The sequence below is a fragment of the Thunnus thynnus genome, chromosome 8, assembly GCF_963924715.1.
Source record: "Thunnus thynnus chromosome 8, fThuThy2.1, whole genome shotgun sequence".
NCBI classification, from domain to species: Eukaryota; Metazoa; Chordata; class Actinopteri; order Scombriformes; family Scombridae; genus Thunnus; species Thunnus thynnus.
In genome coordinates this window covers 4,830,837-4,975,015 of record NC_089524.1, presented here as the reverse complement: position 1 = coordinate 4,975,015, position 144,179 = coordinate 4,830,837, and the positions used below count along the sequence as shown (strand labels likewise).

Genomic DNA, 144,179 nt, shown 5'->3' with positions numbered 1-144,179 from the left:
CATGACAATATTATCATTTAAAAAGCCTGTAGAGCCCCTGTGCGCTCGTCTTAGCCAAGAACAAATGATATCGACTTTCATCTCTGGAGGTATAAGAATTCATAGAATTCACACTTAAGAGATTTTTAACAAAAGCTGCTATGCAGTAGCCAAGCTCGACGCAATTACAAATTCTTTCTGGGGAAATGATTAAATGACTTTCATTTACTGTGATTTTAAAACTTAAGTGTATGTGCAAATCTGCGTTCCACTGAGACTGGCTCGGTAAAAGCTTTTCTCTGTTGCTCTGGTTTTGCAAGCTTATCCCAAAACACATTCACACCTGCAGACACACACACACACACACACACACACACATACCAACACATATGTACACACACTGCATATAGTCTATACACTTACTACCTGCCACTCACCTGCCTACTCTCAGCCTCCAGTTTGCTATATTTGCCATAGAAATGCATGCAAAAGGCACAACTGACATTGTTGTGTTTCTTCTCTTGATCACATTATTGATGGAGCCTTGGCCAACAGCAATTGGTACCTTAGCAACACTGCACACAGACTTAAAAGGACTTACAGATGTTGTTTTCATCAAGTGTAGGAGTCTATCTGTTAGATATTTGTGTTCCCCCCAAAAAATGAAACTAATCAGTTACTCAGCTACTTGGTTGCTCAATTTTTGGATGCTATTTTTCTGGGACCATTTTACAAAATTTTCCGCTGCACTGGCACAGTTGAGATTGAGAATGCATGGAGAGAGAAAAAAAAAGAAAAAGAAAAGCATTGCCGGGGACTACACTGATTGGCCAGGGTTTGATTTCTTCACGTTAAGAGCATCAGTGTTGTTAAAGTGCAGCTGGGGCTGAAAAATGAGAGTCCTGAGAGATGGTGTCAGAAGCTGCACCTGCACACTGAACCTGAATAATGCACTCCAACTACAAGGACACCTGCTTTAGCATCTCAGGGGTACACACACACACACACACACACACACACTTGAGGGCTTGCATGAAGACACATATACATTCATACACAACACACACACACATACTGACCTACACAGATGTGCATGCAAACATAAATATACACATACCTGCTGAGCCAAAATAAAGGCTCTTAATTGAAGTTGGGAGGCAAAACTACAGATCATCTGTTAGATAGACAGGGAACAGAATCGTATCTCTCAGTTTCTATGGATGTGGTTAGTAAGATACTCCATTCAGTATTCATATAGAACCCATCCTACTCAAAAACCACAAGCCATTCTCCTGTGAGGGAGCTGGTACAGGGAGTTTATTTGATCAGAACAGACCTTTGATACTTGGCGGGTTTCCACGATGATATATCTAGTAATACATGTTGTCTTTACTGTAATGGTGTCGAATGAAAGTGGGACAATAAACAAGCTTATTTTACTTATTTTAACTTGTGCTGGCAAAGGAGAAGAAAAAAAAAAGTCTTCTCAACTGCAAAAAACAACATCCCCAAAGCGATCACAGCTTCAATTATTGATAGTTTTCGCTGTTGAGCAGTCATCAGATGGTTGTCAGGCATAAAGCAAAGGTTGGGTGAGTGGAGGGAGGGAGGGTCTTTCATGCTTTCTTTGCTGACAATTTGAAAGCAATTACATGAGAGGGAGCTTTGGTGAGCAACTGACTGAAGGGGAATGTGAAAAAAAACGGCTTCGTACTATATGGTTCTTGGGAGGATATACTTATGCGAGTGATATTTCAAGGTTAGAAACACAAACAGAGAGAGAGAAGAAGAGTAAGGGAGAAATTGAAGGCAAAGTGGAGAAAGAGAAGAGAGCAGACACAGAGTAGGAGCGTACTGTGTGCCACTTTCGCATATTTCTCCCACTTCAGGGTTCTGGTGTCCTGCGCAGGAGCATTGCAGAGCCCGACTCATCAATACTGGATGAGAGTTATATCTCTCTACAGTATGGGAGCTGTCAGTCTGAGCTCGAACATGTCTCTACTGCCAACAGACGAGGGATACTTACCTTACTATCACCGGTGTTTCCCTGCTCTGCTATTAACTCGAGATCCCTCAGTCAGATTAAATGTGATGTGTCATGTGTTACTGTGGAGGATGTCAGAATAGAGCCTGTATTCAATTATAGATGGAAAGGTAAGTTTTGTGGGGTTTTTTTCTTCAGTCTTCATAACAATACAATCAAACTCTCTTTACGGTGACTTCCATGTTGAAAGTTGTATTGCGTCATGTTAATAAATATAATTTAAATGAACAAAAATTACATTAAAGTTATCATTAAATTAATCAAAGGAAAATTGACATTTCAGGATATTACACTTTTTGACTTTCTTGGCAGGAGTTAAGTGAGAAGATCGATACCACTCTCACATCTGTCTAGTGAATATAAGGCTACAGTATTTATGCTCCAGTATTTATGCTAAACTAAGTTAACCGGTTTCTGGCTGTAGCCTCATATTTACCGGACAAATACAAGAGTGGTATTAATCTTCTAGTCTAACTCTCGGCAGGTAAGCGATTCCCAAAATGTCAAACTATTCCCACTGAAAATGTCCAAGAAAGGTCTTATCGTAGTCAGGTCTCCAACTAATCACTTACATTCTCTACTTCAGTTGCATCCCATGCTGATACTATACAAGGCAACCAGTTGAATAAATGAATAAAGCCAATCCACCAAAGGTGCAGAGATCCCACCATGCACTGCTGCCCTAAGCAGCCCTGCCCTGGTTGGCTGAGCTGATGAGTTTCAGTCCGACACCCTGTTCTCCTGCAGGTTAATTGCCTTGGGAAAGCAGGTGTCTCTCTTTCAGTGAGGAGCAACATTGTGTGAGTGTCTTTTACTGAGAAAGTATGTGTGTACGTATATGTGTGGGCCTGTGCATGTGTATGTGCATGCCTCCACCCCTAGGAGGGTGTTAGAAACATCACCTGGGATTTTGTGCGACACCTGCAACCAGGCCTCCTCGACCTTATTTGTGGTGCAGCCTCTCTGATTGGCTCGCATTGTGTATTCTACAACAGAAGCTTTTAAAATGCATTTGGCTCCCACAATCCACTTTTCTTTCTTTCATTTATTAGTTTTCAATTGTTTTTATTCGTAATGTACCACCTGGCGGTCTATAAAGTCTTGATGTATTTTCATATCATGATTAGCAATTTTGGCTTGTTTTTGGAGAGATTCTAGTTGTAAAGGCGTGTTATCTAGTTGCTAGCATCAGAGCTAGTCAGTGTGTTCATCCTCAAGGTATTCAAATAAAAGGGAAACACAATTATGGACTAGGTTTGTGACAAAAGCGACAACTGCAAGTTTGGAAAAGAAGGATAGAGATGTTTTGAGAGAGAAAAAGGGGAGAACCAATGAGGAGAGACAGGAAATTCCCTCAGGTAGCGTCTTTATATTTCAACACATGGGACAGGCTGATGTTTGAGTGAGCACGGGCCAAAAACAACATAGCAACACACAATTAAGGCCCTAATAAATTAGGACACAGTTAACAGCACCAGCATGTCAACATAGCCGCGGATGGGGGCTGCAAGCGACATATTGAGGATACTGCGGCTACGTGTTGGAAACAGACTAATGGGAAGCGATTTGGGGTTGGCCCAAGATATAATTACAGTCCCCACCTCTCCTGTTCAATGAGGCCTGAGGCCTCCTGGGAGAGGCCTATTTCAGTCAGGTAATGGAGAGCCCATGCCTAGAAGCGGATGATCAAATTGTCTGCAGCAATCTGCTTTTTTGCTCTCCTGATTGTCCCCAAAGACATAAAGAGCTGACCCAAGGATTTTTTTTTTTACCTTTCTATTAGAGCCAAGCCCTCTTTAGAGGCAAAGCTCTCCCCTGCCATCGCAGTTCTTGTATGGTGGCGATGGTGTGTGTGTGTGGTTTTTTTTGCGTGAGTGTTTGTGTTGAAAATGGTGGCTGAACCTCACTGTGATTTATGTGTTGTCACGCTAACAGGAGCTTAATGAAGTTGTTCTTGCAAACACATGTTTGGGCTCTGAGGGGCCAGCTCTACTGCTGGGAGAGAGGAGAAGGCATGCATAACTAAGGTGGACCATGACAGAGAGAGAGAGAGAGAAAGAGAGAGAGAGAGGGAGCAAGAGAAAGAGAGAGAGAGAGAGAGAGAGAGAACCCAAATGCAAATGATGATTATCAAATATAACAATGGACCTTTTTCATGGAGGATATCCACTTAAGGGTTGTATTCAACGATAAAAAGTCGCTTTATTCTCAGAACACAAAATGGTTTCAGCCTTCATCAGTGTGAAAAGGAAACAATATAGACACCACCTAAACAACATAGGGCTCTATTTTAGCGATCTAACGTGCACAGTCTGAAGCGCATGGTGTAAGTGCATTTAGGGTGTGACCAAATGCATTTTTGCTCGTTTAATGCAGGAAAATATGGTCGCAGCACCAGGCACGTTGTTCAAAATGGGCGTCCTTAGTCTCCTCATTAATCATGGATGTGTTTTGGTCGTAACATGCAATAAACCAATCAGAGTGTCATATCCCATTCCATTTAAAAGCCCGGTACGCTTGCACCTTGGAGGATTGCTATTATAATGGCGCATTTGCCAAGTAGTGAGAAGGAACACTTCTCTGCAGAGGAAACGGATCTGCTCGGGCATGAAGTGAAAGCCCACGATCCATTACGAGCACACTGGCCCCTGCTGCTTCTGGACCCTCCAGTGGCTAGCCCCCATAGTAGTGGGGAAGATCACCAGTTTAAGATCCTGTTCATTGATTTGTTGCAAATTTCCTTACATTTGTTTTTTGAAAAGGTTTATTTTTTCAATTGCAGCTTTGTTAATATTTGTTAAAAAATGTTAAAAAATTAAATCATTAATTTTAATCATGTAAGAAATCATCATACACACTTGTCAGGACTTGATCAGCTCTCCAAGGTGCTGATCCTGCTGCTGGCAGCAGCTAGCAGCTGTCCAGAGTTCTTTCCTTCTTTAGTTTAATCATTGTTTTCACCACATTTATTTCCCCATGTGTTCCTCATGTCCTCATGTATCCATGTAACAGGAAAGTCGATCCGTGTCTGATCTGTTGTTGATATCCGTTTCTTGACAGACACCCTCAACCTGAAGGATTTGTTTAAATACCTACATGTATTACCACGATTTGGTAAAATAATTAGACAATTAAATGATAATCACATTTACGTTATTAACTTCATACATTTGAATGAACTGTAGTCATCCAGTATTGAGCCTGTTGATTAAAAAAGTATTCAGTCCATGTATTCTACAAAACATCACAGTTTATCACATCACGATTTAAGAAACCAAATCTGTATGGGTGGTGGTGAGTCAAAAGTCTATAGGGCTTTATCCTCAGTCTGCCCCTGTTGCCCTGTTGCACATCCATAAAGAGTGTGGGATTCACAAGAGACAGTTAACAAAAATAGTCACAAAAGATGCAGCAGAAGTCCAAATATCCTGACTTTTTTAAATGAACCATACTCCAAAAATCATACTAGATTTCCTCTAATGCTCCTTTTTGTTAGACCCTCCCTGAGTGGGAAATATCTTTCAAAGCTCACACACCCATTTTATACCATAGTCTATAAACAGATCTGTATTCTCCAAGCCCAAGCCAAAATAACCACAGTGACATCATCAATGGTCATTTTCTCACACTCTAGAAAGTTTCTCCAGAGCCACAGAAGACATTTTTCAACTGTTCAACTGATCAAAGTTTAGAGGAAATGTGATGTTTATTTATAGAAATACACACTGGTACTTGTAGTCATTTTATCCTTCAGGGTTTTACAAAGATCAAGAATCAGTGACAACACAGTGTATCTGTTACATGCTGATTAGGAGAAGAGGATGAAAACAAGGATGACTCTCTTACCCTCCCACAGTGCTACGTTTTTTAAAGCATTTACCAGGAAAATACGATAGAGCAGCGTAGATAAATCCATGCCACACAGCTATCACATTGTTTGCTATAATTAAACTCTGCCATCCCTAGTGGATGGTGAAAGAGACTTCAGTCAGTGAAAACATGTCACAAGCTCCCAGCGGGTTGTTGGTATTGTCCGTGATGGTTTATCAATACCCTAGATCTTAATCTTTCTCTCTCTGGCAATCCGGGGTCCCCGGGCCTTTCTAAATCGACCTTTACCAACTGGCATTACAACGTGAGTGAATGACTTCTTGTGTGGAGAGTGATTGTCTTTAAATCCCCGTGGAAATTAACCTCAACACCAATGTTTTGCTCCTATATCCGCTTTAATTGCTTTTTAATGAAACCGTAAAAGAAAGCCTATGAATCTAGCAATTACACGTGAAACTTTAATGTTCACACAATGAGTCATTCCAGCCATTTTTTGGCATTGTGGTCTGGTAAATGACCTGTCAGAGACATGAGGTCACCATTGATTTAAGGCTATACATTTTATGTGATAATATGACATAAAATGAGGATGTGGATGAGTCAGACCATTTTATTTTGATGGGGAAAGCCCATTAAAGGTTTATCAACTTTGGTGAATCTCAAACAGCTAGGTAGCAGTTGTGTGCCCTCAAATATACTGTAATAATGGCTGCCATATTGGAAAAGAGCTGCCGTTTGGAGGCATTTCATCAAAATCATAAACTCTTTCCCTCGGGGTGAGCCTGCACTTCTTCATGGGACCTTGACACCAGAGGTTAGCGAGAGGTGAATGTCTCTCTATCTTCAGCATATAGAAGAATGGTCTCCCACATGTCCCAGCTGGCCCTGAAGGCTATCAGGTTCAGGCATCTATACCTTGAAAATGCTCCCTGTCCAGTGTCCCCTTTCATTCATCATCGCCCTTATAATGTCTGGAAAAAATATGCTGCTGTGAGTATCATCTTTCATGGGTGTCACAGGTTGAGTCTCCCATTTGTTCTGGAGCCATAAAGTTCCTGTAATTATCTGGGTAGCCCCTGCAGGCCTAGGAGTCTGGCAGTTAAGTCTGTTTAAACACAAAGACAACAGGGCTGTGGCAGTTTGGGAAATCGAGTGGGATGACCAGTGTGGAAAATTTTGAATTCTGCTCAGTTATGGTTCAGTAAGAGGATTATATTGGATTTCTTCAGCTGTCATATTAAGGTACGTAATAAATGGGAGATGATTAATAACACAAAATTCAATATTATGGCTTGAACAATATTCTGATGGTTTTTTTCTTATTTCATTAGAGAATAACATTTACCTTCTTCAATACATGCTCTCTCATTGTTTTTTTCCTTTTTTATGTACCAATCAAGTGTTTTTGACAAAGGGCCCAGTTGAGTTTTTCCTGATTAAGTTTCTGAACAAAATCTACCTCAAACAAAATTATTCAATTTTATCCCTAGAGTAAGTCAGATATTGTGCTATAGAAAACCAATCTGGCCTTGAAACGACTTAGTCACTGAACAAAAAAGGCCCATTTCTTTATAAAAAAGTGATAGAAATTAAATAACTTTGATTTATTCAGTAATGAATAAAGATTTTCAGTCACCGAGGGCATACCTAGTACAATAGCCTTAATATTTTCTTTTAGTCTTTTCACCAACTCATATTATAGTGATGATCTATCTGTAGCAACTGATCTCTCATATAGTGATCCACAAACTCATCTGATGGAGCTTCAACAGAGTCATCGACTCTTGCCATGACTAAACACCAACAAATGACTGGTGTATAAATATCAGATGAAAAGGATGTCTTAAACCTAGTGTGCAACAAAAAGCATACAAGCTACCTCTTGCATTGCATCTAGCTACCTAACCAAGGTCAAACTATCTAAACACTAGGGATTAGGACAGCAGCTGGTTAAGCATTAAAAACCGCTTGTGTGACAAAGTGACTAGCAAGCTGGCCACCCTATCAGGACCAAGGACATTGTCCTAAGCCAACTTCTCCAATCACTCTCACCTAAAAAAAACACACAGATCCAAAAGGGGAAATGCTATACCTACAGGTCCACTTACCAATACATTTCCACAAACATTGTCAAAATATACCTGTATTTGTCTTATGACTATCGACCCAGGACAAAACTGTAAACGTGAGCTTTCCACCAAAAGGGTACAAGAAGGGAATCCCAAATTGACCATCTTATCACACACAGGGAACGAATTCATAAACTATGACATATCCAACGTGCATCTGTCCAAGGCATAAAAAAAAAAAAAAAATTGCTCCATATGTTCTGTATTAACACAGTTCAAAAAGTCACCAATCTGTATCTTTGATTAAACTCTGCAAGTGACTTAAAATTCCTGAATAATAATAAATTCCTAATGAATAATGGATAAGCTGTCAATCTGTTGTGTCAAGACTCAAGAAGAAACACATGCAAGGGTTAAAAATAGAAAGGACTTTTCTTGCCCAACCAAAGTTATGAAAATGCCTATACACAACAACAAGACAACACACAAAAACTATAAGAAATGTATCATCCTGGTCAGAACAGCATTTTGGTGGATATTTGTATTTGTCATTTTCAAAACAGCCACTATGTTTTTCAGCCCACAGAAAGGTGCTTTTGTCCCATTAGGACAGGTTCAAGCTGAAAGCTTAGTGAATGGCAGACAGTGTAGGCCACTTGAAATCATGTCTTTCTTTCTTTCTTTAAGCCATTCATGGCCAAAATTCTCAAATGAAAATCGAGTGGTTCTTTTTGGAACTCTCTCATGCTGGAACCATTGTTACACTTACAGTATGTGATCCAAAATATCTTTGTGTTTCCATAAACTCTGTCCAGGATGCAGCATCTCTAAATACACCATCTGAGTTTCAGTGGCTGCCTGAGCAGTGATAAATTGTAATCCTAATCATCCAGAAGACTGAACTTGTGAAGTCATATGGTGATACATACATCACATGAAGAAGTTGTGCTGTTCGTTTCATCACTTCGAGATGCTGTATCTCCAGTAATGAACACTATGTCAGTTGAAGTTGACAGATGTGATAATTAGCACAGCCTCTTCAAACTGCAGGCTGGGTTGATATATCAAAATGTCATCCAGTTGATTGGCCAAAGGTTCTCCAAGAATAGGACCAAATATCACCTCAGATGTGTCAGATAATAAATTAGCAACCTCCCTCCTCTTGTAAATCTGTTGACATGACAACAGTTTCAGTGAGTTGCTCATCTCCCTAATTTCTCTTTTGGTGTAGTGCATTAGTGATTATATCTTTTTTTAATCACCATCTGTCTGACATTTCGTACAAAGATGAAATCTTAATATTCCCATTGTTAGAACCATGTCATGGCACGGCATGGCATGGCATCATCAAATACAAATTGTACCTGATCTGTAGTTTAATATATTGTGAGTGAATGGCTCAACTTCAAAGTTTGGATTTTCTATTTGGGAAGAGAGCTCCTCTCCATACTGTACGATGTCAGATTTCTTTCATCCTTTTCATGACACATTTCATTTCAATATCAAGGGTCCTTGGTCAGCTCACCTGCATCATCTGTGTCATTTATCTTCATACATTCCAGCTCAACTTTTCTAGTCTTTTTACAATAATGCAGGTGTGTCTCCATGGTCAGAATTCAGAGAGTAAGACAGTCAAAAATTGCTTACAGCGGCTTTAAAACTAATAAAGACATATGGTGGTTGCAAAGATTTAAACACTATAGATAATTAATTGTTTTTGTTTTCTTGTCAAGCATCTGTGCTATTTATGAATGTAGATAATAGTTTTCAATAAAAGTCACAGCAACAGACATAGACAAGCATTTGATTTCTTTTGTTTGTTTTTAAACATGAAATGCCCTGGTTAATTCCATTATTTCATAAAGGTGACATGACATTAAAACCAATATACTGTTTTTTGTTGCATCCAGCCTCTTGTGTGTTTTTAAAAGCATCACATAGCCAATTAGAAAGCTGTTTATGTATAATGGAAAAAATATTGTCTTCTAAGAAAGCTTCGGCTGAGTCAGAAACTGTTGCTGATGTTAGTCTGTAAAGCCCATTGCGACACTGTCTGTGACTTTGGCTTATACAAATGAACCTGGTATGACTTAACTTGACTTAATGCTTCTTGTCAAGGAAATGTTCCAAACAAATTGAGGTTGACTTGAAGTAATCTCAAGACATTATTGTTGACTTGCTTTTCTGTAATGTTTGAAAATTGCATCAGCAAAGCTGGAGCTGAAGTACTGTGTGTAAGTATTTTATACCAAGGAGGCATGGTGACACTGTCACCTTATAGCTAGAAGGACCTGGACTCTATTTCCTCTCTCAAAAATATATGCATGCTGTACACTTTTCCCTCCACAGACTACAAAGAACATTCAAGTGTATTTGAGACTCTAAATTGCTCAGAGGCGTAAATTTCATATTGAAATAACTAGAAACCCAGTGATGAACTGGTAACCTATAGAGTGTGTTCTTCTATCAAATATGCTGTGCAAGTACAGTATATTCTAACTCTCATGATGCTGGAGCAGACAGAGTAAGACCAATAACATCATGAATTACTGAATATTAGGTGATGATAAAAGTGACATATGCTACAATAGGCTTGTCATCAATAATGCCCATCTTTTCATAGTAATGAGATTAATTTTTACACTTTGAAACTAAAGCCGGATTATCGACCAGGGAAAGTGGGCAACTTCCATGAAGCCACAGACACTCAGGGGCTTAAAAACCAAGGGTTTACTGTGTGTTAATTGGTTTGTGGTAATGCAATTACTTGCTCACAGGGACATTATGCAGTCTTTTTTTTTTAGGAGGCACAGTTTCACAATGCATATATTAATGTTCACACCAAAGCAAGCTGTTACCAGTAATTATCTGCTTTAGCTTCTATGTTTATGATAAAACCAGCCCTATCAGTAACTATCTAGAAATACAATTGAATGACAATTATTTACACTATATCGCATTTAATAGCAAACAACAAGAACAAGATCAGGAGGGGGTGAGGGCCTGTCATGTAAAGGGACATACTATCGGTTCAATTTATTTTGATTACATTATTACATGCACCTTCCCAAACGAGTTTGTGTTTGATCAAATTACCACAATGTCATTTACACACAGCAAACCTGAAGGCAATAACAGTCCAACATAGAGTAGTAGTTGGTATCTGGGCTGTAGTCAAAAAAATAATGAATTTGCCATGTGTAGTCTGATGTGTGAATTGTACTTGAAGGGTACAGTACCTGAAGGTGACATGGTATGTGCACAATACGCCCACAACTAATCTCTGCCTTGGGAACCTCCTGGGGGTTCATCCTGACATGTTTGGCAGAAAGCAAGGTACTCCGTGGACAAAACTAAACACACAACAACAAATGCGTTCATGTCTAAAGGGCAATTTAAAATATTCAATTCAGGAAAACCTAAGCACCTGGAGGAAACCCATGCTGTCTGCCTATTTTTTAGTTTCTTAATTGATTCGATTTCCATATTTCCATGTCAAGGATGTCGTTCCTACAGCCTACTTCCTGGTACATAAATTCTCTATGCACATGAATTCAAAGTACAGCTTGTATGTGAAATGGTACATTTAGCCACTGTGTTGTGCCATTTTCAAAACTGGTCTACAGGGGATTCTTAAATTACAGGTCAAAACAGCAAGACATATTGTCACTAATGGTTTGCATGATTTGTTGGGGACATTGTGTTTACTTCTGCCTTGTTTATATTTGCAAAAGCAATAAGAAAAACTTATTCAGTGCTGACATGATTTGATGAACAACCACTTAAAGAACATCAGTTGCTGGTGAGATATCTTTGGCACAGAAACACCTGCTAACTTTCCATACTTAGAAAACTGTTAATCACGCTGTCAAGTAAACAAAAGTCCTTTCTGCTGTTGCAAGCATTAACAGTTATAAATTCAAGCTTTAGTGATTGCTAGGGAGTTTGAGTCTTATCATTATTTTTCACATGGATGCATCTACAAGCCTTGTTCATTGTAAATATTATAACCATGGATTTTTTTTATCTACAGTAAATTATCTTTTATTACTACTGCTATTGTTATCATCGATCATGCTAAAGTCTACAATACAGATGCTAGAGCTGTTTTGTTACTCATCGTCAATTTGAGTTCTTTTCACCTGACGTAAGCTGTTTTGAGAGTGTCAGCTCTACTTATATGATGACACAGCATCACAGCCAGCATACATGTATTGATGTTTTAATGTTCAGTGTTCATTCTTGTGATCTCCTGGATGTCAGTCTACTGTCTGTCAAATAAGAGCCCCCTGACTTGAAAATTATCTGTTAAGTATGGTGCCTTTTACAAAAATGTGTGCTCATTATTTTGTAATCCATATGTATGTATGTGTTGTAATGTTTACATCCACAAAGTGCTGAATGTTCTGAGGAAATGGCATTGTCTGCAGTCCAACTGCATCATGTCAATAGGCCAAGGCAAGCAGCACTGCCTGAGGTGAGAATGACTGATGACCTCCTGCATTATCTTTGCATGTTAGAACTGTGTGACCACCCAACAAATCAATGATTACAAGAATCTTTAAATGTCACAACATAATGCATTGGAATCAAAAAGCTATTCTCATTGGTATAAAGTACATACTAATTTATTTAGTTTGATTTCATCATATTAGCCCATCTCCAGGGTTTATTTATCCAATAATATGGATAGATGCAACATTATTACCTCTTAGTAACATCTACATAATTATGCTACATTCAGAAGTGATTGAAATGCAAAAGATGAATGCCCAAAATTAGCACCACACTTCAGACAACCTCCAAAACGTATAAAATGTTTTTTTTAGAATTCAATTCATTTTGTGCAAATACAAATGCATTCATTTTATACAGAGGTAGCTGTTCCTTTAAAATGAAATCTAAATTACAGGGTGCAACTGTGACCATTTCCTACACCAATCTGATGATGCTCTGACCTTAACAACTCAGAAATGGTTGGTAATTACTGGGGCCGATGCGGTGAATGAAATATGTACAATTCCATCATTCTGTTAGCACTGCCAGCAGCTCACGCCCTGAAGTCTACAATCCATCACGCTGAGATGATCTGGCATGTGCTTGTTACATGTAGCTGACATCTCAGTGACCATACATGTAAAAGCAAAGGCCCTTTTCATAGATCTTGAAAAGGTTGCTCGCTTAAAAACCTATTAGATACGGAAAGGTGTTTGAATTCTGATGTTGGGTAATTTGCGTCAGTTGAAGATCATAGGTTGAGGTATCCAGCGGCTCTGGATGTTGGTTATGTAATCTTTTAGTGGTTTTCTATTACTTTGGTGATACATGTGTCTTCTTTTTTGTATTTCTATAATGTTTTGCAAACCAGGACACATTGCATATACAAGCCCAAAACAGCAACTGGGGCGATGGAACAACTTCATTGTTGTATGGTTTGCTCCACTGCGTTCCTTGAATTTTCAATCTTAATCTTTATTTTGTTTTGTGGTGCATCTCCAATTCTCCAACATCCTCTGTTGCACCTATTTTTTTCTTAAGCTGATTCCATCTCATCTTGTTACCAAATGTGTATCAAGGTCTATACATCAGTATTTGTCCATGCACTTTCCATTAAATAATTCCCATTGATAATTAATTAAATAATAATCATTGTCATTGTATTATTTATTTTCTGAAATGTTTAAAAAGATGTTAGTATGTTTTTCCTAATAACCCCTTCCAGCTATATGAACAGTGAGCATTCCCAAGGCTGAAGTAGCATAATGTTTATTGATGCAAAAAGTCTCAGGGAGGAGGTCAGGATGGATGGTTGGCTGTACAAAATGACTAACTAAATCATTGAAGACCTTGATTCATATCTCATCTCCCACCACCAGTCACATGTTAGTGTCCACTGTCACAATCTTTTTCTGCCTTAACCAAGTAATTTTAGTTGCCCAAACTTAATCAGACCTTAAGCAAAATATGGATGGCATATACATTATGAAAGTATGAAAAATTCAGAGGAGTCATTATTGAAAGAACTAATAAATGTCTTCCAAAACATATTTTGTCATTTAAGAATGAACACTTGTTTGTGTTGACAAATAACATATTTGCTTCACCAATTACAATCAACAGTATCACTAGCACTGCCTAAAAGTATCTCGAACTTGGATTTATCATCACCTCCTGAACAATGTGTCTTTAGAAACTTCTCCCTGAGCCTCTGGAGAACAGTGGAAATGGTATTTGCTCTGTGTTCTATCCGACAGACCTTTTTAATGGCAGACATTTTGGCTGAAAAGCACATAAAAGCACAAGTGTAACTAATGCAATTGGTTGGTTTCATTCCATTTAAGTGTGTCAGTAAGCCATAACACTGAGCAAGCATACATAATATAAACTCTGGAACTGGACTACCCGAATGAAATGCTGCTCTCATTTATGTTATTAGTTACACCTTTGCTTTTTATGCTAATGATAAAATGTCTGCTGTGAAAAAACAAATCTTTTGAAGTTTGAACTGGAACAATGAGTGTAAGAAAGTTTGCAAATATCAAATTAAAGTGTACATTCTTGAGTTGCACATTTGTTTGAAATACCATTGAGCAAAACTTTGCAAAACACTCAATCCCGATAATGTTCTTGAGATAGCCCACTGTGTATCATTAGCACTGATTTGCATCAAGAGTGCTCAAACATAAGAGGAAACACACTGCATATTATTTTCATGCCTCTGTCTTCATCAAGAATACATCCAGTGGGCTCGAAGATGAGCCGGCTCCAACACTCGAGTGAAGAAAAGAACACAGGATGAATGTCTGCACTCACTCATAAATTCCCGTGCTTTTTAATACACCAGTGCAAGACAGAAGCAAACACATTTCAGCGCTTCACCTTTGTCAGCATTTTCTTTTGTTCTTAATGCATTCAGCCATTCTCTTATAAAAAAAAAAGTTTTAGAGTAGGTTTGGCTTTTCCTTTCTTCCTGCTCACATGCTGACAGTTTTTTTTTGCATGTGTATCCTCTGGAGACAGATCTCTCTAGCTGGGAGGTGTTTTACAGACTTTACAACAGAACAGCTCTACCCTCCAGGGACTCTCAAACAGACACAAATCACTTTGACATGTCTTTCTTCTTCCCCCTTTTCATAGAGGATTTAGACATCTGGAAAAATGGCCAATGCTGCATATACATCTTGGATTCAGAATGATCTTTGTTGTCATTATACTCAGGTACCATGAAATTTCATATGGCTTCTCCCGATGTAAAATAAAAGAAATAAATGAAGGCAGTACCAGAAAACACCAGTAATAGCAGCACAATGTTTAAAAAGTAAAGCTTGCACAAGTACAACTTAAAAAAGGCACTAGTTAAATTAAATGTACACATTTACAAAATTACAGGGGTTGAATGTTCTAAATATTAATAAATAGATGCTAAATCTTTGTGTTCATAAATTGTGCCTGGGAGCATTCTTTGAGAGCGGAGGTGGGAGTGTGCGCATTGTGTCACAGTCTTTGATGTGTGTATGTATGTGTGTGTGTGTGTGTGTGTTTTACACAGTCCTTGATGTGTGTGTATGTGCAATCACAGTTCCTGTAATCTGTTCTGGGGTTAGGCAGGGAGGGGTGTGATTGAGACCACAGCTCTGGGAAAGAAGCTGTTCCTCAGTCTACTGGTGTAGGATCTTATTGTCCAGGACCGTTTGCCAGACAGCAGCGGTTCAAACACAGAGTGGGCGGGGTGTGTGGTGTCCCTGATAATGCTGCTAGCCTTCTTCCTCATTCAACTGGCATAGATAGTGTCCAGGTTTGTGAGCTCCATCCTGACAATGTGCTGGGCTGCCTTCATCACACGATGCAGGTCTTTTTCCTCAACGGCTGTGCAGCTGGCATACCACACAGTGGTGCAGTTAGTCAGGATGCTCTTGATGGTGCTCCTGTAGCAATTTAGCAACAGTTTCTGTTGGAGCTGGGCCTGTTTCAGCTTCCTGAGGAAGAAGAGTCCTTGTTTGGCCTTTTTAGCCCAGTGTGAGGTGTTGGAGGTCCGTGTCAGCTGTTTTGACACATTGGCCCTGTTTACACATGGCATCAACATGCATCTTGGGTGATCTGATCACAAGTGGACAGCTTTAAGTACAGGTGTGAATGCACCCAAGACGCATTGAGGAAGCATTTAGATCCAATCACTCAGACCACATTTGGAGGTGGCCATATCCTTTTAGCAGTTGTTTGATTGTATTTGTTTATTGGGGCAGTGTACAGTTTTTAACATAAAAGATGCACTGCACCAGAGTTAGCTCAAAGCTAATTTACAGTCCCCCACAATCAAAACATACAACAGCACAACAATAAACAGTATTAAGCAAAAAACACAGAGAACACACCATACAAAATACAAAGCTACACACAACAACACATTACATACAACCACAATTTCAATTAGAAATGAATAATGTAAACTTGTCAAATTAAAAGCAAGACCACGTGCACTAATGAGAAGACCATAGATGAAGTTTAAACTCAGTGGTCACAAAGCTGATTGGTCTTTAATAGATTTTTTAATTTGGCCTTGAATGTATTGATTGAACTGCAGTTCTTCATATTATCAGGTAGGGCATTCCACTGAGTTGTGGCTTTCACAGAGAAAGCTGACTGCCCAAATGCAGTGTGACGAAATGGTATGGTACAATCTTGTATAGAGGATATTCTGGAGGATCTAATAGAGCTTACTGAGCAAGTGTACACAAAGTCACATAGTGGAGGAGGGGCCAAACCATTTAAAATTTTATGAACTAGGCACAAAATTGAGAATAATCTAAAATTCTCAAAGCTTAGTAAATTGTATTTCTCCAGTACCTTAAGGTGATGGAAATGCATTGGCTTTCTGTCCAGAGTTTTTACAATTTGTTTGTATAAGGACTCAAGAGGTTTTATGGCTGTTTCTCCAGCCTGCCTCCAACATGTGATGCAATAAGACATATGGGAAAAAATCACAGCATGCATAAATAAAGTTGTACTTTATGGTTTTAACCGTTTTTTTTTTTTTAACATGTTTCTTAAAGTTCAAATTTGGATCCAGTGTCACACCAAGATATTTAAAATCAGTAACTATGTCAATCTTCTCACCTTTGATGAAAATATCAATGTTAGGAGGTTGTACCATGGTTTTAGAGAAAAACATACCAGTGTGAACTAGGGATGTGCAGAGAGCCCAGTATATGTATTTGTAACTATATATGTTGAGGCAGAAAAATTATTTATATTTATATTTGTATTTGTATTCAAATAAAAGTGGAAATCGGTGTAAAAATCATTTTTTTGTTTTTATTACACCTTTAATTTTAGGATATTAAAGTGTTAAAGTGTTTATGAATAAACTATCTTACAACCAGGGCTCGAACTCCAGTCTACCAGATCATAGATGACTGCGCTGACTACTGAGATAGAACTAAGCGCATTACAAATGTGCAGACAGACCTCTACCTATTTATATACCCAAAACACACAGATAGCACAGAGTGTAACATGTGAAGAAGAATTTCAATGATGATTCTTGGTTTGCACTTTTTATTTATTGCTTATTTTTTACAACCTAACTTTTGTGGAAAGAAGGTGAACAACAGGTTATGGAGAGTCCCTTGACAGCACTATGCTTGTGTCAGTAGCTCAGCTTTATCTCTTGGGAACACTACCAACTCCAGGAGTGATATCCAAATAAGGAAATGCGCATCATGCAGCAGGTGGATGTGGCTCCCCTCATTAATACCTGCTGATAGACGTTAACAGTGGAACAGAGGAGAGAGACTGAGATAGTGATGTAACCAACCTGCCTGCTGGCATTTGATATGGTTTGTTTTTTCTTCCCCAAAAACAAATATTTTTTAAAATATTTGTGTGAAATAAATGTTTGTAAAAAAACCCCACTATTCATGCTTTGCTGAGTAACGTATTTAGATTCAGGTCCACCCCTAGTTTGAATGCAGTGTGTCCTGGGCCACACTGAAGGAATGCCTACTCATCTGACATCCTCTATTTTCTAGCAGACTAGGTTGGGGAATTGCATTGCTGCCTCAGCTCAAGCCTGTAGGCCATCTCCTTGCTGTCTGAGATCAGTCCAAGCATTGTGGTGTTGTCTGCAAATTTAATTATGGAGTTGGGGGTGTGGATGGGGATGCAATCATGAGTGAAGATTGTGAAGAGCATGTAAAAACAGCATGTAATTAGAGTGAATGAGCTAGTTTAAAAAGATGGGTTTTAAGAGTTTTGAATTCTGTAACAGAGTCCAGTATGCAGATGTGAGGGTGAAGGGACTTCCAAAGCGTGGGTGCAGCACAGGAGAAGGCTTTGGCACCCATTGTGCTGCGGATGATGGCTGGTAGAACCAGTACACCTGCTGATGAGGACCGCAGGGAGTGAGAGGGAGTGTAAGTCTGAAGGAGGTCTGTGAGATCGAGATGAGAGCAGGGGATAGATTATGTAGAGCTTTAAATGTTAATAATAATATTCTAAAGTTAATCTGTTATAACACAGAGAGTAAGTGTAGTTGAATCAGTATGGGAGTGATGTGTTTAGTGGACTTTGAGCATGTAATAATCTGGGCTGCAGAGCTCTGGATGAGTTGAAGTTGGTGAATAAGTTTGTTGGGGATGCTTGCCAGGATTGTACTGCAGTGGTCAATGCGTGATGTGTCCAAAGCGTTGACTTCCATGGAGTGTTGTGCGTAATCTGGAGATGTTTCGCAGATGGAAAAAGGCAATCCGAGAGACATTGTTTATATGAGTGGAGAAAGAGGGGGTGCTGTACAGGATAATGCCAAGGCTCTTAACCTGTGTGGAGACAGGTATGGTGACTTCAGCAATGGAGAGTGAACAAATATTAGTTTTAGTGTAAAGTGTAGATTTAGTGCCAAGAGTAGCTTGGTTTTACTACTGCTGTTGAATTTAAGGTAGTTGTTTCTCATCCATATCTGTAAATCATGGAGACAAGCAGTGAGGGTACTGCAGGGAAGAGTGAAAGTGGGCTTAGTGGACAGATAAATCTGTGTATCATCAGCATAGCAGTGAAAATAGATACCATAATGTCGGAGGAAGTTGCCAAGAGGGAGGAGGTAAATAATAGACAGAAGTGGTCCCAACACTGAACCCTGTGAAACTCTGTGGTGGTAATTCTGAATCTGGATGAAATGTGTCCTGTCTGTGAGGTAGGAGGCAAACCACTGATACACGGTGCCCCCGACTCCAGTGCTAGACGATCAATGAGGAGTTGATGGGATATGGTGTCAAAGGCTGTGGTTAGGTCAAGGAGAATGAGGATAGACATTAGACTGGAATCAGCTGCACCGAGGAGGCCGGTGATCTTAGCCAGGGCTGTTTCTGTGCTATGTTTGGGGCAAAAGTCAGATTGGAATTGTTCAAAGAGATCATTGTTATCAAGGTGGATCTGGAGTTGGGATGCCACTACCCTCTCAAGAATTTTGGAGATGAATGGTAAATTGGAAATAGGCTAGTTGTTGTTATGATCACTTAGTGTCTAAACAAGTTTTTTTCAGAGTTGGTCTGATTATGGTAACTTTCAGTGAGGGGGAACTGTACCAGTGGATAGAGAGGAGTTGATGATGGATGTTATCAGGGAGATGATAGAGGGCATGCATGCTTTAACTAGGGCCTTGGGAATGGGATCTAGGTGACATTTGGATGTATTGGACTAAGTAATAAGTTCAACAATGTGATTTTCAGTCAGAAGACTGAAGTCACATAGGACAGTGGATGGGGTCAACTTCATGGCACTTGCTGATGGTAAGTCAATCTGCATGATGTTAGTAGAAGTAACTGTGGATTTAAAAAAACATCAGAAAAAGCAGAGCATTGTTATTACAAAGGTTACTGTTCATATTGGATTCAGGTGGTTTGAGATCTGCGTGATTGAAGTCGCCTGCTACAATGATCACACTGTCCAGGTGTGCCATAAGCTGTTTGTTAATGTCGTCATGTAGCTTTTCCAATGCTAACTTAGCCTTAGCTTGTGGGAGAATTTATCCTGCCATAATTGTTATTGTCTTGAATTCCCTCGGGAGAGAGAACTGTCTGCACTTTACCATTAGGAGCTCCAAATCTGGACAGCAGAGTTTATCCACCATGTCCACAGCTGTGCACCAGCCATTGTTTACTCAAACAGCCCTCCTCCTCTGTTCTTCCCAGAGTCCCTTGTCCGGTCCTCTCTGTAAACAGAGCACCCGGCGAGCTCGATAGCAGCGTCTGCAACATTGTGATTCAGCCAGGTCTCTATGATGATTGTCACTTAGTGAGGCGTAGTTCTCACTCTGATCTCATCCATCTTGTTGGTGAGAGACCTGGAGTTGGCAAAGAACAGGCTCGGAAGCCCTGGTCTGTACTGGGTCCCTATATTCCCTCAACCCTATGTTCCCTCATGATTTTTTTTCCCCCATCCACATTAGGCCCTATGTTATGTTCCCTCAGCCCAGTGTTTCCTCAGCATCAGAGCTGGTCCTTCATAACATGCATAACAGTTGTTTGACAGACAAACAATCAAACAAACACACAGGGTTGAAAACATTACCTCATTGGTGGAGGTAGTGATCTGAGGAAACATAGGAACGAGGGAATATAGGGCTGGAGGAATATAGGGTTGAGGGAACATAGACACATCCCTGTCTGTATGGGTTAGCCTTTAGTCTAGCATGTGGCCCGACCACTTCCTCCACTTCTGTTTCCTCTCCCTCCACCACCTGTGCCGTTTTGCTGATGGGCTGGCAATTCCGATGAAAGTTTCATCAAATATGAATGCTGCATGGTGATCTCTGATGAAAAATAACTAGGATCAATCGTATGTGTTAAAGGCTACTGCTTTACTGATAGAAAATAGACTAATTAAGAGAACTAAGAGGTAAAAAGAAAAAGAGAAAAGAGAGCCAAGTTGCTGCGTCTCCACATGCCACCATCTTTTGGGTTGAAAGAAAAAAAGAAATATATAAAAATTCCTTTAACAAGCAATGACTTTGAGAATCTTCACAGGCAAACATTATGCTGTCAATCAAATTAAGATTAAATGTTCAGATTGCACTTCAACAGAAATGTCTAACTCAGTTTCAATTACACAAATTGAACATGTAATGCTGCATTTTCACACTTCCTGGTTGTCTTCAGACTCCATTTTTACAGTTTAGGTGTTACAGACTCGCCCAATGTCAATGCTGCACATTGAACGCAAAATATTTCTTGATCACATCAGTGCAGCCACTACAGTAATATGAAAATACTAGTCGTAGTTTGAACCAGCAAGAGAAGGATTAATGGAAAAAATCCAAGCTGTGAGAGGAGCAGAATACACCGCTGAGTGCTCTTTATGTACTAAAGTCCAATGGTGTTTTTATGTCTCCACTCTCCTCCTGACTGAGTTTTAAGTGAGAGGTGTACTGGACTGTTGAAACAACCTTTCAGAAAATATTACATTTGCAATAATTTAAGTCCGCATATAGACAGAGAACCATTCTCTCTCATGTTTTCTCTTAATCTCCTTATCTAGTTCTGTCTCCATCTAGTGTTTTAGCCCACTGTTTGGCTGCCACCATAAACCCAGTATGTAACGCCTGTGATGTTTCAAAAGAAAATCATGTTTAAATTGTAAAAGGCAGGGGCTTCACTTTTGTTTAATAAATGTGCCTTACACAGTATAACCAGAATACTATGAAAAATGTGGTATAATAGGTAATTGTACAATGTTTACATGGTTTGCAGTGACCCAGGTTTCTCAATATTGTTGCTTTACACGACTAGATGAAATGAGAACTGAAATGAAGGACAGTGTTGTTTTTTATTGTTAGTCATGTTTCTTTTTCAAGTTACATTTTTCAGTCCCATGCACACCACAGCCAAAATTGCATTAACCTCTATTGTATGGTGAGATAAAAACAGTGTTGCCAGAATGGAAAAGTATTCTACCAGTGGCTCAAAATTATTATTATTATATTATTATTATATTTTGAGGAAAATTATAGTACGCAAGTCATAATCAAGAGAACAAATAGGGGTAAATGTGTAATTTCAGTAAACACGTTTTTATTGAGATGAAAGACTTTTTGACAATGCCCACCAATCTAGCTACATTGTTTAAAAATAAAAATAAAAATTGCTGACACAGTTATATAATGCATGGAAGGTGCTAGTCTTTTGGGACTCACTCAAATAAAAATGTCCCAACACTGAAAAGAAAAGCATAGCTATTCAATAAACTAAAGGCTATAATATAACTATAACAATATGAGTTGTAGCCTGTTCAGCATCTACATGGAAATTAAATAAATAACATGCAATCTTCAAATAGGCTTCTCTATGTGTCTGTAACCCTAATTTCTTGGTGGGTAGTGTTCTCCAGTCACTCTCTGGGCTGTGGGTAATAAGCAGGCTACAGTTTCTGTTGAAAGTTTCTTTAATCAACACCAACACAGCATTGACAGCGGTGCTCTACCATTATAAAGATGTGTCCCCCTGTAAACAATGACAGGTGGGAACTAAGATTACTTTGTCCTTAGGCAAAGGGGACATGAATAATTAACTTCAATGTTTCACATATAAACATATTAATAAAGTAATAGTTAAAGTGCTATAAATTATCTTATGAAATAGTTAACTTAATTCTGCAAAAGTCCAAAATAATATTGTGAAATTATCCAAACTGTAAAGCTTAACAGCAGCAACAGAAATGAGTATAGTAAACTTTCAACTGACATAATCCAAAAATATAAAGGGTACAGTAAGCAAGGCTACAGTCGTTAAACAAATACATCCCCCTGAAATTGTGACACCCGCTAATGTGTGGTCACATTTGCGTAATATTTTGTTATTTTTTTGTATAATCATATTTCATATAATATGCTTGTAATTCAAAGTAATTTAATCAGTTATGGTGAATACTGATTCTTTTTGACAAGGAGGTAAACTTTCTATGTCTACTACTTAATAGTGGGTGGCAGCATGAGTCTGTGGCTTAACCAGAGAAGCCCTCTGCAGTAATGAGAGGAAAACAGAAGTCACGTACATACAGCTACAGTCTCTGGTTAAGCCACAGTCTCAAGCCACCACCTACTGTTAGGGAGTATGCATAAAAAAATAACTTCTTTTTCGCTCTGAAAAATATTGATCAAGGTCTGCAAACTTTGGCAGAGCCCACTCAAGGAAGTGGTGATATAGCCAGTGAGACTCGTCATTAGGTGCATGAAAAATATTCTCTGCAGCGTTGGATCTGGCCTCAAGCCACTGGTCAGTGAAAAAAAGCACCCAGCTTTCCACTGGGTGGACACACATTCAACAACTTCATTCAATAACAGCTATCGTGTCAGGGAGGGCTTCAGTGTTTTGTGGGGTTCAACATTCAGTGTTCAACAACAAATTCTTGAATTTCGCGGAGATGCGTGACATGTTTAGCAGTGTTTTAAAACCCCCACTACGTTTTCAAGCGGCACGCCTGCGTTGGTGAATGACTTTATCATTTTGTCGTAAAGCCTTTCTGCAGTCACTCTCTCTCTGACGAAATGCCTGTGTTGATCGGAAAAGATCTGCACCAGTTTCCAAAAATAGGTCTGATCCCTGTTTGTGCCTTCATCAATACAGAGGGTTGTTCCCAATGTCTGTTGACTCATCAATCAAAATGCTGAATTTTTTCCTTTTCAGGATTTCTGAGAGACTCTTGAAGTAACAGTCACCAATGACATGCTTGACTATGGCAGTTGCCTTTGTGTGACCAAGACTGGTGATCTGTGCCGTTTTCGAATTTTTAAAGATGTCCTTTATAACATCGACCAGATGGTCTGAGGCTAGGGTGACCATATTTTCAGACCCCCAAACCAGGAGTACACTTAAGCTCCTGGTACCTTAAGTGTACCAGGAGCTCTCAGCTCTCAGGGAAACCACCGCTTATGTTTGGCTGTCTTAATATGATCTTTTACCTCAGCATTTCCACTGTGTGTGCCCAAAAATTTAATTTTGCAGTGTGCGGAGAACACACAGATACTTTATGAAAGAGGGAGTGAGCCTCCTGGAGCTCTTTATAAAAGGCTGACTCTCTCTTTGGCAAGACAGCTAACCATAAGCATACTGTAAGGACCTGTCAGAAAGAGGCTAGCAACAGCCTTGGCAATGACACACTGATTGATTGACACACATACAGACAAATCAGTGTTGAATATGTTTTTGTATTGGGTTAGGTAATAATGAGTGGGACAGAAAATCTATGTAAGCACTGAAAACAAGTATAATATTATAATTATTATTTTAATTGTGGTGAAAACTGGGACAATTTGGTAGTGAATGTTGAAACCTGGGATATTTGAGTGTTTTACAGATATTTGTCAGGACTTGGGACACCCAGCTTGAAACTGGGACAACCCCAGACAAACTGGGGCATCTGGTCACCATATCTGAGGCCCTTGTTGCATCGTTGTGTTCTGCTAACAACCCTGCCAGCTTTACCTCTGCTGTGTCTAACTGGTCCTTTTCCAACGTTCTCTGTAAGCATTGTGCTATTGACCTTTGCGTTGGGGCAAGACATTTCTTTTTCTCCTGGTGTTTTTTAAAACATTGATCTCAGCCACCATCTGTTTGTTGCAACAATGACACAAGGCTTTACTGTCACAGCCTGCAACAGGTGTTCCTGTTGTAAAACTGGATCGATTTCCCACTCATTCCTGTATGTTTGCTGGCGATGCTTACTTTTTGGCTGTTCCAATGACCTTCCCCTCTTCTTTGCCTTGCCCTTGTCCTCACCCTCCAATCCGGCACTCATTTTCTTTACTTTTTTCACAATTCACATGGATGTAGCAGCTATCTCGACTCTTATTCTCCTTCTGTTTTGTTTTACGGCGGTTACTATCTTGACTCTTGTGCAAGATAGTCTCTTCAATTGAGCAAGTCAGCCAATTATGCTCGTTGTGATGATGAACATGACTCACGTTCATCATCACAAGCACGACTGGCTAAAAAGACGTCAAGTGAGAGGAGATGTGTAAACACAGATGTAGGATCCATATTTTACTATCTGATAGCCTAGACTGATTACAACTATTAATACTAAGTGTCAAAAAATGAGCAAAATGTCGTACATTATGGGACTTTTGGTGTTATTGATCGTGCATCGTAAAGAGGGCAAAATTATCATACAAATATGATAATTATCAAACATCTGGCAACACTGGGTAGAAATCTCAGAGATCTCAAAATGTTGGCAAATAAATCCAAAATTTGAAAACATATAATTTCCTTCTAAATTTGGGTGACGAGCTATTTTGCTGTCAATCATTTTGGAATGACAGCATTCAAGGCGATGGAGGGAACGTGTCTTTATGCTACAGTAAATCAAACAATTAGCCAGGACTCCTGGTTTATCGACACAGATTTTAACCTGTTAGGAAAAGTCTAGTAAATAATTTTCTTATTGACAACAAATACCATTAAAAACCCAAACCAACAATTAACTGATCCTGTTAACAAGTATTGGCTGTGTTGCCAGAGCCTGATATTGATATAATGATTATTTCTTTGGGCCATAGAGCTCAGTTGTTGTCCACTGTCCAGTAAGTCACAATGATAGCGTGGTAGTTTTTTGTCTCAGTCACACATATTGTACAGTCTCCTGCTGCAATGACTGGAGCACCAAATATGGCTTAAAGTAGTCCCCATTTATTTGTTTCAGTAACATTAGGTCAGTGACCAGTTGTAAAGGAATTGAACCTTTCTTTTAAAATGAAAAGATACATGCATGACCAGTTTTGAAATATTTGTGTCTTTATTAGTAATGAAAGCGCAAGGGTGGGCAAGAAGAAAGGTATTTTTGGTATTTTCATGGGATTTATTGGCAACAACAAAAATATAGAATATCACCAGCTTTGTCCTTTAATTTGCATAAGATTTCACAGTTAAAAAGACTGTGTGACAGTGAGAATATGAATATCACCTTAATCTGGTTATAATGAAATGAATTAGCCTTTTTGAGTGCATTTACACGTTAAAATAACAACTTTTGAATCCAGGAATTGTAGGAGGAAAGCAGGCTAGTAAATGGGCTCATCTCAATAGCTACAGGCATGTATACATGGCTACTTTGAACTGAAAAGGTCAGCTATGTTAATTAGCTATCTTACAAGATCTAGTATAGTAACACTGGTATATTGCTCTTGTTTAAAAAGAGGCAGGAGAGCAAGCTATAATTAGTATCCTCCCTTAACTAATTAATTAGCCGGGAAGACAGATTGTCATGTCCAACTCAGGTCCAAGTGGTTAAGAGGTTTAAGTCTGAGAGAAATGTTATATAGAGTGACAAAAACTCCAACAGTCTTTATTTGGCTTTTTGTTTTTTTTTTCTCTTTCTATCTTAATTTCCCTGGAATGCAGTCGATAAGTGATCTGTGAAGGCGTTTTGACTAAATTACTGTGAGCATCGAGTGTGGTTAGAGGTGGACATTACACAGACACATGCACCACTGCTCTTTTATTCTGCTTGATCTTTCACAATTTCCACCCCGGTTACTAATTATGCAAAGTTGACCCATTCTATCAGGATGTCTGTGTAGCATGTAAGTTCATTCAATAGCAGTGAAGAGAGAAATCTTAAGTAGCAAGTCTGACAAATATAAACACATCACTAATTTTTCAACAGTGATGTTGAAAATTTTTATTATTTTTATTTAAATGCAGCTGTTAGCATCCTCTGCCTCTGCTCCTAGATAGACTTGAATTGCTGTCTAACTACGATCTCACATTTGCATACTGTATGAGCTTGATTTTGAGTGACTTGTTTCTCGTAAGATATGAAAATGTTATTGCCTTCGGATCGATTTCATCATCCCAGTAGTAGATGACCTTGATGAAGTATGATGCTTCCTCAACTAGAAAAGCAAAATGAATTACTTTTCCTCAATTTAGGCCCTTTCCAGGATATTTTCATCATAAGATGCACAACAACACAGCAAATAAGCGCAGACACGCTGTCAGAGCTTTCATTTTCTTGTCATCTCCGATCCCCTGCAGGGAACTCAGGAGGAGTCACAGCAATTAATGACTTTTTTGGTCATTTAGACGAGGACAGCGTTGAATTTATGTTGCTCAGTTAGTTTGAGTGAGTGTGTCTCCACATGCCGTGGTTGCTTTAGCCTATTACTTTGATATGAGAAAATAAAGTGTAATACCACAGTGACAGCAAAGCCCAGCACTATATTTCACAGTCAATTTAAATTTAGCTGCAGGGTGGGTAGCTGCTTAGTGTGTATTGTGAGACTGGACTGTTACAGGTTTGTTCCAGGTTGTGGTTGCAATAGTAGAAACTAACTAAGTACAATATTTTTAAGTACTGTACTTAAGTGCAATTTTGAGGTACTTGCACTCGAGTGCATGTTTTGCAAAAATTAGATTTTTACTTAACATATTTCAGAGAAAGATCTACTTTTAACTGTGCTACATTCATTTTATATCTATACCTACTAGTTTGTTTACAGATTAAAGGAATACTTCACCAAAAACTCTGTTATGTGTCTGTGAAAATTTTATAGCTTGCTTCTTTGCAGAGGATGACAGTTGTAGCCAGCTTGGATTCACAGCAGTTATGATGAATTTCAGTGGCGATCCAGCTTCATGATAAAAAGAGCATCAAAATGTCCCTAGAAACTTCTCAAACCACTTGAGAAAGACACTATCTGTCTGTATACTTAAGATGTTTAATACTCTCAGATTTTAATCAAATACAGCTGAATGCAGTTAGCTGCTTAACCTTGTTATACACAACTAAGAGCATGAACGTTTGGTATTTGATGTTTACATTTAAATAGGTATTTCTACATGGTGATACACTGTGGCTTTTACATGAGATCTGAATATTTCTTCCACTGCTAACTATGTCCTTTTAAAATCATGTGAAAGACACTTGCTATTGATTTCATAGTAGACAAAATGATTGACATATGTGTAATACTCAAACCTCTGTTATTTCCCTTGTGCTGAATAGTGTAACAAGATGACAAGATGTGTGATTTGCAATCCTTGACTGAAGGTGTTCACTGCCAGCTGTGCTTTCTTTAGCTAACAAGGACACTGGTAGTGACAGTAGGCAATAAACCTGGAAATGCTGATGTTACACTGTGACTGTGGGAACATGTGACCACAAACACAATAGCGCAAAATAATGCAAAAAGGTTTACGCCTCCAACTGGGTTCTGTATGCATCATCTGCAGTAGCAGACAATTACATAACACATGGAGGAAACTGTTTTGTTTTTTTTAATGTTAGCATGCTACTTAATGTTAGCTATATCAGCTGCTCTGTCTGAGTTAAACATAAATACATCTATATTTATATTATAGGGTCTCTTCTATTTTGTCTTCAACATGAAGAACAGGTTGAATTAATACACATTTAAATGAGGAAATAAATAGTTGAGCCTGAAATGCGTGATGCTGTATGATTGTCAACCTTGACGAGATCTAATATCTAATATCTAATATCACATCACTCCAGTCATGGCTTCTCTTAATTGGCTCCCTGTTCGATTTAGAATTGATTGCAAGATTTTATTGATCACTTTTAAAGCACATCTGAATCTGGCCCTAAGCTACATAACAGCAATGTTGACCCCATATTAGCCAGTTTGCCGCCTTAGATCCTCAGGTGGGGCCCTCTGGGCCCTTCCAAAGTTGAGGCTTAAATCTAAAGGTGACTGTGCTTTATCAGGGTCCCTCGGCTTTGGAACGACCTGCCTGAGGAGATAAGACTCGCAGAATCAGTGACTTCTTTTAAATCACTTCTTAAACCCCATTTTTATAGACTTGCTTTTATGTGATGTCATCTTTTTATTGCTTTTATTCCTTTTATTCGTACTTATTTATATTTACATTTTTTTATTGTCTTTTATCTCTTTTACCATTTTTATCGTTCATCAGCCTTCGGTCTTCTCTCTGCTGAGTTTCTGTGTCTTTTGTCTTCTTGTTTAACTTTACTTTATTTTGTCTTGCTTTTGTTTGGCCTTAGTTATTATTATTATTATTATTATTATTATTATTATTATTATTATTTGTGTGTGAAAGATTGCATTAAGCTGTTAAACCTGTTTCAATCTAATGTCCTGTAATGTATAATATGTATAATAATTTGTTCATTCATTGTAAGCTGCTCCAGATAAACAGCAGAATGCTCTGTAAATGTTCCCAGTGACAGCTAAATGGAATTTAGGAGAATGTTTTGACTATAAAAATAGGTAATAGCAGTTCACCTTTTTTTGCAGCTGCCATATTCAAGACTGACAAGTTAAATGTCCATAGCATAATTTTTTTGCTTGCTTCGTTGCCATTTTTCCGTTTTAGCTCCTCATCTGTCTTCTAAATAATGGTCCGCTCTGTTTTTCGTCTAAAATGAGAATTTGACTTATTGTTGGCAAACACTCTCTATTTCCTACTTTGTGTTAAACACATAAAGTACTTTAAAGAAGAAGATAAAACACAGTAGTTTTAGAAATGTTGTGCTGCCCCAGTTAAACATAACAGATTTATCACTCCGGCTCATAAATAAAATAAATAATCAGATGGGGATTCATACAGTATGGATTCTGTAAATGATGCAAAAACAAGACCCGCAAATTAGAAAATGAAAAGAAATGTTAGTTGTCCACAAAACAAAGCTTCACAAATCAAAGTGATACAAATCAGAGCGGTACACTCTGTAAATAATTAGACCCCAAAGGACCAATTCTGAGGTTACTGACTGAGAGGGCTTCCTAATCTTCGCATATAAGGTAAATCATAATGAAAATGGTAAACAGTGTTCACAGACTGCCTTTAAGAGTGATTTAATATGGATGACATTTTGTCTATCTGTCTTTATCTTTGTTTCTTTTTGAACCACGACTTTATTCTTTTCAGTTGAAAAGCAATTATGGAAAGATACATTTATTCAATAATTGCACTTAAATACAAATTTGAGGTACTTTACTCCGCTGTTTAATATACAATTAGTTAATTTCCAGATTAAGATGTTGCATACAAAACATATTCTTATTAACGTATTTAATTAGCTCTGACCATAAAAAAGTATCAACAGCGCGGTTTAAATGAAAGGATTATAACTCTAAGTATCATTTTAAATGAAGAATATTTCTCTAATGTAACAAATTATTTTATATTACCATATTGAGTTAAGTAGATCAAATTACTTCTCTCACCACTGATGGAATATTTCCACCCCTGAAAACCTGCCCTATTATGTCTGAACATTTATAAAACCATAACAGTAATCACCTACTGAAACTACAATGTGGACAAAATGGCAGCAAACTAATCACATGACAAATGGTACTTTTTTGCACACCGAGTTCCTAAGAAACATCAGTTTAAACACAGAAGGACCAAATGAGACTGTGGATCTGAGCTGAATATCTGTGAAATGCACTCCAATAGTGTGTTTATATTCCTGAGGCAGAGGTACCAGAACACTGTAGTGAACTGTGGCTCCACATGAATGTGTTAAGAAATAGTGAGCATGTTTTATTCATATGGTGTACCGCATTTCCTCAATGTGATGTCGGAGAAAAAGCACATACTGTAGACAAAATAACTTACTTACCCTCAAGCCCTGATGATGTTGCCAGTAATATTAATTTATTGGCATAAGATCTGGAGAGAGATAATATGTTGAATTTTTGTTAAATTTATATCTGTGGGGCAATTTTAACGCCTTTATTGGATAGCAACAGTTGAGATATGACAGGAAACAAGGGGCGAAAGAGGCGGGGAATGATATGCAAGAAAGGTGCGCTACTGGAATCAGCATCCTAAGCAGGAGACTACTGGGGCGGGCCGAGATGTTGCATTTTTAAAATAATTCTAAATTGATGTTTAACATCAGTTATTGGCCATCACCCAAAAGGCTAACCATGTAATAGACAAAGTTGGTTTCAATGGACACCAAATTACCAACCTTATCTCCTACAAAATACATTTATAAACTAATTTTCTTTACCAAAAATGATTTGCAGGCGATGTAATTGCTAGATTATGGCAATGTTTTTTTTTTTTTTTCAATCAATCCAGAAAGGGTGACATTCCCATATGGCAGAGAAGTGTAGGATGGAGGTCAGGGTTGGTTGGGTGTAAAAAAGCACTGGACTTTGACACTGTAGACCAAGTGTTGTGTCCTGCATCCCACTGTGTTGGTAGCTTAATGCTACCAACACATTGTTAAGGTTTGGTAAAGTTTATGATTTGGACTTTCGTTTGTGAGTGCCTTTCAGTGCCAGTGACCATTATAATGAAGACTGATACAAGCATTTTTGGTAATGGTTTTGTTGTGTTTTTAGGCAACTTAAACTACTGTCATTGGTTAAGGTTCAGAAAATATTGTGGTCATGGTTTAAAGAAAACAACACTGACTATAGGAGATGAGATGCAAACTGTGGTTGGTCTCCGGTGTCAAGCATGAATGTGCAACCACCAATCCCAATTCCCCCTCCCCCGAAGGTGTGTTCAGACAAAACATGATGCAATGGCATGCAAAGTCAAGGGAACCCTTCCAGTTGGTGAGAGTTTGAACTGTGTAGTTGGTACAATGAGCTGTTTGTGGCAAATTAAACATGGACTGCACAAACAGTCCAGCGGTCAAACATGCACAGTTAGCATAAAAAGCATAAATTCACTCTCTGTCTGAACACACCTTAACAGGTAGCTATAGCCCCAATGTCTCTCATGATTTACCATTACATTCAAGTCACAGAGCTACAGTAAGCATGCGATCTTCAGAAACATAAATGAAGCAATGACTGTGAGCTAGTTCAGGCAGCGAAACTCAAAACATGCCATACTTCCCGCACTGCAACATATATCCAACACACCCTTATAATCATGGCGGCGTACTTAAGTCGTCAGTGCTCTGCTCACACTTTTACTGCATGCCTGCTGCCACATCACTCAAACAAGCTATGCTTGCTTGCTACTATGGCTGCTGCTGCCACTGCCGTTCATATAAAGCTTCAAAAGCCCCATTTCCACCCCAGAATCCACCTGTAGACTCTGAGTCTATCTTCCTTTAGGCAGGAAGTTCGTATCGTCGCTCTGCACTCCCTACTGTACTGTGAGAGATCAATGTTTCCTTGAGGGGAGCGACGAGGTCAGAGCCTAGACGCCAAACACTGATGCCGTACATATTGTACATCTAAATAATAATCTACTCCACATGAGTTGGCTGACTGAAATACCCAGTAATCTGAAAAACTGCATCTCTATTCTAGAGACTGAACATCTAGGTAAAAAATATTCCATCTGCTGCCTGAATTAAAATTACTTCTAATCCATTTCTCAAGTTGGAACTTGCAACTATTTCCTATCCAGGTAGCTGGAAATGACACATACAGAATACACATACAGTAACACAAGAAAAATATTAACATGTTATTTTCTATAACTGCTAATAAGATTTTTAATTTGGTTCATGTTGAATGAATAGAGCAATTTGTCTATTTGTTTGTCTTTACTCAAACAGTTTAAAACTCTGTTTTTTGTATTGTGCAACAGAGAATATTTTTTCATCCATATGGTTAGAAGCCTCTTTAAAGATTCTGGAAATACCTCAGAACAGTGTTAAGTGTTGTTAAAGGACATCCTGGCTTTTATCGCCGGCTATTTGTTTTTCAGAAAATCAAATGTCATTGTTAAACATGTGAGGCACAAACTGGGGCGAGCAGCACTCTTTCTTTCCAAGGTTTATTTATTGAATGTCAGTGTAGAACAGTACAAATAAATGTCGTGCACAAGTTTCTCCTGTTAACCCAACCCCAGGCATCCTGTTGACATACGACAGACAAAAGCATAGACCTTAAACCTGCACAGACACGAATGAACCCACAAATGTCAATGGCCAAAAAGGTTGTATACGGAAGTTACAAACATAAATAAATTAATTAAAAGTAAGATGATAATAGGACAGAAAAGGGCCCCATACCGTATAGAACTTATTCCCTGACTTTTGAGTGGAGTAACCAGTTCTTTCAAGTTTCAAACATGGCATAACGTCCCTAATCCAATGGGAGTGAATAGTGTAATGCATCGAGCCAGCAAGGAGGTGAAGGCCAGCACACCTTGTTTGGTTTTGGACAACGTCAATTCTAGTGGGAGAATGCCAAAGACAGCAGTCAAAGAATTAAGCTTGATGGGATATTTTAAGATTTCAAAGAGAGTTTGGGACACCGATTTCCAAAATTCAGCTAGGCAAGGGCATGACCAGGGGCACATTTACATTTATCACAAATAGGATCCACCTCAAGGTTAATCCTAGTGAGTTTTGTTTTGGAAATATGAGTACAATGTACTGCTTTGGACTGTATAAGTGCATGACGCACGCATATAGAAGAAGAGTGTATCTTGCTAAAGGCCAAGTCCCAAATGTCATCTGAAAAAATAAAATCTAGGTCCTGTTCCCACGCAGTTCTAATAGTTGACAAGAGGGAGCAGCTTAAGTTTGAAATGGAAGAATACATAGCTGACATTGATCCTCTCAAGGTTTAAAGGCAGAAATGTGTCAATAGGGTTGTGAGGGGTTTTTTTTTTCAGTGAACTCAGGTATAAGGTGTTGCATGAAATGTCTGACTTGTAGCTACTTGAGCAGTACTGTAACGACATCATTCTACTTCTGCCTCTGCTTTTGAGAGACAACAGTCATTATTTGCTCAACCATGAGGGTTTGCTTGTCAGGAACATGAACATGCTGTTTTTCGGGTAAGAATAGCCTCTTTTGGTTAAATATTAAAGAAGTCAATGTGTCCCTTCACATACTTCAAGTCTGCATTTATCTTTCTTAATATTTAAGCAAGAACATCTTTCTGAAACCTTAATCAAGTTCTCTGAATTGCCTAAATATAATCGTAAAAACGTGAATTAGGTTTTTGTCGCCAGCAGTAGACGTTGTAGGAAAGAAATGCATTGGCAGTGAATATTTTGGCAGTGCACAGTTTTTCAGATATATTCTATACACTTAATAAACCTTCTCTTGTTATAATGATAAAAAATAAAAATAATCCAGTAGTCAGCATGATGATTACTCCAAAATAAATATATACTAAGTTACCATACAACCTCTCTCTCTCATTTATTATTATTATTATTACTAAGTATACTAAGTTGTATACTGTGAATGAATGAAATTTTTAGGAGACAGAGTTGAAAAACACACACAATGCATAATAATGATTCTCAAACAAGAGCAGACAAAGTCAGGAACTTATTTTATACTTGACTCCCTCCCTCCCTCCTTATCCCTTCCTATCGGTCTCTTCTTTTATCACAGTCTAGTTTCTCCATAATGCTGCTGGCTGTAATGTGGACTGTCAATGAAAAATATAAAATTGTTGGAGGCCATTACTTCCAAGTCATTTGTTAAAGGTGGGTGGACTGTGCAGTCTCATGAAATCATCTCTGCTGCTCTTCAAGTCGTTCTCCTTGCCGGGGAATGGGTCACTGCAGCACAGTTGTGAGCGATTGCCTCATAAGACAACTGTGCTCTAACATGAATTAGTATGAATATGCAAGAGAGGCAGTACTTGTAGCAGCAGAGACAAGTAGGAAAGCCATGAAGTGGGTCAATTAGAGGAGCAATATTGTAATAAATTTTCATTTAGTACCAGAAAAAAATATATACTTTAGTGCCCATTACTCTTTGGTTAAAAAAAAATATCTTTAGCCTGTTCACAACCATTCATAACAGAGTAATTATCTGTAGTAGTGCAATCCTATATTCAGGACTAGTTTATTTAATACATATATGTATATTTAATGTCTTACAATTATATTTAAATATTTGACAAAGCTTGTATGAATTGCTTTAAAATCTTTATCTGGTGGTCAATTTTCCTTAAAATTAATATCATATTCCCCCAAATGATGGTTTCTTTTTTTTTTTGTTTTGTCAAAGGCGATATTGTGTGTGATTCAGGTAGTGAGGACAATCAACCAGAAATATATATATTTTTTGTCAGTGCTAAAAAAGTACATTATGTAAATCAGTGCAAATTGTAGACACTGAAATTGTGAGACTGGTAGCTCTGCATGAGCAGAATCGGGTATTAATGTGATGGAGCATTTTATTCAGTTTTTTTTTTTTTGTTTAACCCCCTCCCTGCAGAGCTGTGAAGCACAGCCATGGATTCATTGTTTCCTCCCTTTTTCACTCTTGCATTTTCTATAATGATGTTCAAGGACCGAATGGGCACATTTTTCTTACATTTAATTTGAAAAGTCATTATGATGCTTTCATGTTCTCTGATGTGTGAGACGGAAAAGCAAATCAGAAAAATCACCATTTTTTCCTCTGTAACCTTTCTTCAACTTTCCAAGGAATCAAAAATGAAATTGTAACCAAAATTAATTAATGTCATTTGGGCATTTTTTCTCCACATTTCCGGTTAGGTCTTATTTTTTTGCAGATTTGTCATAGTCACATTTTTAAAGCAAAAAATAACAGTGTGGATAACAATCAAGATTTGATTAACCAGACCAGGAATGATAGTGTATGATTTGATTTGTTTCATTATAACTGAACAAAATTCCCCAAGAGCCAAACTAAACAAATTAAATTTAAAGTGAATAAAAATAATAATAGTGACAATCTGATCCCATACAACGATGTACCCCACATCTTGCTCTCATGACAACTTGGGGAGTTCTTCACCCACAATGACAAAGGTATCAACTTAAAGTTCACAGGTCTAATAACCACAAAATGAGTGGCACTTGAACCCTATTAACCCTGTTCTGTATGTTGTCCTTGATGTATGTCAGTGGGTGTGTTGCTGATGAGCCACAGCAGAAGACTTGAAATCTTAAGTGTTAGAATTTAATGTAAGCTGACTGACCCTGAAAAGGTAGATAATAGAGGTGGTACTTTTGATTGCATGCTACTTTTCAGCTGTGTGCACTCATGCTGAAAGACCCAGATGTAACATGGTTTTGAGAGACTGTATGAAATCTTGAATTTCAAAGGTCAGTGAAACCATCAACTTTTTCTTGACATTGCAACACACCAAGGTAAGGCACAGCAGCTGTGTTTGAATAGTACATTTTGTACACAGGGTAATAAAAATGCCTTAGATGACACATTGACAATAACAGCAAAATAAATGACACGAAATTAAATTTACTTGAAAAACTTTGCACAAGTTTGATAATAAAAGAGCAAAAGAAAACACAGCCTCAAGATTAATATAATTCAGTGACAACCAGATATGTTTTTGGCTTTGATTAATGTGTTGAATCAAGTCTCAGATCAGTAATTGTAGCTAAAAGTAGCTTCTCTGTGTTTGGATTTAATTTTAAGAACATCAGCAAACATTGGGTTGATATTCTAGCAGAAGATCATTATAGATGTATTTTGGGAATAAATTTAATTTTAACCCGTAAAGTATATTGTTTGTGCTTTAGTGATTAATAATAAAGTAGCTGTAAAAGTAGCTTTCAAACTCAATTCACTAATAGAACAAGATACTAGTCCAAACCACCAGCCTCATCCTTCTCAAGTGCAGATTAGACCAAAAATGGCCTAATCCGTCTAGGGTAAGGTAAAGACGTCAAGTTTACAACTATGATATGCTCCATAGCTAATGATAGTCCTAACAATGAAAGTCTTCTTCAGATCCTTCCAGCCTGTTGTCTTTTGATATCACGCCTGTCTTGATAGACCCAAATGTTGCCAGACAAGAACGTTGATGTTGGATGATTTTCCTAAACCCTTGACATGTTCAAGGACAACATTTTTTTTTTATATCTAATGCTGATTTTTGCTGTCAGCAATATCTGCACAAGCAAATTATAGTATGATTAAGGTTAGGGAAAGAACAACAAATCAACTAAGGTATTGTTTAGGTTATATAACTGACACTTAGAAATGGCCATTACAGTTGATAAAAAGCTCTACAGGTCTATGATGGGAGGCGAACTCCGGTCTTCTTAATGAAAGTCCGATGTGCTACACACCCATCACACCTCCACATCCTTAATGTCCACCTCACTACATACAGGGCACACTATTTCCTGCACTGAAACCTTGTTTGGGCAGGCTCCCAAGTGTAGTCTGACCTGTTGTGGCAGACTAATGATTTGATATACAGTACCACACTTTCTCATTCCAGTGTATGGGAAGGTGTGTCCAAACTTTTGACTGGTACTGTAGTAACAGTATGAAAAGACATACATATTGTATCTGATCCTGACATTAATTTTTGCTGGAATTTGAGTAGCAGAATTCTCTGGATAAGCTGCAAACTTTTTAAAAAGACTCAAAGAAAAGCGAAAGCTAGCATCGAGCTTGAATGGACAAACTCTTTATTATTAGCAAGGACAAACAACAGTGTTGGACAACCTCACAAGCCTATCTTGTTGTCTCTTGTAGAGTTTTACAGTAAGTATTCCATCAAGTTTGCACGGCTCACCGCAAATTAAGACAAATCATAGATATTCAGTGTCATTTTGTCTGAACAAAACACAAACAAAAACACTTTAAGTCACCACAGCAGGATGTAAATCCTCCCTCCCTAAAGTATTCATTTAAAGACTCATAAATCTAGCATTTAGTCAGACAGAAGCAGCCAGCCAGCGAATCAAGCTGTGTGTTGTGGTAGGGGGGGGAAGGCAGTGCAGTGACAGCTTGTCATTGTTTTTTCCCTTCCTAATTGTGGTTTGCTGACTGATATGTAGAATAGACATCTCTTGCTCAGCCTTGTTTTTGTTTGTCAAGGAGGGGAAACAATGACGTGTGTGCAGCTCTATAAATCAAATGACATCAGTGAAAAGCTGTTCAAAGTTTCTTAATGGGAAAAAGAAAGAAGTGATTTTGAGGTAACACAATGTTAAGAGCTGTATGGATGACATGTTTTGACTAAAAGCGACTGTTCACAATCACAACTTGCCAATCAAACATTTACGGTACAGTATAACAACCCAGTCACCAGGAGAAAACGTTGGCATTGAACGTTTCTGCAAACCACCGAAACGTTGAATATATACGTTTCAACACGTGAATTACGTATCATATCAACATTTCTACAAACGTAGCATATGAACATTTCTACTCATTGAATAATGATATTTTATGGTGTGACAACACTGTGGTTAAGGTCTGGTTAGGTTTAGGCACAAAGACCATTTGGTTGAGGTTAGGGAAAGATCATGGTTTGGGTTAAAATAAAAATAAAAAATAAAATAAAAACGGCCAATGTCTCACTAAAAAAAGCCGGTTTTCTCGCCAGAAAAACGGCTGCAAATGTCCTGACGTCTCGCTAAAACCACCCACTTTTGTCAGTTGAAACGAGAAGTGGACATTGGTTTCGGTTTGGAGGTGGTCTCAACCGTGTTCTCTGCTGATTTCCAACTTGCTGCCAAGAAACTTACTAACCATCCACCTGCCCCTCCTCCTCCTATATAGGAAAGATCAACTCATATAGATCACATGTGAACTACGTCACTTTAGAAATGTTGAGATGATACGTATTGTTGAAATGTTAATACGCTACGTATTTCACGTGTTGAAACGTAGATATTCAACGTTTCTGTGGTTTGCAGAAACGTACAGTGCCAACGTTTTATTCTGGCGACGAGGCTGAGTATAATGTGCATTTTTAAAGTGGTGACACACACACTCATGTTGTGTATGTGTGTCTGTGTGGAAATGTGAGTAGGTTTTTATTATTATTAACAACAAACAAAAAGACTTTAAAAGGTATTGGGGTATGGTGCTGGGAGATCTTAGATCTTCCTGGTTCCCCCTCAGGCAAAAAAAGAAAAAAAAAGTCTGCTGTATGATCCTTGCTTTTTAAGAAAATGTCATCTTTCTGATGATTACTCTACTACAGATTTAGCAGGCCTTTGAATATGCCTGAGAGACAGTAAAGCAGTACGGTGACAGATGCCTGCCTGCCTGCCTTTTCCCATCAGGCAGTGTTTTAAATTGTTTACAATGAAAAATGCTGAAGATTGATTTGAGGGTGTTTACGCGAGTATGAATTCACGCTTCAATGAGTTTCATGTGAACTCTTGTTCTGCATGTGATGGAGGAACAGAGAAGGAAGTGGGACTGGGCCCTGGGCTTGATTTCCTTTTGTCATCTTTCGGCGTCTCTGATGTCTGAACTCTGCTTCTGTGCAGTCTCCACCTTGTGTTTTTCCTCGGGGCTTTTGCAACAACAGCAACAACATGGGCAAAAGGATAAATACTATAATTGCCTCTTTTAACGTATTTGTAATAAAACCTCTAGAGAGCTCAATGCAAGTCTGATTGAAATAAGTTGATTCCGAAGACACACACAATGAAGTCGCTTTTTTTTTTTTCTCTCTCTCTCTTTTAGAGAGTGTGAAGGTGAAGGGGGAAAATATTCTTCAAACGCTGTTGCTGAATGTGTCAGTATTTGAGAGTCAGCACAGCAGTACTCGCTTGGAGAGGGAAATAATTGGCTGCACTGTGCAAAGGCATACGTGTCAGTCTTCCTGGGTGCAGCCATGGATGTGATGAAGCCTATGAATTGTGCATTTTCCAACACTAGCTTTGTTTAGATGTAGTTGTATAAGCAATAAAAACCCCTTAATGAAAAACCACTATCAAACAGCTACTTTCTCACTTTTTCACGCTTCATCTCAACAACTTTTTTTGTTTTAATCAATGCCTGTCCTTGTTTTTTTTTGTGTGTGTGTGACTTTTGACGGTTGCTCAGTGTCGTGATTTGCGTTGCCGCCATTAACATTTCTGTTATGTTAATTAACCGTTATTAATGCCTCTGAGAGAACTTCAAAGGACAATGCCAGAAGAACAGCTGAGATGGAAAATGACAGGTTGCAGTATTTTGATCCCAGTTAGTGAATCACCCTTGACAGAGTTTTCCTACCTTGCTTCCTGTGAAGTTGTTTCACGCCTCCGTAGTAGCTCTCACTTTAGGGGGGGGAAGAAGGAGAATGGCTGATAACCTTTTTTTTTTTTTAATAAAAGCAGAACAGGAAGTGTGTGTGTGTGTGTGAGAGAGTGAATATGTACATACTGTATAGGCTTCTGGCTCCCATTTTGTTTTAACAGAGACGAAAGACAAATGAAGTGCAGAACACACATTAGTTTTCAAATGGAAAATGGAACTTTCCTCCTTCTTAACACTGGAAACCTGAAATATGAATTGCACTAGCTTCTCCTTCTACCTGGCAAAGTGTCAGTGGATACCGTCTTTAATATCCACCTACACATTAATAACAAAAATTACAATAAGGCATAAATGAAGATATGGCCCCATAGGCTTCACTATGTGCAGAATTTATTATTTTTCAATATAGTTTCCATTGCTCCTCAATGACACTTTCTCACCTAAAATTGCCCAGTGGCTTTCCAAAGCTTGTCATATTGTCATATATGGAAAGTACCCACAGCAGTGGCAGGACAGGAAGACACTAATAAGGTGACAAAATACAGAGCCAAGCATTTTCTAGGGGGGGGAATGCTGCCACCATGATTTCATGTGGAAAAGAAAATTAATGTGCTGCTACTTCAATCCTGAATCTTATCTGTCCCCTCAGAATTTTTCAATAGTTATTGCCACCAAAATTGTTGGATTTCTCCAGGCTTTTTAGAAAGAAAAAAATGGCAGTGTGATATGCTCTCTATTTGCAGTTAATGCATAATGATTGAGAAAAAATGCTGGCGCAGTAATATTCATCTTTTCTTAACCAATGGCTTTTTTTTTTGCAGTGGTTTATCTCAGAAAAGTGATGGAGAATTTGAATGCCCCCCAGCTCTACAGGAAACTAAGTAGCTCATAAAATAGTATGTGTAAACAAATATTCTAGACTCTCATTGTGATTGAAAATTAAATTCATACGGTTGACTTAAACATACAAACATATAATGACATGATAACATGCAAAAGCAGCTTTATAGTCTAAATTCTCAAAGCCAATGTTGAAGCTGAAGTTATAAATGGAAATTTTTAATTGCTGCATCTTGATAGTTGATGTCAATTAAGAACCCCCGAGGGAACGAGGTGTTTTTGAAACGTGTTCATCGGAACAAAACTGATGTGTGCGGGCCAACGGATAGAAGTTGCGGATCCCTTTTTTGTCTCTTGTCATGAATCACTCCATTGTGCTAATGAACCTGTTTTCACTCCCAACTCCACATCCACAGGAGAATCAGTTCTAAAAACTGCACCCTCTCATCGGCGCTTCATGGACTACAACCTGCAGCTGTCAGTTTGATTCACAACAGTCACCGGCTTGGCATAGAAAACAAAATGCCGCCCATGAATGTAAAGTATGATTCAGAGGAACACCATACAAACAGATGCACTATACATAGGAAGGCTTTTGGGAGAACTTCTCTAAAGTCTATCTGAAACACCTGCACAGCTTACTGCACCATCCATTAGATATAAGCTAGTCTCAGATGGCCTATTCTCAATTATATGAGATCATTAGTTTTGCTTGAGCCCCTATCACTACAATGACTTAACTGTTATCTCACAAGGGACTCCCACCTGCAGCCCTGTGCATCACTTCCCCCTCCATGTGCCTTTTCTGTATTTCACTTTTTCTTCCCCCCTATGATGAACCATCATCCTTTTCCTCACTGCCATCACCGTTCTCTACATCTCCATCCTATAGTGTGTCATCTCTTTTTAGAAACTCACTCCTTTCTCTTTTAGTTTTCTCATCCTCAGCTTTGTTTTCTTATATATCCATCCTCCTCTCCACTCCTCCACTCACTTTTTCTCTCCTCACCCCACATTCACTCTGTCCATTTGTTCTCCTCTCTATCATCTCTGCCTCCCCGTTTTCCCCTCCTCCCTGCTCCTTTTCTAACCCATCCACTATTTTCTCCTGTCCTCTCCGCCTTGCTAAACAGTGCCCCACATTATCCCCCTCCTGCTTCTATCAGGGGTAGCTAGCCTGTCAGCCCCAAGCCTTAGTTAATCACTCAGGCAGCCAGGCAGTCGGGCAGCTCGCTGCTAGCTCCCTGGACACTAATAGCAAGACAAGCAGAGAGCAAAAGTGGGGGGGAGGGGGCTTGGGACTCATTAGGAATACAGGTATTTAAGGAAATGGTCTATTTCAAATCAAAAGATAATTTGTCTCCTTTTCAAGTAAAGACTTTTTGTGAGACAGGTTGGAGTAATATTGGGTAGTACATACTGGTTGTGCTGCTTGCTAGGTCTGAGCTGGGCTGTTGACATTATCAATTTGAGGCTTGATAAATACTTCCTGTGTTCCGATGGCATATTTTATCCCCAAAAGAGAGGTTTTGTTTGCTACCCGAAGGCATTTTTTATGCTGACTCCATGTTCCTGCTGCACCGATGGGGCAGTACTCGATAAAGTTGAAATATGACCTCCATTTGCACAATGACATTACTTCAAATAAAAAAATAAAAAAAAACGTAGCTGTCAGGCCTCTTAGGTGATCAATGCCTCTCAACAAACCCCTCATTGCCCATTTTGTGTTTGCATGGTCAAATCAATATGAACGTGAATAACAAAAAATTCTAACAGGCAAATGAAACAAAGAGGTTAAAGATACTGTAAAAAAATTCTTTTTATCACATAAAGATGTGGTCCACATGACAACAGGTTTTACTTTTTATGTCCCAACTTCATGTGAAAGAAACAGACACAGAAACACCTGAACCTGGGTTATACTGGAAGGTGTTAAAACAAGACTATATAGCTTTTGAAAGAAGGAATAACAATACAAATGTAACTAAAATAAATAAATAACTTACGTATGAAATGTTGAGGTAATAGGCAATACAATGCACTCAGTTAGTTCAATACACTCAGGGATTTTGCTGATGTGAAAGCTTGCAAGTTGTTAACATGACAATCTTTCCCATTTCTACCACGAGAGAACGCAGTATTACGGTAGCTAATGTTAGCATACCTTTGATAGATACAGACAGGGAATATCTTTTTGAAGAATGGTGTTCTTCAGCCTTGGCATTGATTCTACAAGTCTCTGGAACTCTTCTGGAGGGATGAACACCACTCTTCAAAAAGATATTCCCTCATTTGGTATTTTGATGATGGTGGTGGAGAGCGCTGTCTAACACGTCAGTCCAAAATCTCCCATAGGTGTTCAGTTGGATTGAGATCTGGTGGCTTTGAAGGTCGTAGCATATGATACACATCATTTTCATACTCATCAAACCATTCAGTGGCCCCTCATGCCCTGTGAACTGGGGACATTGTCATCCTGGAAGAGACCACTCCCATCAGGATAGAAATGTTTCATCATAGGATAAATAATAACCGTTGAGGTTGTCAGATTGTCACCTGACCATCAAAAACACCTTTTGTATTACCACAATTTGAGTCTAGCTTACATATAGCACCTTTCTAGATCACATCCACAGGGCATAAAATGCAGACACATACAATATAAGAGTAATATGTCCAATTAAGTCCAATTAAAATTAAAAAGTCATGATGAGCCATATCACTATATTAGTCTTGTGCAATATGTGTATGGAGAGTCAGCAAGCTCTCCTAATATTCATGCGCTACAGACCCCAAAATATGGAAGCCTGAAGAACTTTTTCAGCGAATAGGACTGGTGAACAACTTTCACTGAAACGAATGGGGTGTCATCTTGGAACACAACATCCTGTTCTCATATTATATCCAAGTTGTGGTCCAGCAAAAATTACAGAGGCCTTTTTTTAAATCTAGTTTGTGGTTTTACTGTGTATATAAACACATATGTAGACAGTTTTATGACACAGTCTCAGCAGAATTTAAACATTATAAGCTTGAAATCTTGATGTTGTGTTGCATAGGGGTTCCTGTTACTGTGTGCACCTTTATTGTGTGTACTCTTAAAATCTGTCCATTATCAATTAGCCGAATGAGAAAGATTTCCTGTACTAAAACATGGTGGACCTGTCACTATGTTGACATCCATGCTATTAGAGGAACATTCTCAGGTGTAGCGGCTGGCAGTCTCCAGTGTTTACTGGGGAGCATCATTAGCCTGGCGTCTCACAGCCTTAAAGTGTCATATATCCACAGTAATGAACTGTGAGAGCGCACACTATTCCCAAACTTCCCTGCTGCAGCACCCACATTAATCCAAATGCTCAAACTCTGCAACTCGAGTCCCTCCACTCATTAACAGTGGCAGATATCAAGATAGGAATAATGAGGAAGTGCCCGCAAGTCAGGACATATATTAAAGAAATAGAAAGAGAAAGAGAGGGAGAGAGAGAGAGGTGGAGAGAGAGAGAGAATAAATCCTGTCATAAATGGGAAAATACCCCCGAGAAATGGCCCGGGTTCAGATGACAAACAGCGTGCATTCCTATTGTTTGGAGATGGTGACAGCCTCTTCTTCTAGTGCCAGAAACATAATCATAAGAGTGTACAACTCACTTGTAATCCTACAAAATGTACAATAAAGACCGCTTTTATACCGTGCAACTGTTTTTAAAGACCACACTGTACGTAACATTCAACTGATGACACTCCAGAATTTCATACGGTTGATTTTCAGAAAAAAAGAACGATATAATTTGTATATTTTTGAGCATGTTCTGGTGCAGTATTGATGTTAGTGCTGTATATCAAACTCCAGTAGTGCTGAATCACACATGCTACTGTTGTTTTTGCAGAAAATGTACTTATACATATTTTTTAACTGAGCACATATTTATTTATATGTGCAAAGCTACTAATTACATTCCAGCCACAACGCAGGACACAAATATGCACAGCAAGTCCTCCAAATTAAGCCACAAAATATGGTCCATTCTCTCGGGAACGATACATACAGGTGTTTTCTGATCTGACGTCCCTATCAGCGGTACAAATCACTGTCGGAAAATAAATATGTTCTTCAATGTGACAACGGCAATGCTATGATTAACATCTGGTCAGTGTTAGGCACAAAAGGCACTTGGTTAGGTTTAGGAAAAGGTCATGGTTTGGGGTAACCTTCCTTACAGTTAGGAGACCTTTGTCATTATAGTTACAATAATGACCAGGTGGTTAAGGGTAGAGGACGATCATGGTTATGGTTTTAAAAAACCCTAACCTAACCCTAACCCTAACCCTAACCTTAAACCTAACCCTGTTTATTTCTGATTGGAAATGAGAAACAAACAGCGATCTACTGTCCTAAAGTCCAATCTTTTGTTGACCCATCAATCCACCCTGTCCTAATCCATACATGGACTTTGTTGCTTTATAATAATGTCACCTGATTTTCTTCTTTGCTCCCATCATAATTAATACGACCACTAGAGGGTTTCTGTCACTGTAATGTAAAAGTATGTTGTTTTGTGGTGCTTTCATTAATGACTGATTCTGTTGTTTTTCTCGAGAGGACAGTCTCAATATACTGCAGCATTGTGCACTGTACTGTAGCATGACCTTGAGGGGCTCAACCAATAAAAGTAGTGCAGTATTCTTTAAACGGAGTTCAACAATGTGAAATTGAGAGATTCATCAGGCTTATTCTAAAAAGTAGACAAAGACAAATAAGCAGGGAAAGCTGTGGGATACCAACCCGTTCTCATTCCCAGGTCATCAAATACCGCCGCTTTGTCATGGCCTTCGGCATCTGATACTGATGCACAAGGTGCCCTTTAGCATCTGTATGAGGTGTACCAGGCTTTCAACTAATGTAAACCCATCCACAGCAATATTAGACGCCCAGAGCAACTGCTCCGGCTGTCCGTTCACTCCAATATTAACCCCCCTGCAGCACCATACAACACTTTGAGCATCAGTCTGGAGGGCAGACTGGAGGACCTGTGGCCCAAAGAATTTTCCTCACTGTCAATTACCATGTTAATGTTTTCTTTTAATGATATCTTTAACATTTCTCAACAGAAAAACACAAAAGTGTCCTTGATAGCTCAACAATACAATAGGTTAATGTTATGGCTATCGGTTTCAATTATTTCTCATTTTTATTCTGAGAAATAAAGTTGTTGTTTTTTTTCCTAGGTAGCGTAAGGCTACATTAACCATGATCCTCAGCCACCGTTGCTATGGAGACGAAGACAGTATGCTTTGTTACCCATTACAAAACCTTTATTACTGAATTTATTTGAAACTCATTAAGATTTTTGTGTGCAACTGGTTCATTGATTCCTTCCCTTCACACACACACACTAGGCACTATGATTTAAGAATGATGACATTAATTCTTGACTATATTAAGAATATTAAATGTATATTAAATATCCTTAAATAGCCACATTGTCTTGGAAATATAAAATTAAATGAGCAACTTGTCTCATGGCCACATAAACAGGATGAAGACATTTATTGTCCTATTATGAAATTAAAAATTTGTGCCTGTTTGTCTGTCAGAACACAGAAACAGTGAGTAAATTTGAAAGACAGTTTATTGTTGGGCAGGTAGCTGGAAACCTGGGGCGGAGGCTCAGGCAGAAAGACGGGCCAAGCGGGGCTGGGGAAATACTGAGGTGAGCCAGGCAGAGTGTTATCCAGAGAGCAGGGAACTGTGCAGAGCCGATGAGGGAGACAGATGAGGCAGAAGGTCTGGAGACATGGGGCTGGAGTCAGGCGGAGGTTAAACAAAGACACACACATGGAAACAGGTATTAGACAAATGCAGATTTCTAACAGAACGGTAACAAGAACCAAAATGGGTTGGAAGTGTGACTAACTGCATGAACAGAGTCTACAATTTTACAACGAGGTGGATTCTGCACCAGGTATTTATGGCAGGGCTAATCATGATGAGTGGCAGCTGGTTGCTTGACTCCCGCACACCTGTCTCTACTCCTGCAATTAGACACACACACACAGACAGACAAGGAGGGGGAGAGAGTGAGAGAGAGAGAGAGAGAGAGAGAGAGAGAGAGAGAGAGAGAGAGAGAGAGAGAGAGAGAGAGAGAGAGAGAGAGAGTGGCTGCAGGCTCGGTGGAGGGGCAGGCAGAGGTGGAGGGCATGACACTTGTAGGTAAGTCAAAAATATATGAATTGCACTAAAATTATGTTTTGCACTTTTGTCTTCTCTGAGTATAATTCTGCTTTCTTAAAGAGAATCTCATTAAATCTCCGGAGGGTCGGTTCAGCTGCAAATCTATGCGAAGGCTTTTAACTACTTCACATCATTAATAATCATCTCTTTCCAAGTGTCATCAGCTGCAGAGACTGATTCTTCTTACACATCCATCAACACTGAAACCGTATCAATATGAAATCTTGCCAAGGCATTACTGTGCAGGTATTGACTGAATATTGTTTTCTATTACACAGCATCACAATATATTGCAACTCATTACACTTCTCCACTGTCAAGATAATATGTGATGCTGCCCATCTTTTGATAAATATAAAAGCCAAATGGCCAGGGTCCAGACACATGACTTAAGGATTGATTACGAGTCCACCTTTTGCAGCAAATTTAAACAGACTGTGTCACTTTTCAAAGTGCTTTAAATTCCAGTTTGACCAAGCAGAACTGTGTTTAAATTAAACTGTTTCCCTCATTATAGCACATGTTTGATGTTCCTCCTACTGGCTTAAGAGTGAAACTCAACTAAACCATAAGATCTTCTTTTTCATGTTAAAGTTTAGGCAAAAAACTGCGTGTGTGCGATCAGATATTTAAAAGAAAATGCAAAAATATATGAGAAGGACAATAACAAATTAATGCATTATAAACCGAGTCTCAGATATCCTTCCGTATGCATCTATGTATTATGAAATAAAACATCTCAAGAACATCTAACTGTGCATGACGGTGTTGCACACCTGGATGCGCTCTGACATTTCTCTGATTTTCACAGTTTTGGATGATAAACTTGTGTCAGACCTTCATGCAGATGCCATGCTGATCAGCAGTGTTTACAGGAAGTGAATTGGCAGTCACCTATGACTCAGCAGGATTCCTGGCTGATGAATGAGCCATGAGTCAGGTCTGTACTCCAGCGTATGAGTGGGCTCAGGTGTTTGGCTTGGTTGTGCATGAGAACACGATTTATTTAACAATATATTCCCACAAATGTACAATTTTGATATTTGACATATGACTAGACACCAAAAGCCTATATTATGCTGTATTAGTACTTTGAAATTTTGTTTTTCTGATAATGGTTTGATGTCAATCTTTGATCAAATTCATTGTATTGGAAATGGCTGCCGCTTTTAGAATTTGTCAATTTGCAAAAAAACTACTATGCTGAAATTATTTAAATACAAAATATTTAAGCTCCTTGACAAAATACGGTGACATATGGCCTTAAAACTAATATTCACTGTTAAATGACCAAGACCAGCGGTCCTTCATCATGACTGTCAGAAGCTCTTTTACTTTGAAAGCCTTCGATCCAAGGGACTTAGTAAAAAAAGTCACACGTCATACAGAGAACATGCTAAGAAAGCTGAAGTGTTGTACATGTTTGGGACTCTGCTCATGCAGTCAAACTGAAATGTGAGTGACAGAAACTATTTATGCAAACCATTTCTACATCCAATCTAGACTCCAATCAGTTTATCTACCAGCCGCTCCTCACGCTGACAACTTGTTCCTCTTATCTCCTCGACACTCAATCTCCTGCTTCTCTAGTGGCTGGAGCAAAAAAGACTTACCAATTTACATCCAGGACAGTGCTCATCAGTTAGCTTGTTTTGATCACTGCACTAGATCATTGTGACTTGCAGAAGAACCGAATCTCTGAAAACGGCTTCTAGTAAAAGTGAAATACACCACAGAGAGAGTTCTTTGGCTTTAGAGACATTTCAGAACTGGTGATATACACTAATATTAACTCGAGCCCTCGTTTGTTGCCCTGACATTGTGTTAGTCTGTGTATATGAGCACTATATGAGCGCACTTGTTGTGCATTTCACCTGAAGCGATGAACAGTTTTTTGGAAAGTCACAGTGTCTGTGCTCTCTCTCTCGCTACAAGATCTCTCTATCCCCCGAGCAGATGCCCCATAATGCAATTGCTAGTCAGGCAGCATCCGGCACATTACTTACTCCATTAGCTGCAGTCAGACAGAAAGACACGTGGAATTTTCAAAATTTTATCAGAGAAAAAAAGAGTAAAAGTTTAGTAACAATAAATGATGGAGATGGTAAAGGAGAGAGTTTGGAGGCAGAGAGGAAGCAGAAAACAGGAAATACAGTGAGTGGTTTGGGAGAGGGGTAATTACAGATTGCGTTTAGCAGGGAACGGAAATTGCTTCTGAGATATTTTCAAGTTCTGGTTTATGCAGAGAATGAAATTCAAAAACACATTTTCATCTAAATTCTATAAAACTGGAGAAAAGCATAATTTGGCTTCCATTAACTAGATGACACTGTGTATATAATGGAATACATAGCCTACCTGTGTTTTTTTCGGTATGTAATTATCCAAAATGCCTTATGAAGATAAACCTTAAAACATCTGTGTTTTTAGCTTGACTGTTGCAATTAATTTAATAAAAGAAAAATACAGAAAGGGAAATTTAATGTGAAGTTAACAAGGCCGTCCTATATTTTACTTTATTAGTTTTAACTTTGGCAGGGGATTCTTTTGTACAGGTAAACACAGTCAAATTCAATGAAAATTCACACGCACAAAAAGTGTTTTGAGTTGTCTATGAAGCTTCACAGATTTCACCAAAACAATCTTGCATTTATTTAATCTTTTTTTCTTAGTCCTCTATTCAAGACCGTGGGTGAAAATTATTTGGACGATTTTTAAAAAGTAGCTAAGATAGTGAATTGATTGAATCTTACTCATTCTGGAGACCCAAACCTTGGAACACAATGCATGCTTTCAACACAGCCTAAAACACTTGAACTTTTCTAATTAAATGCCGCCACAGCCTCTGTTAGCCTCTCAGAGTTGAGCTGTAGTGGGGCATCAGCTTTGATTGCTCCCTGGCCTGGAGTGGAGCTGCAGACCTACACACAGGGATGCAGTGGGCAGGTGCAGGGAAAAGGCCTTGATAATTGGCTGGCTATAGCGTGGCCAGGCCTCCGGTGGGGCAGGGCTGTGACTCCTGAGGAAGACACACAAAATGAGCTACTGCATCAAAAATTGAGGTTGGCAACCTCCATGCATGTCTGGGCGATTTTTCAAATGAGCATTTCTTGGCCCCAGAGGAAACCACGGCGCTCCTGCTATCATAAGCAATTGGAATAGAAATGGAAACAAAATACTTTTTTTTTCTGGCATGCATAAGTAGGTTGGGCAAGAGGGCAAGCTGTGATGTTCAAAGAGTGGTGGATAAGAGAGCAGGAACAAAAAGAGACATGTGTTTTTATTTTCTAAAGAAATGAGGTTAGCATATTTTGGTTACTGGAGTCTTTCCTTTAAGCCTCAAATTTCATTCTCCTGTTCTTTTAAAGAGTGAGAAGAGATCTGAGAAATGAGCTTTGAGTCCTAATGAGAACTGTAAAGGCTGCGTGGTGCATCCTGCCGCCACTGACAGAGCTTTGAAAGCCCGGAGCAGAAATAGCTCAGTTTTCAGATCAGAGTTCCTAAAGCTCTTTTTAAAAGTTTGATCAATGTTACTCTAGACAAGCTTTCTTTAATACAAAGCAGCTATAATAACACAAGTGTCTGCATTGTCTTTCAGTTGTATAATGCAGCTTATTATGAAACGGTGAAATGTGAAATGATGGTTCATCTTTAACTTGTCTAAAAATTCCAAGACAGAAAATGAAAGTATAATTTCAGGCGGGATTTGATAATATTGTTCACGGATTTGATTTGCTCAAAATTGCATCATTTAGCAAGCATAGAGTCACTGGAGACACACACTCACCCACACCTGGCTCACCGGCTCTGTTGGATAAGGAGCCGGAAAAAGAAGGAGGAATAATTAATTACAGACACTTGGACATCAACTACAGTGACTCTAATGTTTTGCAATTTACAGCCGCTAGCTACTGGGAGGAGTTGACTGTTGGACCCATGTCACATTTGAATGGATTAAATTTAAGTACATGCCCACATGTGGAGGATGAGTCACTAAAAAGACAACATTTTACAGAACGAAAAAGAGGATTTTCACATATTTTGACATATACAAAATGTTAGCAAAATAGTCCATGCAGGGACACATGATAAGACAAGTGGAAAGTGTATTTTTTTATTTGATATTACTGTATCAAGCTGCATTCATTGATTTTTTTTTTTTTTTTTTTTTTTCACTTGGGAGCAGTGGAAGAAGCTTAAAACACGATATCTGAGATATCAATATAAAAAGTTGCTATGGCTAACGTATTACTAGTTACCTATTTACACATCCAAGAGATTAATATTAGCATTCATTTGGAGTCACACTTCTGGCTGCCCGACAAATGCTAGTCCATTATCTACTCTTTTTTTTTTTTTTAGCTCTTATTTCGGTATTCACCACCTATGGAGGGAAATATATAAATGTTCCACCGTGTTCACCAGCTGATTGGTTTGTCTGTCTGACGTTTGTTGCTGGGCAGGTATTTTATCAGAGCTTTTTCACTGAAGAAAACTGCCTGTGTATGGAAACAGCACTGATGAGATGAGAGTGCTGAAAGTTAACCAAAGCAGTAAATTTGTAGGCCAAAAAAACTATAACAGTGAGGTGAAAAAACACTATAATGTTTCAACTATATTAGTTGTGGTTCTGGCAACATGATGGATTTCAGGTTAATATTTACTCTTTTCTCTTTTCTCAGAAGAATATGTCTTTGTTTATTGATGTGCAATGTTCCTGTTAAATAAATCATTAAACCAATAAAATAAATATAAACTCCATGGTTGACTTTCCCAGCTAGTTAACTCTGTCTGTCTGCTGTCTGGTACTGAACGGGTAGTGTACCGTGGTTTTATTAGAACTTCTCAGCTACAAAACAGCTTCCTGCTGCGACTGGAAATGAGGTTGCTTGCACAAAGGAGAATTTGCTGGTTGAAAAAAACAAAACAAAACAATGAACTAAAAGAGGCTAAACAGCTCCATCAAGCAGAAAGGTAAATGATAATTCTCTGTGGGACTCTCTCTAACGGCAACACCTTCCACACTGCACATAATAGCACAGCTTTAAAGGCAATTGAACAGGATGAACACAGCACAGCAGTAACTATGAGGATGTTTGCAGGTAATTCTCGAAGCTGTTTACAAAGTCTAAAGTTAAATTGAGGAAGTCTTATCTTTCTACTCTATTATCCAAAATATTCTATTCACTTCAGGGCTATTCTGAAATCTGATGATTTGGGGGGAAAATAGCTTTCCTCGGATCCAGTTCTCATGTCACGCCTGAACAGAACTTGGCAGGAGTTGATTGAGGGACACATTTGCATTTGGCCGACCAAATCACTATTTTTATAGACCCTTTTCGCAATTACATATTCCCCGTGTTAATGTAACTTTCAGATGGAATTAGTTCTTTATGTGCTCCGATGCTTGTAGTCCATTAATTTAGTTTTATTGCCGCTAAATTAGATTCACTTACCTCCTCTGGCAAGGCAGCATAATATGCATAAAAATAACTTATACCCCTAAACATTTGTTCTCAAAAATATTCAGCTCAAGTACACTGTAGGTAGGCCACATGAATGTCAATAACCTTCAAAACTCCTTCATGTTTCAGACATTTATTGTGATATGAACTGAATAACTCGTCTTTTCATTTGAATTCTTCTAAATTTCATGGCTGCCTCTGCCAGGCTAGGGCACTATGTCTCATTGCCTACTTTAAGTTTCTAAAGGAATGTTTTCTCTGAGGATCTGGTATTGAGATGATGAAAATATTGTCACCTTCACCCACCACATTCTGTGCAGACAGCGCTCTTTCACTTTTCATCCTTTAACATTATGTTTTAGTGCCACTATTAAGGCATTATGAGTTTGCATGAGTGCTTTCTTTCTGCCGGAGAAAGGGCTGCGACTCCCTGGGTCACTTTGGGAATTGTGTCTGATTGCAGCTTGTGTGGTGAACTATGAAGTACATTTTCAAAGAGCCATGCAGATTGCTCTGTTGGGAACTGCAGCTAGGACTAAGCTGAGGAGAAACAACACTATGCTGAACAATAAAAGCAAAGCTGATTGCAGAAATATTGTGACTCTCAAATCACAGAACATCTGCCTCTTGAGGAGAGAAATGATGCTACTTGAGACTCGTAAGCCCATCATGTGAAGAACACAAATTGTTCCACTGTTTGAATTATAATAAGATTTAGACGTAAACACTGTCTTACGTGATAAAGTAGCTATAAATTAAACAGTGTACAAAACAACAGAAGTTGAGGTTCTACTCACTATTAATGTCAATATAAGACATAACAGTTTTCAAAAGGTGGATATCCCACTTTAGAATTTAATTTGTTGTCTCATTTTCACCATTAGAATTGAACTATTATCACAATTTGGTTTGTTTGATGGAAAACAAGGCTGCATACAGGCTGTGTTATTTAACTGTTTGCTCAGTGTTACTTGCATCAATTGCAGTATGTTAATGTTTCTCTTTGATATGGTATCAAACGTACTGTGCAAAGTGCTTCATTACAGTGGGAGACACGAAGGTTAGTAGTTGTTTAGCCCAACAGCTGTGGAATGGATGACTCTGTAGTGCAACTGTATGTCCAGATATGAAAAAAAGACTGAATTGACTTAGAAGTACATATGTTATTTAATGTCAGTGATACACATGGGAATTTCATGTGATCTTGGTACAAATTGCACAAATATAGTTCACATTTATGTGAAGGAGGGTAGAGCCACAAACATCCATTCATTTAAGTGGACTGTTGTTACTATTTTAATAAAAGAATGCAAGGAAACAAATTACTGATTTAGCATTTTAAATATGAATTATAATAATTTTGACAATAGTGGATCACATGACTACTCATATGTGAAAGGTGTTGCTCATAGTGATGAACTCACACACAGTTATCACTGACTCTGAATTTCTCCTCGTCTCTACAGAGAAAGCACTCAATGGCCTCATTGCTCAGCACCAAATGGCAGCACTATCTTGTGAACATAGTGGAGCATTTAGCAGCACAAGAGCTAGATACGATATTTCCTTTAGGAGGTGGTTGAGACCAAAAACAGAGTTAAAAGGAAAGTGAACATCGGACCTGTGTTCGCCAGGTGGCCAGAAACACAACTCCAAGTGAATGCTACTGTTGTTCCATAACTGGACGCTTGAAAAGGCAACTGTTACTGCTAACATGCTCATCATATCAACTTAAAATATGTTAGTTAGTTGTTTTACAGCTTGTACTGGCCAAAAATAAGTTAATGCAGGTTTGAATTAACAAGTATGATCCGTTATAATATCTTGGATTTTACTTTGAGAGGGACGATTTTCTGTATATAAACAGATCCAAACGTCGTGACAATTCCAACACTTCACACACTCAGAAAGTGTTTTGAATACCCACAAAACTTGATAGTTTTTACCAATAGAATCTTCTGCTAATCCTCCAGTAAAGACAGCAGATGAATTGAAACAACATTAACATTCATTTGGAGTTGGATTCTTCAAAAAGACGCTTTCAGTGTTCTTAAGCTACTGAATTGATTGAAATCAACTCTGAAGACCAAAACCTTAGAACTCAATGCATGCTTTCACTACGGCCTAAAACACATGAACGTTTCACATTAAGTGCCACCTCAACTCTGTTAGCCTCTCAGAGTTGCTGCAGTGGTGCAACAGCGTTGATTGCTGCCTGGCCTGTAGTGGAGCCATATATCTGAATTCCCCACAACTATATTTGGAATGACATGTTTTGTTACATTGTCACTATTGTCTTGTTTGTAAGATTTTATGTGTCTATTTCAGTTTTTTTTAGTTGAGAATGTTGTAAATAGATGGGATATAACAATAATTGTGTCATTATTACAGTATTTCTTCATAAGATTGTCTCATGCATGTATCAGGGTTATTTCATTATTGCAGAAGAAAGACTTGCACCCTTTGCATGGACTAATGAATGCATGAATGAAAAATACAGAAAATGAATGGTTTTGTTCTGGCTATAAAGCTAAATGGTTTGGATTTCTGTTCTCTGTTTTAAAGGCCAAGATCTAACTCCTCTCAGCACAGATAGAAACACCTCATCATTTAGTCATGTCCCAAACATCACAGAGCTGCTATCAGTGAGCTCCAGTCTGAGCGTCTGATGATCAGTGTTAGAGGTCGGAGACAGTTTGTATCACCAAAGCAACAAAAAGTCAAAGTAAATCTTTTTCTTTTTAAATTCTTTGTGGCAAACATAACATATTGGCTTTTATGATAAATAGGAATTCCTTTCCTTTAGTTACCGCCTGTGCCGAGTTTAATACCCCATTAACACCTGCAGAAATACGGATGTGTTGTCAATCCCGGTCTGTTGATAATATAATAAAGGTGATCAAATGATGCACAACCTTAAACCATTTCAAAAATACAAGGACGTAGGTTTGGTTTAAACTTTGGCAGGAAAATTTTTTGTTGGATGGCCAAAATAATTGTGTGTGTGTGTGTGTGTGTGTGTGTGTGTGCTCTCTATCACTGTTGTATCTTTTATAGGCACATGTGCGCACACACACAGACACACACAAACACCTACAGAGTCTGACTCTGCAAAATGTTTTCTTTACTGAATATGCATTTTCTGACTTGCCTGAAACCGGACTTGTATCATATGATCTTTTTTTTCTCTGATTTCTACATTTTATTTTATTGATATAAAATTGATGACTACTTAACCATACATCTGAGACCAAAATTAATATTTAAAAATAACATATCATAGACTGTCACAATAAATGTTACAATAAAATAAATGTATTGAAAACCTCTCCTGAGATTCTGTCCTTCTTTCGGTTTGTGGATTTGGGCGACACGACTCAAGAGTTTCATGACAAAACCACAGCGATGCTCAAACCTGTCTTTAAATCATCTCAAAAAAATTCTATTTGTATTATTTTTCATTCAACTCCTGAACTCATGGCTAAGATCTTTCACTGTCATCAGAGTTGACCTGAGAGGCTGCAGCTGTGTCTCTGTGCTTCTCAGGCTCATGCTGACAGGGTTTTCATAATAAATTGATGCCTGACAGTCACAAATAGTTCTGTTGGACAAGCTGCGGCTAATTTAGCTTATAAATAATGTTCATGTCCTAATGACACATACGCAATAATAACTCTGCTCTTGATCCACTGAAAACAGTAGAGATGGCATTAAATAGTAAATATTTCTCCCACTAATTTCAAAAATTAATGTTTGGATTGATTACAGAACATTCTTATTAACTAAGCTCAACTGTTACTGACACTTTGATTCTTCTTTAAAAAAGGACTTGATGTCTTAATTTGCTTGTGGGAGGAATTTTCATGAACAATAAAGTTGTTTAATTAAACAGCATGTCTGAGAAACAATCACAAATTAGCCAACAACACCTAATGCCTGAAGTTAAATATAACATCAAATTATCTTAGTTTTGTAAAGCTGTTTTCAATTCTGTGACATTTGGAACATTTAAACTATAAATACTAACCACTTCAGATTCTCCACCTCACTGACTCCAGTACTGATGCTGCTGCTGCCGGGCTGCTGCTAGTCAACAGTGCGTACAGTTTGAAGTAGATGGTTGCCAGATCATCAGGTTTAGTATCCCCCATATCCTGCTCTTTCACTCTTTATCATAATAGTGAACCTTTTTTTTGCAGAAAACACACAACTCTGCAGAGATCTTACCTTTAACATTATGTGGAGTTAAAGTGGATAGATTGTTTGAAACTGGTAAAATTATTGGTAGGGACAATCCAGCAACACCTCATGTCATGTCTCTACCGTCCATACCCAAATCTACACCCATGCAAAATGATGTTGTCTACACTAGTCTTGCACTTTGACTTCTTTATCCCTCTGCTTTGTTTTGTTGGATGGATAAAGATGCACCTAATGGCTGTCTGAGCATGAAGAAATTTGATTCACCCCTTTCCCTCTGTTCCCAGTTGGACCTGTAGTTCAATGAAAATATCACATTTTTGGCATCAGAGTGAATCTGAATAAAAGTGTTGGCTCGCTCTGACTTACACAGAGTTGTGAAGCAAAAAAAACATTCCACACAGACGTTGCCTTTGATTGGCATAATGCGCAGATAATTCCAAACCAAATCATTATGCAGAAGAATAATGACAAAAGCAAAACACCAGACACTTTGGTGCATGATGGGGCTTATGTTCCATTCCATTAAATGTTAAGAGGGGAAATTCCCTGCTGGTAGGGTGTAATTACAGTATTAGTATGTTATCATGGTTCAGCTCAGATATGAGAAAAGAAAAGAATGAAACATCGATACTTGTGAGATTTCATTTAACTAGCAAAAAAAATAGTGTTTTCCACGCAACCACTAATGTTACAGTATGTCAGTCCTAGCTAAATAGCAGTATTTCCCCCTTATGTTTAGGGTTGCAGTGTGCTGGAGAGGAAGAGTACAACTTGAACAGGACTCAACAGTATATAACAGGGCTAACACACAGGGCAGCTTTATATTCCCAATTCATATGTTTATGCGATTTATTATACTGCATTTGATTTTTAAAGTACATTTCTAACATAATAAACATGTTGAAAGTAATTCTGTGCTGCTTATTTTTTCTTTATGCTGAAGTGATGTCAGATAACAGCATCTTGGAAAACATGAAGTTGAGAAATCTTTCTGATCCGGCTCAGAATTTCCACTTGATGCGTGCATTCATTCCACTATTCAAGTCAAAAAGAAGCAATTTACATTTTTCGGACATCTCTGGCAGGAAACATCATCATCATTGCTGTCAAAGCGTGTGATGGGGAATACTGTGGGCGATTTGAGTCTCTGAACCCGCATTTCCACACTGACTGCTTTCATCATGTGAAATGGTTAAACATCAGAAAGGAATAAGAGAATGGCTGTACATGGTGCAGTCGGGGCTTCATACTATGCGTAGCTCGAAGCACATGTGGGACTCGGAGTGTGTGAATGCTTTTATTTCACGGCTTGAAGTAAGACATAAACCCCTGCAAATTACAACAGACTTCAAACCAGTGAGAGAACCACCTGAGATAACTGGCTTTGAAGCTGTGTCTCCCCAACTGCTTCCAGCAGCCATCCATCAGTGTGAATCCAAAGTGATCTAAAGCCCGGAAATTATCTGCATTGCTATGTGTCTTAAAAATCAGCCACATCGTCATCAGTTGCGGCTATAATTAGACGCACAAAAAATGCTGGATATTTATATAATGGTCTCTAAAGAGCCTTCACATCACAGGAGAGAACACATTTTTGTCATACAGTCTCATAGTCTCATATCTAGGATTGAATCAAAAGCATTAAATAAGATTTAATGAGCCAAATAAACTTACAAAAATACCAGCTACTGGTTTCTTCTTCTTCAAAACCAGTTTTTTTTGGGGGGGGGGTTTGATTAAAGGCTACTTGCCTTATTATCGAGCCATCAAAGTAAATCAGCAAACACTTATTTTACTTTTGAGAAATTATTTGATTTCAAAAATGTTAAGAAGGTGTCCTTCAGAGATGCCATTTTTCAAATGCATGTAATGGCTCATAATAATATTGAACAACAACTTAACATTGCATTTTTTAACTTTTTAAAGTTAAAAAACGCGCTCTTGAGCTTTGCAAGAGTGTCACTGAATGTAACTCCTCCACCAAATGTTGTTCCTACAACATTTTTCAAGCGGGTGTTCGACAGTGTTTCAAGTCATGTCCTGAACATTATAAATACATCTCTTCAAACAGGCATCTTTGCAGATGCCTTCAAAACAGCTCTTGTCAAACCATTTCTAAAGAAACCCAACCTAGATAGTAATGCACTGACCATTTATAGGCCGATATCCAACCATCCATTCATTAGTAACATACTTGAAAAGATAGTTTTAGTCCAAATAATTTCAGTCAAGCTTTAGAACATACCACAGCACTGAAACTGCTCTTACTAAAATAATCAGCCACCTCAGAATAAACTCTGAAAATAAGGTCTAATTTCTTATTCTCTTAGACCATGTTTGATATGATTGACCATGATATCGTAATCAATCATCTTGAAAAGTGGGTTGGTCTTTCTAACTGTGTGTTAAACTGGTTCAAAACATACATTAAAGGGAGAAAGTTTCATGTCAGTCTTGGAGATCATGACAACTGCTTTGGGGTTCCACAAGGGAGCTGCCTTGGTCCATTATTATTCTCACTATACATGCAGCCACTTGGTGACATCATCAAAGAGCACAATGTACGCCTCCATAGTTATGTGGATGACACACAACTGTACATCTATGCTGAACAAAATGATGCTGCAGCTATAAACGCCATTACTACCAGTCTTCTGGGAATAAATAAACGGATGAGCAATAATTTCTTAAAGTTAAATGAGGACAAAACTGAAATCCTACTAGTCTGCCCCAAAACAACAAGACAAATGCTGTATAATAATATGGGGAAATTAACTCCCTGGTTTAAATCTGAGGTTACAATCTTGGTGTTATCTTAGATTCAGATCTAAGCTTCAGGTCCCACATTAACAAGATAATGAAAACATCATTTTTACACCTTAGAAGCAGAGACAAAGTACAACCATTAACCATGCTGGAAAACTGATTCATGCCTTCATTTCAAGCTGACTTGATTACTGTAATATGCGTTTTACTGGCCTCCCCCCCAAAAAATCACTGCAAGACTTCAGTTCATTCAAAACTCTGCAGCTCAGCTATTAACCAGAACCAAAAGGAGAGAACACATTAGTCCAGGTCTAGCTGCTCTGCATTGGCTTCCTGTAACATATAGAATTGACTTTACGGTCTTCCTCTTTATATACAAAGCCCTTAATGGGCTAGGACCAAGCTACATTGCTAACTCCCTTGTTAACCATTTGCCTTCAAGAACACTGCAATCATCTGCTGCTGGTTTATTGGAGATTCCCAGCAACAGCTGAAAGAAAATTGGGAATGCAGCCTTTTTCAATTACGCCCCAAAGCTATGGAACACACCACCGATAGATATCAGGGACCCAGCTCACTAAATATTATTAAATTAAGCTTAACTCCTCACGTTAGCCTTTATCTAGCTTTTCTCTTGGTCTGCCTCGTACTTATGCACCACTGCACTTCTTTTAATACATTCTAAGTAATCTATGTTTTAACTTTGTTATTATTATTATTATTCAGTATGCATTTTATTTTAATGTCTCAGTGGGTTTTATTTTCCAGCATATGTTATGCATTCTATGCATTCCAGTTTCACTTTATTTTATTTGATCTTATTTTTATTATTATCAAGTGGGTTTTGAGTTAAACCCGTGGGAGGACGTTCTGGGGCAAGCTGAAAGAGGTTTATTTCAGTTAATCAAGACCAGTGGTGAGTCTGTGTCCATCGGGAAAAGGGAGGTTTTGTTATGCTTATGGCTTCAGAGACCTTGGCGCAGATTTATAGATTGTGTACACACGGTGAAATACTTTGAGTTTTCACTCAGTTTTCACTTTTTGACTTGTCATAGTAGAAAAAACACAGCTGTTACTGATAATATTAATGATGGCTCCATTGTATTCCCAGTATGCCATGATAGTATGACATCGAGCCATCATGTACAAAACCAAGATCATGAAATCCAAGTAATGAAAGAAAGTAAATGGAATTCAGTCGTCATTATTTTTTTACACCAGTTCTTTTCCTAATGTAACATGTCAAAACATTATCTGTGTTTTTTGGTCTTTTTTCTCACATAGTACACCATATTCCAAACTAAATATGGATTGGTTCTTTTTTAAGTGTAATTATTTTATTTCATTGTATATAATATGTTTATTGTATGTAGGTTTTTGATTCATTAAATTGTAATAATTACACCAACAGATTGCAGTTGTTTCTCAAGAACCCGCACATTCTCAGCCATTATTATATCAACATTTTCACCATACCTTTTAGAAAAGCAATCATTTATATCTGAAAATGATTTCATATTTGGGGTTTACCCGAGAACAACTTGGTTATGATCTATCCAGCAGTGAATACGCCTGCACTTTTGCAGGTTTGGCCTTGAGGAGTTGGCGCTCTGACAACAGCTGTAGATAAATTTTAAGCCTGCTTTGAAGAACTGAAAAATCCAGCCTTGTGTCAAGTAATCAACAGTCAAATCGAGCTAACTCACTTATCCGCTTAGGAACGGGGCCCAGAACTTTTTCACAGAAGAGAATTGACATGACGCAGCAGGAAAAGTACAGGTGCAAGGTGTTACTGTTCCTGCTATGACACTTCAAAAAGGTCTGTCATTAGTATCACATACATGACATATACACTATCTATAGACCACACATAAAAATGTTTTTTATTTAGTGTATTAACAAATTGTATTATACATTTTATAGACAGTGTTTTTGTAACTTTTGTTTCACAAACAACAGTATTATAAAAATAAAAGCACATGTAACATATATTGTGATCGTGGTGTCATTTTTTTTTTCCTCAGCAAATCTGGAGTAATACATCATCTGTTTATTCATTTGTTTTATTCTTTTCATACAAAAATGTGTAATAGAGTTTTTTTTAAAAAAGGAGTGATTTTATTGTTGGATGGAAAACAGACAACAATGAGGTGCCCATCATGTCCTACTGTAGGTTAAAAGGGAAGGTTATGATATTAAAACAATTATTTTTATTTATTTTACCCCCTGGAAAATAAATGTGATAAGGAAAGTTACAAACGAAACAAACAAACAAACAAAAAAAACACGCTGGTGTTGAAATGTTTATATATTTGTGAGATGATTACATTGCTTGGGTAATACTTCATCAGCAAAAGCTTTCATTTACGTATGTGAGTGATTCAAATTGTGCAATCTACAAACGTTAGCACATTGGCAACATATCAGTGACGGCAGAGTTTGAAATTTATATTATCAACTGTCAACGTTATTATATTCTTCTGGAGAAAAAAAAAAAAAAAAAGAAGCTATGAGGCAAGTCTGGTGAAATCCTCCTTAATTCTACTATGTTGTACAAATTTATACGAAAGCTGACATGAAAATCTCAAATGCACTCTTGAGATTCATGATGACAATGAAAATGCCCCCCAAATGTCCCTTGCACGGCTCCAGAATTGCTCTTAACCATCATCAGGCATGTGTGATAACTGCTCTGCCATCTGTTCACCTGGCCTACTGCCCACTTATTAGCTACATAATTTGGTTGTTTCGTATTCCATCGAGTTGGGCTGTTTGGCACTAAAAGTCTGCAGCGCTGCCTGGATCCTGGCAACGTCTGTAGTGGATAGTTTGAGCCGGTGCCGCAGCAGACAGGAGAAGAGGTCCAGAGGCTGAGCTCCGGGCGGTGAGAGCCTGTTGACCCGATCCCGGATCTCCAGCAGCTGCAGCAGGGCCGAGTCCTGCGATCCCTGAGTGTATGGGTAGTCCAGCTGTAAAATCAAGTCCTGGATCGCTTCCGGGTCAAAGTGCATACTATAGCCATACACCTGGATGCTGTTTATCTTCATGTAGCCTAGATTTCGCCCCGGTTCCAGGTACTCCAAAGGTTCATAATATACTGTTCCATTCCCGTTACTGGAGGGGCCCCTGATCCGGCTCCGGAGGTAAAAGTGGACTGTCTCAAAAAATGTTTTCCACTTATTGCCCAAAGTCAATGTCCAGTTGTAACAGTCATAGGGGAGGTCTAATTTAGTCCTCTCCCAGTCTGGGTAGTTGTTCTGGTCAATGGGCATGATCCAACTCTCTGAGTGACTACCCCCAAACGGATTGATATATACAGACAGCATGGGGTCCAGAGTGCTGTTCTTGGTAAGGCAGATCTGAAGAGACATCCCCAGGAGCATGTGGACATGGTTTGACTTGTATTTATTACTTTTCAGCGTCAGCAGCATCCTCTTCCTCCATGATGGGTCGAACCAGTTATTGAGCCTGACATCGTTGCTGACAAAGATCCCGTGGATGCTGATGCGGTTGTCACGTTTCTGCAAAAGGTAGCGTAACTCCAGGTCCTGCAGGTCCGTCTCGAAGCCAATGTAGTGGTCAGTGGAGTCGGGTACTTCGTTGCGGCAAACCCCCTGGCTCAGCATGTAACCTGGGTTACAGGTGGCGCAGCGGGAGCGGTTTTCATAGGAGCAGGAGGCACAGGAGGTGCCCTCACCCACCGTGCAGGGGATCACACCCTGGCAGGGGGGATGTTCGTAGGGGCAGGAGCAACTCCTGGTCTCCTCCAGATATGAGCCAATGTGGTTGTTCTCACTGCAGTACATGATGGAGAGGATGTAGTTCAGCCAGTAGCTGAAAGGTCTGAAACAGAGACATGCCAGTATGTTAGATTCACTGCAGATATAAATGCATCTATACAATAAAATAAAAAACAGTTTCTTTTTTTAATTAAATACATTTATTGTTAAGCTATCTTGAGTATTGTGACAAACGTTTAATGCAGCTGTTCTCATTTTATGTTTTCTCATTGTTAGCAAATCCTACAAAAAGACCAAAAACAACAACGTGTTAGTCCATCCTAAATCCTTTCCAACTTTCCAACCCATTCAGTGTCACTCAACACAAGCCCATTCATTCATGCTGACCATGTAAATCAATGTAAAATGTAAACAGGTCACAAATGTTTCGTTTCATTTTTTAAAAAAGGCTAATTTTTTAAAACATCTCGGCACTGTAGTTTTTAGTAAATGCTACTTAAACAGCAATAAACAGTGTATTTGTTGGGAACTATTTTGAGCTGTGTACTAATACACAAATTTAGTGCGCTAATAAGTATTTATAGCAGTAGGACAGTATGTGGTTTTGAGTGATAGGCTGTTCAGGCTTTAGCTACACAGGTTTAATATCAATTCATTGTTTTAGTCTATTCATGGCATTTATTGACAATCCTTATCCTGTAAATTTCATAAGATCAAGTATGTGGGTATGTGTGTAAATAAGCAATAATCAAAGTTAAAATTGCAGGGAAAAAAACACCCTCAATTATAAATAAGTTTAATACTTTAAAGTAAACTGTCAGCCAGGTGATTGACTGTGGCATCTCCCCTGGTAAGATAAGTCAACAGCCCAAAAACTGTACTGTATTAATATTGTTATATGATATTATTTTTATTCTAAAATTCAGTGCTGAAAATACCAGTGAGAGGAGCACAGACACAGATTCATAAATGTATCAATACCTCAACACTTCAGTAAGAAACTGATAAAGAAAATATGCATTTAATGCCTTTAGGAGCATTGTTTTACATGGATATCTGAGATTGAGAAATAAGAGTCTTCATTTATGATACATCATTCAGTCCAGAGTTATGATTCAGAGCCAGTGAGGACTATAAAAGTAACGATAGAAAAGGGTATTATTTATCCAAAGACATAAAGTTTTATAGTAAATCAAAATTCTTAAGTCTGTTTGTGAAGGAAGGTGCAGATGGAGTGCATGACAAGGATATAATGTCTTAAATCAGTTTTTAACTTTCTTTGTTCCACATCTGTCACATTTCTGGGTTCACTTTTGTTCTCTAGCAGCCTTAGTGGTTTTGTTATTGTGGTCGCGTACGGCAGCTAAATTAATTTAAGGGAAACAATGGTGCATGTATAAGTATTCTACATTTAAAAAATAACTAAAGGAAACTGAAAAAAATTATATTTGTTCAAGCAGCTGCCGACTACATATTAGCTAGGCTGCACAATGTGTAGAGCCCTGGGGATTTCACCACAAAATCCAACTTTTAAAGATAAATATTAGATCAAAGACAGTAATGAAATGATAAAAAAAAAGTCAGCAAAGTTTCTTTTCACAACTTCACAAACAGGCTTAGAAAAAAATATACGAGGCATATTTCAGCATTTCAAAACCAGTGGCTACCACATTTCATTTTCTGGAGGATTTATTTCTACACAGGAAAAGAAAACATAGATATATATATTAACTGAGTCAGTTATAGTCAGTTATATATATATATCATGATGCAGGAACCCCACAGACTTGGTAAATCAACTATATTGGTGAGGATTTTGACAGCATAAATACTATATATGTGTCAGTTTTTGCTGTGTTTTGTTAAGTAATGTGAAGAAATGCTAGAAATACTCTCCATTCCACCTTAATCAAGAAAACTAACATAGAAAACCACATACAGGGCTAATTACACCTTATATGTGAAGAAAAGAAAATAGACCTGCTGTCTAAAATTGTGAGAGATTGCTCTTTTTTCTCTTTGTTTTTGACAAGCATTAGAGTTAAGTTCACTCCGGTGTACAGTATCACTCCCTATGTGCACATCTTTAGCATGAAAAAGATAAGGATTATTATGTGGAGCCAAAGTCTATAGAAAACGTCATTTGCAGTGTTTGTCAAATCAACTTTAACACAAAAGCAGCTAGCCACTTTAATACAATATTCCACAATCACAATGTGTGTATCTGAGTGCAGCATGGAGGAAAATGAAAATGCGCAAGAGGACACTTTTTTAAATCATCAAATTTTATATCTGGTTACATTTTGTGAAGAGTCAGTCAATAAAATGTGTTAAAAGTCTTAACAGTTCCCAGCTTCTCAGAAACCCATCAGTTCAGAGTCAGTTGTGCATATCTCTCCTCCAGAGCGGAGGCTGTGCACAGCAAGAGAGAGGAAGCGTCCCCGCCATCCTAAAGCGCACTGTGTCAGCAGGACATGTAAACTGTCATGGAGGCTCGGCGTGCAGTACGGGCCGAAGAGAAGCTGGGTGTTCAGTCTGCAATCTGTTCGTTGTCTGTCAGCTCAATTCACACAGATCAATGCAACACACCAACTTCTTTCCTACTGCCATGGATTAAATTTTTACTAGTGAACAAAACTTTTTTCCCCCCCCCACAGGAGATGCACTACATTTCTCTATTAAAAGTGATATGTATTTACTTGGTGAACAACAAAAAAACCATCTCAGCTATTCTGACACCTCTTGTATTCTTCTAGACAGTGGAGCTCAAAGCTGAAAAAAAAAACAACATACCGTCTTTATCTCCAAAGACTGCACGAGGAAGTTAGAGTGGAATCTTCAGAATGGATTTTTGATGTGAAGTTGAACAAAAAAAACCCAAAAAAACAAAGCTTATGATATTTTTATGTTTGCTTTTTCTTCATCTGACAAAGACCATGATGTCTCAGTACATGAATAATGGCAGCAAAATGCATTAATATTCTCTTTTATAAAAAAGAAGAAAACTAATCCTTCATGAAATAGGTCATTACACACAAGACAATATGGAAAGACTGACGATTAGGTTAAATCATTGTATTTTTTTGTGTAGAACAAGAAAAAACCGAGAGCGTCCTCCCAAGAAATACGACAGGATCACAGCATTTCACTAACATCTGCATGTGCAGATTTTTAAATGCAAAAATTATAAACTATATCCCATAATTAAAATATTTTAATATAGAGGATAATTAAATTTTTCAATTGGAGAGAGGTACTGTATGTTTTATTTTGACTGCTCAGCTTTGAACCCTGTTACTATTATGCAAAAGACTTTTCCTTAGATGTTTTAAGAGCACCGGGTTATAACACAGCAGGATCCAAAATATCTAGTTTCATCACTCTCACTATATCTCATTACTGCATTTACTGCTCTCCCAAAAATTGTCACAGATACTGTCCAGCTGAAGTGTTATGAATATTAATCATTTCAGTCAGTGCACACAGGGCTGTGCAATTGTATTTGGCCTATTATCTCCACAGACATAAAAATTGTGCACCACCTCCACCTCCATAGATCATTGGCCATTGAGCTAAATGCTAAAACTTAAAGGACAAATTCAAGGCTGTGAATATGGTGATTTCTTTAAACTAGGTCACCTATGTAGTATTATTTTTTTTAAATTTTGTGCCCTATAACTAAGACTAAGAAAAAGTTTGTAGATTCCCCATACCGCTCTTTAGAGGGAATCCTACAACAACCAGAATGCATTGCGCACATCCCATCAGACTGACTCTACTAAAGGTGTGTTCACGTCCAGCAGAGCACCAAAGACAAAGTTAGTGAGCAGCAGCATAATATCTCTTTACTGAGGCTTATAACGTTTTTCCTCATCGAGTCTCTATAAATCCACCGAGTGCTGCAGAGGTGCAGCTGGATGCAGCCACGAGTTACAGGCAACACAGTTGTTGTTCGCTGTTGTTCTGTATTCAGAGTTGCCAAAGTCTGATATAATATATTCTGTTGGAAAACAAAGTCAGGTTCACCAAAGCAAGGCGACATTTGTTGCAGAGCAGAGTTTTCTGTCTGTCTCCCTGACGATCCCGGGCACCCCGGCGGTAACGCTGCATCAGTCCCCCCCCCCCCGCTGCAGGCGCTACTCTGCCGGGTGACACGGTTACAGCTCCCGTGGTCACCGTCTCCTCCACACGCTCCTACACAGCACTATATTTGGCCTCATAAGTTGTAATAGTGGCACTGAATCTCTGCTCTGACATTACATTGTAAAGCTGAGAAACTCTAAAGTTTGTGTGTCACGCTTCACTGTAGTGGAGTTGCGGTTTTTGCTTCCTCCTCTAGTCCACACTCACTTTTGTCTGATTACACAGCAGTAATTCAGACTCATAAATTGTAAAGCTAGTTGTTTTTTTGTGTTAGATTCAGCTATTCTGGATGAATTAATTTAGCAGCTTAGCTTAGTTTAGCTGTCGTGATTGGGATGGGAGTGTTTTGGGAGACCCACATTTTACCGTCCTTGAAGGCACCACTACTGGAAATGAGGAAACCTGGTTTGTAGTCTAAGGTAGATCTCCAAATGTCCGCAGGATGACGTGTTTTGCGGACATTTGCTGGCAAAGGAACAGGAAGCTCAGGGTGCAGGTAACATGGAGGGAAGTTTGCATATACAACCAACATCTTAATGATACAATGCTGGATGAATATCAGCAAACTTTCCCTTTTAAGCACATGGTTAAACAGACAATAAAGATTATGAGAAAATGGCTTTGTAGTTCTGCTGTGAGGTTAAGAGTTTGAAAGGTTTTGTAGGTGATTGGTGAAATGTTGATATAAAAAGTAAAAGTGAAGTGAAGGTGGTGGGCAGTGGGAGGCTGTAACTGCAGCTAAAAATCACAGAGCATGAATAGTTGGTTTCTCACCTGAAGTAGCACCTGAAATAAACTCAACTGCATCAGCTGCACTCTCATAATCAGATTTATTTTCTTCTCATGTGCTTGGAGTCTACAGACTGTATGACTGAAGTTTTGTGAGAAACACAAAAACAGAAATAGAATAACCTACTGAGGATACATGGGAAACTTCTTTTGTCTATGATTTCATCACAGGTACAGGCATCACTGCGTATTCCTTTAAAACACTGCAAACTTTAATTTCACAGGAGGATAGCTTTGATTTCCTGGATGTAAAGGAGACCTGGGCTGGGACTGCAGCCAAGCCATCAGGTGTGACACTATAGCTCACTTTACTTGGACCTCAGTTGAATATCAAAGTGCTAATATATCGTGTGTATTATTAGCATAATGCCTAGTTCAGGGGATAACAAAGCGCTGTGCACAGAGCGGGCTGAAGAAAATAAATGAGCGCTGCCGTTCACTGCTTGCTTGAAAGGATTTGGGAAGTGGCTGCAGGCTTTGGGATTTTTTGCTTATTTTCACACATGCACACACACACACACACACTTCCACATCCATGTCAACAGAAAGGTCAGCAGGAATACTTATCGGTTTCTCACCTCTCTCTCAGCATAATAATTTTGGGCTGAGTTCGACATCTCTTGCTGAGGGTGAAGAGCTTGTTGACGATGCGTCGCGCTTTGCCCAGGAACTGCTGGGTGCTGAGCTCCAGCTGTTTGTAGCGCTGGTGAACGGTCGGCTCCATCTTCCAGAAGTACTGGATGGCGGACGTGTTCAGGGCATAAAATGTGGGAAGCCTTCGAACGAAGTTCTGAAACTCATCTGGAAGGCAGGGAGACGCAAGAGGAGAGTTGAAACACTCTTTTATTTTCAGACACATAGGTCAAACTAACTCTCTCACTTCCTTCTAACTATATTTGGCTAATTTAGTCTGACTATATCAGAGAATCACTTTGCAGAGGCCACATGGGCTCAACAGCTCCGGGGCAAACTAGTAGTGATACCGTTTGACACATATGCTAATGGGAAAAGGCAGAGCTAAATACAGGGTTGGAATACAAGTTTTTCCCTTGTATTAATGAACAACCAACAGTTTTTTCCAGGACTTAAGCTGCAGGTCTGTTTGTGGGAAAAACAAGACGGACAAGGAGCACAGAGGGTAATATCTGTCAGACCTTCAGAGCTGTTAGCGGCTGAATGCACAATGTACCGTAAACAGATTACATTTCCAAGGCATTCAATATCAATATCGTTATCATCATCGCCTTTATGATCCCTTGTATGGAAAATCGATACAAGTGCAACACTGATGAGAAAATAGCCACTCTGTTTGCAATTAGTTAACGTTATCTTGATAATACAGCATCTGATTAGAAAACCAATTAAGTGTCAGTGGCTTCCCTGGTGATTATGCAAGGTATATTACATGTTCCTGTGTAATTAATAAGGTGATTAAACAGCTTGTAATGAGGTATATTGAAAGGGTTTTGGGGGTGCTTTGCATGGCCTACATTTTTAAATAAGAGACATCCTCCTGCTGAGAAGAAAAACCACACGCCGCACCTTCCATGTTTATTCATTAAATTTCACATTTATGTTGATAAAAGATGGGAGACTAAGGAAGCTGGATGATCTAAAACGTTTGGTTTTGGTCTTTTCATGGGATTCGTTGACAATAGGAAACATATTGAGAGTAGCGCTCTATATAGTATAAAGAGTATCACCAGATTTGTCCTTTAAACATTCAAGAAGTGATTCATGACGGAGCGTCCCAGTGGTCTAAACATCGTGCTTGGCCAGATTTAAATCCAGTCAGGGACCTTTGTGGCACGTCTTCATCCCTCTTTCTCCTCACATTTTCTGTCACTCTCTACTAGCTCTAGTATATACTTGCTACCAATAAATTATACCTCATAAACCTAAATAAAAGTATATAGCCATGAGTTGCTGTATACAGGCTGGAACTTTCATAATTATTATGATGAATATTAACTAGTTTATGTTCATGTTTTGGCCAGGCCTCTCTGGTAAAAGCTGTGTCTATATAAATTAAGGATACATAAATCTAATTAAAATATATTAATGAATTATAAACAGTAGATGAATCAGTAAGAGAACATGGTCATAGCATCAAGTTTTGTTGGGGAAGGTGAAAACTGTGAGGTCTTTGCTAAACTAGACCACCATTTTATCACCAAGACAACGATACCTCATCCCTGAAAACCAACTCTCTACTCACCCATTATTATCTTGTCAGCCACTGAATCCAGGAAGTTAACAGTGCTTCCCTTTTGTATGATTTTAAAAATAGAAGACACTGTCAGATTTGGAGGAGCACAAGCGCACACACACTATGCGGGCATTATTAAAAATAACATGGAGGTTGGAGGGTAATGATGTGTATCAAGAGGCGTATTTGGCCAGTTCTTCTTACATTGCTAAATAATGAGGTTACAAATAATACATTATGTGCCTTGGTATCTGGGTTAGTTTTTCCACATATATTCTAAATTAGCTGACTTTTACAACTACATTACAAGATATTTCGAAACAGCCTTGTTGCATCTGTGTCCGTATTTTACCTCCTGACTTGTCAATGGATCTTAGTTTTTTAGTGTGTTACACTATGTCAATATACCATCATACGACTCTGTTATTTGTCATATTGAAAACTAAAGTTCTGCAGGTGACTGTATGAAGCATAACTTACTCCATTATTAATGTATTAATGGTTGTATAAATTAAAGCATGTCAGATTGAGAAAAGCTGGAAGCAAATTGTGCCAGCCATCAGCTAACATGTGGAAATCTTGTTTAACAGTCAAAATCATGAATATTAATCTCTCTACTACTTGTTTTTCTATTAGATCAAATATACAATTGTATCCCATGGGTTTCAAGGAAACTTTTTTTTTTTTTTTTTTGGCAGTACTGCAACTTCAGTTCTCAGGAAACCTTGCTGCTTAACTTATTGCCAGCTGTGTGCTAATCAAGTTGTCCTTAGAATAGAAGCATATACCCAGTAATAACACATTCAGCCAGCAAGGTGCACAAAGAACAGCTTAAGGCAGGGTTGGAAATGACTGAAACAGCTTAGAAGCCTTCACAGCCTGTGGGTGCAGCTCACAGTAACAGCTTTAATAATGACGACGGGAAACACAGAAACAGAAGTTGCTTGAGAGATTAAAAAAAGATGATGTACAGCACTGTGAGGGAACATCATTTGTGCTAATGGTCAACACGTGTGCCAGACAGTGCACAAAAAAAGCTTGTTTGAAAGCATTTGCCAGTGCATACTCTGTTCCTGAACACCGCTAGCACGGTCGCTAGCGGATGGCAGATGTGTCTTGTTTTCTGGAGCTGACATTAAATAAAGTTAATAAAACGGCCACAACTGAACCGTTAAGTATTACATCACAGGTTACATCATAGAGTGCTTACAGATTACAAGGCAACTGGAGTTTGGCTTCTGGAGTATGACAGCTCCTCTTACAGTACAACAGAGCCCTAATTTGACTGAATCATTGTTGACCCAGGCACATTACTGTCAATGCTACCCTTTCATTTTCAGGACACTGAGGCAGCTGCTCTATGCAATTTCTCCACATAGACAGGCTCAGATAGGTAGCTGTCGAATGCAGAAGGTTGGATGATTTGACAATGCAGTGTATCTATTGAGAGAGGTCAGATTTGTCAACTGTAAGAGATTTCGCTGTACCATTTTTTTTTTTTTTACCAAGTCAGCTATCCCTTTAACATCTCTGGCTGTATTAGTCCACTAAGGGAAATGTTGCCAATCAATAAGCACGACAGCTTTATGGCGATATTGGATTTACAAGATTTTTGCATTAATGTGATGAAGTACTTTCATTTGTCAGACATTAAATTCATCAGATTATTTAAAACCTTTTTTATCTATAAATAGTTTCTAAAGTGAATTAGCAGGGATTTTACAATATTACAATATATAACGTTATCGCAGTATAAAATGACACGATGTGATTCATTTTATTTTATTTATTTTTTTTACCACAAGGTAACAAAGTCAAGAGAGATTAAAATTCATAAAAGTGCTTCTATGAGACAGATTTGCATTTTGTTGTCAAACTTTTACACAAGAATTTATCGGCTGTGTCCAAACCCAACACTGGGATTTTGAGAAAACACATTATATTTTTTTTTCAGTTAATAGGGATGAGATGCTCCTCTCTGTTGTTTTCGAATAATTTAGCAAGATGCTGCTTTAAAAATTGCTCCTCTGTGTACTGATGAATTCCCATTACATGGACTGGATGTAGTTGTCTCTTGTTTTTATTGTCTTTTCTTTGGCCATCGGCTCCTCTAACAATAGGGTGTAATTTGCTGTCAGTGGGAGGGTCACATCCATTGAATGTGTGTAAAAAGGAAAACACTGACCTGACTCCTCAAAGTCTTGGTTGGCCATGTGCCAGGAATCTCGGATTTGCAGCAAACTGGCTTCCATAGCCCTCAGATCCACCTCGGGGCAATTACACTGTGGGTAGTCCACGGCACACTGGCACCAGCAGTCATTGTCCCGGCACACAAACTGGCCCTCCTCATTACATCCGATGTAGCTGAGAGCTGCCTGCACGAACCTGGCCCTCAGATACTCTGGCAGTATGGCCTGAAGGCCTGAGGCAAGGACAAAAACAGGACAAAAACATGGCAATGTCACACGGATGAATGACAAAGGAGCTGTAAGTACTTTAGGTATTGCAGAAAGTGTGTTTAGATTACTGTTGTATGCTAGATCTGTAAATCATTGAAAGCCCAGCACTCATTTTCTCTAGTTTTCTGCCACACTTGACATATGCTTGGCGTCACATGCAATATGCTGAGATTCACTTAAAGTTTTATTTTTACTGCACAGTTCTGCTACTTTTGTTCTGAATCCGTACTGTCTGGGATTCACTTCAGAACTATGCGAGCGTGCATGGCAAAAAAAAAAAAGATTGATTGAAGCTAAATTCGTTCTGACACTCTCGTGCTGCAGTTATAAGCTTGCCAGAGAACAGACACTGTGACAATTCCATCAGAAATTGGGGGAGTTCAATTATGGATGGCCAACCTTGCAAATGAATCTTGTTTTCGGGGCTCTGAACCAAAACGGAGCTGACAGAGTCGAGGTTGTCATAGTTACTGCATCCAAGAGGTCCCGTCCTTGTTTCGGTCACCTAAAGGGAGGAAAAACACAGGCACATAACAATAATCCATACTGAGGAGGAAACCCACTAATGGCATTAAATATACAAAGAGAGAGCGAGAAACAGGAAAAAGAAAGGAAGAGAGAGAGCACAAAACAAAATGTCATGCAGAATAAGATTAACAACACTCTTTCCATATCTCTATCTCCTCTTCTGAGAAACACAAAATATATTACATATTAGTGGGACTTCTTCATTGTGCAAATCATATTTAGGATAATGACTTTGTGAGCTAGTGGGTTGGAAATTGAGTTGTGATAAGGATCCCTGGAGTAAAGCGTAATGAGCAAGCTGCGGTGTCATCTGTCAAATTCATCTCTATATTGTGTTTATCCATTACGATGTCCACTGACACTTGTAACATGCTAAAATCCATTGTGACGCCAGTGTAAGCATGTCCAATTCAGTTACATAAGAGGATTGATGTGATGGCTTGGTGCAAAGTTTTACATGATACAAGGTTGTTACAAGACTACACAGGATAAAATGTGATAAAGGATTAGTAACAAAATCCTCCCCATCAATTGTGGATCTGTTCTTCAAATGTGGTTTAACTAATCCAGGCTAACTTGATGTTAACCAGATAAAATGAACCAGTTGAAGTTATCTAGAATGGTCACAGTAGGCCTTCTCTCGTATTTTAATGGTGGCTCTGTGGGGCTTGACTTACACGCACAACAGTGCTTTAAGCCAAATGTTAAGGTCGGCATGCTAACTTGCTCACAATGACAATGCTAATATGCTGATGCTAAACAGGCATAATGTTCACCAAGTTTATTATCTGGATTTTCGTGAAGAGTCTATCTTGCAGACTTACACGACACACTCATTTTACTACACAACCACAAAAGTTTTATTTGTGACATATCTACAGTAATTATCAGAAGCTCATTTATTGATCTGTATTCCTTAATGATTCACTACAACATTAATGATAGATAAATAGGGATTGTTATCTATTATTAACATTTTTGAAGAGCTTATAGTACATTTGAGATGCACTGTGGTTATAACTTGATAATGGGAAAATTCAAATAAATGGTGGCTAAAGTGATACTGGTTGCTCAAAGACAGCCAGAAAATGACAATGGAACCTACAACATTATCACTCACACTAGTTTTTCTCTTTTTTATGGCTTTATTTTTAAATCATACAACACAAAGCTCTGTTAAAGGTCTCTGATGTGAGTTTAAAGAGGACCTATTATGCTCATTTCCAGCTCTAAATTTTTATTTTTGGACTTCACTACAGTGGCTTTGCATGATTCACAGTTTAAAAAACTCTTCATTTATCTCATACGCACAGTCTCTGTCTCTGAACAGTCCATTTCAGCTCCTGTCTCTTCAGGGCCCCCCTCCAGGTGAGCCCACTCTGTTCTGATTAGCCAGCTTTCCAGAAGCTGCCAAGGGGCAGCATGTATCAGACCCATGTTAAGTTACCGTCGAAGCAAACCCAATGTTTCCTGCTTTACTGCTAATTACTAAATAATGGGAGACTTTTATTGTGAAGAATTTACAGAAAGTGAAACATTTTCCTCACTAAATTAGCAGAGCTGTGTTAGTGGTGCTAAAAACCGGGCGACACAACAACAAATGGAGGTATTTTGAGCTATTTGTTTAGTGGATCAGTTCGAAATAAGGAGGAATAGTTTGAGCAGAAACAGCCACAGTGATGATGATGTTTGATGACAACCAGCACACCTCCAACAGGTAAATAACTCATTTTACTTTGCAGTGTTGTGTAATGGAGTCATGTTCAGCATGACTACCCCCCAAAACAATGGAAAAATGCCATGATGGTAACGGAGCAGAGCAGTTAACTCGCATGCTGTGTGTGGAGCAGGTGACCATAAAAAGAAATCTGTCACCAGCCGACATCGGCTCAGGCTGAAAGTAGAAACGTTGAGCATTCAGAGTAATCTGAAGTCGGTGCTTTTTGCTCACAAGGACTTCGACATACATTTACCTCATTATTTGACACATCAGCCACATTTAATATGAACATCAGACATTGTAACGATATATATATGACTGAAAATAAAGAAAAGCATAATAGGCCCCCATTAAATGGCGTAGTGAGTGGCTTTTGGCTATTTTGGTCGACCTGTGGCAGAGTTGAAAACAGAACTACTATAAGATTATATTGTCAGTAGGTGTGATTATTTCTATTATGACCAATCAAGTAACCCTTTTTCATTCTCTTTAAAAGAGTGCAATGGCAGCCTGGCGATTTTCACCACAAAACTTTCTCTTTAGGGAAAGTTATGTGCCTGTGTGGGAGGTATAAAGTCTCCATGAGAGAATAAATGGCATCTCAAGAAATCTACACAGGAGGGAGGATATCAAAATACGCTATCTTGGGAGGAGATAACACATTTGGTTAGCATGAGTTTCTCTAGTCCCTAGAGAACTCTTGTGCAAATCTAGGAAATGGTTCATTGACATGAGGTGAGGCGCCAAACATGTTGGCAGAAGTTGTTGATTTGGCTCCGAGAGAAGGTCATCTACCAGCACGTCTATAGAGGATATGGCCACCGTCTATATCTACACTCTGTGCATCATTAAAACATGTTTTTCTTTCTGACAATCTGTCACACAACACCTATGTGTACATAAATAGCAATTAAAACTTTTTTTTCTGTTTTAAGTAATTTATATCAAAGTCAGATTTGACAGCAAAAAGCATTCAAAAGATTTGAAATAAGATCATGGCTGTTCTGTTTTGAGCGGGGATGTTTGAAGGAGGCAGAGAGGACATTTGGTTTTACATACCTGTTCAAAGTAGTCAGGTTAATTGATTTAGAACAGTTGGAGAATGAAAAAAAACACTTCCTCCAGCCTCTTCCAGCTCATATTTGTGAAGAAACGGTTTTATTTGAAGAAAAAAATGTGTACATACAGACGCCTATGAACAGTTAAGCAGTGAGTTTTGTGTGCAAGGATTGTCTGGATTTTCAAAAAGCCGTTGACTGTCTGAATAAACAGTCTGTGCGGTAAACATCGCCGTGTCCTTGTCTCTCAGCTGAAACTGTGTGAAATGACTTTGCAATTTGCTTGGTGAATTCATAAAAACATTTGTACTCTAAGGTTTCCTCCTTGTCTGTGACAAAAGACCCACTCTCCATAACCTTTAACCAGTGTTGGGAAAGAAAGTGATAGCAAAAAGTAATATCAAGGCTGTTGATAATGTAACATTTTAGAAGACAGCAATCTGACAGCAAACCTAAACATGTGGAAGAGTAGATATAGATGAATGTTTCTTGTATGGCACCTGTTGCTTGCTTGTATTTATATGAGCAAGTAGTGAACCCGTCCTCTTCCTGTTTTATAATAAAAGCACCACTGTGTGCCAAATAAATGATGCTTTTGAAGTTGTTGAGGCAGATAACTGATCCAAAGCCCCACTGGAACTGAATGTGTTTATTTCTATTACCAGTTGGGTGATCTATTAAAGCTCGCTGCTCATCCTCTGCTGCCTTTACGCCAAAACAAATTCTATATTTACATTTATCCTAAATTAAAATGTTGCCATTAAATATATGGATTGACTGAATCGAATAATACACTGAAAGCACAAGAAAACAAACTATTTTTATGGAGACTGCTTCTATTTTCTAAAGCCATTAGGCTATACTCTGTTGTCAAAATTAATCTGACACTGATGCATTAAGGTACATTGAAGACAAAGAGGTTTTAGCACACAGTCACTGAGTACAAGCATGCGTATCAGACAAATTATACTGACAGTATTCCTCTTGCACATTGAATAAGGTGACCATCTAGTCGAACTCGGTCCACATAGTCTTTTGAAACATAGTCACTCATTATTTTGGATAAAAAAGGGGCACACTCTATTAATAATTTCACATGATGTCCATTTGAAAGACCTGATAGAGTCAAAGTGGTTTTCAAACTTTGATGTGCATCAGTAAAGGGGTCCAGGTTGTGCTTCAAAACGAGCTTCTGGGCTCCATGTCATGCAAACTTAAATTATTGCTCTCACTCCACCACTCCACTGTTAGAGAGTAACACATTTTATAGGCTCATTTCTTACTGTACTCACATATTTTAGAGGAGTTAAGTGGCAGTTTTCATACAGACTAGCCCACTCACAATGGACCATGAGAGCAACCAATATCATACAACTTCTATAAGAACATTCATTTCTCCCTTGAAGAAAAAAAAAACAAAAGAAAACTACATTTTAGACTACTATTGTACAGCAGCTGCTAAATTATACCAAAGTATACCCAGGTGTTCTTTTTGTTGAAACATGTGGCACAGGTTGATAAAAACAGAACTAAAAGCAGCAAACAAATGCTACCATTCATGAAAAAAATGCAAAAAGTAACACTGATAGCAAAACAAAACTGCAAGAGTGAAAAATTCCTAAAGCAGTCAGGTACACACCCCAATAATCGCCCCAATATGTGAAGTGAACTCAGTTAAGCAGATAATAGACCGTCTTGAAAAGCTTAAAGGTCAGAGATTTTCATTTTAACACATTACACAGTTATAAAGACATTCGGCTTGAATGTTATGAAAAAAGAAATACTTTCCGAATTAATTTGGGTGAGCGCAACAGTAGAAATTGGGTAAAAAAAAAATGGAAACGAGAAATAAAAGTTAAGAAAAAAACAGAACACCTTTTAAGAAAAGGCATGAAAAGATCTCCCAACTTCTGCAGCATGTTTTGGAAGATGTACTATATCCAAGCCTCAAAGGCATAACACCAGATTTTTGCTGATAAAAAACAGATAAACACAAACATAAAAAAAAAAAAGTCTAGAATCTATCCTCCCCTTTGAGCTCATAGTTAGATTGCTCACAATCTCAGCTCAATCATCCTTAACAAAAGCCTGATTTAGAGCACACGTATATCCAGACTCCACAGGCAGCAAAGATAAACTGCCAACCTGAAGGGAAATCCATCTCCTTCGCTGTCACTTGCGAATTATTGCCAAACACCATGACGGTGTCTTATTTTAATATTTTCCCAAAGGTCCAATAGAAGTAACCACATCTCCTTGCTAGATTAATGACAGCAACCGTGGTATCCAGCCAGGAGGAAACAGTACACTTTTTGCCGCTGTGGGCAGAAAAGTTCTTTCTTCTGACATCTATTTTTGACAACTACAAAGTCAATGAGGAAACTTCGTGCAGAGATACACAAGGATGAAGAGGTCTGCATGTAAGATACTGGTACTTACAGTTATATGATATATTTTCAGTGAAATATAGAAGAAAACATCAACTGAGCTACTGTTGTGAGTTTACAGTTACTGAAATAAAGTCTTTTGAAGACAATGACATCATTATTTTAGACAGGACAGGCAGAGGGAGCCTAAAAAGAGAGGGAGAAAGGGAGAGTAACTGATTTCCATTCTTCTTTTTTATTATTGACGCGTTAACACAATTAATTAAAATCCGAGCAGCCTCCGTAGGGATCAGCAGATTAATTTCTAACACAGACAGATGTCCAACTTAAAGGGGAAAATTGACCAAATGCAAATCTAATGATGGCTTTTCTATGCATAGCAATGAGACCATCTGCAAAAAGAACCCAGTGGAGCAGAGCATGTGTGCACAGTCAGCCTTCTCTATTAGAAATCGACCCCAAAAAGAAAAATCCTTTTTGTATATTTCACTATTTTCAAGACCCCATGGGGTCCTTCTTTTGCTAAAAGGGGGAGGAAAAAAAAAAAAAAAACATAAAAGTTATTCTCTAATGTAAATGACATTTATCGGTTGGTGGGAAAATTATTAATGTGCCATAATTGAGTACAAGATAATTGTGCTGACTGTGTTGGAATAAGTAACAGCTGCATTTAATGGAACATTTAATCGCACTTAAAGGCTTTCCTAGAATAAGCAGTTTGTGATGCTTACGCTTGCTGTGAACGTGACTTATTTATCTTATCACAATGAATTTCACTTTGCCCTCCAGGCATGCCTTTTGATGTCTTATCACTGCCTAAATACTATTTTAGAATTTATTAACACTGAAAATATTCTGTGTGTAACTTCTAGAGACCTAAAATCAACCATTAATTTCTATCATGATGGGAATTAAGGCCAAATCACAAGTGCTTACATTGACGTTCAATGCAATGAACTGTATTCTACTGTTCCCTTTTCACACGAAACAAAAAAACATCAGTTTGACTTCGGTAAAACAATATGGTGAGATTGTCATGATATGATTCCACTAAAAGTTATATTGAATTATGGTCTTTCATCAATTACTCATTTTCACAAATGTATACCTAACTCAAAAGTCTCTGTCTGTCTTTGTCCAATCATTGTGCAGAGAAACAATGAACCAGTGAATGTAAATTGCGACTCACAAGGTAAGGCTACCACCAAGCTTCACAAATAAGAATTTACATATACTGTGGCCCTACAAAGTATAGCAGCACCTCATAAAAGAGAATGGAGAGTTAGGGACCAGCCAGTTAACCACAGATGGCTGACAAATTAGGAAAAAACCAACATAGGAGTTTAGCCACACTGGTGGCATGGCTGCAGCGTCGGCAATGTATACAGTATGTCTCATGTGGAGTGAATTGTAATATTAGTGATCCCTTAATGTTCAGCTGGTGCCATCAACAGGTCAAAAATGTAATAATTTGGTTTATGACTGTATCTGCAAAACCCGTCATCATGAAGGCCACAAGATGTGATTCCAACACATCTTAATTAAACAATTACACAGGTTGATTGACTCCAGAACGACCCATACTAGCGTAAAATGCACCTTTCCACAACCATTACAAATCACCGTTAAAAAAAAAATTATGTTTTATGGTGTGACAATGCTGTGTCTGGTTAGGTTTAGGCACAAAAAGCACTTGGTTAGGGTTAGGGAAAGATGATGGTTTGAAACGTAGTCAGTACTTCCTTTAAGTTACGCAACCTTCATCGGCAACAGTCACATAGTCCAAAAAATGTCCCGACCTGTGGAAAAATGATGCTTTTCCACTTTTTGCCATCTAACTAACTATCTAGCCCGTCTCCCCCTAATAAAGATGTCACCTTATATTGACGTCATCTGAACTGTGTCACTTCCCCCGCTCATAATTACTACAGCTGCTAGAAGGCGTATACATAACTATAGCTCATTTTTGCTGGCTGAATTTTAGATCTATACTGTCAAGGGTTTTTTTTTATTTTTTTTTTTTTTATGAGGACGTGCTATATGATTCCCATCATTTTCACACTCATCAAATAATTCAGTCCCTCATGTCTATATGGAAGCATCTGTTATGTTTCTGCACTCATTTATTCAGATTTTTCCTTTAATTTCTCACCAGTCTGTATATTCAAGCAGCATGCAAACATTCCCAAGTGAGTCCTGAAGGCTTCATATTACACTCTGTAGTGATAGCGTAGCTCTGCTTGCTGCCAAAATACATTGTTCATGAAAACACGGCTGTTTGGAAAGTTGACATAGTCTTCCGCAGCGCAGTGGCTCAGTGCACAAGTGTGATGGCTCAGGATGTGACGTTTTCAACTTTTGGTGCAGGTGAGAGCCAGAGACCACATTTGGCATTGTAACCGGAGGAAAAAGCCGCACAGCTCCTAGGTTTATTATGTTTTTACAGTGCAGGAGGAGAGACACTGTTGTGCTCAGCGCTCCCAGTAGGGCGGTTAAACACACTCACACGAGGAAACACACACCTCTTTCTGTGCCACAAGTTCAAGTTCAAATATGCTTAATTTGCTGCATAAATTTGTAATAGCTGCTGCTGCTGCTGCAAATTATAGCACATATAGTGAACAGTACATAAAAGAAATGTTGATTCATTAAAAACAAAATAGGTCAAATGGGAAAAAAAATACACAACCAAATATTTTAAAACTCTATCTATCTCAATCTTGACTCTGCTGAGAGGCAGCGATATGTATTATCTGATTTTACTGAGGGGTTGAAACTGAATATTTACAACTAATAAATTGAATAAAATGGGCATGATAAAAGGAAACGATACTACAAGTGTGCTATTAAAAGACTTGTATTATCTAAATCAGATTATGCCATGTCTTTCACAGTAAATAGATGGATGATAGCCTTTGTGTTATTGGTGTGCGGCCCTGGCAGGGCAACACAGCACTTAGCCTGTTAACATGGTCCACTGATACAGATGGCTCTGAGGCTCATCCATTATTTAAAAATGTAAGGCTGTAATATTATTATAACACCAGTTAGTTGAGAGCATTTTTACTGATGAAGATTCATCACTGCTGCAAATCCCTCATATGAATAATTCCACGAAAAACAGCATAAAATGTCACTTAGTGAGCTTGTGTTGTCAGATGTTTGAGCAACAATGGACTCTAAATGGCTGCACTTTCTGCTCGTTGGGAAAAAAAAAAAAAAAAAGTACAAGATGGCATTAATGTTTCATGAAAATCATCGCTCATTTCAAAATTGCCTCATTGGCTGCACCTTCAAGAATTGTTGTTTGCTTAATCACCAAGGCATAGTAGATGTGCAAATCCACATTTGCATCTGAGATACATTTCCGCCTGTTTATTCAGTCTTTGAGGATTGCAATGCGTGTTTTAAGACCACTTTGTTGCACTGGCTTACACTCTAATGTCAGCCGGCAAGGGATAAGCTTATAAACTATAAGCAAGAAAAAGGGGGAAGAGGAAGGAAAATAGCATCAGAATGAGATTATTGTGCGCCCTCAAAAAGAAGAAGAAAAAAAAAAGCTACTCAAAGCCACAGGGGAGCAGAGGGGAACCTTTGGTAGAAGAAAGTGGAATTTAATACCGTATGTGGCGTTATGTTTACTGAGTCTCTTTAAGGGAAACTAAGCTATGCTATTTTACAGGAAGTACTAGTCACTTGAAATGGGGCCAAAAGAGCAAATTTGATTCTGTGTATTTATTTTTGCTCTCTAAGCTTCACTTTTTTTTTTTTTTTTTTTTTAAAAACCAGCTGCAGATTAGAGACAAATCCTAGCTGGGAGAAGTGGAATTCTTAAAAATCTTTATATCCGGAGTCAGACATCAGACTAAAGCCAGAAGCTGTATCTATCCAAGTATTTATACAATTATCTGAGGCCTCTTAACCTATAACATATCTAGGAGAGAAACTTATAGATATTGTTAAATGTTAAAAAAGGTTGAGGACATGGTGAAAAGACCAAAAGAAGAACATTTATCTTCCTTTCTGAATAATAAAGATGCTAAAAAAAAATCTGCACGTAATGAATTATTCATCCACAGCAGTGATGACAGAGGACTGACAGAGTGCTTTGTTTTTCTTATTTAGTTTCGTTTTTTTTTTTTTTTATCCTGCCATCAAAACTGCCCCAAACTCAGAGAAGCTGTGTTCACTGCAACCCTTTCCTCAGCAGCCATTATCTGATTTCTGAACCTCAGTCTAACTTGTGTTCTCTTCTTCTACTGAGACAAATGAAGCGCAACGCCGCATGACTGACTGAACACTCAAGACTCACACGGCAAATTGGGTCAAACATTCCTTATCACTTCTCCTCCCCGTCAATGATATTCTCCTCCCAACTTTAGTTTAATGAATCTTCAATACGGTAGAGCCTGGGCTGCAAATCAAAGGTAAGCGCATTGATTGATGCAACATTTCCTGTGTAACTGCTGCACCTCAATCCCTGGCTAAGAGGCCTGCTAAATAGGGCCTGTCTGTCCTCGTCTCATCTCCTCAGTTCAGTCGCATATGACACCTTAACTCATGCCACAAAATGTTTGACAAATGACGGAGGCTCTCAAAGGGAATTACTAAAATGGAAGGGCTGATTCATCACACTATGTAACTGCAAAGACTTTTTTTTTTTTTTTTCCGCACTCCTATCTATCTCATTTTTCCTGTCTTTGATTATTTTCCAGTGCTGCTGCGCTCAGTTCTACAGGCCTTCAGGCCAGGCATTTCTACCATTTAAAATATGTTATCTCTTAAAACCAGGGGACCAGTGCTCTTCTTAAAAGTAGCTTTGTTTTGGCATCTGTCTTCATTGGGTTGAGGTAAAAACCCATGTTCGGAACTAAAGGCTGCTGACGCCGTGAATATTTTACATCAGTCACCTGAAAATGCCTCACAAACAAATGTACCCCAGAGGGCTTTTTCTCTATTCATCTCAATCAGAGAGGTTTTTAGCAGCACTTTGGTTCAGTGGCGGCTGCCAAATCAGCTCAACGTCCGCTTGCCAATTCACTTTAGAGAATGTACAATTTTATCTCTGATGGACTGTATAGTGGGGCATCACTAAGGACAAGTCAATGAAAAATGAGCTGCGGCTCAGAAAAAGGCAAGCAATTTCGTTTTTGTTTTTTTTAGCTGCAGCTACGCAGTCAGAATGAGGGAAATAGACACTGATGTTTCTGCTTTTCCAGTGGAGTTCTGTCTTAGTGTCGCTATTGGCTCCATGCTACTCACTGATGATTGTTTGTGTTTTTTTTTTTAACTGGTATATGAAGTGACATCCCCCTAAGCATGTAAATTATCTGAGAATCACAGAACATCATGGAACTGCTGAAATACTGCTACTGTGTTGCTCAAACAGGTAACTGGAAAATTAAAAAGCAGAGTAATGGAAAGGTTTATTAAATGCTAATTGTTTTTTTTAAAGATTTCATTTATATTATAAAATCAGAGCTAACCAGTCAAAATCAGGTGATTCATTGTTGAGGCGAAGGCAAATACCAGTACTCACAACTGCCTAATAATTTCAAAACACGTCTTGCACGCCACAAAGTCTCAACGATATGTGTGCAAGACTAAAATTCTGTAGACTCAGAAGAAGCAAGCAATCCTGCACACTGTTGATTACCTGTACTCACTTTCTCATAATGTTTCAGAGGGTACACTTTCATTTGGTAACAATTAATATCATGTTGTCTAATTCATTACATCCAGACATTTAGTTTCATTAGATTAGATTTGGTTTGTTTTCTGTATTATATTATTGTAAACTGAATATATTTGGGGTTTGGTCTGTTTGATCAGACAAAACAAGCAGTTTGTCATCACTCCAGGCTTTGGGAAATTGGGGAAATACTTTAATTATTGTTTTCTGACATTTGATAGACCAAATGGTTAATATATAAAAAAAAAGAACTGACAGATTAATGATAGTAACTGTTTGCTTCATCCCCACATAATACCTAACTGTCAGTGCTGTCCAATGTTTCTCCAAATTTAGTGATTTTTTTAATTTTTCAGATAAATGGGTTGATGGGTTGAGGATAATTGCCTGCTTCTTCTAAATAAACCATTCAAAAAATCCATTTGATTATCTGAAAAAAAAAAGCATTGACAGAAAGCTGAAAACAGAGCTGTTAATAATAATAATTAATAATAATGGTTTGTGCTTTGTGAAGTTGCTACCATAGTTATCTAAAGCTATTTTTATGTATGTGACCTATCTTAGGCATGTGATGAAACCTGAGTTGCCTCCATTCACTGATGAAGACGGCAAGACTGTGCTGTCAATGCCAAAAAAGGTAGCAAGTATCAAGGATGTGCAGAGATCCCAGTATTTGTATTTGTATCTGTATTTGTTGAGGCAGCAATACTATTTGTATCTGTATTTGTATTCGAATAAAAGTGGAAAGAGGCTTAAAAATCCTGTTTTTGTTTTTATGACACTTTCAATTTTAGAAAATCAAAGTGTTACAATAAGTGTTCATGATAAACTACATTACAAAGGAGGTCCCCACACCAGGTCTTGAGCCAGAGTCTCCCAGATCATAGACGACTGCGCTGATTACTGAGCTAAAACTTTACTCATTGCCTCACGCAGACAGACCTCTACCTATTTATACACCCATAACACAGAGACAGCACAGCATGTAATGTGCAGAGAGGAACTTCAAAGGCGATTATTGCTTTGCACTTTTCATTTATTGCCTATTTTTTACAACCTAACTTTGTGGAAAGGAGAAGGTGAACAACAGGTTATGGAGAGTTCCTTGTAAACACTTTGCTAGTGTCAGTAGCTGAGCTTTATCTCTGGTGAGCACCCCCAGTAAATATTTTTTTAAATATTTGTATGAAACAAATATTCATATAAAACCCACTATTTGTGCTTTGCCGAATAATGTATTTGTATACAGGCACACACCTAGTAAGTATACCTTTGAGTAGAGATTACTTTGTCACTTATACTGTTCTGAAGGTCAAAAGAACGTCCCATGCTCAAAAAAATTAATTTTTGTCTGCTTTTGTACTGTCTGTTAGAGGCTTCATCATCTCATCTCAATGTAATTCAAGTTAATTGAGACTGTATGATCTTTTTCAGTCCTACACATGTGAACGCAGTAATTAAATAAATATCTGTAGCATTTTCTCTCACACAAAGCATCGCTTTCATCCAATGACGCTGCAGGTCCCACCACGGACCCAAACACAGTTGACATTAAAGCAATAAATGTTGACCTATTAGTCAGGTCAGATATGTTTGGCTCTGGTGCATCCGGTCTCAAAACGAACACTGCAGGGACAAGCGCAGCAATCACATCACAGAGCACATTACAAACAGACTGATGAAGCTGACAGTATCTCAGATGGGGTATTTTTTGCAGGCTGCTGATATTACGTACATTCCGTGACGTTAATGTGTTGTTGTTTACCACAAGTGAGTGTAAACACATTCAAGCCACGTGAGGGAAACAGATTCCTCAGAAAGCACAGAGAATTCAGTCTGCAGTAAGAGCAAACTCAGCTGATTCAATTCATTCTGCTTGATAAGAACTGACAGAGTGATGAATGAACACACCCCGAGGGTATTAAGCAGTAAGAGATGCAGGGTGATATTTACATCATAAGCATATCTTGATATGCATAGTATGCTGTTCCATATACAGACCTGACAATACACACATGAAAGAGCAGGCAGGGAAGTAAACAATACTTCTTGCTTCATCTCTCTCTCTTGGTTTCTCGTTGTGCGTGCATGTTTGCATGTCTACTCCAATGTCACATCAAAGCCCCATAAAGTGCATACAATGCAAGGTTACTGAGAAAAATAATTATATTTTTAATCACCCGGTTAATTAAAGAATGTCAAGCAGTCAGTTTATTTGATTATGCTGCATGATGTTTTTTTTTTTTTTTTTCCTAAATAATTTATAAACACTTTGACTTGGTGAGGCAAATATTAAACAAAAATACACATGTACAGTATTTAACATAAACTTATGATTCATCACGTCTAGCAGATATGCCTTGTGGCTTATCGACACCACCAGGTCTTCATCTCATCAATCATTTTCCAGATCCAAGATGTTCTTTCATTATAGTGGCAGCTGTAGGACACTAGCACCACAGCACCCTGCGGTGCCTTAAGGACAGGCCAAGGTTTCCGCAGGATACATACAATACAGTACAATATACACAAATTTACACAAATCCCTATAAGAGCAATTATACGCAGCAGCTCGCCAAAATAATGTTAATCACAAGCTAAAAACAATGAAAAGCTATAAACTTAGAGATGTAGAATTGTTAAAAAAAAACATGAATAAATGCCTGTATGTATATATATTTAATTTAGAATATATTTTATATATTTTTATAGTTTTTCATTTCTATTTTGTTTGCTTTACTTTTAATGTACATTTTAAATCATGCTTCACCACATCAAACATTTGCTAATCATTTCAAAAGTATTAAAATGGAAGAAATGGATATCAAAAGCGGTTAAATTGCCATTATGTCGCAGCTCAAGCCGGTGATAGCAGCTCACTTATGGTAGCTAGTTGTCACCGTAACGCACAAAGCTATCTGACAACCAGGCTTTCTAGGTGCACGGCAGTCAAAAATAGCGACTGTCAGAGCAAGCGATGGAAAGATTAGTCACTGTAAATAGATCTCAAAGAAGTGCTGCAACATCTCAGCCCCTCAACACAATCTGAGACAAAAAACTTCAGCTCACAACAAAAAACAAACAAACTTCAACAACCTAAAATCAGACTGTATGATGAAAGCTACTTGGCTTACAGCTTTTCATGGATAGGGGAATATAGCTATCCCAGACCGGAAAGTCTCATTTGCAGTATATAAATTTGTCATACACGGTAAGTCAGTGGTACCAAGTAAGCTCAAGGGACATCTTGACAAAACACTCCTCTCTCGCCAGCAAAGATATTTTAATAATTCAGAGACTCAGTAAATGAAAAACAAAATCAATGCATTATATTGTGTGTGTTTTTGTTGTTGAAAACCTAAAATGTAAGCTCACTTTTGAACATATATACTTAACATGGCATACTCAAATTGTCTTTCATCATTTATTGTCTTGTCTGTCAGAAATGAAGTGCTGCACGTCCCAAAATGTTCTTTATCTAAATGAAAAAAACACAAAATAGTCGATTAATCATGTTTTTACCAACTGAGGAGCATCTAAAAACTCTTTTCTCTCTGGACCTGATCTCGAGAAAGTCATACATGCTTTTATATCATCTCAGTTAGCTTATTGTAATTCATTGTATTCAGGGTTAAGCCTGTCTCACAGACCTACTTGGCCTTTCACAAATACCAGAAGACAAGATCATATCACAGGTTACCAGTAAGTTTTAGAATTGATTTTAAGATTTTGCTGAATACCTTTAAACTTCATGGTTTAGCTCCCAGTTATGTTGCTGAAATAGTGCTGCACTATGAGTAAGAGTGCAGGATTAGATCTTCAGGCAGGGCTCTTCTGGCTTTTTCAAAGTCATTGCTGAAGTCTGAAGGCTATCTCAACTCTGGAACTCCCTGCCTGAAGATCTGAGACTTGCAGAAACGGTTGATTGGAGCCTTTCATCAATTGCTAGCACACTGTTTGATTTCCAATATGTCTCATCTGTTTTATTATTATCATAGTTTTTTGTCGTTTTAAATTATTGCTGGGTATTTTATTCCATTTTATTTTGTATTATATTGAAGTGTTTGACTTTATTTTCCTTGTGGTAATCCTGAAGGTTGCCAATATTGGAAGGTTGCCATGAAACACACAAAAAAAAAATCACTATGAGGGAGTGCCTTGGTTTACAAAAAAAGTTTGACAACCACTGCTGTAGGACACATTTCACCCAACAGTTCTTGGGTCTAATGTGAAATAAATCCATGAATAAATAAGAAGTTGCCTCATGAAAGTTGTTCTCTCTGAATAATTTTTGCACATAGTATGATGGGAACATTATTTTGGAGGAGTTCTGCTGCAGACATGACTGGAGGTAACTTATGAAACAGCTGCCATAGATTTTTGGCTGGAACATTAGGTGAGGTTGTAAAGTGCATTCATTATGAAGAAGTCATTAATTAAATATGGCAGGAAAAGTGGATGGAGTTTATCAGTCCATACTGAGGGTAGTCTGCAAATGAGGTCTAATTCTGTCAACCAAGGACTGAGGTTGCCTTATGTCCTTTAAAATATGTTTTAATCATTTGCTGCTTAATGGTATTCTAGATTTGCAGCGGGCCAGCATAGTCCATTGAGAGCCTATTGATGGGTCGTAAACCGCATACAGTAATTAGTATTAAGTGGTAAATACTTGGCAAGTAATGACAACTATAGAGCATGATTTTCTTAATTTGTTGCAATAGTTATATGCAGGGGGTAGAAAGAAGGTCATTATTATATCAAAAACTTAAGCACATAAACAGCTGCTTCAGTCCATTATTCATATCTCTATTAGTCAGAAAGTCAAATTTTAGTGGGAACCAAAAAGTCAAATTTTTTGTGTTTTTCAAGGGGCTTCAATTGACTTCTCTCAGAACAATTAACAAAGCAGCTATGTGGATGTTATAGCATTCAATCGGGCTGCAGGATTGCATGCACAGTACAGACCGATATGAGCCAATATTTCATGGTAAAGATCCGATGCTATTCTGTTGTCATTATATTGTTTGTCTATAGTGAAGTATAGTGTATGTCGGTGCATCAATAATGATGTATGTGAAGTAAACATTTTGTGGTTAAAGGGTATATACTGTATGGATTTGGAGACTAAATCCACAGCGACGGAAAAAAAAAAAAAAGGATCTGGACCCTGATTGGCCGTAAATAAAGACCTTTAATCATTAAAATGAGATAAACCTGCTGATTGTAGGGTTTCCATTCAAATGCTACAAACTGGCCATGATTGCATTAAATTAGTTAGCGGGTGAGCTAATCAAGACAACAATGTTTTGAAAAATATAATAATTATATTTATCCACTGAAAAAAATGAGATTTGAATAATGCCTTCATGAAACGATTGTAATCATACATTAAAAAAAAAAAAAAATAGATCAAACAATGGGGCAATTCAAAGCTTTGGCAGTTGACTATCTGAATATTTGTGTTCCTATTGCGCTAGAGAGCAGCAGGCTTTTTACCTTGATGGCAGTGGAGGCGATCTGGATGTGGTGCAGCTTGTGCAGGGTGCTCTCCCTGTCAATGAAGTAGGAGGCTGCCAGCTGGTGCAGAGCCTCCAGAGTCACAGCTGTGCCATTGGATTCACTCACTTCAGATGTCCGACTCAACTTCCGCTTGTCCACAAAGATCATTAATGACTCTTCCCCTATAAATACACACACACAGACACGTACACACACTTCATGAATGACTCTTCCCCAATGAACATACACATACATACATAACACGGTCAATGGTGGCAAATGTTAACTAATGATGAATACCTTTAATACCTGCTTTTACCTGGCATACACCAGTTCAGGACCATTGACTAAGCTGCTGCCTATGCAGCTTAGACAGTTTAAATTGAAAAAAAATCCCATTCCACTAGTCAAACATGAATAAATCATTATAAAAGTAATTCTGACGTCGCTGATAAACTTAGCAGCCTCTGCTAATTGTATTTATTGGTGATACAACTACTGCCACACAACACAAATTGAGATGGTTTATGGATCAAGTCTTTCAGTACAAACACAGCTAAAGCTTTCAGAGAACAGTATATTGACAGGCAGTAGAAGGAGTGAGAGATCGATGGCAAAATCCTTTCTAACAACATTAGGTTTTATGGGGAATGCGGTTTTAATTTGGATAGACACTAGAGCTAACATACAGTACATTACCAGTGGGAATAGACAAAGGTTAACACTTGTCTCCAGCAAACTGAAAAAAAAACTAAATCTCCATCCTGAGAACCTGAAATCTTTTAACAACCAGAAAAAATAATCTAATATGGTGAGATTATTTCAAGTGTTTCCAAAGAAGTTTCAGTAATTTACCTGAATCGTTTTCTTGTCTTCTTTCAAGATACTGACGCTCTTTTCTAGAGAAATTCTTGAAACAAAATTTCTACTCTAGAAACATATGGAATTACTGTATTTTGTTACAATAGCAGGGTTTTTTTCTTGTCTGAGCCACATAAATTATTAAGACTGATGTTTATCTTTAGGAGCAGGGTTTTGTTTATTTACAGTAATTATAACAAGTAATCAAAACATATTTTATGATGATATATTGATGTTTAAAATGCCACATAAAGCACATTTAAATCACCTTGCACAATGCTCACATAACATCTAATGATATGTCACTTAATAATTAAAATCCTGTTATTTAGTATAATTAATAGGTTACAGTATATCAATCAAGCCATGCTTTAGTTGAAGTATTTCCTTGTTTTTGTTACAATGTATGATATACGGGATTGTCTCTCCAATCTATTTTTTTACACTGTTTGTAGTCATCATGGCTTTGAGAGTTTTTGCTCAAGAAACAAAAGATGAAAAGAACCAGCAGAGGAGCTGTGAGGAGATTGAGCAGCAGATAGCCACGGGAGCTTTGCTGCGCATTACAGGACTCTGGCTAACTTACTCTGTTTCCATCTATTGTTATGGGAACAGGGGATGAACTGACATTTTTGTCAAACAACTCCATCAATAGATTTTCACCACTGAATCAGAGATATGTGCTAAAACAAAGACAAAACCACCCCAGAAACATTTGAGCCAATATTTAGTATATACACTATATTTAGTTGTAAGAGCACAGCTCAAGAAGCTTTACAGCTCCAAAAATGTTTAACTGACAAACTAATTGCTGCCAGATCTTTACTTAAAAAAGGAAACATTATTCTTTTATAACATTTCACCTTTGTTTGATAGCAACAGGGATGGACAATCATGAACTAAAGCATTCAGCAACTAAATCAGGAAATAAAAGTGCTGTTTTCCCTTTGGGATTACCATCACATCTGAAGAAAGATTGGATTAGCTAGACTGATTACAGAAAGCAACAACATTTTTGAGACACAATTTGAAGCATGCGATGAAGCAACACATAGTCATCACACTGTTCTCAGGAATTTACCGCTGCATGACTGTGATGTCTGAATAGATGCTGGAAAGGAGATGTTTAGAGGTGTAAAATGGAGACTGAAATTGCCAGAAAGGCAACAAATCTGTCACCCGAGGAAACAAAGATCTACCTAGTGTTCGAAACAATTAGCAATTACAGTAACATTTGGTTTCAACACCATTACATTTACACCCTTGTTCCTTCAGTTGAAACAATGGTGCAGCTCCTGAGGTCTTGAAAAGATGTGGGCCTCCTGAATTCCCAGAACAGAACAATTTCAACTCATCCCCCCTCCCTTGTGCTAAAGTAGGTCAATAAAAGCAAAGAGACTACGTCCCGTCTACTTTATTTACCTCCGAGTGTAGCAGAGAGCAGGAAGTGGGTTCCGTATTTCCTGATAATGTTGTCAGTGATGGCGTTGAGACTGGGCCTCCTGCCCAGCTGCCTAATAGTCTGGAGGAACTCGGGGTCCAGCGGCAAGGAAAAGCCATTGTTCTCTTGTCTCTCCAGGGCCAAGCTGTTCACCTTCCAGCGGCCAAACTCCCTGCAATGTCACACAAACACATACTCAGCAAAGGACACACAACACAACACAACACAACACATGAATACTTCATGCAGGCACATTCGGGAAAGGACATTGGTCCAACAGAAGCCACACTTTTCTCCATTAGGAGAGCCTTTCCATCATTGTCAAAAAGTGAAGGGGATCTGGGAGCTGTTTTGAGACATTTCCATTAGAGACACAATGAAAAGAGTAAATCCACCAAGTCCATCTGAGCACTTGTTTTCTGCTTCTTGAAAAGGAGGAAAATTGAGCCTATTGTTGTGATTTTAAAGTGGACAGGCCACAGCTTGCCCCTCACCAGGAGGCTCATATTCAGATCTGTTCCGTGCCAGGCGTAAAATATGATGTCTGCATGACCTCTAAGTGAATCTTGTGTGCCACTCTTTAAAAAGAGGAATGGTCTCATGCTGTTTCTACCTCCGGCTCAGAGAATTGCTTGGCACCATAGTGAAAAACATTGTGTTTCTCCACCGATTTTAAATAATAGCGCAATCTTTTCTCATCTCAAGTCAGTTTTTGAGGGGCTGCAGTTGGACGGGCTGTAATCATGGATGGAGTCTTGCTGCTTTCAGGGTCTCTTTTGGAGGGAAAAGGATTCATCTGACATCGTTTGATATTCAGCCTGGCCTTGGAGCATGCCAGCTGCCTTTATCTACCAAGTGCAGACTGAGTGCTGCTGCTTGATGCATAGATTAGTGCTATTCAAATACAGCTGGTAATAAACTGGTTGGTTCTACACTGACCTAGCAGGGGAGAAATTGAAGACCTTTCAATCACCGTTTGGTAGGTGCTTGACATGTCTTATGAGAAAAGAAAGTGGAATTCATTTACATTTGAAAGTATTTTTGCTTTAAGATTTACATATAAAAATATGTCCGCTGCAATGAAAAATATATGTCTCCTAATTTCTTATCACTCCTCATTAAGGCACTCATTTACCCATTTTGTCCAGATGATGTGCTGAGAATTCTAATTTAATGCGTGTTAAGTTAAAATATAGTACAAAGGAAAATTGTAAAAGTCTCCTTGGTTAGTGGCTAAACTTATTCACCATAAAAAGACAGTAAAAGCAGTTGAAAAATGACTGAGGTGTAGAGTGTCTAATTCTTTTGTTTTAGTGTAATGATAGATGAAACTAAATATAGTGGTGTTTTTGCTGATTGATTCACAGTAGTTATCTTTAGAAACTAATGAAATGAACTTGTAGTTCATTTCATTAGTTTGCACTTTACCTCAAAATGCTTAATCGATACAGGAAGGAATTAGTATGCACAAACAACCAACTGTGATGACTCAGACAGTCCTGCAAAACCTGAGCAACACAATAAAACAAGGCAATAATGTAGTTTGGACTTCATTACAGCTATTTTGAATAAGAGTTTTGAAGTGTTTTGAAGTGTTTATTGAACGCCGCAAAACTCTTTTTTCTGTTGTGTTGATAGTGGCATTATGTTGCACTGAACTCCCAAAGGTACATTAAACTTTTTTTTTTGTTTTTTTGATTGTGCAAAGATGCAGCCTGGAGGAGGTTGTAAATGGATAAATGTATTTGGCTTGCTGACAGCCATGTCCTATCTCTATACTCTTCATTTTTCAACAACTTCAGAACTTTGGCTCCTGAATTTATGATCGGTGGCAGAAGAAGAGGATGCTGACAATTATTTGCAACATCCTTGATTCAAGTCCGGCTGTTGCATTTCTGTCCTGTTGTTTCCTGTCATTGGTCTACTTTCAACTCCATAATAAAGGCGTACAATCTACCACAAAATACACAGGCTAATGTAATGCTAACACTGTAACCCTAACACTAATGTACTCAGGCTAACATGTTTGGCAATCAAAACTCATAAACCCAGCAGACATGGAGCAACATCTGCACGACTTGAAGTTGTGTTTCTGTCCACCTGATGAATGAAACTCCAATATTCACTTACCATTTAGCTCTAGTTTTGTCTCTACCATCTCCTAACAAAAAATAGCTAGCTCTTTAGCAGCTACATGTTCCACCGTCTTCACCAGCTGGGTGCTATCTTTGTCCATCTGCAATTAGGTGCTGACCAGGTAGAGTACAGTGGGTTATCAGCGTTTGTTTGCTGCCTCCTGAACCATGCCACAAAACCAAAACAATGAGATAAAAGAGGTGAAAAATCTCCATTGAGTTGCACTCGGGTCATAATTTGTTTTGTGGTTTTAGGTCTAATATACAGAAGCCTATTACTAGACTACTAGACCACTACCTGTATGTCAACCTACCTACCTGCCTATCTGTGTGCGCTCTGCCTATGCACTCATTGCACATGACAGAAAGTTTGGTGGTCAGGCAAGCAGACGGATAGGGAGTGATGGGACTATATGAATTGCAGAAGGAGAGAAGAAAAAGACGGGAACATCAACAGAAAGCAGAATGAAAAACAACGTGCGACCATCGGACTATTGCCTGTTGTGTGGGGGAAACTGAACAGCACTTAATCTTATCCACAACACCATAGCGAGAGACTTTCAATGGAAGTGAACTTGGCTCCCAGAAGTGAAACGCAATAGCACTCGAATTCAAGCAGGGAGATGGGACACTCATTACTTTTGTGGCAGACTTCAAACAGATGGGAGTCGATCCTGTTTACCGTTTCCTGTTTACTAAAGGTTGTTGTGTCTTGAGAGGAAGGTGTGTGTGTGTGTGTGTGTGTGATTGAGTGCAGTAGTAAAACTGTGGTGTTGCGTGTGTGTATGAAGGGCATGCATTAGCCCCTGCTAGTCTGGTGGGAGGGGCTTAAAACAGAGAGGAGAGGGGGGGAGAGCTGCAGGAGGAGGGCTTTATTTTCATATTCTGGAGGGTTTTTTTTTGCAGTTGCCTGAACACTACATACCCCAGCTTTAAGTCTAAATATACTATAATAAATAAAAATACTGTAATATAAAACAGATATTGATTAATTGACCTTTATTGCTTCAAGTTGTATCAGGATTTTTGCATCAATGTGATGAAGTATCTTGATTTGTCAGGTATATCTTTCACTGGATTAGCCAAAGTTTGAAAAAAAAGAGATGAATATGGAGTTTTCAATTGATTTTTTTTTAAATATACTAAATGGCAAACACTATTTTTATATTAAACCACATACACACCAACCCCTAGTAGCCTCCATGCAAACTATTTACTACTTGTGACAGAGAAACACAATCTAATGTGAATACAAGATGGCTTTCAAGAGCACAAGACTGCACAAAATGGAACTGTTACTTCTACAATGTTTTACAGCATAATAAATAGACGGTATGGTTTCTGGAAATTAAAATCCCTCACAAGTTAAACATTTAACGAGCTTTCTCCTTGAAAAATAATCTTTGCAAAGACACAAATGGGAAATTTCCCGTCGTGTCCTTCTCTCTCTCTGAACATACATACAACCCCCAACACCCTACAGAGATGCACCAACTCCCCCATGCAAAGACACATGCCCACACATGCATTCACACACCCTGCAGCTGCAAAAATCTAAACAAAGCCGCCCTTGCTGCAACAACTTTTCTATCGCCCAGAATATCGCAGAGGCCCCAAGGGTGCAGGCCTGCTGCCAATCAATTTCCCACCAATAACAATGACCCCCCGAGAAAAATACAAAACAGAAAACAGCTCATTAAGGCCTGTTTCATGTCTGTGTTTCTCTATAACGAGCGGCCATTAGCGTTTCTCTCCGTCCGTTGGGACCGGCTGAAGAAGGGAGCAGTGGAGAGAGAAAGAGGGAGAGCTTAACTGTGATCGACACGCTGCCTTGCTATGCTGCTCACTGACAGACATTTATGAATGGTGCCACAGCTAAGCTGGAAAACACACCACACACACAGATACAGAGATCTGTTGTCGAAGACTTCAATTCGGCACCTATTGCACGCCACACATTATATGCACACACAAAGAATCTGGCATTACATGGAAGACTGAAGGTTTATTTCACCCTTAACTGTTCTCAGTGAGATGCTGAGTGACTGGAATAGCCTATCAGAGACACACACACACATGCACACACAGACAGCAGGTTTATTTCACCCGCAGCGCTGTGCAGCAGGGGGCTCACTGCATATCTACCTGTCAGCCCCCCCTTTGAGCGAACTCATGCGTTGTGCACCAGGAGGTTAGGAGCTGCAAGAGCTACAGGGGCCCTGGTCAGAGCAGGGGAGTCGTACCCTGCTATGTGTCCATCACAGCCCAGATGTCTCACATCTATCACAGGGTACAATGTCTGCAGTCTGAGGGCGCAGCTCGGTGCCCAACATAACAAATCAGGAAATCAACCCAGCGAATAACCTGCTGATGCAGTTGAGACACACTACTGAGCATAGCAATGCAGATTGTGTTCAGTATGTGACTGAGCAGGTATGCAAGTGTGTGATGGTGCTAATGTTATCTCCTGAAGCATGATCAAGCAGGAATTATTGTAAAAAGATTACTTTTTTTTTTTTTCAAATGCATGACTTTGCATACAAAACGGTGTATTTTAATAACAAAAGAGGGCACTCGATTGTGAAAAAAAATTCTAAGCAAACCATTTTACAGCAGCAATCTGGAAATCTAAAACTGCCTTTCAGCTCAAACAAGCCTGTATGTTAAAAAAGGATGGCTACAATGAAATAAACAGAAATGACTTTTACTTTTGCCTTTAAACAACAATTGCTTCCAGCAATAATTTGTCATTTTCCCTTTAATGATCTCATCTCGTCTTCTTTTTCCTCTTTTCCTATTTTTTCCAATGAATTTCAAGCACCGAGTTGAGTTCTATCAAATTTTATATACTGTAACTATACGATGTGCGATACTGTACTGTATACCATATCAACAATAACATCCACACTGACCCATTTACAGTATGTTATTGTTGGGATCAAGCACAATGTCATTATTCTTTGTGAAAAATGCCAAAGGGAACATCTATATAAAGTCAAGCCTGACCCCTTGTTAATAAAAAGCCCACAACCTCTGTCATGACTGCAACATAATACTATTAAATGACTGAAAACCACCTAAGGGGCCACACCACATCTTTCAAAAATTTTAATGAATTTAGTTGTTTGCTCCTATTAGCACCTATTGCTCCTAGAACAGCTCTGTTACCCATTTATGAACTGTACACATCAAGTCACATGGCACTGACAATGTGTGAGGACTTCATGTAATTGATGCATTATCCAAACTTCTGTTACATGAAATGAATTTGCACAGAATAATGACATTGCAATTTCCAGCGTCTTCAATGAAATTGTATGATGTCAAAATTCTATAATTTGACTTCTACACATTGCACACACGCACATTTTTTTTTTCTTCAAAATAGCAAGTAGATTTATTTTTACACTTGTTTTAAAAAAATGGTTGACATTAATCAATGTCTGCAAGCTAATTAGTCTGTCGTGAATAAGCCTAAAAGCACTATGTTCTTTTGCTGCTGCCTCAATCATGCTGATGTTAATGAAATGAGCTACTATGCAACCTCATTTCAACTCATCATAAGATCATGTGAATGTCACAGAGAGAGAAGAAAAAAGAGAAATGTACAAATTACTCAACTTGTCTTTGCAGGTGTTCTGAATATTTGCATTTACACACTGTTTCCAACAGTGAGCTGATTACGGCTAAAGACAGTTTTCTTCCATCTCTCATTTCCTCGCGGTTTTTACTCAGATATTGTATAATGACTTTACAGCAGTTAGGTCCAGATCATTTCTCTACATATCAAAACTCGGATTCAAACTGTGATTTACAAACCAAGTGCACAATATTTACACACCAGAGACACAGTGAATTGCAGTGCAGACATTTTTGCTTCCATTTTATTGTAATTAATGCACATTTTGAGCCTTTTCATTGGTATGAAGACAGGTGGACTAATTAAATGGCTCCCTTTATTGGATTGACTCTAAAGAAGGCATTTTTTACCCTGTCTCCAAGAAATTATGTTTTTAAGAAACACAGTTACTCATCAGATTATGTTCACTTGCAACGTTTTTACAGTGAAGAAAGTGGTACGTTTTTGTACAATCTGCAGGATGTCAACACTCTAGACAGAGGTTTGCATGATAGGTTTAGGCAACAGAAGACTTTGAGATTAGGCAATGATGCTGGTTTGGTAAACAGGTTTAAAAAGTAAACCTACTGTTAACTTTTTCAGTATCTTACCCAAGACAAGAATCTTTCTATAACCTAGTGTCTAAATATAACCATAAAAAAGTTAAATCACGCTTTAGATGCCATGAGCAGATATGTAGTGCAAGAGCAGAACATTTATCCCATACTTTCATTATAACCATTTTCAAATGGGCAGACAATTACAGTAGCAATGTTTCAATATGTTGATAAAAAACATAATCTGGATAGTATTACATTTCTTTTAAAATGCATTTACCATTGCAATTTAGTAATGCAAATGTATAATCAGAATTTCTAGGATACAGAGTTAAATTCTGTAACTGGCCACTGCACAGCTTGTTTGCATTTTGACCTAGAAATACGTGTTTTACATAATCAAAGCTATTGGAGGTCTGTATCTGATTAAATTACAGACAAAAAGAAGCAAAATAGCATCAGGTGAAATAAAATTGTTACACTTATGTATAATGGTTCGTCTTTGTCCAAGTGGATCCAAACATTACAATGGACAAAGCAAAAACTAACTAGGCAGTTACCTTACTCCGATACATATTTGCTCATCATCAAAAAGGCCTGAGCGAGAACATATTGTTGTGTTTTGTAGCTGGGTTACCCTAGATACCAAAATAACCTGCTGTGCAAAACAGTTGGTTGATGTAGACTCAAAGTTATTTCAAGGACCTCCCTAAAGAGAATTGTGCAAAATGGGAGAAAAGTCCTTCATGCTCCATTCAGTAAGATAAACCAAATTACATTTCTTTGGAAGACCTTGCAATGAAACGGCAACTGCTCCGCTGTTTTCAATGTTAGTGATTTTATTTCTTTGCCGCAGTTTACTTTTTTTCTCCTCTTGGTTTAATCTGATGTGACATTGATCCTTCTCAATATGCATGCGCCATTAGCAACAGAGAAATGATTTTTAGAAATTAAGAATTACAGACAAAGAGGCTTTTCAGTTGAGCAACATCAAAAGAAACTCCACACATGCCAGACGCATAGCAGGCATTTTCCTGAAAGGCACCTTCATAGTGGCACATGTCAACTTAGTTAACTGAGCTACTGATGATCCAGTCTTAACAAGAGAAGAGTTGGAAAGTCAAATGAGAGTGGGAGTAAGATGGAGGCAGAAAAAAGATGGAGAGACTTGTGTCTTAAAGTCAACCACCAACCGCAGAGACAAACAAGGAAAGAAAGTGAGATCAAGACGGAGAAGGAGAGCGTAATGATGTAGTTAATAGCCGCTGGTTGTGAACGCTTCACAAAATTGCCACCAACTGTTTTCTAACAACATCAAACAAACATCAAACCATTAATTTGTGAAAATCATATTAAACCTGCTGAGAGGTCCTATAAACAAGACGGCACACTGCTTCCTGCTCATTTTGCTCTTCAATGCCTTTGATGCTGCTGAAATGTGTACTTGAGTGTTACTCAAATGCACATTTCAAACACTTGATTACCAATTGATATTGTAACCATTACCATGGACGTTTTAAAACTCCTGTAGATGATTGGGATGCATTGAACTGGGGATGCAAAATGGTGCAAAGGAAAGCAGCATAGGGTTAGGGTTAGGGTTAGGGTGCTTACAGTGCAGCTGGTGAATACACTTCGTAAAGACATTAAATTTTTCTTCTTTTCTCTATTTGTTGTCATGTCTAGATGATACTCAAAAGATAGACTGAATACATTTTAGACTAATTTGTGTTTAAAGGTCAATGCAAAAAGTTAAACAAAATACATTTGTCATTGCTTTCTAAAAGGACACATATGATGCCCATATTGGCAGGATCACATAAGTGCCCTCCAAAAGGTGATTATCACAAAATGTTTTCTGATATGCCACCTCACTCGTTAGGACTTGATTAAGGTTAGAATACATTTGTGGTCATGGTTAAAAGAAGTCAGAGTTGACTGACCACAAACATAAATGTAGTGGTGAATACACTTATATAGCACCTCTCTAGTCTCCCGACCACTCAAAGCACTTTTACACTACAAGCAACATTCACCTATTCACACACACACACATTCATATGCTGATGGCAGGTGTTGCCATGCAAGGTGCCAAGCTGTGCATCAGTGGAAACTAATCATTCACACACACACGTTCACACACCAATGGCACAGCCATCGGGAACAATTTGGGGTTCAGTATCTTGCCCAAGGATACTGTGACATGTGGATTGGATGAGCTGGGAATCGAACCGCTGATCTTCCAATTAGTGCATGACCTCCTGAGCCACAGCCGCCCCAATGGTCTCCTTTGTCAAAGTCATACGCTTAGGCCATATTCAGTCCAAATCAGGTGGTGCGGTGAAAACGCCATTCCTCCCCATTCATTTGAATTGGCATAGTGCATTGCAGGGGTTGGCCGCAGCAGTGCTGCACTGGCCTGCAGCGAGAAAGTTGATCCAGAGTCAACTTTTGGAGAAACGCAACCCAGCATCACGCTGCGGTGGCCAATCACAGCTGGCGATCAGACTGATCAGAGCTGTACAACCCTGCCATGAGGGAGGACAAAGACTAGGAGGGAGAGAGGACATTTCTCTTTGTTTGATAACATTAAAAGTAACGTTAGACTTTTCTATCGACGTCCTGACTCACTTTAAACAAGACGAGAGAAAAAGAGAGAGAGAGAGAGAAAGAGCAGCTGTGGTAGAGTGAGCTAGAGAGTGAATGAAGAGAGGGAGCGGTGGTAGTATCAGATCGGTAAAATGTTATTTTCTGATTGTTTCACACGTTCTAGAATACAAACACGCCCACACACCTCTGCTCGTCCCTGTGGCGGTGCGCCGCAACGCCTGATTAGGTCTTAATACAGCCTTAGTACACCTCACCGTGACCTCCACCAAAAGAGATTTAGCAGTGTTACTTCCATCTTTGCTTCTCAGAGGCAACAATCATTGTTCACACAACCACAAAAGGTCACTTATCAAGAGACAATAATAATCTTATTTAATTTGAAATGTTTGAACAAATGACTAATTGCAGAGCTCCTTCCTTCAATTGTGTTGAAAATGTTGGTATTGTTGACTGAAGATGTGATGTCCATGTATGTGTTTGTTGAGAGGAGCCTTTCTTGTTTAGATTCTTTTTCATCAATCTAACAATGCAGCTATTTGGTATTAATGGAATTTCCTTCATGTAAGTGTCTCTGAATGGACAATGTGTGTTTAATCTCCACCCTAGACCTTTTTTTTAAACCATTTTACACCATTTTAAATGAACTTATTATACAAAATAATTTCTGTCTTTATCAAAGTTAACATTTGTATTTTATTGGATTTCTTTAAAATTTCTATAGCATTTTGAAAACAGAACAGGAAAACAAGCCTTTTTTCTTTTCTTTTTTTTTGTACCATTTCTATGTTATTTTAGCCTATTGAGGGAATTTGAACACAGGCTGACTTTGTCTTACTGTGAAATGCTGCAGTGTGGAAAAAAAAAAACAAAACAGCTCAAATGTTGTAGGAGGGTGAGTTTTGTTAAAAAAGCAATTGCAGTATTGATTTGTAGCTCCCGTGAATATCACTACACCTCTGATAATAGAAAGCAAGATCAAGTCAGAGAGAGAGAGAGAGAGAGCATGATTTGCAGGAGGGTTTGCTGACATGAAGACTGCTGATCCCTTTTGTACTGCAATTTGTCATAACACAGTTGACAAGAGACTTGTCTTCACACACAAAACAAGGAATGCCTGGAATCACATTGTGTACATAATGAGGCATTCACATACTGTTAATACATGCTGTGGATACACACCCAATCCTCACAACTACACATTCACACACACACACAAACAAATGGAGCAGAAGACAGAAGAGCCACCAGCTACGCTAAATCCTGCTCTTCATGACACAGTTGCTTTCTGTCAATGAGGCTGCATGGGCTCTTTTAAGACTGTAATCACATATTGTAGCTGCACACAATGGATCATCACATACGTGCATAAGCACACCACGCCATCCGAGTATACTCTCCGTTTTTTATTCCACAGTTAGTTGTTAAACACTTAAGCAGTCGATAACAATGTTTTGGGTTAGTTAAAAATAAGTTCCTTTAGAGCTTAAAGAGGCAACTTCACACTACGGTGCCTCGGAAACAGCGGTGGTAAATAATGTCTTCTTGAAAGATTATGGGATTTTGTTGCAGAGACGTCATAAAATGTTTTCTTCATTATGCCTTTGTGAAGAGGTGAAAAACAGGACAAAAAACAGAGTTGTGAAGAGCCGTTGGTGGTACTTACCCCATGTTTTTATAATGTTCTATTTGACTGTGTAATTAGCCACTTCCTGTGCACTGAGAATGTGTCCTGCCATTGACCGCTCATGACCAAGTCCTTGAGAACAGCACCAGGCTTTGAAGCCAATTTGACATAATAGCCAAACTGTGAAATTACAAATTCCGGGTCTGACAAGGGCCTAAAAAGCATTTTTTCCATTTTTTCCAAAACAGTGGATACATTTGTCGCAACCCCTGTGAAATGACTCACCTCGCTTCTAGAATTTAGATCCATTTGGTCTGATAGCATTTGGAAAGTCTAGAAGAGCTGCATGATTGAATTATTTTAACCCCGTTCAAGTTAGCCGGAGGGCTAAACTGGAAGTTAGCCCACTCGGCCGGCAGATGTCTCTGCATACGGCGCATGCTCTATTGGCCCAATGCAGAGCATGCACGCCATTCATGTGGATCATTTCTTTGCAGCAGGAAATGGCTTTTTTGGTTTCATGTGCTACAGAGCAACTTTCATAGAAATGAACCGAGTCCGATGCTGTATCCTGTTCTCTTTATACATCCATGCTCATGGCTTTAAATTGGGTCAAACAGTGAATTCACAGTATTTCAGTTAAGGGTGGATGGGATGTTATTCTTTGTTTCAGGCCAAATCTATGATATAAGATAATACTTTAAGTGTATTTTTATATAAAAATGACACAGCTGTGACCATTAGGAGAACAAAAGAATGCCTTAATGAAGATTAATACATCTATAGATCCTATCCTAATGATTTTTCTGAAATTTTGAATAGCTCAAGCCATCCGTACAAAATACACTCCAATATACAGACTTCTTAAAAGCTGCTTCCATGGACCTCTGGCCCTGATAACTCCCCCATCACACACTTGTCAGAAGCCATAAGCTCTGCGCTGGATGAAGTCCTCATCACTGTCATTGCTGCTGGTGATCAGGAGGAGGATGCAGCTCTGCTTCTGTCCTGGAGACACATTCAACCTCTGACTGGAGGACGATAGACCGACTTGTCTCTCACTGAACAAGCCGCTCAGGCATTCACGCATGAAAAAAAAGAAAAAAAAAGAAAAACTAGTTCAATAAAAACTGTATCTCGCTCCATACTTCTCTCTCTGCCTGTGAGTCTTTTCTGCCACGTGTTTGCAAAAAAAAATCTTTACCACAAAAATTTCCAGACATTAATACATTGATCGTAAACGCCCAAGACCATTGCAGTGAGGATCAACAGTCTCTACCTGCAACTGCATTTCACACTGTAAACAAGGTCAGATTTGATTTGGTCATGAGAGGCAGAGGGGAAGCAGTTGAATTTCTCATAGATGCGTTCTGAATTTTGTGAAACATAACACCAATAATAAATGAGGCATGGAATTAATCAGTAGTCTAATTTTATTGTAATTAAACCAAGGCAGAACAGTCAAACAGAGATTGTGGATTATTAAAATAATTAAGCATTTTTTAACTTGCCTAGTTAGACAAATTGAGCTTGTAGCGTTTACCACCACATAATGTCTTAACCCTAACCCTAACCCATAAATCCTGTGTGGATAGTTCACTATACAACTGAATATTACTGTACGTTGAGACCACAGTTAATGTCCCATTTTCTATCCATGCAAACCATTAAGATGATCCTCCCAGCAAATCCTCCAACTAAATGAAAAATACATTGCCTATCAACAGGATGAAATTTTTTTGTCAGTGTATTAAAAAACCTTTACAAAAGTGATTAATGTGATTGTTTTGTGATCTGGCACCTGTATAGTTAACGTTTGGTTAGGTTTAAGCATAAAAACTACTTGGTTAAAGTGGATATAATCAATATTTTTTTTTATAATAACAATGTATCAAATGAAAATGTGTAAGCTCTAAAAACCCACTGTACACTACCTGATCACAAACACATACTTAGCGACTAGCTGGTGAACATAGTGGAGCATTTAGCAGCTAAAGAGTCGGATATTTCCCTCAGAAGTTAATAGAGACCAAAAACAGAGCTAAAAGAAAGTGAATATTGGACTTTCACCAGGTGGACAGAGATATGTGTCCAAATGAATGATCATGTTGCTCTGTAACTGCTGGATGTGGAAATAAGCAACTGTTTGCTACCAAGTTCAACATATCAACTTAAAAGGTTTTATGTCAATGTTGTGTTTACAACTTGTTTCCACTGCCCCCAAATGGCCAAAAAAACAGTTAATACAGGTTTAAGATTAGAGAAAGATTGTTGTCACTGTTAAAAGTATGAATGAAAGAATTAAAGAAGGAATTAAGGATGTTGGCTGCAGCAAATGTGAACAGCCTCCTGAATTATAAAGTTGAAAACTTTGACTAAGTAGTTGTCATTGCCTTACCAGACCATAAAGCACAAGTTCACGTTTTTTCAAATCTTCCAAAGTTATGGTCTTTTTAGTGCAAAATGTCCTTTTGTGTCAATATCGTGTGTATTAGTCCTGAGATGTAGTACCATATGATAATTGAATGCAGGTTTCTTGCTGGGACAAAACATGTGCAATAAACATCAATGCGACATACCTACTTGATTTGGCTAACTCAGATTCCTGAAGCCTTGGGTGGCTTTCAGAACATCAGTTCTGCATGAAAAAAATGCAGCCTTCCTATTGTTTTGAATGGGGGCAGTCTGTTTACTCAGCGTCATCCAGCAAAAAGTTGAACCAGACTTAACTTTTGCCGCAATGCAATTTGACGTCATCCAGCATGGCGCTGCGTTGGCCAATCACATGCATGCAGGCGCACATTCCTGGTGCATTACTTTGTAATGTGAATGCTGCATTTGACTGTTTACCTCGCAGTCATCGCAACAAAAGATAAAATCGTCGCAACATAAGATAACATAAGATCGTTGCAACAAAAGATGAAACAGTCACCACCATTATAACTTTCCAGAGTTGTAAAATCATGTCTGTGAATATTACAAACCAGTGTTTGGTGTTTTGGTGTCTGATAAGCCTTTAAATGCATGAAACTGTTTTAACGCAGGGCTGTTTTCTTGTTACATTAGCTGAATTTTCAAATGCATTTTGCACAGAATGTGAACTATGGATTTTTGTCCTCATCCTTTACAGCGTAAAACATTCATATGGTCCATTTTGGAAAGCGCTAATAAAAAACATGTTTTGCTGTTGATGTACTAGGACATGTTGGGCAATCTAATTTGTATTCTATGCTCTGTATACAGTTTGGAGGTATGTTGAATGGCAACATCAGCAAAATTTAACCTACCATTTCTGCAAATGCATATAAATGACGAGTAAATATGAAGTTTGATATTCCCGAAAGCACAGACACACATTAGTTTTACCAACCATTCAGTGATTTGCACCATTCTGTATATCTTCTCAATGCATGCATGTAATTTGATAAATTAGATATTTATGTTCAAAAATGCAACAAGGTTAACCTTTACCAGAATTGAAGACTAAGAGTTAAAAGTTGAATTATTATTTCCTGTGCATGCATTTGTCTATGATATGGTTTACTATAGCATCTGGTTTCCTTTTGGTGCATTATGATATATCCCTTGATCGTCTCCTCTCTCTTCTTCTTTTCTCTTCATTGCTGTATATATTCTATGCAGTTGTTTACCAGTCTATTCCATCGCATTTTATAATCTCTTTTAAATGTGGTTTCCCATCTAAAGCATTCACAACGCAGTAGCACAGCCATAAACATGAAACAGATAAAAACACATTAGGCTCTACTTCCTCCAAATGTAAATGACATGATTACACAGTGCAGCTCAGGTATTGTAACGTCATGCCTCTGCACACTATCCTCTCTACAAACATGTTTCCATATAATTGAAACACTAATCACTCCATAATTACAAGAGAGGACTCCTTACATCAAATGAAGTCGATGCAATAGCCAGTGGGCTGACAGGAGAGAAGAGAGGAGAAAACACGAGATATGAGGCGTGATATAAAAGTTATGGCCCATGAAGAAGAAGAAAGGAGGAGCTGACATTTTGACTAATATGCTACTGTCTTGTGGGTACGGCTCGACTACACACAAAGATGTCGTGGAGCAAGAGTTTCTCAAATTCACTGAAATTATTTCACAACACCACGAGCTTCTAAATTATTAAATGAAACATGCTTTTGTTCATTTTACACCCAGTTCCACCTCTGATGCACGTGTGTGACAGCAGTAGTTAGCAAAAAAAAAAAAAGTATAATTTGAACTCATGATATCAGTGTGAAGATCAGTCAATGAAGAAATGCTTTTGATTGCTTTAAGTGTCTATTTATCAACCAGGTGTTACCGTTGGACAAACATGCAACCGGCTGACTGCTCGTAATATATAAAAGAAAAACCACAAAGCTGTTATGAAATGCTTTTGAATCCCATAATCCATTACTTCATCACTCCAATAATTGCATTTGATCAGACTTTGAGAAGAAAAAAAACCTCTTTCACTGAGGATTTGCAGTTAGAAAATCACGTTTTTTAAAAAACAATATTTCACCGCTGCGACAAAAAGCTGTAATTCTCCGAGCTTTTTAATCTCGGTTTTAATGCGGTCCAGATAAAAGATGAAAGTGCTAATGTAAAATTATTTCACTTTAAAACATTTTATGACTTCCATTCTGAACATCACTCCATAAATAATGCATTCTGTAGCATTTATTATAATTAGAAATGGCTACAAGCTGTTCCGGTGCAGTGACCAACCAGCAGGGGGGGATAAAGTGCTGGTTCCTCTCATGTCCCCTCCTCTGTACTCCGATCCCTCCAGTCCTCTCCTTCATCCCCTACTACTCCCCCTCCCCTGCCCCCTGACGGGAAAGGCCAACCGAGCTCTGGAGAATATTTATGAGCGAGGGAGAGCAATTGGTTTGAGATCATTCGACAAGGGAGGGAGGGAAGGAGGGAGGGAGGGGTGGCGAAGGGGAGGGAACCAAAAGAGAGAGAACGTGTGAGATAGACATGAAGATAAAGGCAGAGACAGAGGGCAGATTTTAATGTTTTTATTTAACCTTCTTTTCACCTGGTGGTTAATTAAGAGTCATTCCTTACTGCTGTTCCTCCGTCCTGCTATCTCCCACTGTGTATGTGTGTGATCGTGCAGTATGTGTCACTGTGTTTACTTACAGGGGACCAAATATCCAGGCAAGCATTGAGGAAAACTGTCTAAACTGAGGACAATTTGGCTTCTCCACTGTTAAGAGGCCAATTTGAAGTTTCGACTTTGGATTTAGAATTACAACACATGGCAGTGACAAGAATAACAAGAACTTCACTGACCCATAAATGACCGTAATGTGTCTGCAAGCAGCAGAATAGTATTGTTGATCAATACAAATGACTCAAAGATTGTGCCTGGGTTTTCTTCTTTTCAAAATTCATGAATCTGTTTTGGAACAAAAAAACACTACAAAGCGAACGCAGTTTGAAGGCACATCTGATCTCTTCAGTTCTCAGCTAACTGGCATCCTCGATTGCTCAGCGATGGATGACAGTGCTACGGGTGCAAGTTATATAAAGCCTAAAAAGGCTTGTTTTTCAAGCCGAGGAAAAGCAAATGACTAAGTCGGAATATTTTTTAACATAGTGATACCTTTTCACTTGTGTTTCCACTGGATTCTTTGCTCTAATTAGCCAGCTTACTGTTATTCTTCTGAGGAAACTGGAAAGGCCACTGTAGCTAGAGGGGAAAAAGAGGGTTATATACTTGCATTTCTGGATATTTGCTGATAGAGGTCCACAGTATATAAGTCTTACTGTACTGTAAATGATCTGTTAGAATTAGGGCTACAGTTTGTTGAATAAAAGTGGTTAAACAAGGTCTGCATCGGTGTAAATGACAGCACTGTAGATGTGTTTGTGTCTGTTACATTTGCAATCCAAGGGAGGGGTAAAGACAGAGCAGGGAGACAAAAAACCTAGAGAGAAAGAGAGGTATAGAGACATCCTGAGAGACAGAAAGAAGAGGACAACAGAGAGGCAGCGAGGGAGGAAGTGATGGATGTAGGGAAGCCAACAGCGCTACATTCTCTATCTTTGCCTGGCATTGTCACCCCTGTCAGCTGCTAAATGCCAGTGTCAGTCAAACCTCTGTTCAGCTGGCATCAGCCTCTCTCCACCGCGTGGCTGCGAACGCTCTGACAGCATCGCTCTCATCACAGGGTGTCAAAACACTTACCTGGCACACATGTACACACGAGCCACAGATACAGGCACGCTGGTGTGAACACCCAGTCATGCTAACTGTAACCTTAACCCAGACATACGGTACGCTTTAAAGAAGCTCATTGTCAATGTTGCTTGTTTACCTAAGCTTTTCATAAAGTTAGAAAACCAGCTTTCTTTGGCTGTTGTAGATGGAAAAATAAAATATTTGAAAAAGGCAACACATCAAAGAAAATCCTCAATCACATCAGCCTGAAGTCAAAACAGGAAAGTTTGCAAAAAATACACTAACTATGGTAATTTGTAAAATAAATATATGCATAAGACGATATATGCATCACACAAACACACAAACACATTCATATTCTCCCCTTACAGTTAAACACTGCGTGGAGTATGCTGCTTTAAACACATACTGAGCCACCGCCTAAAATAATTTCATCGGTCTCAGTTTCAATATAGAGTTTAAATGCTTGAGAGGCGTTTCTATCCTTAAGAGAATAAAACTCAAAGGGAAACACCAGCACAAACACACACCCACACTTGCATACACACAGACTACTAACGAATGAAAGAAGCCTCCTGCCTGGTACAGTTAAGGTTTACAGCTGTTACATTACAGTTTGATGGGTACATGAATCATTCAGTTTATATGGAAAATAAAAAAATGTCAATCTTTCTTTGGAGATGCAACATCCATATTATATTCAGTAGTTTAATGTTACTACTAAAAATATTACTTTGAACAAATAGACAACTACCTTATGTCCTGTACATTCACACTTGGGGGTTTGCATCTTGAAATGCTGACATTTTCTTTTAATTCCAGTCTCTTGTCTCCAAAAAAACTGTAGAAAACTGTCACCGTAGCAAAAGCTTTCAAACAGTACCCTGCTGCATCTAAGCACACACCCAGTATACTTCACACCCCACACTTCTGAAGCCATTCTGCTACCCACTGTCACACATCAACTAGCTCAGTCAGATATCTGTTATGTCCTGCTGCTTTGCTCAAACCCTCCTGCGGTATTGCCACTTTTTTTTTTACTGATATACAGCGTTCTGAGGGTTTGTATTGTACTCAAACCATATGTTTCTGCTGCCCACAAAAAGAGGAAGCAGGCAGTCGCACCCAAAAGAAGCTTGCATCTATACAGAATCCATGCCGAGCTTTCATTTGTATGCAAAACTCCACTAAGTAATCTTCTCTATGCTCATCCCTCAGTTTGCCACCTACTTAATCTGCATTTTTTATAGTCTAAAGAAAAGTATTATGTTATCTCTTGCATATAATTATCTAAAAATCCTGCAAAAATGCCTCTTTTCTTTTGACCAAGACCACATGAATCGGAACTACCTTAGCGTCATGAAACTGCATTTAGATTCAGATTTCACAAGCAACCTTCCTGGCAATTATCTCAGCTTTGCAGACAATGCATGCAGAGAGTCACCCAGGACCCTGCTTGCCCACTGCCTCTCACCTGTATATCTTGTACTTGGTGGTGAATCCTTGCTGGTAGCGCTCTGTGAAATCAACAAACTCCTGCGAGTGGTGAAAAGGACCCTTGTCTGACAGGAGCCAGCCCAGGGGCCCAGATGAGCCGCCGAAGCCAGCCCCGACAGGCTCCGCCGCCCTGGCCCCTACTGACACCCAGCTCTGGAGCAGGCTTAGTGTTAACCACTTCCATAGAAACATGAGGGCCGTCAGTCTAATGGAGATGCACGGGCCACTCATGCTGCTTCCCCCGGCCCCGGTGACTCCTCATTCTCCCTGCACTTTGGAAGAGTCCTGGTGGAAGGAGGAATGAAAGGAAGAGGGAGAGGAATTGAGGCAGAGTGGACACAGAGAACAATAAGGTTGTAATTTTGGTCTGGGCGTGAGTGGGATAAAAATGAAGTGAGAGAGCTGCATTTGTCCAGTGTTGCTGGGTCAGAAATCATGGCAACGGGCTACTATTTTTGAAGATTAGACTATCTACAGTGGATTTGCTGTACATAATAAAACAAATTATCATTAAAAATACTGTATTTAAAATTAGGATGTTATAAAATCTTCAATATGTAAAATTCCATTACTGATTTAATGTGATGCCCTTTTACCTTATTCTGTAAGTACTGTGGTCCGTGACTAGTCGGAATTAGTCTCCGCAAAATCCCCTGATAGGACCGTGAAGTTGGGTTTGGCTCGGCGCATAGACGGGGTAGCATTGGAAAAGGACTTTTCTTAGGGGAGTACAGACGCGCAATTAGGAGTAGCGCAACTTGAGCTAAACAGAATATGACATCCAACCTCCTGACTGCGCGCTCCTCTCTTCTTTTTCACAGGGGCATATTTCCAGCGGAGAGCCTCCGACGATGCGCAGTAGGTAGAGTACGTCCAATCCAACGGAATGAGTCGCAGCGGACACGATGCTTCAAGAGCGCACAGGGTCAATCCTTCCAGGTAGAGTAATTATTTAAACACCACTATGTTTTGGACTCGGTGAATTCGCAGAGAAGGAAAAAAAAGACCGCCCGCATGTGTGAGAAGCACCGCTAGCGCTGTCCACTAACTCATTTCTGCACTTGATTGGAGAGACGCGCTCAGGGCGCATGCAGGGCGCACGGAGAGCTGCTGATGCTGCTCACGGTGGACTCTCAGCGCACGGAATGTGTGAATGGCATGCGCTGCGCTCTCTCTCCCTCCCTCCTGAACCGTACCGTCGCAATTTAATTTATTCCAGCAGCGAGCACACTCCCGGTTGGCTGGGACGTAACTGGAGGAAGTGAGAGTAGGAGGTGTTCAGAGGGGGGGGGGGCTGGATGAGGCGATGGTCAGAGGATGCTGATGTGCTGGAGTCAGATGCCTCATTTTAGAGACCTGATAAAGAAGTCACCTCCAGTTGAGATTAATACAGATTAAAGACAGGAGAGAAAGGAGGGAAGTCAGGCGGGAAACAGGATAAACAATAAGATATGTCAACTTTAATAAGTCGACTGTCCTCACATTTGCAGTCATGAGTCATTCTGTTAATAGAATTAAAATGGCACAATCAATTTTCTGATTAAAAAAAAAAAAAACCTTTATCAAGAAAATGTAATTTGGATTAAATTACCAAAAGGTATTTAGGAAAGTTAAGTTATTTAAAGAAGAAAAAATAATATTATCGGACTCTACTAGATGTAGAGTCAATCTACTTGTTCAAATGGATATTATCTTTAGTGTAAATTAATAATCATTTGAATAATGACTTTAATGATGGTTGTGGTGGTGACGACGATGATGATGATCATGAGGAGGAGAAGGACAAGATGTATTCGGCCCCCTGCAGTTATTCTCGTTATCTTCTTTGCCCTCTTCCTCCCTCTCCTTCTTCCTGCGGAATAATCATCACTTTCACCATCAGCAAACTTAATTAGATCTGCTCTATCCCCGCTCTATCCGAGTGCTTGCGCGTCGGACACTGAGCGTGGATCAGAGAGGCAGGGAGCAGGCGAACGAAGGGAGGGATATGTGCTGCCTTTCAGCTTTTCTGTAGACGTTCAAAGGGAGGTTTTATACAGGGATTGGATTAGAGAAATGAACACCATTGAGTCGCAAGATTCACTGGCTCCCAAACTCAAAGAGAAGCTGAAATCCCGTGGCGCAGCAACTTGCCGAATCTAGAGTGAAAGAATGAGTTGATTTGTTACGGTTTCATCATCATGTCTTGGGATTGGGTGCCTTTTCTTTTGACCCCGCCTTGCAGCCATGATGACTTGTGAAGGACAACTACCTAATAGGAAGAGGCATCCTTTGGTCTACAGTGTTGTCTTTGGATAAAGGTTCCTCAACCTGTTTTTAAGCTGCATTGTTGTTGACCATTTAAAGTTTGTCTGCAAGCACAGGTTAAACTTTTTTTTTTTTTTTTTTTTTCTCAAAGTTTTGAATAAAAGATGATTTTTAGTGGAGAGGGTGCCATGGCTCATTACTTCCATGGATTCACATTGCATTTTAGGCAGTTTTTAGAACACTGTTTTCTGGTTTCAGAGCCCCAAAACTCATAAGAGTGTAATGGAAACAAGCCCCCACAGCTTGTATTTACCTTTTCTAATAAATCATACAATAATTCATGCGTGTTTGTGTGCACAAGAGCAGATACGTTTACGTGTGTACTGTAATGTGCACAAAAAGGCATGCTCATTTATTTCTCTTTAGAAGAGACATGCGAGGCTGCAGAATTGATTTACGATTGACGAAACATAAGGACGGTCTATGAGACCATGATGTAAACCAAGCACTCAGAGGAAAAAGAAAAAATCAAAGAGAATGTCTCAGCTAAAGGATCATTATAGCACCAGAAGGGTGGAGGAAATGTGTAGGTCACAGTGGCTAAGCAGTGACCTATAACAAGGAGTCATCCTTATTCTCACTGAGGCCACAGTAAGTAAGAAAAAAATGGCTGCGAAATAGTACTAGTGTTAGTGGTAGAAGTAATAGTTACCCCAATTTGTAGCATAACCAAGCCTATGTGAAATCTCTTAGTTGAATAGGGACAAAATAAATCTTCTTCTTCTCTCAGAATAAAACTTATTAATATACACCCACATACAATATATTTTTATATTATAACCTTAACTCTTTTGTTTTACCATGAAATTATGCAATTAGTCAAACTAATGAAATAAGTCAGAACAAATACAGCAATTTCAGGTGAATTGTCTGCCCTTAATCTCATATATAATGTATAATAATAATTAATTAAGAAAAATATAAACATATGTACTGAAAAGTTATGTAGATGGTTGATTATTTGAAAGAGAAAAAAACTTAGACAAGCTCTGCAAACAGTATTAGTGTTATTTCATAGATTGAAAATGGTATTGAAATGACAAAAAAAGAAAACTGTCAATAGAAAAGTTGTTGAAAAGCATCTTCTTCCCTTTAACTAATCCTGATCTAAAGCCTTTAATCTTGATGGCTGCATTAGTGAAAAGCAGCAATGGTTATGTGTGGAGTGGCGCTGAAATCTCATAATTTTACATATTGTGTTTTTTGTTTAGCAGGCGTCAATGTAGAGTAATGTAACCTGTAACATGTTTTACAAAGCTTGAAAAACATTTCAGTCAAAAGATTCTTTTTTGCTTTAATCCCTGTGGATGTAGAGTTTGATGCAATTAGCTTCTACATGGCCACCAATGTATTGATGTATTTTAATGTGTGTAATGTATATATATATATATATGTACATACCCCCCCCCCCCCCCCCCCCCCCCCAACACACACACACACACACACACACAAACACACATATATATACATTTATAGATACTGACTGATCATTTTGTGATGGAAGGAACAGTTAATTAAATAGTGACTGGAAAGAATGGTTAATTAAAAAGTAACTCTCACTATGAGTAAAAATAATGTTCTCCAAATTAGTGCATATATCTTAACCCTGATGCCTTTCTTCATCTTATTTCTACTCCATTCCTGCTGATGCCAGAGTCCAGTCTCTCCCCATCATCCCAGGTCTCACTGTGCAAGGTAAGATATTTATTTATTTATGAGTAGTTCTTTCAAAATCCACAGACAAAGCCAATTTAGTCAGCTCTTGTGGCAGTTGTGCTTGTTATACTGTGGCTGTTTTTAGACATTTTATATTTATATTTTATATTTATTTTGGCTTAAACACAAACAGCTCAGCAGTCATCTGCTTAGACCTGTTCCTATGTAGTAACTCACATAAACAATGCTGTCTCCGTTGTGTAAGTTTCTTAGTTTTCACAGAGAAAATTGTATTTTAAGGTTATAGAATTGTTGTCAGTTCAGTGTTTATATGATTATTACTCAGCAGGAGAACCTGAATCTGTAATTATGTGTTTGACCAAATGGATTCTGTTGATGGAGACCTGACCTCACCACCACCTTCACATTTTACTACATGTTCACTGTTGAATATCAGGAGGAAACAATGCTATTGCTGGAGTCTGTTCAAAAGGTATTGCCTATCAACATTTTTACATCACATCCCATTACCCTTTTCCTTTTTTACTTGCATTTTCAATATGATTGCTCAGATTGCTATTAAGATGTCTTTAAAAGTTTGTTATAATAGGCAATTGAAATCTTGCTAGGTGTAACCTTATCTGAAACAGTTTACTTCTATGTTTGACAGTCTTAAAAATGTGTGTTTTGATCATAGCTTTGCTATCACACAGACAGCAACGGTAAAACATTATTGTTTTTCTGTTTTCTACAGTAGCTGTCATTCAGTTCGGTGAAATACATGAAGAAGCATTGGAGGATCAAAGTGAAATCACCCAGCTCCTGACCTGCAAAGATCCAAAGCCTTTTAGCCCAGTGGACTTGTGTTGCAAAGTGGACTGAGGTGGGCTTTGGGACTCTTTACAGACAAGTACGCATGCACAAACACAATTTTTAAGACTTGACATCTCTCACAGTTGAATATCCATGTTTAGATTCCCCAAGAATGTTTTAAAATTACAGTGTCTAGTATATTGTCAAATTCAGTGTTTTTTTTTGCTTATAATCTTTTTGTGAGTATTTCTTTAACTGTGACTACAGATTTAAACCTTTTTTAAAGCTTTTTACATATTGGATTTTTATTGTTGTCTTTGTAATATTTACTAATGTTTGTAATATATACTTGTGAAAACTTTGTTGCCCTTGTCGGTTACAGAGTGATTTTAGAGAACAGAAAGTTACACATGGTCCCTGCTTCTTTTATGGCTAAAGGGGACATGGTAGAAGTTTTCAGAAATTATAAGAACTGGAAACTGAAAAATAAATATTTACTGTGTTAAGTTGATGCCTATGCAGTCCTAACATTTCCTACTGTTTCTATCAGTATTTTTCAATGAGTCATTATGGTCTCAATTGTTATATTCAAGCACTCTAATAAGTGTGCTGGTGATCATTTTGGAAATTATTGCTCTGTTATTAAGATTTGAAGACTTGTAGTAGCTTTGATGCTATGTAGCTTTTGATTGACAACTGTGATTGACAGTTGGCTCACCTGCTGCTCTCCCGGACTCCCGGACTCCTGCTGAGTCGGACTATTGTTGCACTATTTTGGTAAGTTTAATGTTACTTGGTTATGATACCTGTCGTGTTAGCACAATTTAGCGAAACTTGCTATTGTTAGCCAAAGTTTGCACTGCTTGGTGTTCCCGGTAAGCTAGCTAGGTAGGTAAGGTATGGAGCCCCAGAGTGGCCATAGAAAAAAAATATATATATTGAGGTCACATTTTACTACATTGAGTGCTGGACATGCTATTGAGTGTGCACAAGATACAGGTCGTTCCCATGTTTTGGTTAATAAGTGTGCACGAGATACAGTTCATTCCAACGTTTTGGTTAATTTGTCCACATGAGATAAGTGTATATACAGAGAGCCAGCACAACAGACCAGCCTTTCTCCCAGAAGCATGAAGTACAGTGCACTTGCTTCAAGTACTGGGTGTCAGACTGTAGCTGCCCACTGCTCCTAAATAGTTAGGATGGGTATACGATATAATAATATAATAGGATGGGTAACAATAGGATGCAGAGTATAAATTCCTGGTATATAAAGTGTCCTTGGGAAATAAATAGATTCTGATTCTAACAGCATGATAAATGGATTTCTGCCGTGTCAACAAGCATTAAACAGTCCAAGATTGTGTGACTATACACTTTCCCCGTCAGTTTGGTAAATGTGAGAGGAAAAAGTTGATTTCCTACCCTGATGTAAACATTTCAGTATATGGTCTGTAACCAATTTCATTTCATCCAACCTGTATACAGAGGCACTATAAAGTATATATTATGTGTTATGGTAAATGTAGGAAAATTATGCATATTTCCTGGGAAGGTAAATGTGAGATTTTTGAAGCCAGTAATCTCTGTGTATATAATACAGTGAGCACTTGATGGTTTATGTCCTAATCTAAATAAATTCTCCACATCTGTTTACACACGTTTGTTTAGAAAGCTAACTCTTACATTAACCCTAACCTTAACCTCACTCCTAACCCTAACCCTAATCCTAAAAGAGAAGTTGGTAGAGAGCAACAACATTCAACATTCATCAGGTGGACAGAAACTCTACTTAAAATGAATGATAATGTTTCGTAACTGCTGGGTGTATAAATAACCAAGTCTTTGTTAAGTAGCCAAATTAACTTTTTTTCCGGCCCCTCTCATGCAGGTATTATTGCCCCCTGCTGGTCTGAGAATGTATTGTATTTTCTTTCAGAAGTCGATTACCAGATCATAGTTCACAAAATATAATTATATGAAAACTATATATTAGAAATTTAATGATAAATATACAAAGACTAGATATACTGTAACATATACTATAAATATTAAAATACATCAATATTAGTTATTAAAATAATTATTGATGTGCAAAAACAAATACCCACGTATTCATATCATTAATACTCTCTAAGGTACAATCCATGGCCCTAGATTGTGCAAAACTGAATTTTGTACGAATCAGTGCAGCCAATTACAAGATATAAACTTTTTGCATTTGTGGCGCCCCCTAGTGGCAGAATATCGCAGGACTGCGTAGCGAAGCTCAGATTTAGCATCCAAACACATGGACCAAGTTTGGTTACAATAGCTTAAGCCAATTTTGATTTATTAGTGTTTATGTAAAAATGAAGACAGGTCTAAAAATGTATAATTTCAAAACAGATTGAAGTATCGAAATTTCCATGATAACTTTTGATCAGCGATAATACTGACAGAGTTTCAGGATGATTGGCCTAACAATTTATGATGTTTTCAAGAATAGTTTTCAAAAATAGGTTTTTGAGAAAACTGAGAAAAAGTCACAGAATTTGACATTTAGAGCAGAAGATTGTTGGAGCAAAGATGCAGATAAGCTGAGAGATTAAAATAATGAAAGAATTTTGACTCCAAGCAAGCAGTTTTTGAGATAACTGTGAAAACATAAATGTGATTGTTGCAGTGCCACCTTGAGGTCAATGAGTGTCATTTTATGTGTGTGAGTAGTGGTGGGAATTTGCAACCCACCTGCCAGTTATGGGAAGGTTTGGTCTTACCATTTTTGCTGCACAAACACTTTTAGCAGAGAAAAATAATAAGAAGAAAGAAAGTAAGAAAGAAAGAATAATGCTAACCAAAACAATAGGGCTCCAGCAGTGAGCTTCACTGTTTGGACCCCTAATGAGAAAAGATAGCCTGGTGTAGGTTTTTACATAGCTCCCTCTGGTGGGCAAGTAAAACTATTACATTTTCATTCTCACAGCACTCATGAATAATTATTTTAATTCGTTAAGCTTGATCAGCATGATAGAGCACTGAATAATTAAGCATGAGCATCCTATTAGGGCTAAACTGGGTCACAAACAAAGTATAGGTTGGTATTCCATCAAGCTGGTTAAAGGAAAAGCCTGGCTTTTGTCTCGCTAATTTATGTGAGAGCTCACTTCCATTACTGTGGCTTTTATAATTCCCTGCTCAGTAACCAAGGCAACTTGTACCGCAGAACTAGCCTGCTTTGTGACAGGCTATCTGTCAAACTTAATTTAGCTGTGTGTAAAAGAATGTCCGAAAGAAAGACTCTTAAAAGATGGTCCCGTCAAGTGTCTTTTCACGCTCGCATCACTTGTTTGCATTTGTAAATATAAGGTGTAAGAACTGTGAGGGACCTTCACAAAAATACTCATTTCAGTTAATCCCCATTTTAATTCATAGGCACCTTTTTTTTTGGAGTGAACCCTTTTATTTAAAAGGTTAGCATTTATAATTTGAGAAATAAATGTGTGCCAATGTTGTTTTGAAGCTATTTCTTTCTTTATTTCTTTATTCACCCACACATTTTGTTCAAGCTGTGAAGACAAAAAGAAAATTAAATTAAATCCAAACCACAGCCTTTTGCTGTGTTTAAATTCATACAGTAGAAACTGCTTATAATGATCATGGTTACAGTGATCAACTGCTTATATGGATCAAAAAGCTTGGGATAGAATCATTCCTATACAAATTCTGTTTAAATAATTTGCCAATAGTAATCAAGGAGTCCACTTACAGTGTTCATTTTGGGTATTTTCATACATGACAACATATGGAAAAAAAAAATAAAACTATGGTAGTTCTATTTTTCTTTCTTTGCTCCCATGACTGCAACTTCTTAATTTTTTATATTCAATGACGCTTGTAACTCGAAGGGATCTCGTACAAAAGAGAAAATGTGTCAAAAAGTAGCTGATTATGTAGTTGGTAATGGTAAGTTGGTTCCTACTGATCCTACTGATAATATAGCCAACAAATAAAACAACAAGTAGGGACAATCACTACTTTTCACTTTCCCCACCCAGATTTATCCTGCCAGTCTGGGGGACTGAACCGACAACCTTCTAATCACAAACTTGCTTCTCTAACCTTTAGGCCACTATTGGCAGCCTACATAGGCTTGAATAATTTATGCATTTAATCTGTCAACACTTTTTTGCAAACTCATCTCCCTTGCCTTGTTAATTGCAGCAGTATTGCCCTTTTTGGTTATGTGTCCTTTATATTCTTCTATTCTCTGCAGGGTTTGTTCCACTGCTGAGAAGAACACCGCTCTAGTTTTACCTTCTTTTTGCAACATAGTATCGTCTTTCCGATTATTGACTCTTCTGGGCTGCTTATGTGCTCCGTGTATGCACACAATGCAAGCTTATTCAAGACTGGCTAGAGTTAACGTTGACTATACACAGCTGAATTGTGTTAGTGGAACGGCTTGTGCCCTAAGTGAAAGTTGATGTTAATTCAAGCCAGGCTTTATTAAGTAAGTGCAGCTTTTTTTGGCAGCATTGATGGAATACTCTTCAGCTGAGGGCAGATATAACAACATTAGCATTTATTTGGGGTTGTATTTCAGGACACCTGATGAATGTAAGTTCATTATTCACTCTGCTCTCAGCTCAATTTGCTCTTCACCAACCTCTGAAAAATATATCTGGCTTTTAACTGCTAATTGCTCCACTATATTCACCTGCTTATTGCTAACTTGTCAGCTATTTGGTTCTAGACACATAGTGTACAGTGGGTTTATCACAGATTTCACTGAAAACAGCTGCCTGATGGCCAATGTTTTATTGTGTTGAAGTATTTTTAAATTGTGCTATTGTTACTTTTAGTTAAGTAAAGGGTTAGTGAGTAATTCTTCAACTACTGATAAATATACTGTACATAAAATACAGTGTACATAAAAAGGGAGAACATTAAGTCAAACCTTGAGTTAATCCAGCCATCACCATCTAGCCTCATCTTCAAAGGCTGACTGGTAACCCACCAATGTTTATTCTCCAGCTGTAACCTATCCCATGGTGCACTGGGGCAGCAGGCAAGAAAACACCCATAGCAGGTCATTGCTCCAGCACAGAGCTAACACAGATAAAGAGACATTCACATTCGTATTCAAATATGCAGACAGCTCAGATTCCTCCACCTGACTTGAATTTTTTAAAGAAGCAGAAGGAATGTGCACGCAGCTCCAAACAGACAGGAACAAGGTGTGGAACCAGACAAGCATTCGTCTTGCTGTTAGGAAACACTGTGTGCCACTGTGGCTTCGTGCTGCCCAGCAATCATTACACACAGCAACATGACAACCTGAAAATCGTCTTGTGTCGACAAACAGCTGGTACACAGAACTAGGGCTGAGGTCTCATCTCTGCGTGAATGTGTGTAACCTCAACGAGTGGCAGAGAGGACCGAGGCAGTCGCATTTACTCAACACTGAGACAGATAGTCATTAGGGGAGGTAAACATTCACTTAAGCCTGAGCGTGCTCATTGATGCCACTCAAGGGTCTCTGTGAGGAGTGATCAGGGAACAGAGTGAAGCTGAGGTTTTAATTAGCCTGAAAACCTGACAGCCTTTGTCAGTGCTTTATCACAGCAGTGTTGGCTTTACTTGTTTTTTTTCTTTGTAAGCTATTCAGGATGGGAAATATGGTGTTTGCTTGACACTTCTAGATGCTACAGTAGATGAAATACATGCCTTGCCTTCCACTGTGCATATTTGTTTATCTCCACGTATGAGCTTTGATGGATAAGCCACTGCATCTTTTTTGTTTGGATAAGGAGCACTAAGTGGCGCAGATGCCAGTTAACTGCCTCTATGTCTCTACAAATTATAAATTGCCACCAGTCGATTGTGAAAAAAAGAGAATCATCCTCACCTAATTTGTCCACAGTACATATGAGGTCAGAGGCATGCATAATGTGGTCATTAAAAGAGCCAATAGCCTGACAAAGCTTTAATCAGAATCTGCATTATACTTATTGCTCATTTGGGTCACCAAACTCATCATTAATCAACTTGAGAAAATGCTGAGCCTCTTGTCCGTTCCTCTGGCTGTACCATCATCATGGTTTTTTTCTCTTTAGTTATACAAGCAGGATTGCATGTATTGCATGTGAAATAAGTATAATAAATACACTGTTTCTAAATAACTGCCTAGTTCACTGTGAGGTCTTGTGTTGTTCTCTGACTGTGTTGGACTCATCATTGTATTTTGCACATTAAGGAGAGTCGCTAGGAGATAGCTACAAGGCTGTTTTAAAGTTTAACTGAAGGCCAGTGGTGTACTGGCCATTGGGCACATCAGCACAAATCCCAGTGGGCTGCCACATCGGTGGCCTGGTGGACCGTCAAATGTTCCGGTACTGGGTTCACTGGTTTATACTGTACATATGCAATCGACTCCTTACCGACCCAACCCATCCTCCGATAGATTTTTTTACAACCTTTTTGGAGTGAAATGTGCTATGTTTTTGTACCACACCCAAGTCAAACAGTGGTGAAGAGGTGGTGAATGGTGAGTGTACAAAGCAGCACAACTTCAAAGGATAAGTTCAGGTTTTTTACAATACTGATGTGCCATTATGTACATTGAAATGCTGTCCATGCTGGTCCTGAAGTATTCCCTGATAACACAACTACACTATAAAAGATGAGGGACAACATCCACAGCCCTCATGCTTTGCAAAAATGCATTCCAAAGCTAAGCTGAAGCTAATATGATGCTTTAGCAGTCTGAGGTAGCTAAATCGAGTCGGTATCTTCCAAAGTTACAGTCTGGTTAGAACGAAAATTCTTCTCTTTGTTTCTCTGGAACGTTCCAAGTTGCTGTGGAGGGATACAAACTGATATGACTTTAGCCAAGAAAGTCATTGATGGTATTGTAAACCCACTAATTTACATCTGTAACTTATCATTCAAAATGGGTACATTTCCATGTAAAATGAAAACTGCTAAAGTTATCGCATTATATAAAGCTGTGGATGGACATCACTTTACTGATTACAGGCCTGTGTCTTTACATTCCCAGTTCTCTAAGATATTGGAAGAACTCTTTATTGGAAGGTTGGACAATTTCATTGAGAAGCATGAATTGTTTCTAATTGAATAAATTGACGGGCAGTCAGTATAGACTCAGAACAAACAGATCAACATCTATGGCATTAATGGAGGTTATAGAGAAATAATCAGTTGTATAGATAGTACGAAGTATGCGGTGGGAGTATTTATAGATTTAAAAAAACACATTTGATATCATAACAATATGTTACTCAATAAAATGGAAAGGTATGGTATCAGAGGGATTGTGCTGAATTGGTTGAAAAACTATATATGAAATAGGCAACAATTTGTGCAGATAGGTGACTACAAATTGACATGTTTGGATATTACTTGTGGAGTCCCATAGGGGCTATTAGGGGTATTAGTCCCTAAATTGTTTATTTTGTATATAAATTACATATGTAAGGTATCAAGAATACTGAAATTTGTTTTATTTGTAGACAACACCAATATTTTCTGTTCTGGGGAAAATTTGCAGCAGCTTTTGGAGGTGGTCACGTCAGAAATGAGTAAATTAAAAACTCCAACAAAGATGCAAACAAATAAAAATTGTCATTAAATTTGAACAAAACTAAACTTATGTTTGGAAATCATAAAATAAACACAAGTATATGAAAATAAATTTCTGGGTGTGATATTAGACCACAAAATCTTCTGGAAATCTTGTATAAGATAAGTGCAAGCAAAGTAGGCAAGGAGCGTTGCAGTTCTGGGAAAAACAAGACACATTCTAGATCATAAAGCATTGTACACTCTGTACTGTTCACTTGTATTGTGTGGAGGTATGGGGCAACATCAACAAAAGCACCTTACAATCATTAAGCATAATGCAAAAAAGAGCCATAAGGATAATAAACAATGTAGGACATTGTGAACACACTAACAAGCTGTTTTTGAAGTCACATGCTTTGAAGTTCTTGGATCTGCTGGAATTAAAGACTGCACAAACAATGTACAAAGCAAGAAATAATTTAATTCCTGGCAACATACAAAAAATGTTCTTTGACATAGAGGGGGGTTATAACTTAAGAGAAAAATTTAATTTGAAACAACATTGTGTTTGCACCAATTTTAAAAGTGTGTGTATTTCAATTTGTGGAGCGACTTTGTGGAATGGTCTGGATGAAGAAATAAAACAGAGTAAAAATATCACACAGTTTAAAAAAATGTACAAAAAACAATTTTTGCGAGGTACAGAAAGGAGGAAGTGGAATATAATGCTGGCTAATGGTGATGTTGTTACTGGCTTTCTTTTTTCACACTCCTGATTTGGTAGTGCTTGATCATGCATGAAGAGGATGAACATAGAGGTTTAGTTGTGTATAAAGGACACTGGAGTGGATAATTGGACTATGTGAATCTTTAAATTGATTAGATTAGATTAGATTAGATTAGATTAGACTGATTTATGTTGCTCATTGAGAGTCTGTTGTATATGTTCATTGTCAATGTTATTGGTTATTTTTGTTTTATTTCTACTTTCTACTACATATTAACTTCAATACATTCTAGTAGTTGCATGTAGATTCGCTGCCAGAACCAGCTTGTTACTCATGTTTCAAACAGATTGAACCACATATTATGTATTTATTTACACTTCACACCTTTTTCAACTGTTTACTCTATTTATAATATGTCCATTTTGACTAATAATACCACTGCATGCAAGTATATCAAGTATATAAGAATACTGTTCTATGGTACAGTATATAAATAAATATAGGATAAGTTTTACATGTAACAAGGTTTTATGCACAATGCGCATACACTTATGTATGATGCATTTTCAATTTGACTTATTTTAGTTATTATACACTGTAAAAAAATGTTATTTCACAGAAATTTACTGTATTATTTTACAGTTTTTTTTTGTTTTTTTCTACATTAAGTGTAAATGCCATAAAAATACAGTAAATTATTTTTATTAAAAATATTCACCATAAAATAAAGGCTGTAATCTGTAAATTAATATAATGGAATATTATAGTTTTTTTTTAACAGGATTATTCAATTACTTAATGGTCTTGAATGTTAAATTACATTGAATTCTATGTAAAAATACAAATAATACACATCATATTACTGAATATAAAATTAAAGCAACTTTCAGTGTTGTTGTTTTTTTTTACTTTAAATTTAATGTAAATATTGCTAGAATGTTAAATAAATGTATAAATGTGCACAAAAAATGAAAAAAAAAACATTGCAGAAATACCTTAAAATTACCTAATTTAAATAATGGCTTGTTTTATACAGTATTCTTTTGTAAATTCATAGAATTATCCAATTTATCCTTAAGACTGCCCCATCAAAGCACGAATTTCTGGATGTAAAACACAAAAAAATTATGTAAAATTATATTCAAATTATCTTCCTTTAACACCCATTAATGGTATCTTGAGAGCTTTAGGCTTTAATTGTCTGTGATTATCTCATCATCTTATCACAGTAAATTCCTGGTAAAAATGTTGGTTTGATACTGTACAAAAAAATAGGATCATTTATTTATTTATTTATTTATTACATCAACATTATCTGAAAGTAATTACAAGCAACTATCCAATATATCTACAGACTTTTCCAATTAATGTATGAGATTTACTGTATATAAATAGTTTTTGACAGTAATTACAAGCAACTATCCAATATATCAGTCTGACACTCTTCTTCAGAGGGATATTTTTATATATTGTGTGTACACTGCCATCATTCTTCAGAACCTACCACACCTACCGCTAAAAAGAGCTATTGTATTTAAGTCTTGATGCACAACATATTGGTGTTGGGGCTACATATGAAAACCAAATGGTTATAAAATGCACGTTTGTTGTATCCTATGTTCCATCCTAATGCTGAGGAAAGCCAATTTGTTTCATGCATTTTCTCATTTTTCCTTCTAATTTATTTGCATATGGTTATGTTGTGTCATATGCTTCCTTCACAATTGCCATTACTCATTCATGCAAAAAGAAAGAGAAAGAGAGAGAGAGAGAGAGAAAGAGAGAGAGAGAGAGAGACAGATATAATAAAATGTGTCCAGTCTATCCACAGAGACGCTCATACGTCTACTTACAGCCTCCCCAGACGCTCAACCTCTCCCTGTTGTTGCCTCTCTTATTGAACGATTCTGACATTCACATATTCACTCAAGAATGCAGTGACGGCCAGTGTGTTTGTGTGCACAATTGTGTGTGCGTGACAGTGTGTGTGTATGATAAGATAAGGACCCCGTGTAAAATCATTGCCTGCTGTTAAGGCTGGTAGACTTTTCACCTCATCAGGGACTTCAGTTCATTTGCAGGAGTAAAATTGTTATTTTCAAATGTAGCCACTCCAGTTGAAAAACCATTGACTTCAGAGATTGAAATATATACCATGTTGCATAGTAAAGAGTAAACATTACTGCATTTTTATTGAGTTGGAAAACATTGGCCTAACAAGCAGGTGGCAAACTCGAGTATGTCTGGCTTTCAAGATTTTGTGCATATAGCAATAATACTATATTCTGGCTTTCTTGTTAATGATATGGGGTATAATAGAGAGGCAGGTATTGACACAATCATTGAAATTGTTGAAATGATGTGGTTTTCCCCAATAACAATGTGTATGGGAAGGGTGAAGGGAGCTGAAATTACAGCTTGCTGATGCTGCTATCACTCAAAAAATAACTCTTTGAATGAGCTTAATTAAATCATGGAAAGTTATATCCACATGATTAAATGGCTTTCTTTCAGCATTAAGCAATTCTGTTGGTCCAACTTAATTTACTCTGGTTCATTCAAAGAATAACATTTTGAGTGTAAACGTACAGTATATAGAATGTTTGCAGTGAACAGTAACTGAAAATTAAGTTTTAACAAAGTCTACAGCCTGCTTGGTGTCAAGGGTGGAAACATAGCATAGCGCTTAGTACTTGATCTGTTTTAAAAAAAAAAAGCAGTGTCAGCAGTCTATGATCTGAACTCTAAGATGTTTTTTGGAAATGGGGCTCTGTCTTTGTACGTTTAAACATTTTACATTCCCCTTAAACGTTTGCACAACATATTTAAAATGTTTACAGTGAACAGTAACTTAAACTTAATTTTCATTGAAGTCCACAGCCTTGGTGTCGAGCAGGGGTCAGACTGGGAAATGTTGCAATTTTCGTCGCACTTATGCCACAATCTGTAATCTCACAAATAAGATAAATTTGACATAATCAGGGGTGTGTGGTTTAAAAGAATGTAAAACTATAGACACCATCCAGAATAGAACTATAAGATGTTTTCTGAGTGTTCAAAGCTTTGCTCCGACTCCATCAATTTAGGGAGACATGGGCTGAGTACCAGGGTCTGTACAATGAAAATGTGAAATGATCTGACTGTGGAACCGTCTAATCTAAAGGGGGCAGAATAAATAAGAAAGTATTTATGTGGAGCAAATTATACAGATCACCGTGGGCAAAAGAGCTCTAGTCAGTTTTCAAGGAGTTGGATATGCGTATAACTACAGGAATAATTTGTGCTGTAACATTAACTCCATTAAAAATAAGCATTTGAATAAAAATGGTTTGAAAACATTTTGTTAGTGCCAACATTAAGGACATATGTGCATATCAAACAGAAATTTGGCCCTGAATTATATGTTACATCTCGTATATCCAGAAGCGAAAGATCTTTGGTTGCACAATTGAGAGCTGGTATTCTTCCTCTGGTTATTGAGGTTCGTTGATTCCAAAATATATTCCGGAGGAAAACAGACAGTGTGAGTTGTGTGATTTGGATGAAGTGAGTCTCATTTTCTTTTGTACTGTAGCCTACAAATTATGATGACTGGGAGTTACTGTTCCATGAAATCGCTCAACAAAACCCTGAAATATTCTGGTGTTCAAATGAGCAAAAACTGGAATGGATGTATTATTTTGATGTGTTTAAGTCTGCTAACCTTATCTCAAAAGCCTGTAAAAGAAGGCAAGATAGATTGTTTAATTAGTATTTATTTTGATTTTTTTAGTAATACATCATAAGCCTCTGCTAATAAATTAGAAATTCTGCACTACTCAGTGATGGTCTGAAGGTGAAAGATGCTTCAGTTGTCAATTTATTTTCTTTCTCTACTGTTTGACAATGTATACACTGTACTCTGGTCCTGTCTTGTAAACCCATGCAGGCTGGGCATACAATTGTATGCATGACACAATCATAAAAATTTAATTCATTCGTTCATTCATATGTCATGAAGTCTATGACAAAACAAAACACACTGGACAAAAGTTTCCCTATGATGATCTGGAAATGTGAGACCTATATATAGTCAATCATACGACGTGTGTTTGCAGCTGGTCTGATGCAATTCACACATCAGGCTCAACAGTCAGGATTTCATGCTACTGACACTATTTAAACGTTCATTCACTGGTATTGTCAGGCTGTGACAAGCGGCATGCCTACATTCTATTGGAGTAGACCAGGGTGACTAATCGGCTGAGCCATAATAACACTCTCGCCTTGACGTCATTAAATAAAAAACAGCATAGGGCAATGGCCTTAAGCAGCGAACAGAATAGCACAACCTACCTTGGGTGGTGACTTCTCATCACTGTGCTCTTCTCTGCCATCCTGTCAATTAAGTTATTCCATCAGCGTCCAAAGCCATGAGAATGTATTTTTCTGTAGCCATAGGCATGAATGCTTCAAGATGTAGTGCTCCATAATATATACTTGATGAATTTTAAAGTGAAAAGCTGTGCTTGCATGCCAATTGCGTAACAGAGAGGGTCAGGTGTGGAGCTCTGCTGTTAACACTGTCACTACAATGAGCTAACATTAGCAATATCACCTGCCGGGAGGTTGTCAAACACCTTTCGCTTGTCCTCGGCAGCAGCCTGCTCCTGCCCCTACTCCTGCCCCTGTTCTATACAACAAGATTTTGCAAGGCAGTGGCATCAATATTTTGAACAAATGTGTTAACTTAAAACATTTTGCACCATCAGCCGTGATATTTTTTTTTCTTTTCCTCTCTGACCTTCTCCGCTCAACCTTTTCACTTTTTGGAACCTTTATCCGTTTGTATAGGCTACCTTTATTTTCAATTCAAACTCCATTCTTTCCGCCTTGATTTGATTGTTTCTCACTTGGCCTCTGACATTGCAATGGATGGACGCATCCACTTGAAGGGGTGTGGAGAGAACAACGGTAACACTTCCTGCACCTGCCTTACAGTAGAGGTATCCTATTGACAATTGGGACTGTGTAACCCTCAATCAGATGGGCTGTTCCAACATCTAGTGGGTGGCAGCCGGCAGGTTGAATTTTTTTCCCACATTGCTGGTGGCCTTTCGGCCCACTAGGTGGGCTGGCCCATGAAGCATTTGCCAGAATTGCCTGATTGCCAGTACGTGCCTGGTGTCAGGGGAGGAAACAAAAGACAAATGGGAGATCTTCTCATGAAATTGTTTCCCAAAATAGGCAATGATAGTGTAACAGTGTTTTACACTGGCAGTTGATTGCAAACAACACAAAAATGAAAAATGCAGTTTCTGTCTCATTTTTTATGAGAAACTAATGAACAAAATTATACAGCACACTGCTTCCCTTATTTTTGAAAGTGCCAACATAATGGATCTTAATACATTTCCCAACAGCATCTTAGAGTTAAGATCATCTTAAACTGTTTTTTCAGACTGCTTTAAAAAAACAACAACAAACAAACAAACAAAAAAAATGGATTAAGTGGCCCTGTCTTTGTGCTCAAATTCCCCTTTAAATATTTCACATTCCTGTCAAATATTTGCACTTATTAATTCTTGCACCTGAAGTTTAATGTTCTGGTGAACTCACAGAAACACAGAACTTAACAAAAAACATGTCCATACCGCAGTCAGGGATATTTTCTTTCTACCTGTTTTTAAGCCACCAATGGGCAGTCTGGAACATATTTTTAGGATAATAATTAAATTCAAAATGTAACTAAGAAAACAAAACAAAACCAAACAAAAACAAAGTTAAGAATCAGTATACATGTTCTTTGACTCTTTTTGAGCATTATAATTACTTTAAAATCATGTTTTTGATTTCTCAGGGTCTTTAAAGACTGATTATGGGTCAGTTCTGTGAAGCCATCGGACCTGCAAACACTCGAGTAGTGAAAAAGGTGACAAGATATGAAACTAAAATAGGGTATGGAGGTCCAGGGGCATTCTCCCCCAGAAGAATATTTTTGTGATTTTAATATGCAAATCAAGCCTTTGGGAGCGGCTACAACATGGATGTTTTCTCTTGTAACATGGAAGCCAGGGACATGCAATGAAGTCCACATGAGTACACCCCACCATGGAGTCTGCATCAGAAAATGAGCCTGATTTGATCAGCTTTGCCAGAGTTACAGTAGAAAAACTGATTTTTCACTCGATAAGTAAAAACTACAAAATGGAAGTGTTTTCTGTTTATAAGGTAATGTTTATTTGCTATTTTATTATGTATTTCTTTGCTCTTTATGTTTGCAGGAAACGCCCATGGTTCGGGTGAGGAAGAGCAACAGAGGTCTCACCAACCCAGATGTGACCTGAAAACAAACAAACACACACACACACACACACAAGGATTTGTGACAGTTTAAACATATTAAATTCCAACCCAGTGTTATTCATAAGAGAAAATGGTGATTATGCATTGAGGTGAGTATGACTCATTGGTATTGAACTTATAAAAAGTAAAAAGCAATTTCATACAATTGCGGCATTTAACATGATAAATTGATTTATGAATAACATAATAATTTGCTTGGAGGACTAACTGAAACTAATGAGTGTTATATGCCAGAAATATTAAGTACTTGTGGTTGATTTATCCAACCGTTACTTTTGTCCCGTGCCTGTGTTTCTTTCCTTCCAACAGAAAGGGGCGAAAGTAACAATGTGCAATGTCGATTCCCAGCCTGTGTCTGACTCATTTATCCAAAATTTTAAAAAACGGTCGGTATTGGTAGAGGACATGTGCATGTTGTTACCAATAAAATATGGTTACTTTAGATAAATGCATCCCTGTGCAAAGAGGGAAATTCAAAAAAGTTATACTTTCATCCCAGCCCTCCCCTACTTTTTTGCTTAGCAGCACAGCTGTGTCGTTAGCTGGCGGCTAACGACTGCTTGTACTGTGAAGGGTAAATAAACACAAAACGTGCATGCTGTCTTCGTCTTGTAAAATACACCAAACAAGCGCACATAATTTTCCTGCAAAACCCACTTTTTCACCCTTTTTACAGTGAAGTCCCAATGATTATGTTATTTTTCCCCTGTTGTTCTCATTAAAATGGCCAAGATGGCGAAGAAGAGGCAATTAGCCATGCACATGGTGACGGTCGTCTATTTAAGTCTGTTACTAATAAAACTAAATGACAAACTACCATGACCAAATGTCGCTGAAAATGATGGACTAACAGCTGATGACATTTATGAACAGTATTCTGTTTGCATTTAGATGGCTCATAATGGATTTCTCTCTCTTTACCTTTTCCATATGCACATCAATGGTCTATTTTCTCAGTTTCTTCTTGCAATGTCTTCTTGTGATGACTGCCTTGATTTTTCCGGTTATGTGTAGAAACTAGATTGTCTTAGCTTATCTCAACATGAATTAATCTAATAAATGTTAAATTATAGAATTTCATGCAAATCTTACATGATTTAATCACGTTCATCTTGGAAACATGACATGATAACGTACAAAGTACATGTTACACTTCAGTAAATGTCACAGTCAATCCCTTTTTTGAGTGTATGTGCAAACATTGCCTTTGTTGTTATAATAAAATCAAATAAATTACAAATCTTGCATTTTAATACTGACATCAGCTAATAGAATGAGTCAACAAACATGCATATTATATAAAGGCTCACAGAGAGGTGAGATGTGCACTGATGACTAATACTGCTTTGCAGGAACCAAGGAAAGTCTGAAATTCCTCCTTTACACCATTGTTATTCTGCCATGGACTGCAGAATTAGTGAACTATGGCTGGGTTCTTTCTGCTGACTCATAAGGCAGTCTTAAGTAATCTGCTGGTTGTTAATTCCTCTATCGAATTGTTAATATTGATTTTTAATGCGTGAGATGCAGCACCATCTTTTACAATGTTTTTTATTATTTAATTAAACGTAAACAGCAATTTCATTTAGTTTCTGTATAGTTACTGTCATGGGAATGGTCATTAAAATGAATTAGGTACAGTTGCTTGTATAAGAATGTGAAGGCACTGTTAGATATCTCTTTAGGTGCATAGGTTGAGTTGTGCTTCCCCAAACGATTTAATTTTACCTCTGTTTTTTCATTAGGTGATGTTCACTGTAGCCATTTAAACAAGGCCACATTGTTTCATATTTCATACTGATTTCAGATATTATTAGTCATCAGTTTAGATATTCTTGCAGCTTTAGTTTCTGTCATGTTTGTTACATCAAAAAGGGAGGCTTAGGCTTTGCTATATAGACTACAGGTGGGGTAACTGATCACAGCCAACTCATCATGGTTAATGGGGAAACTCAAAATATCAGTCATACTTAAGTATATATATATATTGTTCTCTTGTTTTCTTGCTTTGTGTCCATTGTCTGGCTTGATGTTCATTGTCTGGCTGTCCCTTTCTCAGTCAGCCATCTCTCTGTGCTGCTTTACTTTGGCCTGTTAACTGCGGTGATATTCATGTTAGAGGGGACATATCATGCTTTGTGTTTGCAGTGTTACCTCTGCTTCTTCTTGGTAATGACATCAGATTGTTCATGCATGCCCACAAACGCCTGTCTATTCTGTCGCCTTTGTTGCTCGTTGTTCGTGTTGTCCACCTGGATATTTTGGAAGTGAAATCCGTCTGCTACTGTTTGAAATCATCCAAGACACAACTTCCAGAAACTAACCAGTCAGAACAGAGTGGATTCATCAGGAGGGGGGATAAAGAGACAGGAGCTAAAGTGGCCTGTTTCAGACAGAGGCTGAACTGAGGGGCTGCATAAAGAGCCAACATAAGATAAATAAGGAGATTTTTGAACTGTAGATCCCTAAAAGATTTTCATGTAGAGCCCTAGAACCCTCATGACATGTCCACTATAAAACCATCACATTGCATTGTTTCTCTGATATCTGACTTGCTAGATCCCTCAAAAACCACAATCAGTCCTGAAATATCTGATCAGAAATCATAAATTGACCACAATCCCCTTATAGAGGCCCCATTTAAAAATCACCTGCTGATTCACAGTTGTTTGGTGACAGAATAATTCCTTAAATTAGTGTATATATTAAAAACAAAACACAAATAGGTACTTTTATCAATAGCTCACTTTTTACACTTAGCATCCAGTTTCATTTTTGTCCAGCCAGGCTGAATTTAGTTAAGGGTCTCATAAAACATGGTAAGAATGCTTATCTGACCAAGCAGATTGCTTGGTTGGCACTACACATTGTATAGACCTTGTTAGCATTATGTTTTCCTCCCTCTCCTGTTTTACCTCTTCAGAGTTATCCTTGATGCTGGTCTGCATTTGCATGCAGAGGAGGAGGAGGGGGGGCATGGACGCAATTCCTTCCCTCTAGGGAAGAAAAGGCAAACAATTCACCAGTGATAGAGAGACTTTTTTCCAGAATAAAACTCAGTGTTAGTAGGACATTGTCTGGGTTTATAAAGAACATAGGTCAGGGATAGCAAACGCCCAGCCTCTGCCTGTGGTGGCTGGCTGCTGATAAATGACCTCAGCCAACAGCCTCCGGTCTTGTGCAGTGTCCAGCTGAAATACCCTGAGAGCTCTGCTCCAATCCACTCCATGCAGCACACATATTGTATACAAGCCTGATTGGATTGCTATTTCTCACCCATTGTGAGTGTAACTGTCATCAGAGAATGCAAATGGCTTAGCAGAATAAGTCTGTTTTGACTTGACAATCAACACTACATGTAAGACATACTTCTTTCCAAATGTCCTATTAAAGGAATAATACTCCCCAAATGTACTTTTTTTTTGTCTGTATCTGTCTGACTCATCAGTCAGTCTGAACATCATAATGGTTGTATCTTAATATAACAAACAGCATTTATCTGTTTAGACTAAAAGGGCACAAAATTACTGTAAAATTACTCCATCAGCTCCTGTAATGTAAGGCCAAACAAATGTGCTTTGCTGTTTATAAGTTTGATACTTCATTATTTCCTAAAGTTTTAGCACTTTGGTTTAACATTTAGTTTAAAAAATGTCAGAAAGTAGTGAAAAATGGCGATCACAATTTCCCAGAGCCCAAGGTCATGTCTTTATGTGGCTTGTTTTGTCTGACCAACAGTTCCAGACCTTGAGAGTTAATGTACAACGACATAAACTGAGAAAAGCAGCAAATCTTTACATTTCAGAAGCCGACACCAGTGACTGTTTGGCATTTTTACTTGACAAATGAAAGTTGTTTATTGACTGATTGTGATCGAATAATGGTTCCAGCATCTTTCCAATAATTAGCATTTTAGAGAATATTAAAGGCATACTATGTAGGATTTTCTCAAAAAAAAAAAAACAAAAAAAAAAAACAATGTATACTAAATTAATCCCTCTCAGTCATCACTTATGACCCACTAGAAGTGTGTAGTGGTGTATGTATCTACGGAGACCCTGCCCTCTGCCTGTAATTTATTATTTTCTTATTATTTTGCCGTGTTCGGGACCTTTCTGGGCGTCAACCTTTGGTCAGTGGGTGTGTAGCCCCCAGCCAATAACAGCGCACAGGGTGTGAGGTCAAGACTCTGTGTCTGTTTGACCAAGAGCTGGGCTGCGCCACACACACACACACAATCACACACACGCAGAGCAGAGAGGCCACAGTGAACAGAATGAAGTATGTGCTTCAGCTGCATTCAAACCAAATACAGCAATGCAGGTTGTGTGGAGGTGTGGGCATGTTTATTTGTACTTTAGAATGTAACCTTCATGAACCAATCAGAAAATAACATTTCATTTCTCTGATTCACCGCTTTGTTGTCGCTACCGCCGCTCCCTCTCGCTCGTGATCTCAGCTCGATCTGGTGTCTTTGAGCCGGAGAGCAGGGAACACAGGGGAACACGTCGTCCATGCAACGGTGTGGCTTTGTTGATGTGTTTTTGGACAATAATGCAGCTTTATGACACAGAGGAATAAGAACTATCAGGCTGAGGATACACAAACAATATAAGGTCGATCCGTTGTTGGGTTTTGGTGTTTTCTTGGGATTTATTGACAATAAGAAAGGATATACAATAGCCAAAATGAGTTGGTAGCCAGAGGAGTTACTTCTGTCTCAGGATTTTATCATATCTGACTGATAAGAACGTTGTATTTACAGCTTTCAAATTTGGAAGTGCAAGTTTATAAGAAGGGCATGAAGACAGCAGCGGGGACTTGATAGTATTGGCAGTGGAGAAAATCTAGGAGATAATGAGGTAAATATTGGACTTTTGAATGGTCGGATTGTGCTGCACAAGATGTTTGCAGTAATTTTATGGTCATTGTTTGCCCATATTAGATCTCAAATGACCTTGTTACAGGTCACTATTGTTTTGCGAGAGAAAGCTGCACCAGTTAACTCGTTATGTTATAATGACATGCAAACTGAATCTGTGTAGAGAAGATTTTTTTTTTTTATTTTGAGGTAAACTAATAACTGTTCTTGAGCTTTTAATTTTACTTTCTCTTCTCTTCTCACCCAAAATTCTCTACTGTAGTCCTGCCAGATAAGTGAAAACATAATTTTAACATTACCCAGACTATTAACCTTAACAAATTGTAGGTAGTACTCAGTCATTTGCTGCGGGCTATGTTTGAGATAATACGGTGGCTGAGGTTGGAAATGTATCAGAATCTTAACAGAATGGAGACAAGGACTTATTGAGTTTATTCTTATGGTATTACATCCTAAAGGTGTGAATATTACAAACATATTATCCCTTCTCATATGTCCTGCCTCAACTACTCTAATACAGTGTTCATTTTACCTTAATAACTGTATGTTTGTATATCTTGCTGTGTACATCAATTTATAAGTTCCTCACAGAGTGATATTTATGAATTGATTTTGATTCTGCCTCTTATCGGGAACGACATAATACCGTCATTTTATCAGAAACCATATGTCCTGCAATACTGAAATCACAAAGCAGTGATATTTTAAACAGCAGACAGCAGACTGCAGTGAGATTTAATGGAATAACTGCAGATGGATGAATGGTTAGAGCTAATGCAGCAGTGAGACAGACTGAACTGGTTAAATATAGTATATTCGGCGTGTGTGTTTGGCAGTTTGTGTGACAGACTGTGTTTTTGTGTTTGTGTGTGAGTGTGTGTGTGTGTGTGTTTGGCTGTGAGGCATGGCCAGATGCTGTTTTGGGACATGCTCTCAGGAGAATAAAAGGCTTGGCTCTCTAAGACCTCATCAGCTGCCATCAACACAGGGACAGTGGAGAGAAAACCAAATTACATGTGATCACAAACACTTACAGAATAAATGGAATGTTGTGATCTAAGGGTGTTGCTGGAAAATGACTGACACAGGGGGAGACTGCAGGGACCTGAGTTGTCACAAGTCAAGCCAGGGAGAAGTTAAAAAAAAAGAAAATCATAAGATGTGGTGAGAAGATGTTAAGAAAAATATTTTTTGTGTATGCTGGACAACACCCTGTGTGATATAGTGGAGTGTGAGGTGCATTCAGCAGTCATTTTGTGCAACAGAATCTAATTTTTAGATTGATTTAAAGTATTCATCTTGGTAACATGGTATCATGTTGATGTATACTAGTGGTGCAAATTGTTTTTTAAGAGGAAAAGCAAAGACATTCCTAAAAGTAGCATTGATTGTTTTTTTCCCCCTTACTGGTGGTTGTTTACCTCATGATAATCACTGACTGAAGGTCATACTTTCCGCACCTTTTTTTTTATTTTATGCTGCATCATTACCCACAGAGCACACACTGGCTGTATCCTTGCACCGGGTGATTAGTCGTGTTGAAAAATGCATAAAATATGTGCACTTTGAACAATTAGTTTTTAACCATACTCACCTTTCCTGCATTAGGCTTTATATGTCAGGCCAGAGGCAGTCAGGGTAAGAAGAAATATTATTTCTGAAGACTAAAAGTCTCTAGATCTCTTAATTATTCTATTTTATTATCATTATGATTTCATGAAAATGTCTGAAGAGCTGGACTTAAAAAAAAAAAAAAAACCTGGAGGTTACATCAACATTAGTAATCCAAAGGAGAAATTCAGGCAAGCATCAAGTGTCAGGATTTAAGCTATTTTCCCCAAGGAAGAAACATGTTTTGGATATAATGTTGCCAAATAAAGTAAGCATAAAACCACACAAAATGTCACACCGCCGCCCACTCTTGTAAGATTTTCCATGTTATTTGATCGTTAGCGGATGCGGCTCTGCAAGCGCGACCAGCAGATGTTTTGACACCCTTCCAGCTCCTTTCCCTGCCTTGATATTCTCACAAGGGTCCTCTCCTGGTTTTATTTTTAACTGGCATGAATAAATTAATTACTTGAGAAGGAGCAACAAATGACGCTTCTCTGTGAAAATAATAGCATCACACACCATACAAGCTTTGCCCTAGTGTAGCACTTTCACACACACACACACACACACACACACACACACACACACACACACGCATACATACACATATACAAATATACACACAAAAACATGCTCCTGCTCATAAATCTCTCCCCCAGAGGGACCTACTGTAGTTAATTGCGGTCGTGTAACTTGTGTGTATCTATGTTGTTTAGCCTGAAAATGATCAGTGTGTAGAGAGCAACAGTTTCACTGACAACACTTCAAGATTTATATCCAAAGGCGTCAACTACTTGAAAAACCTTACATGCTAGTTTAAGGACATATCATATCAGACATCCTCATAAAGTTTGAATATGATGAAGTATGAATTGGGTGACTTAAACTACCCCTCATAGTTATTGCTAAGGATAAGATTGGTGCCTCTGTCAGCACCAACTATGCTTTTACACTGCATAAACACTTTTAAAGCAGATTTGATTGAATCTGTGTTCCATTATTAAGGAGTGCATTATAAATTCATCCTCTACCACTCACAGGCATTCAGTCACCCTTGACATAAAAATCTTCTAAGACACAGTCCATTCACTGAAGGATTGTTCAGTAAATTAACCAAATCCCCCACTGCAGAAGTGTCAGGTAATGATTTCCCTAATTACACTTTAATTCAATTTTGTACTATATTGACACCCTTCAGTGCATCTCTGACTCTCAGCTTGTCTCCCGGCATTACTCTCTCCTCCCTAAAGAGGCAGGAAACAGCTCAGCACTGATGTCTTCCCTTCATGGTCGGTTTGTGCGGTCTGAAGCTGACTCTCTGCGCTTCTGTTTTGAATCAGGTCTCCCTTAAAAGGAATAGACTCGGTTTGCGGAGGATTGCTTGATTCTAAAATGTGTGAACACTTGCTTCAAAATGTCTCAGCTGGATTGGTCTCTCCAGCACTCCACCATAACACCATAAAAGCTTTTACTGCAGAGACTTATGACTTTGGGTCATGCCAGTGGCTTCAATGGCTTGTAAATACTGAACTTTTTTAAAACAATGAAACATCACATTTGTTGCCACCAATCCCAAATATACTACTGAACATCTATTGAGATCAGCATTAAGGAAACAGCTTTCGGTCAGTGGTTTCATATAACAGCCGTTACAGATATATTTTGTAGACATGACTGAACATTTTAAACCTTGTGACATGTCTGTCACATAGTCAGTTGCAATTGCTAGCCTTTTAATGACAAGCAGCTAATAACATACTGTAACTTAAGTTTTCTTTGAGCCTTCGTTTTTCTATGTATCAAATCCACCAAATGTCTTTAAATGTTTTTCTCTTGCAATAGTGATAGTTAAATGATCCTGATGAAACTACTCACAGAAAAAAAAAACCTGTCTGAAACTCTTGTCAAAGGTGGAAACTCAATCTGAAGTTGATATCTTCACTAAAGCTACTGGCTACTGTCAAGGAGGAAAAATGTTTGTATATCTCAACAACCTGTCCTTTGGAGCATCAAGTCAGTTGATTTGTTGATCCAGTGCTTTCTGCGAGACAGGTTCGACATGGAAACAAAAAAAAAAGAAAAGTTAAACATAATACTCAATATCAAGTCTAAAAGAAACATCCTTGAGTTTGAATGCTTGTCAAATGCAAGAACACTCAACACTCTGGAGTTATTAGTCAATTTATTCAACAATTTTATCCTCGGTGATTGCAAAATAAAGAGTATAATAGCACAGTTCAGGTTACAAGGTTATTAACACTTGCATGTATGTGACTGACCAATGCAGTGCATTCCCAAATACTTTTGCATTGTGCTGCAGAAAAGGTTGAGCAAGGTTAAACTTTTGTGGATGACCATGCATTTATGCCAGAACTGTTTGTGTCGGGACCTCTGCTTTGTCAAGACAGCGGTCACATTGCAGTTAATGAAGAGGCTTGGTTCTTTGACACAACGTTAACGTTTGGGTGAACACACTTCTTGAAGCTGATGTAGCCAGAGCAGAGTGGGTTTAAAGGGGACATACTGTGCTTTTTCTGGTTTTCTGCTATTTAAGTACTGTTATGATGTCAGATATCTATGCTAAACATGGTTAAAGTTCCACAGCTTGAGGTTAATGTAGTTAGAAATGTTCCCTGCAAGTCAAAAGCCCAGACTTCAACCTGCTCTGAATGCTTCGTTGGTGAAAGTTTTTTCTATCTTCCTGATGAGTTGATGTAAGATCGTCGCACATGCCCATAAACGTTCTGTAGCCTTGGTTGCTAAGGTTGTTGCTAAGGTTTTTCCATATGTTGTTTGTGTTGTCCACTCTCATTTTCAGATTGCATTCTGGCACGAAAATGTACAGATGCATTTGAGAAGTTGACATTTTGAGTAAAAAACAAGAAAAAGTAGTGGAATCCTGCTACCATAGTTTGTTGGATGGTTTGTTGACATAGCCTCCGCAGCCTGCTTAAAGAGACAGGAGATAAAACGGTCTCTTTCAGACCAAGGCTAAAAAGAGGGGCTGCATAAAGGGTCAGTATAAGATAAATAGGGAGTTTTTGGAACTGTGAATCATGTAAATATATTCCAGTAGAGCCCCAAAATAAAAAAAATAGACCTTTAAATGTGCATAATATGTCCCCTTTTAGTTAAAACAGATTTTTTATCTGACTTCGTATGACCGTTATTTTTTGAAAATATGCATATTGAGCAGCTCTGATACAGTTCGGATTGAATTGTGACGTCCCACTCAATACTGAAACTGTGTCAGATATGCAACCACATCCATCCCTTGTGCACAGTGACATTTAGCAGTTCACAGTTTTCCATAACTATCACCTCTTGTTCAAACAATGAAAGTGGTCTTACTAGTTTAAAACCTTTTATTAATATCGTATTTTGTAGGAATTTTATTGGTCTTTTACTGAGGACCTGCACATTTGGTCGCATGTAATTTAAGATTTCTTACAATTTAGCTCTAGAATTTATATTTTCTTTAGTCTCATAAAAACTTGGTGTATTTCTTTAACCTGCTTCCCTCCCTTCCTGTCTGCCCTTATGTAAGCCAGCCTGCCCCCTGCAGTAGATCCTAGTCTTTATTCTAACAAATCTCAGAAAAAGGGCCGCCAAGAGCACCATGTCTGGCACCGCAGGCAGTATGGGTTTCCTGTAATGCTGCATCATATAAACCATAACAAGCTCAAATTCAGCCAATCTTGGAGGAGTATCCAGAATTTTTATTCAGACAGGGTAGAAGGAAGAAATACACAAACATATGGATGCCCACACAGACACGCGTGTTGTGTATGCACTCACATTTTCTCCATAACAGGCAATATGTTTTCCTCACCCACACTATTGTGAGGGAAATAATCACAGCTCACACAGTTAGTTTCCAGTGGATTTTCTCTGAGACACAACAGCGGCAGAGAGGGAAAAAAACAAAACACTATGGAAAATAAGGGAAAGAAAGGCAACATGCTGGGCAGAGAGACGGATGGAACAGGTGCAAATACACATTGCACACAAAGAGGACAAACAGAGAAGCCAGTGTCAAGCACATGGAGGCGTTTACGCAAGAGCAGAAATATTTAGAAGGCTAAAAACAGTGGTGGCACTTAGACTTCACATCCATCACAGAGGAGACTGCTGTGTTTGTCCAACGGAGAGGGCTGTGCGGGTGTGAGCAGACTGCTAAGTTAGCTGGCTAGGTAGCTGGCCAGGAGACGAAAATCTTGTGGATTACAAACACAAACACACACATACACACACCAGCTAGTGTTTGCAGTTTTCCAATATAGTGGAGAAAACAGTTTGACACTAAGGCAGACAAAAGTTATAGAATCCACTGACAGTTTTAGACATTTTAATTAGGGTTGTAGTCAACCAAAGAAAACCTTGGTCAACTGAAATCGTACTTAATCTTCAACTAATCGATTAGGTGTGGGTGGGTGGGGGGGGCTAACCCATTGTTGCTAACTTTGGAGCTAACCCCCTTCATTTTTCTAGCACTTGGGGAAATAACAGATGTGACTTTTCTTGGTTTTGAGAAGCTGCAGCATTTATTAACCGTTACACTGTAGTCTGTACTGTACATTTACTGCCAAACTGACAACTTATTGCCAACCTTTTCCTCTGCTCAGCTCACATTCACCTTCACTTTTCTGTCGCTCACTCTCTCGCTCAGGCAATGACACAGAGGTTGACTCACAGCGCTACAGAGAGGCTCCCAAATGCTATTGATTGATTTCCAAATGAATGGACACTTGGCTTTATTTTTGGCATTAAAAAAAATATTTTTTCTGGCCTGGCGGGTTGAGTACAGTTAGATCTAGCAGTCTCCATTAGGTTGGATGAGTTCAAAGTTGTGAAAACAACACAGGTAATTTGTTAGTCTGTCCTTCCTGCTGTAGGAAATAATGGATTAATCCTGGAAGGCTATTGATGTAGCACTTTTCTCCTTATGAAAGTAACACAACAATTATTTGACCAATGACAATTTGGTCGGTCAAGAGCATACTAATCTATCAGGAGACTACAACTCTAATTTTAATCAATTTAAAACGAAAGAAACAAAACGGGAACAGTGGGCTGGTGACTTAATTGCGACTAAATGTCATCTTTATGATTCTGTTAAGGCAAGTCATAGCACCTGGTCACAGTTAGGGAAAGATTGTCGTCTTGGTTACATATTGAAATGTCAATGATCACAAGGGGCAGGATGTGTTTACTTCCCTGTTTACTTTGGTTAATACCAAACTACAATATCTCCTTATACCTTAATCATAAAAGTTCTTTTTTAGCCTGAACCTATCCACAACTCCACAGATTTTATGCTATTATTCTTTGAGAAGGTTGATTGGAGGAGTAATGGACCTTGTGGCAAGATTATTATGTCAAAGAAGAAGGTTATGCTTTCAGACATTTCTTACATTAGTCTGATAGTTGGAATTAGCAGGATATAAAGAGTAAGAGATTAGTTTTTGGAGTGGATAAAGCCACCAGGTAGAAATTCTTGAAGTACTTCTTTTTTGCTCACAGGTCCAGAACAGCGAGGTGGATTTTTTGTTGCAAGATATATCTCAGTATACCTACATCTATTTCTGCTTGAACATGATTTCCACAAGTCCTCCAAATTAAATGAATCTCTATGGTCTAACTGAGTCTGACTCAGCGTTGTACAGTTGTACAGTTCAACCTTGAACAAAGCCCTAAAATTCCTAGACAGGATTTCCTACAAACTGTATGGCCACAACCAGCCAATTAGCATGATTGTCTCTTGCTATGTGTATTTTCAGGCAGATCCTGATGTACATAAAAAAAAAAAAAAAGAACCAAAAGTTACCTGAGGAGATATGTAGTCATTCAGTGATTTTTAGTTCTATCCTATGGCTATCATAAGAAACTGTAGTTTCTGTGTCAAAGTTATTAAAGCCTAAAATCTATCTACAGACAACTGGTACAGGTCTGAATGCTTGACCCCTACAGTGAGGGGATCTGGTGGCTCTGTTATGCTGTGGGGGACATTTTGCTGGCATGCTTTGGGTCCACTTATCCCCTTAGAGGGAAGGGTCACTGCAAATCAATACAAAGTTGTTCTGAGTCATCACCTTTATCCTATGATGAAACATTTCTATCCTGATGGGAGTGGTCTCTTCCAGGATGACAATACCCCCACATATAGGGCATGAGGGGCACATTGAAGCTGTTCTGGCAGGATGTGGTGGCCCAACACCTTACAAAGACACATCGTGTTGGTTTTTCCTTTAATTTGTCACCTGTCTGTAGGTTGTCTTGTGGTAGAAGATTTTTCTTTTTTTATGTCCACACTCATGCTGTTTCCTCAGTCTCCAGAAGGTCTCGGAAATGTCACTGCCTTCAGTTCTGAATGTCTGAGCTCTAACTGGTGCCATTACAAGACCATTTCTTAGGCCACAGCAGCTCAGTGGCGGTTTCTCTGGCACTTTGCCAACGTTGTCAGTGCTAACATATAAAGCCACAAAGGTTTCCAACCTGCAGGTTGGGAGCCACATGGGAGTCAATCCTGCAGGGTGGAAATGGGAGGACTGACGAAGAGAGAGATTCAGCATCTCTTTTCTTTTTCCTTTTTCCCCATTAGCATCTACTAGGAATGTCCTTCACAAGCATTTTCAGTGGCATGAATGAATTATAGAGTTCATCTACATTTTTAAGCTCAGTTAAGTCTTGATCATACACATTTAGTGCACATCATGACACATGGTATCAAACTGATCCGAGTTGACATTGTCTTTACCAGGGAAAAGACAGCATTGTACTTTTCTCCCCAAATGCTTAAAGGGGAACTGATTTTACACATCAAAGTCTGTTTACAGGTCTTAGGGAGCTCGAATGCACGTGTGAAAAAAAAAGTAGCATAAAGCCTTTTGTGGCTCCAGAGGGAAGTGTGCAATGTCTGTTCAGGCTGAAAACTCTAAGTTTGAGAATGAAAAAAATCTGGGGGTGTAGAGTTGGAAAGAAGTGAGGTTATAAGACCTCTGTAGCTCGCTTCTCATCTGTGTGGCTCTGAGGTTAGCAGATCCAGGCTTCATTAGCTGCTACTCTCATAATGCACCAGGATATCATACCAAACTGGCAACTGTAAAGTTGCACTTTGGGTAATGTAGGCACCAAGTTTTGACAAGGAAGATGAATGTGTGGAAGAAAAATGACATAGGCCTATCTGCTGCAGCAATTTTGTTACTTTTTTTAATGTCCTTTTTTTAATGTCCATTATTACATTCTCTCTATATATATTCTATTATATTACATTCTTTTAAAATAATCTTTTCCGGTCCAAGTAGTTTGTCTTTGTCCTACCAGTAAAGTAACTGTAATTTTATATTTTTTATTTTTTAAGGTAACAGTTGTTTTGGAACAAACTGACACATTCTCTTATGGTATAACATAACAAAAGTTAAGGTATGAAAGGTATGACAACTTCTTACTAAAAAGGTCTAGCTGTGTCTATTGCAGAAACCTGATAGGCCTAGTAACCTTTACTGATAGGCCTATTAAATATTATACAATTCCTATCAGAGCTTTTTGATTTGACTCAGGACCCACTTGATCAATTATATTTTGTCCCTTTTCACTGTTTGGACATCCTATTATTACTAAATATGGTTTTATGCATTGTATCCACTGTTTTGAAAAGGAACATTTCTTTCAGATCCTTCACATCACTGACTACCTGGGCTTCTAATTCATTTTTAATCCAGCTTTTCCTGCATGGAGACATTTGGATCTGACTGTAATGTCATTACCTTCAAGTGTTATTTTGCTAAAAACCATGGGGGAGAGAATGAATCGTTGTCACTGAGCTTTCCGGATCCCTTAAGGAAGGAGGGGAGACAATATCCCTCCTTGACATTCGGTGAATAATCTACTCTCCCTGAACAGTGAGTCCTTGCAAGATAACAAAATGCCACGCATGTCAAATCGGTGAGAAAATGACTGTCCAGCAGAGCACAACAGGCTAACAGCCAACACCACCACACGGTTTCTATCACCATTCCCATCAAACGACGGCTCCCTGCCTGGCTGAAGAGCCGTGTGCCAACACTTACGTCGCCTTCGAAGGCTCTTGGAGAGTGACGGAAGGAGTATAAAATGTGCCTCTTTCATAGTGATGGACTGAGTTTAAG

The 144,179-nt window shown here is 38.3% G+C and overlaps 1 protein-coding gene and 1 long non-coding RNA gene across 3 annotated transcripts; one reads left to right on the top strand and one right to left on the bottom strand.

The window, feature by feature from the left end:
* The first annotated feature begins 46,807 nt into the window (after positions 1–46,807).
* LOC137187351 (uncharacterized) lies at positions 46,808–61,350 on the top strand. 2 transcript variants are annotated; one of them, XR_010929198.1, is made up of 4 exons: positions 46,808–46,894; positions 47,071–47,161; positions 47,727–47,855; positions 60,936–61,350. It is a non-coding gene; the product is annotated as an uncharacterized lncRNA (long non-coding RNA). The 2 variants fall into 2 exon arrangements; XR_010929197.1 differs by lacking the exon at positions 60,936–61,350 and having other exon boundaries at positions 47,727–49,299.
* Positions 61,351–61,827: 477 nt separating this feature from the next.
* LOC137187350 (BMP/retinoic acid-inducible neural-specific protein 3-like) lies at positions 61,828–111,413 on the bottom strand. Its single transcript, XM_067596184.1, has 8 exons — positions 110,718–111,413; positions 110,099–110,406; positions 91,857–92,047; positions 89,571–89,755; positions 73,089–73,194; positions 72,416–72,652; positions 68,600–68,822; positions 61,828–63,192 (listed from the first exon to the last, which is right to left on the bottom strand). The coding sequence occupies exons 2-8, from the start codon at positions 110,350–110,352 to the stop codon at positions 62,076–62,078; spliced, it is 2,313 nt and encodes a 770-aa protein (XP_067452285.1). The 5' UTR covers positions 110,353–110,406; positions 110,718–111,413; the 3' UTR covers positions 61,828–62,075.
* Between the last annotated feature and the right edge of the window lie 32,766 nt (positions 111,414–144,179).

Coding starts and splice junctions, on each gene's coding strand:
- LOC137187350 (XM_067596184.1), bottom strand. CDS start 110,352: ATGAGTGGCCCGTGCATCTCCATTAGACTGACGGCCCTCATGTTTCTA. Junction 92,048..110,098: donor ACCAAGTACAAGATATACAG/GTGAGAGGCAGT, acceptor GTGACATTGCAG/GGAGTTTGGCCGCTGGAAGG. Junction 63,193..68,599: donor ATTATTATGCTGAGAGAGAG/GTGAGAAACCGA, acceptor TCTCTGTTTCAG/ACCTTTCAGCTACTGGCTGA.